The 144,179-nt window shown below is 36.2% G+C and overlaps 1 pseudogene; it reads right to left on the bottom strand.

Annotated features, from left to right (window-relative positions):
• Window positions 1–35,314: 35,314 nt before the first annotated feature.
• LOC114083004 (bifunctional 3'-phosphoadenosine 5'-phosphosulfate synthase 1 pseudogene) lies at window positions 35,315–101,104 on the bottom strand (annotated as a pseudogene).
• Between the last annotated feature and the right edge of the window lie 43,075 nt (window positions 101,105–144,179).

Here is a 144,179-nt window from a genome sequence, read left to right as displayed (position 1 = left end):
GGTTCTCAGAGGGCTTCCAGAGTTGCTTCTGGGGCTGCATGAGAGGCCTGGGGTTGAGTTGCTATAGTGTAGTTGCAGGAGAGATGGCTCCTCAGCCCACAGTACCTCTGGACCTTCCTGTCTTTTGTGATCTTATATATGAGACTGAGCTCATTAAATCTGAAGTGCTGAGTGTGAAACATGTTACCACCACCTCAGGCTGGAATGGGAATTCTGTGCTTTGAGTAGAGGGACTGAGATGACTGCCTTCCTAGGGGATTTAGCAGAGGGAAAAATGGAGAAATCTTGCTATGGGCAGCCATTAGACCCTGGCTGCTGGCCACCACAGTTCTTCAGTGTGACCTTAATTTGTTGTCCAGTTTTATTAGCCTTCAATTTCTTTGCCATTGTGGGCAAACTGGACCCACAGTGACACCTGGTGAGCCAGTGCACTCTGCAGGTCACTGCCAAGGTTGTGGGCTTTATGAGATGCTGCAGGGCACAATACCTGGTCCAGGGTGCTCATGGGAAGAGGCATGCTTGGATCTGATCTGCATAAATACCAGTCAGAAGGCAATCAATCCTCCCACCCCTAATGCTTGGAGCACACGTGCTCACCCCACTTTCATAAAGACATTCATGGCCTTTTTGGGGAGCTTCTAGGGCAAGGGCTAAGGTGATGGCAATGGTGGAGGCAGTCAACAAACCTGGGAGGGAGGGAGTGATCATCTAGCTCTGACATCCCAAAGTCTTGCCAGAGACCCACACAGTAAGAAGTAAGTGTGTTTGTTTGTGCTGGGAGCAGAATCCCGCTTCTCACCCAGAGAAGCCATGAAAAGGAGTAGGTCTCCCTAGTTTCATTTCATTCAGAAAATGAGATTGCATTACTTCTGAAAGTTTGCAGCATTTTAACTTTAAGCAGGTAAGCTTGAATATTATAAAATGCACTTTGACATTTTAATTGATTTAATTTTATTGAACATGAAAAAAAAAAAACACATACCCATAAAGAATGCTTGATGGATGAAAAGACTATTTTTTAGAGCTGTCTGAAATTAGAATACTATAACTCTGAAATATTATCTAGTTAGAAAATAAAAACTAATGGTTCTATAGTTGGCCTTTGACTTTATTTTGGTTCTGGATTAATGGTACTATATTCTTTGCTACATTTGAAAAATTGCCTAAAACATATCCCTTAGCCAGGTGCTGTGATGCACGCTCACAATCTCAGGCAGGAAGATAGCAAGTTCAAAGCCAGCCTCAGGAACTTAGAAAGACCCTGTCTCAAAATAAAAAAAATAAAAATGTCTGGGAATGTGGCTCAGTGGTTAAGCACCGTGGGTCAATCTCTGGTACCAAAACCAGAACAAAACAGAATGAACAAAGCACCCCCCCCCCAAAAAAAAAAAAAACATATCCCTTGTTTTTTTTTTTTTTTTGGAGGGGGTGAAGAGGTAATGGGAACTGAACTCTGGGGCATTCAATCATATTAGAGACAGGGTCTCCCTGAGTTGCTTAGTGTCTCGCCATTGCTGAGGCTGGCTTTGAACTCGCGATCCTCCTGCCTCAGCCTCCCAAGCCGCTGGGATTATAGGCATGCAGCACCTTGCCCTGCCATATCCCTTGATGATTAAATTCACTTGTATGTTATCACCATAGCTCCTGAATAAGAAATTTAATTTTCTCTCCTTAATTCAGTTTGGTGTTTTGACATATCCCTAGGTGGTCCCCTCCAGAGGCAGGCATTATTTGTCTGTCTTTCCTATCCAGTGCTTATCACATACTTTTGCTTAATACATGTTTCTTAGTATTTACATATAATCAGATACCTGGGTACCATTCTCAAATATTGTTTCTCAATGTTAGTTTGGAGCACTTGTAAAAATAATAGCATTGGAAAAATATATTTTAAAGTAAAAAATCTTTAAAATGCATATAAACATCCCAAAGTAAGGTTCTCAAGTACTCCTACAACAGGATCTTTTTCCATCTCTATGGTTTGACTTTAGAGCCCACAGAAGCTACCACAATTGTGCACCCACCCCCCAGTGCCACACTTTTATTATACTCCTGAAAAGTTAATGAAGAATCTCTTCCTTTTAGAAACAGAAATAAGCATGCTACACGTTTGTATTTTTTTTTTTACAGAAAATATTTTATTGATGGTTGAAGACAAAATAAAATACACATAAAGTTCCCTTCCCGCCTTATTAAGAAAAATACAACACTGAATTCAAGTATTCAGTCTAGAACTTTGCTCCACTGTTGAGCTTCAATGGTGACCTGAAAGTCACTAAACAGAACCCAGGATAAAAGACAACAATGTATATAATTAAAGAAATCAGATATTGCTTATGTAAACTATGTGTCTACCTAGAGAATTAAAAATAAATCCAATTCTGATTTTTCACCATTGTTTCTATACTGAAGAAATACAGTGGCTTATTCTTTGGTTTGAGAAGCTATTCTGATGGTCCTTTTTCCCCATTATGCAGAGATGGGATAAACATGTCTGGTTCAGGATAGTGAAAGACTTTGCTAAGGCACATTTTGCAATTAAAGAAAAGTCAGCCAAAATGATCACTTTGTTCAGCTATTTGCTAAATTTTTGGTCTGAATGGTAAATAAAATATTAATAAAAATAACATATAAACTTTCCTTAATGAGATGTAATCAATAAAAACAGTTATATCATTTACTATAAACATGTCCTATTTCATTATTTTCTTGCTCTCTATAAAGTTTACTGTGTTATTGCACTTTTGTCTAACTTAAAATGTCTTTGAAAATCAATTCTCTAATACTAATTTTGTATTTCACATTATTAATGTCATTAATATAATTTTCCTATAAGTATGAAACATCTGGAGGATGCATGTATAATGAGTGCTTGATATAATACAGCAGCAAATGTCAAAGTAACTGCTCAAAAAAAGTCTATAAATTTTTTGACACTTTAAAATCTAGCATATCATTTTTCTCCAAATACTGTGGTAACAAAAGTCACCACAGGTTAAAAAAAAAATTAAGACATCACTGTAAAGATTATGTAGGAACTTTATCATAAATTCCTGAAATATTTTACCCCTATGTTTAATCTAAATGTAACTTAGCACTACAAAACATTTATGAAAAGAAATTTACTTTAAAAGGCATAAAAATTATTAGCATAAGAAAAATACTGTACCTCCAAAAGAAGTTAAAGTCTCTCATTAAGTTATCTCAATAAAGACAGAACTTGGCCAGCCAAGTTACTATGCATGCCTTAAAACTACATGAGGCTCAGGATCAACTAAAAGATCTTTTTGATACACTTAAAAGTAGTCACCAAACAAATTAATTTCTCTTAAATAAATCTTTAAACAAATATTCCTGCCTAACCCCTCTTCATATGGAACCACTCAGATGGCTCATATTTTAAGTAGCTCAAAGGTACGTAGTTACTGCAAGGCAAAGTGTTATGTGGTTTGCAAACTGTAAAATAAACATATATAGAATATAAGTTTGAACTTGATATTGAAAAACTCAGTAACATATTCATCTAAAAAAAAACCCTATTAACGGAACAAAATATATTTTATTTTAATTCCAGTAGCAGAGTCAGGCCCAGAAGAGTCAGAGTTGCACACAGAATGCTCAGCACCAGGAGGAGAAGTCAGACTGGGGCTGCTCGGTGCTAATGCTAGCACACAAGCCCCTGCCGCATCTGAATGATCTGTAGTAAGGCTGCCTGAACATCTTCATCCATGTGACCAGCCAGCTGCTGCTGCAGGGCCTTCACTTGGTGCTGAAGAGTGTCAATCAGCTGGCTCTGCCTCTTGGTGGGGCTGCCACTTGTGTATGTGAGTTGGGAAAGGCCGTTGAGCGCCTGTTTTATTTTTAAAAGCCAGCAAACTCCAATAATGCGCCATAGGTAGACGTACATGAGAGTAGAATTAGCAGACCTTCCCTCTGTGTCTACTGCAGCCATGCTCCATCTTTGCTCAGTTATCACTAGTGTACTACAGCCCCTGCCAAGACAGGACAAGGGGGAGGTGTGGGCTGACTGGGTGCCAGTTCATTCCCTAGACATGAATGAGAATTCTTTCCCATCAGGAATTGATTGGGTGTGTTTAAGGCCACAGTGGACAGTGGCCTCTTCTGTTGTTATGGCTATATAGTGCACACCCCTTCTCCAGCACTCTTAAGGAGACTCAGAACATGAGCAGAACAATTACAACAATGGATGCACACGACTGTGTCAAAACAGGTACATTTGAGGATTTCTCCATTTATTCTCTTTTAAGGTTATTTCATGTGGCATGACATCAAAACTGGCATCAATAGTTTAGAACAAGAGGCATGGAAGAGGGAATGGTGGAATTGAATGTTTTCAAATCTACTAAATGGGATAAATGCCAGAACATTTGTTTTGCAGTTGCTAAATAAAATGACTGCAGATTAGCTTGAAGGAAAAGAAAAACCTCTGAGACACACCTATTTTGCCTGAAAGGCCATTATCTATTTATATACTTGCAAAAGCTATTGTCTGCTAAATTTAAATAGCAAGAATGCCAGGAAAACTAGGTAGCATTCTAGCTATTGAAAATGGGAAATATTCGCAATATGTTCTTACATTCATAACATTAGAGCACAAACATAGTCTCCCTCTTCCCTTGTCTTCCTTGACTTCGCAGCCACAGGAAACAATAATAACGTATAATTTTTATTGGAGTATGTGCTAACTTCAGTGACATTATGCACAATTTAATGATTAGAAAGTAACCAAAAAACTATTAAAGTCATCTCTATAATCAAGAAATTAAGAAAAAAATCCAGTTATGTCCTGTACTCATCTTCCATGATGGTCCAACTAGGTACTTGCCCATGGTGATTGTTGACGGATTGGAAAGTCCTTTCATTTTTTGGGAAACCACAGTCACTTGCTAATTTTAGCTGTAAGAACTGCTTTTCCACCCCTCATCAGAAAGCTTAGGTAGAGCTCCACAAACTGTATTTTTTCCTGCTTGTCCCCACTCACAGGTTTTTTAATCTACTTAGGGAATAGGAAAAATGCAGGAGTCTACTTTGGGGATCAATCAAAAATCCTTTTGAAACTCTGATCTGTACAGAATGAGTGTTGTCAGGAGAGAGAAGCAAAATGGAAATGACAAGGATTGGGGGTTTTCCTCTCCTTCTTCAGCACAAATCTTCTGGGCTTACAACCTTCAAAATTCCATTATAAAAGTAAGATGACCACATTATTAAAAAATGAAAATAATACAAATATTAATTCATGTTCCCAATAGATCACTCCACGACTTTGCTTTCAGGTTGAAAACTAGCAATTTAAAAAATCATGTCCAATTGAGAAAAAACATAGAGTCATAAAATAAGAGGAACACAGGATATGAACTTCACTGAAGCATTTTGAAAAGGAAAATTAACAACCACTGCTTTATAGCAAATATCAGATCTCATCAGCAAGGTAGAAAAGTGGGAAATTATCTTTGAAGAAGTCACAGGCAGACTGGCACAGTTATTAAGAGCATGGATGTTCTAATCAAATTATCTGTTTTTGAAACCTGACAGTATCACAGAATTCTAGTAATACCCAAGGTACCTATTCCATCCATTTTTTTAGACTTTGATGAGGTAATATTGGGGAGCACTTAGAAAAGATTATAATAGTATTCAATACAATTAATTATTATTACTCTTCTCCACTAATGTTTTTAAAGAAATTCTAACCACAAAGAATAATAATAGTATTTCTAGCCTTTGAAATGCTCATTAAGTAATAATGAATAATACATTCCTTTTTCAAATGGGAAACCAAATTTAGTAAATCTCTTAGAATCATTGTATTTTGAAAAAATGTATTTTGAAATTAAAACTCTTTCAAAAAACAAACCTGTGCTTTTCTATGTTCTACACTATCACTTGAAAGGGGGTCACTGTTGTATCAGGAGTTGAAAATCACAATCACCATGATTTACACTGACTGCAGATGTTACTGGTGAGAGGAAAATCCAAGTATATCTAATTTCATCACTAATAAATCTATGAGTGCTAATGGATCTGCTTTGGGTTTCAGTATAAGGAATGCTCTTTATGCAAAATGTTTTTGTTTAATTTTATAATTTCCAGCTTGAGGGCTATTTCTTATTCTTTGGAATTGATAAGGCAGCCAATTTCCTGCCCTAGAGATTTAGTCTTATTTTATCAAATACAACTCAAGTCTCCTTTCAACTTAAGTCATGATAATTCTCCCTCTGCAAATCATCTGTGATTATCTGTGGTAAAAAGTACAACTTGTTTCTCTGGTAAAATATTCCATTTTAGAATTATTTCCTCTTTCTTCCAGAAGAATATAAATAAACGCTTCCTATGTGACTATTTGGTTTTCTTCAAAATACACTAGCATTTATTTGTTACGGCTACAGTCTCTCTTCAAGGAGAGAAGATGCTGTGTACCTCTTAATTTAGCAGCACTTTTTGTTCAGATTTACAGATAAGGCACAATACAGGTTTAAATATAAAGAGAGGAGGCTGTTTCTCACAGAGCATGCTAGTTTTCATAGGATGAGAAACTGGCCCCATGGTGTTTGATAAAAAAGGAATTCCTAGTATGGAGATATTTTTAGCACATCTGGTGAAACATCAGTTCCATCCACATTTCCTCAGCATGTTGTGCGATGTTCTCCTTCCGACATTCCAGGATTGGTTTGTTACCCAAAGTGACAGGGACAAATCACTTAGGGCTTTTCTCTCATCACAACCTGAAAATGAAAAGCCATTATTATTATTACATTCACATGTGTTTTTCTGTTTTTATAGAAGTCACAACAGAATTTGACCTCTGCTACAAATTATTGCACGTACAAAGAGATGAACCCACCCTTCTTGAATTTTTTTGAAATTTGTTTCATGACAGTAACATCTGTATGTTTAAATCACATTTATTTCTGTCTATTTCAGATACGGCTCCTAGTTTCTAAAAATCAGAAGCTTGTGTTTGCTTTACTAATTCTATTTCTTTTCCTAACAAATAGTTTTGGAATTCTTTATTCACTGAGATCTTGGTTAAAAGACTATGAATGTTTTCTCTTGTTTGTTTGTTTTTAAATCTGTCAAACAAAATCTTAGTCAAAATATTAACTGCATGCCTATGTATACAAAGTTTTATTATATTATAATTTTTCTCACACATGATTTGTAACATCTCAAGTTCTCCCAAACATTCCATTTTTATTCCATGGCAGGTTGATAATCTCTAGGCCAAAATTAAAATTCTTCTTCATATATAGGGAGATATCAAATTTGTAGGTGAATAATGTAAATTGGATGAAATTATTTTAGGTAATTTTCTTTTGACTAGAACTACTTCTGTCACTGTTCAATTAAGTGCTTAATAAACTTTTGTCAGATTTTATTTCAAAGGTATTATTAATAATAAGAGACTTTCAGGAAGAAAATCTGGGTTATAGATATGAGTAGTTGAAATATAAATGTGTATGTTTATACTTATGTTTCATGCATGTTTATACATTATATAATAGAACTTGGAGATATGTTTGCCTGTGTGTATGTATGCATAATAGCATTTATGGTCACACTATAAAATACCTTTCTAAAATCAGGACTCTAAAAGTTGAATATCATACAAGACTACATCCTTTGAGTTACAAAAAGAGTCCTTCAAGTTTGTAGATTTGAGATTTTAAGCTAAAAAATTTCAGTGACATATTTAGAAAATTTTACAACAATTGAGCACCAGCTTTTAAAAAGGAGTATCATAATATTGCAAAAGTGAAATGACTCAAAACAAAACCTAGACAAAATAGAAATAAATGGAAAAAATTAAATTTAGGTTTATTTCAAAAGCACATATCTTTTGCATTAAGGAGAAGGTGTAGCCCTAACAACCATCTTTGCCTCTCAAATATTCAGAATACATTTTTAGGACATTGTGGCAAAACTTAAATGTCAGTGTCTCATTATTTTTGAAAGATCACCTCTTTTAAAGACATGACTGATACTAAAGAACAGATGCTGTTCTTTTCCTAGGGACTCAGACACAAAGTCGGTTTTAGGTTCATTGACTCAGACGAGTAAGATGTATAATGTTCTTCCATTGCTAGGAAGAGTTCAAATGTTCTTTTTTGGAATTCTGGGAGGAATAGAAAATCAACTGCTATTTTTTTTTTCCTGCTCGAGAAAAGTTACCTAAGAGCAAAGCACTTCTGCTATTATGACTCCTTCAAATATTTTTCTTCCTTTTTTTTTTATAATATACCAGCTCTTTCATTTATCTGAGAATTACTAAGTACTTCTCTTTCTGATTCATGGTTAAGAATTCATTTTGATATTAAAATGAGAACCGTGTTTTGTTCTCAATGAGAGTGAGCCCATCCCAGGCATATATTAACACCTTGTCAAATATGTTAAGCCAAAATGAGACATAGGGAGATAGTGTCCCTCCTTCTGAACAGCACTTTCATGTGTGGGTTCTTGCTGAGGGTCAGGAAACTGCCTTGGCATGTACTTTTGTGCCTTGTTGGTTTCCTGAGCTAAGTCAGGGATTAGGATGAGAGGTGTGGTTGGAATCTCTTCCTGAAGATCATGATTCTGGGCCACAGAGGAATCAAGACTGACGGTTCCCACAGTGTAGCCAGAAAAAAAAAAAATTAATTGGGCCTGCATCTCTGACATTTAGGCATTCCCTTGGGTATTATATGTTGGGCCTGCTATATTTTATCTTCCTAGTTTAGGCTGTAGCTGTTTAGAGCGTTGAACAAATATTTTGTTCTTACTTAATGCATACATATTTTCTGAACTCTAATGATAGAGAATAGGAAAATAACCACATCATTTTGGTCCATAGTCTACTGAGAATGTGCTTCCTCTCTCCTTGCTAGGTAATCTCCAGAGCCACACTTTCTTATAAACTACTTTTAAAGAGATTACAAAGTGATAAATTTGTAGATTTTTTTTTTCAAAATGAGGGTTTGTGCTAATGCTTTATTTAACCAAACCATTTTGGGGGATTTATTTATCATCATGGAAAGGTCAGAAAGAGCTTAAAATCAGGCAGAAGTTTATCTGTTCAATTCCACAAGATAAAGTGGCATCTATGATAAACAAGTCTGGATAGCAGCTGTTAGAAGTTTTAGAAATTTATTCTAATCTCTCATTTCTTCCTATAACTTGAATTTCAATGCATTTCAAAGTTTAAAATGCCATGCCCTTGAGGAAAATATAATGGGGGCTTTGGAAGCAGATGAATCTGACCTGACTCTACTACTAACAGTTGTACAACCTGAGACCAACATCCAGCCAGAGCCTAGGCACCTGTAAAAGAGCGTGGTCACCACTGGCCTGCAGCGGGGCGATGGTGAGAGTTATGGCAACATGCACCGGGCCCAGGAACCCATGTTGCTTCTAGAAACATGCAGAAAGTGATAACTGACCTTATTTTCAAGCATTAAACAAGGCCAGACCAATATGTGCCCTTCACAGTAGAAGGATCTCAAATTCTCTGTACAGTTAAAATAGCTAAAGAAGTCATCCTTTCTTAAAAAATATGGTTAATACTCTAAGCAGAGCTGAATGTTGACTAAAATAAACAAGCCTAGTAGTTATAATAGAAATTCTGATTATATCACTTGGTATTCATCATACTCAAGAGCAAGACCAGTCCCAGACACAAGTGAGAAATTACTTCAATCTCCTTTGCCATGTTCTCATCTCCCATTCAGGTGTTTCCAGGACTCACCCTAACTTGCCAGAGCCTCTTTTTCTGCCTTGACATGAGGGGTCTAATTTAGTAGGAAGCAAAGACTCCCTGATACTGTTTAGATCCCTGTCAGCTCACCAGCTCCTCTGCCTTTGAATAGGGGTTTTAAACCCAGTGGTGGTCAAACCCAGAATCACACTGTCTCCTGAGGAAGATGCTGCTCTGTAGCTACCTTCTCCCCTAGAGAGCTCATCCATTCTTGTGACATTACCTTCCATTTCTTTCCTTATGATTCTTAAAAATATGGATCAAGGCTATAAGTGCTCCTCTCTCCCAGGCTCTGGTTCTGCATCTTCTTAGTGGAATTTTCACTTACTCAGCAGGTGCTTGCAAGACATCCCTTATGGGTCAGGCTAGGATCAATACCTGAAATGTATTTAAAATAGTGCATGTTTCCTGTGCCTGCTGAGAGGTTCTTTTACTCTTCTCCATGATCATTTTGTGCTCTGATTTTTTACTGCTGTGATCTGGATGTAGTTTGTCCCCCAAAGGTTCATGTGCTGGAAGCTTAGGGCCAGAGTGTTAAGGTGGTAGAACCGCTAAGAGGTTGGACTTAATGCAAGGTAATTAAGTCATAGCGACCTTACTCTCATGATTAGACTGATGCTCTCTGGAGGGACTGGGTCAATTCTCCTGGAAAATGGGTTGTTCCCAGGTGAATTCGACTATCTCCCCAAGGTCTCTTGTACACTTGCCCAGGTATCTCATATACTTCCCCTTTCCGCACACAGCGGGTTCCCTTTCTATGTCTCTGCCATCTTGTGACCAGCTGGGGATCCCTCACCAGGACATTTGTGCCATGCTATTTGGACCTTCTAGCCACCAGAATTGTGAGCCAAATAAACCTTTGTTTTATGCATTACTCAGCATCAGATACTCTGTCTTAGCAATGTAAAATGGACTATGGTGGTCACTAAGTTCTATCATTTGTTCCTTTAAATAATGGCCATCATCTTGTATTTGGGAGATACTCTAACTGGCTAACCCAGAAACAAGACTCTTCCAGCTCCAATGTGTTGCAAGCAGCACACACATGCTGATCACCTTCCTCTTCACCTCCTCCCTGGCCCATAGGAGCTCTGGGCTTGGCCAATTTACAGCTCTTTGACTTTGAACAACTCATTCACTTTCCTCTTGGTTTATTCACCAGCAAAACACACAATTAACATCTGTTCTACCTTGTGGAATGGTTGTAATAATCAGTTGAAATGGTACCTAGGAAATCATGTTAGATACCATATAATATTTATATTTCACTAGTATGAATAGTTTTGTTTTTTTCCTCATTTTGTCTGGAGTCAGATTTGAGTTCAAATCTCAAATACTCTCTTCTTAGTCACATGAACATTAGGCAACTTAACTTCTAAGAACCATCATTTTATCATTTATAAAATGGTAATATGAACCTCCCTACAGCTTAGTGTAAGTTTAAATTGACAAAAAAGCTGGGAAAGTCCCAAAGAATGTGCTCAGAGTCAACTTTCATGCCTTAATATCAGCTTTCTTCCTGTTCTTATTGGCTCCATTTTAACTTTTATAAGTCTTTTTTTTTTTTAATTCTCACTAAACAGTTTTATTTGTTTTTTGGACTAGCCTTCTATTCTGTAGGCAGATTGATGAATGTATTTGTTTTCTGTGGCTGCCACACAAATAACTAAAAGCTTAAAGACATAAAACCATGCAAATTTATTTTCTTACAGTTCTAGAGGGCAAATTCTAAGCTCAGTCTCCTTAGCTCAAGTGAATGTGCCTGACCCTCCTAGAAGCTCAGGGACAATCTATTTCCTTGCCTTCTTTGATTGTCTTTGCATTTTCTTCCATATACCTTTCTATGCATATATAGATTAAGCTTTTTCTTAACAATTAATATCATGTTTTATGAGCATTATTGTGCTTGTTGGTTTCACCTTCCCAATTAAAGTCTTTTTAAAAGTCCTCAGTTTGGGCTAATAAAATTTTAATGACTAAAAGGTAAACTAATTCATACTATTTGGCATATGAAATGTATTCATAGAAAAATACAGACTATCTCAAGTAGATTTTTTTTTCTTTTTAAAAATATTTTTATTTTTTTAAAATTTTTTATTGTTGGTTGTTCAAAACATTACATAGTTCTTGATATATCATATTTCACACTTTGATTCAAGTGGGTTATGAACTCCCATTTTTACCCCGTATACAAATTGCAGAATCACATCAGTTACACATCCATTGATTTACATATTGCCATACTAGTGTCTGTTGTATTCTGCTGCCTTTCCTATCCTCTACTATGCCCCCTCCCCTCCCCTCCCCTCCCCTCTTCTCTCTCTACCCCCTCTACTGTCATTCATTTCTCCCCCTTGTATTATTTTCCCCTTTACCCTCACTTCCTCTTGTATGAAATTTTGTATAACCCTGAGGGTCTCCTTTCATTTCCATGCAATTTCCCTTCTCTCTCCCTTTCCCTCCCACCTCTCATCCCAGTTTAATGTTAATCTTCTTCTCATGCTCTTCGTCCCTACTCTGTTCTTAGTTACTCTCCTTATATCAAAGAAGACATTTGGCATTTGTTTTTTAGGGATTGGCTAGCTTCACTTAGCATAATCTGCTCTAATGCCATCCATTTCCCTGCAAATTCTATGATTTTGCCATTTTTTAATGCAGAGTAATACTCCATTGTGTATAAATGCCACATTTTTTTTATCCATTCATCTACTGAAGGGCATCTAGGTTGGTTCCACAGTCTTGCTATTGTGAATTGTGCTGCTATGAACATCGATGTAGCAGTGTCCCTGTAGCATGCTCTTTTTAGGTCTTTAGGGAATAGACCGAGAAGGGGAATAGCTGGGTCAAATGGTGGTTCCATTCCCAGCTTTCCAAGAAATCTCCATACTGCTTTCCAAATTGGCCGCACCAATTTGCAGTCCCACCAGCAATGTACAAGTGTACCCTTTTCCCCACATCCTCGCCAGCACTTGTTGTTTGACTTCATAATGGCTGCCAATCTTACTGGAGTGAGATGGTATCTTAGGGTGGTTTTGATTTGCATTTCTCTGACTGCTAGAGATGGTGAGCATTTTTTCATGTACTTGTTGATTGATTGTATGTCCTCCTCTGAGAAGTGTCTGTTCAGGTCCTTGGCCCATTTGTTGATTGGGTTATTTGTTATCTTATTGTCTAATTTTTTGAGTTCTTTGTATACTCTGGATATTAGGGCTCTATCTGAAGTGTGAGGAGTAAAGATTTGTTCCCAGCATGTAGGCTCCCTATTTACCTCTCTTATTGTTTCTTTTGCTGAGAAAAAACTTTTTAGTTTGAGTAAATCCCATTTGTTGATTCTAGTTATTAACTTTTGTGCTATGGGTGTCCTATTGAGGAATTTGGAGCCCGACCCCACAGTACGTAGATCGTAGCCAACTTTTTCTTCTATCAGACGGCGTGTCTCTGATTTGATATCAAGCTCCTTGATCCATTTTGAATTAACTTTTGTGCATGGCGAGAGAAAGGGATTCAGTTTCATTTTGTTGCATATGGATTTCCAGTTTTCCCAGCACCATTTGTTGAAGATGCTATCCTTTCTCTATTGCATGCTTTTAGCCCCTTTATCAAATATAAGATAGTTGTAGTTTTGTGGATTGGTTTCTGTGTCCTCTATTCTGTACCATTGGTCCACCCGCCTGTTTTGGTACCAGTACCATGCTGTTTTTGTTACTATTGCTCTGTAGTATAGTTTGAAGTCTGGTATCGCTATACCGCCTGATTCACACTTCCTGCTTAGCATTGTTTTTGCTATTCTGGGTCTTTTATTTTTCCATATGAATTTCATGATTGCTTTCTCTATTTCTACAAGAAATGCCTTTGGGATTTTGATTGGCATTGCATTAAACCTATAGAGAACTTTTGGTAATATCGCCATTTTGATGATGTTAGTTCTGCCTATCCATGAACAGGGTGTATTTTTCCATCTTCTAAGATCTTCTTCTATTTCTCTCTTTAGGGTTCTGTAGTTTTCATTGTATAAGTCTTTCACCTCTTTTTTTAGGTTGATTCCCAAGTATTTTATTTTTTTTTTGAGGATATTGTGAATGGAGTGGTTGTCCTCATTTCCATTTCAGAGGATTTGTCGCTGATATACAGGAATGTCTTTGATTTATGCATGTTGATTTTATAGCCTGCCACTTTGCTGAATTCATTTATTAGCTCTAATAGTTTCTTTGTAGACCCTTTTGGGTCTGCTAGGTATAGAATCATGTCACCTGCAAATAGTGATAATTTAAGTTCTTCTTTTCCTATTTTTGTGCCTTTAATTTCTTTCGTCTGTCTAATTGCTCTGGCCAGTGTTTCGAGAACTATGTTGAACAGAAGTGGTGAGAGAGGGCATCCCTGTCTTGTTCCAGATTTTAGAGGGAATGCCTTCAGTTTTTCTCCATTCAGAATGATGCTAGCCTGAGGCTTAGCATAGATTGCTTTTACAATATTGAGGTATGTTCCTGTTATCCCTAGATTTTCTAGAGTTTTGAACATAAAGGGATGCTGTACTTTGTCGAATGCTTTTTCCGCATCTATCGAGATGATCATATGGTTCTTATTTTTAAGTCTATTGATGTGGTGAATAACATTTATTGATTTCCGTATATTGAACCAGCCTTGCATCCCAGGGATGAATCCTACTTGATCATGGTGCACAATTTTTTTGATATGTTTTTGTATCCGATTCGCCAGAATTTTATTGAGGATTTTTGCATCTAGGTTCATTAGAGATATTGGTCTGTAGTTTTCTTTCTTTGAAGTGTCTTTGTCTGGTTTAGGAATCAGGGTGATGTTGGCCTCGTAGAATGAATTTGGAAGTTCTCCCTCTTTTTCTATTTCCTGAAGTAGCTTGAAAAGTATTGGTATTAGTTCCTCTTTAAAGGTTTTGTAAAACTCTGCTGTGTACCCATCCGGTCCTGGGCTTTTCTTAGTTGGTAGTCTTTTGATGGTTTCTTCTATTTCCTCAATTGATATTGGTCTGCTTAGGTTGTCTATATCCTCCTGACTCAATCTGGGCAGATCATATGACTTAAGAAATTTATCGATACCTTCACTATCTTCTAATTTATTGGAGTATAAGGATTCAAAATAATTTCTAATTATCTTCTGTATTTCTGAAGTGTCTGTTGTGATATTGCCTTTTTCATCCCGTATGCTAGTAATTTGAGTTCTCTCTCTTCTTCTCTTCGTTAGCATGGCTAAGGGTCTGTCGATTTTATTTATCAAGTAGATTTTTAAAGATCATTTTTATTAAGATATAGTTTATATAGGATAAAATTTTTGTATTTTAAGTGAAAATTTGAGGACTTTTAATTTTGTACCAGGGATTTAAATGTAATTGTTTACCGTTTTCTTATTGATTTGTAGAAGTTCTCATGTGTTCTGGAAATCAAATATTGAGATTTTTATTATTATTTCTATTTATATATGACAGCAGATTGCATTACAATTCCTATTTCACATATAGAGCACAGCATATCTCTTGTTGTATACAAAGTATATTCATACCAATTCGTGTTTTCATACATGTACTTTGGATAACTTTGTCCTTCACATTCCACCATCATTTCTAACCCCATGCCCCATCCCTTCCCCTTACATTCCTCTGCCCTATCTAGAGTTCATCTATTCCTCTCATGTTCCCCTCCCTACCCCATTATGAATCAGCCTCCTTATATCAAAGAAAACATTGAGCATTTGTTTTTTGGGGGATTGGCTAACTTCCCTTAGCATTATCTTCTCTAACTCCATCCATTTGCCTGCAAATGCCATGATTTTATTCTCTTTTATTGCTAATATTCCATTGTGTATATATGCCATATTTTTTTAATCCATTCATCTACTGAATTGTGCTGCTATAAATATTGATGTGGCTGTATCCCTGTAGTATGCTGTTTTAAGTCCTTTGGGTATAGACTGAGGAGAGGGATAGCTGGGTCAAATGGTGGTTCCATTCCAAGTTTTCCAAGAAATCTCCATATTGCTTTCCATATTGGCTGCACCAATTTGTAGTCTCACCAGCAGTGTATGAGTGTACCTTTTCCCCCACATTTTCACCAACACTTATTGTTGTTTGTCTTCATAATAGCTGCCATCCTGACTGGAGTGAGATGAAATCTTAGAGTAGTTTTGATTTGCATTTCTCTAATTGCTAGTGATAGTGAACATTTTTTCATATATTTGTTGATTGATTGAATATACTCTTCTGAGAATTGTCTGTTCAGGTCCTTGGCCCATTTATTGATTGGGTTATTTGTTTTTTTTTTTTTTTTTTTTTTTTTGGTGTTCAGTTTTTTGAGTTCTTTATATACCCTAGAAATTAGTACTATATCTGATGTGTGAAGAGTAAAATTTTCCTCCCAAGATGTAGGCTCTCTATCCACCTCACAGATTGTTTCTTTTGCTGAGAAGAAACCTTTTAGTTTGAATCCATCCCATTTATTGATTATTGATTTTAATTCTTGTGCTATAGGAGTCTTATTAAGGAAGTTGGGGCCTAATCCCACATGATGGAGATTAGGGCCTACTTTTTCTTCTATTAGATGCAGGGTCTCTGGTTTTAGTCCTAAATCCTTGATCCATTTTGAGTTGAGTTTTGTGCATGGTGAGAGATAGGGGTTTAATTTCATTCTGTTGCATATGGATTTCCAGTTTTCCCAGCACCATTTGTTGAAGGGGCTATCTATCTTTTCTCCAATGCGTGTTTTTGGTGCCTTTGTCTAATATAAGATAATTGTAATTTTGTGGATTAGTTTCTGTGTCCTCTATTCTTTACCATTGGTTTACCAGTCTGTTTTGATGCCAATACCGTGCTTTTTTGTTACTATTGCTCTGTAGTATAGTTTAAGGTCTGGTATAGTGATGCCACCTGCTTTAATCTTCCTGCTAAGGAGTGCTTTAGCTATTCTGAGTCTCTTATTTTTCCAGATGAATTTCATGACTGCTTTATCTATTTCTGTGAGGAATGTCATTGGGATTTTGATCAGAATTGCATTAAATCTGTATAGTGCTTTTGAAAGTGTGGTCATTTTGATAATATTAATTCTGCCTATCCAAGAGCAAGGTAGATCTTTCCATCTTCTAAGGTCTTCTTTGATTTCTTTCTTTAGGGTTCTGTAGTTTTCATGATATAAATCTTTTACTTTCTCTTTAAGTTGATTCCCTCCCCAAAATTTTGGAGAATACTGGGGATTAAATCCAAGGGTGCTAACCACTGAGCCACATTCCTAGCCCTTAATTTTTTTTTTTAATTTAGAGACAGGGTCTCACTGAGTTGCTTAGGGCCTCATTGAGTTGCTGAGGCTGGCTTTGAACTTGCAATCCTCCTGTGTCACCCTCCTGAGCCACTGGGATTATAGGAATGTGCCACCATTCCTGTTTTTCCAAAACTTTGAGGATTTTTAATAAATGGGCAGTCATAGTGAGCATAGAAATTGGTTAGTACAGTCATGGAAGCTGAGGAGGACTATGATCCACAAGCTGGAGAACCAGCAAAGTTGATGGTGTGATTCAGTGGGCCTGTAGGCCTGAGACAGAGTGGCAGAAGGGGAAGGGATGGTGGCATGAGCTCAGACTCTCTGAGAAGGAGGAGTACTGAGATTTGAGGGTAAGAGATGCATATTTCAACCAGAGAGACTGATTTTACCCTTTCTGTTTTTTGGTTTAATTCAAGATGGATTAGATAATACCCCCTTTCCTCACATTGTGGAAAGTCTTCAACTTTACTCAGTTCACCAATTCATATGCTAATATTTTCTGAAAACACACTTACAGATGCATCCAGAAATAATGTTACCAGCCATCTGGGAATCTCTTAGCCAAGTCAAGTTGGCCCATAAAATTAATCATCACAGTATATTTAGATTTACTAAAATTAAGAATTAAATTAAAATTTAAAAATTAAATACTACTTTAATTTCTTATTGAAGTATTCTGTTATGCATTTTAATAAGCCTTAATTGAAGCTTAAACTACATGAAGAACAGGGGTAAATAGGAAGCATGTTTTTAAAAAATTTCCACAGATAGAAAACAACAATGTAATCTCTCTCTGGGTCAAGAAATTGCTGCCATGTTTTTTTCTATACACTTGACTTGTGAGGCACTGAACAAGGCATGCAATTATTATCACCTGACCATTGTTCAAAATGAAGATTCCACTGGGCACTGTGGTGCATTCCTGTAATCACAGCTGCTTGGGAGGCTGAGGCAGGAGGATCACAAGTTCAAAGTCAGCCTCAGCAACTTAGCATGGCCCTAAGCAACTTAGTGAGACCTTGTCTCAAAATAAAAAATAAAAAGGTCTGGGGATGTGGCTCAATGGTTAAGCACCCCTAGGTTCAATCCCTGTTACAAAAAAGAAAGAAAGAAAGAATGAATGAAAGAAAGAAAGGAAGGAAGGAAGGAAGGAAGGAAGGAAGGAAGGAAAAAGGAAATTCCTGGGTCCCTCCCAGAAGCTACAAATCAGAATCTCCGTGGTAGACCCCAGCACCTGGGAGACATTGGAAGCATTCTATCAAGTTACAGAATTTGGGACAGATGCTTCTCTCCAAATTTTAACCATTCTGGGTTCTCTCTACCAAACATATTTTAGTGAAGTTATGTTTCTTTAAATAATTTTGGTCATTGCTTTTGCTGTCCTGACATAAGATGTGTTATATCTTGACCATATTAAAATGCAAACTCTTCCCATTGTCCCCAAAGTTGTGATCCAAAAGGAAAGTTAAATCCAATAAATCCTCTCCTTGAATATTTAATGCCAACTGATGCCCATAGAATATAGCTTAAATCCCTCAACATGATACCCAAACAATGTAATTATTTGTGCCTATTCAGATTCCACCGAATCCTCCTCTCACCCTTTTCTTACTTGTCATTTTGCAAATACAGCTTCCTCAAATTCTTCAAAATGGTACATGGAGGTCTTTCTCTCTTTGGGCCCATGTACTTCTTCTGTTCATCATTACTTTGCCCCAACCACATAATAAAGCTTGTCATTCCTTAACAACTCACCCTTTCATTACTTGTGGTAGTCATTCCACCTGGAATGCTCTTTTCTTCTCTGCTAAACTTAGCTTCACTATATTTTTGTGTGTGGGATACCTGGGATTGAACTCAGGGGCACTCAACCACTGAGCCACACCCCCAGCCCTATTTTGTTATTTTATTTAGAGACAAGGTCTCACTGAGTTGCTTAGCACCTTGCTTTTGCTGAGGCTGACTTTGAACTCGCAATCCTTCTGCCTCAGCCTCCTGAGCCTAAGGGATGACAGGTATGTGCCACCAGGCCCAACTAATTTCACTTTTTTGAGTACTTCTCATTAAACACCACCTTTCCCATTTACCAATGGGGATTATAATTATACTTTCATCTGAATTTCTGCTGTCAGACCTTGTCCACTTTCTAACATTGTATCTGCCTCTTACCATAGTTGTAGCTATCTAATTGTCACTAGAAGTTTTTTGTCACTGAAGTTTCTAAGAATGATGATCTTAATCTTGTTGAGGAAGAATGTCAGATAGTCTGTGGATTCAAGAACTCTTGTAATCCATTACCACCCAGTACTGGAAACTGGGTTTCAATCTTATTCTTAAACTTAGTTTTTGTTTGTGGAAATTAGATTCCAGTTTTGTTTCTAATATTCAAGGTCTTACTACCTGTCTCTACCTATGGGATCACTCCTTGATGTTGCCAGACTCACCTTTACCTAAGAGAGCCATGAAGGCTCATTCCTAAATTTTGTAACACAGGCTGGTTCTCTCACTTGAAGTCACCTCTTTGTTGCTTATGATTTCCTTTCCTAAGCAGGGAATATATTTGGATCTCCCAACTGTGGTCAGCTTTTGCAGTCCTGCAACTGCACCCTGGGTTCTACTTTGACTGAAAGCAGTAACCTTCCAGAACTCATTTTGAGCATTGTGAAGTATTTAAGAGCACCTACATTTATTTTGATATTTTATAAATTATAATTAATGTGACACAAAGTGGAAATCATGTGAATGTTTTATTTTGCTCCTGAGTCAAAGCTGCATGCTATCTGAAGGCATGCCACACAGTTAATGCCAATTGCGATTTTGAGTGCTTTACATCTATAATCTCCAAGACTACTTTCCCCATTTTATGTGTAGAGAAACAGAAGGATTAGTTATTCTCCAAGAGTCACAGACCTGGGGTTTGAACACAGGCAGCCCAGAATCACTATCAGGAACAATATTTATGCCACTTCTTTGTGACCATCTTGTGACCATGGAAAAAGGACTATTTGAAGATGATTTGTATTTTTATAAAATGAACAGAAATAGGCCCTTTAATTAACCCTATAAGGAAAGGAGACAGGAAAGAAAAATAGATTGGATTATATATATTCATTGATTATATCAGCAGTGGGCCAAGAGGCACAATCGAGGCAGTTTTGTAGATTCCTATGTAACCACTTAAAATATAACTACTTAAAAATGTAAAAGGCATTCTTGGCTTGTGGGCCATACATAAATGGGAAATGGGCCAGATGTGTCCTATACTCTGAGTTTACAGACTTGTATTAAATGAACAAATTAGCTTGATGCCCAACGTATAATGAGTAGTAGCTTATATGATTACCATTTTTACTTCAGGATCTTAACACTTAGGTAAAGCAAATCTTAAAAGTTAATTCAGAGGCTGGTTAAATTATGTATATAAAAATGATAAAGAAATTTAAAAAAAAATTTTACCAATAGAACATCTTCCTATTCCCCGATTCCCTAAATCCTATGAAGGAATTTTCTTTGTTTTGAAGGAAGACTTTGATGAGGTCTGAGTCAGAAACCCCCAAGAGGCAGTCTTAAGAAACAATAGATGACATGCCTTTTAAAGTGGAAAGGAACAGCTAACTTCTGATTTCCTTTCCTTTCTTTTCCTTTCCTTTTTTAAACTTGTTGGAGTTTGCAAGCTCAGAGTCAAAGTCGAATTGCTCAGGACAACAAAAGAAATTATAGAGGTTGTGTGTGTTAGACAGACAGACACAGAGCTAAGAAGTAGAGAAATTTGGATTGGAAAGGGGCCTTGAGGAAAGAAATGTGGTTTTAAAGGAAATTTTAAAAATACTTTCATGAAAAAATTGTCCTGCTTTATCATAAATATGTTATATGCTGATATTTTATTAAAGTAATCTCTTTTAGGACGAATCTTTAGGAAATGTGAGAAGAGAGCATGATGGACACAGGACAAAGCCAAGGTCAACCATGAAGGGCACCTGTCTGGGTTTCTAGCAGATTAGTTCATTGTTTGAGAGCACAGGTTAGGAGTCAGACAGAAGTGATTCTAACATAAAACTCCTTTTTTTTTAATTAGCAGTAGAAGTTGGGAAAACTACTTGACTACAGTTTGAATAGTTTTATTTGTAATATAAATAAATGTAAAATAAATTATAAACTAAATAAATGTAAACCAATAGGTCTGATTGCTCCAGACATATTGCACTGGTCTGTTGACACTTGGGGCCAGCTAATTATTTGGGTAGGACTGGTTTTGTACATTAGAGAGTGTTTAGTGGTCTCAAGGGCTTCTATTCAGTGGGTGCTACTAGCACCCCTTTTCCCTCAGTTCTGAAACTGTTGTAAACAACATTGTCAATATCCCCAGGAGGCGAAAGCAACCCTGGTTTTGAACTATTGGTCTATGAGAGCAATTTTAATTCCTTCTGATGGCTTTCAAACCTGGACAAGGTGGAAAGATTGGACTTTGTGAAAAATCAGGTGGACAAACAAGCTGGGAAATGAGTCATGCCCAGAACGATGAAATGCCAAAGGACATACATGCACTGGCCAATTGTATATGGGGTTCCTTAGGGATGTGTGATTCCTGTTCTGTCTTAGCATACAATTAAAGATTCTGAACTGTAGACTTTGGCCCTAGAGCCTTCATATTGGATGTTCTTTTGCTGGAAGACTCCCTCCTGAGGACCAGTAGCCCAGTCACCCTCTCTCGCTCCCCCATCTCCTTCCCCTTTCCTTGACCAACTTCTTTAAATGTTCTTATCTCAGCCAAACATTATCTCTTGAGTATCTTCCTTAGCTGGATACTGCTTCTTGGGTCCTGAGCCACTTAGTCATCTATTCCTTCCTCTAAACAAAAATTTCTTAAGAAATCTCATCTTGTTCATGCTTGTATTCCCAGGACCTAGCATAGTATTTATCACATAGTTAATAATCGCAAGGTATTTATTGAATAAACAATTGCTTAGCAGGAAATAACCAGACCTTGAGTAATCATATTTATATTTTGTTTAAAAATCTCTATATTTCAGCTACTACTTGGAGTCAAATACCACATTATATATAGAGCACTCTTGAAGTCATGGCTGTTTCCTTATAACCAAAGAAAGTGATAACGGATTTGGAAGTAACCTGATTAGTACAAAAGAATTGAGGAATGAAGCTAAAATCCACTATACAATGTGAAAATTAACAAGGGTAAACCTCACTTTGAGTTGAATATTGTTCTGTTGTGCAGTTTTTCAAGTTTGTGCTTGGAAACAGTTTTCTACATTTTAGTCCCTGATATTTATTGTTCTGCTCTGTGGGCCTTTTGGTTTGTTTGTTTATTTTTTGTTGTTAGATCTATGTGTGCCCAGTTTGCCCTGAAGGAAAGGATGATACAGAATTCTCATCTGTCTCTGTTACTATGTATTACTACTCAGGATACATCAAGACAAATGCCATATAAATAAATAAAACACTCCAGAAGTTCCAGCCCTCACTGTGGTAAGCAGCAGAAAAGAAAAAGCAAATGTTTAAGTTTTAAGAGATAGACTGAATAAAATGCTGTCATTGTCTACAGTATGGAAGAAAAGGAGTATTCTTCCCAAGCATATGTGAGTTGGCATTGAGGATTAATAAAATGTTATTGGGTCTTGCTTTGTTGTATGTCTGTAACAATGCTTATTTAGTTTTATTGTAGCTTGGAAGTCTCAGTTCTGTTGGGCTGAGTGCACATATTCAGCCGTCAAGCAATAAAATTAATCTACTGAAAGGAGTATAATCTTTATTAGCTGGGGGTAGGCAAAGCTGATTCATTTTCTATTGCCTCAAGGACTCATTTTGGTTAATCTCTTTCTGGTTTCTCCAATCATATGTAGTATAAGTAAAATCCAGTCAAATTTAGCTTCTGAACTCCACGAGAGGAAACCCAGTCACTCTCACACACTAGATTTTGAATTTTAGATAATAGTCCTTTTGCCCCTCAAACCTCCAAGTCTGGCTCTTCACCTGCCCTGGCTGTATCCCTGTCCCTAAGGTTTCAGAGATTGCACTGAATATTTATGATAGTTTTCCATTATTCCTAATTTACTAAGAGCAAGACTCTGACTCTTGCCACCAAAAAGGCCTTATCTTAGCGATATTCTTTTTTCTTTCTTTCTTTTTCTTTTTTCTTTTGGTAACAGGGATTGAATTAAGGGCACTTAGGCACAGAGTCACATCCCCGGCCCTTTTTATTTTTCATTTGAGACAAGATCTTGCTAAGTTGCTTAGGGCCTTGCTAAGTTGCTGGGGCTGGCCTCAAACTTGTGATCCTCCTGCCTTAGCCTCTGAGTCTTTCTAATTTGTAGCAAAGTGTAGATGCCAATTTTACCAGTAGCATTCCATTGGAAACATGAAGCTCTGATTAGATGAACACTTTCAAAGATAGGCTCTTATCCTACTCTGTATTCATAGCTCATAGAGCAATGCATAATATAAATATTCCATAAAATATGTTTTAATTAAATGAACATGGAGGACTAAATGAAAATTTGGTATAACTGTGACATTCATTTTGTGATTCTCCCAATTATTTCTATTAGTGAATCACTTTTACTTGTTTACTCATTTATTTACATCTTTAGATATACAGTACTTTATCTTGGTATTGAGAAGAAGCATTGATTTTGGCAGATAAATGGTAGATAAGGATACTTAAGTGAAAATTACTAAATACTCTCTTGACCTTTGTTTAGGGCATGGCCAAACAGCTGCTGGGCAATTTTTAATGTTTTAAGAAAGTCTGGTTATCAATTCTTCGTTTTGTGCTTCCTTTTTGCTTTTCATTTCTGCATTTTTTTTTCAGGTGACTGGATTGGAGGAACTTCATTGATGCACAACTGACTCATTCCAACTGGACTATAATGTGTTGTTATGTAAATTAGACAGGAGGAGAGCTGGTGTTCTCATTAAACTTCTAACTTAAAGACAAGTGTGGAGTTCTAAAAAAGAACATTATAGGCTACTGTCAAGTTCATGGTCTTTGAGTGTTTTCAGTTTCCATACACAGCTCAGGTGAAGTTGGATGTAAAATAAGCTGAATAGACTAGCTTTTCTTTCACCCAGATGGCAGGTCATATCTTCCACAGAGAATAGTCAGTAACAACCAGAGCTCCCCATGTCTGCAACAAAATCACCCCTTCTTTTAGCTCAATTGTCATGGTCCAGAGAATTGGTCCAATTTTCCTTTGATACAGATCCTCATTGAATAGTGCTATACTCATATAAATACTGACTTTTCTGTAGCTAGTTGTGGAAAAAATACTAGTAGAGTAGAAGGTAGACAAGGTCAGGGTGGAAAGACAGAATTGAACTTTATTTCCTGAAGTGTAAAATGTCATGAGACATTGATATTATCATCTACCTTGGTGCATTTGTTTGCTTTGACAAGTACTCAGGAAATGATGCATTAACATACTTTACCAATCTTGGAAAAGGTGAAAGATATCTAATGAGTTTTGAGTCATTTTGTCCATGAAATGCATAATCAAAGACAAAAAAAATTTGGAGCTATAAGAAACTTTAGTAGTTATACAATAATTATTAATTTGTCATTAATATTAATATTTACTTCAATTCCATCTTATCCAAACATCTCACTTCATTTAATATGTGAGAAATAATGACTTCAAGATGAGTTAATATTAAAGTTAATTGAAAGTTAGTGGCTCTACTCAAACTTTTTGAGTATGTGACACTAATATTTCCTCAGGTTTCTTTGAGGTTTGTTGACAGATGACAAGTATACAAAATATATTCATATATTTACTTGAATTTGTAATATCAAATGTCCTTGAATCTTAGCATTTGCACCTTTGGGGATGAGTTCATTGCTCTGAGATCAGTACATGAATTAATTGTTGTAATTGGCATATTCATCAATGTTAGACACTTACTCTGGTCTCTAGAGATTTCTGTTGAAAAATAATTTTGTAGGAGATTGTGAAAAAACTTCACTGGAAATTGAATAATGGAAATAGACCATTCAGAATATGCTCTCCCTTTATAATATTTAATGTCATTAAAAATAAGTTTTAAAGATTTTTGGCTGAAGAAGTATACAAGGGGATATTTATAAAAAAAACATTTGAACTAAAACATTTTATAAGGACATTAATTTCAAACACATGCACTGAACATTTATCTCAGACAAAATCTAGAATGGATATTTAGTTATTAAATACTTAAGTAATAATTCCTAGAATATCACATGGATTCTCCAGGATAATCATTTCAGACTAAACTTGTCTATCTTTCATGGGCTTACCTGACTGAAGAACTAGGAATGTATAGCATTTAAATGACAAATGTGTATAGGCATTAGCAAAACATTTGATTTTTTAAAAGAAGTTTTAATAAAAGAGACTAGCAAATTATGGACCAGATTTAAAACATTAAATATATTTGATAAGAGTTGAATAACTTTACTCAAAGAGTCTTCATGTATAATAATCTAATATTTATCGTGTATTAAGCACTTACTATGTGCCACCATTGTCCTAAATATATGCATTATCTTACTTCATTTTTAATGTAACCTATAAGAAATATGTTGTCATTTTACATAGAAAAACTACAGATTAGAGATTAAATAAATTTTTCCAAAATCACTCAAAAAGCAAAAAGCGAACAGAAGTTGTTTGACTCCAAGGCCCTACTCTCTGCCATTGAATTAATATCATGGAAGCAGAAGATTGACTAATGTTGCCCTTGACTTTGCTTAGTTCAGATGAACTTCTTTCTAGATTGAAATATGGAGGGCATGCTTTAATGACATATAATTATATAATTTTTACTTAACCTATTGGTATGAAACTATGGATTATTTGTATTACTGATAGTTTTGCTTATTCTATTAAGAATATTTTATTGGGCACTTAGCTTTAAATACCAGAACCATGCTGTAGAATAACATAAAATGGTATTATTAACATGAAATGAACAAGATGAAATTTAAGGACAATAAATGTAAGAACTAGCCTATGGGGCCAAGAAAACAAAGTAAAAACATGTGATAGAAACAATATGTATGTCACATATATTGAAAAAACTTGGAGGCTTTAGCTCACAGTAAACTCCAAGATATATAACCTTTTGAAATTGGTGCTTAGGGAACATCTGTGATCACAGGTTCATGAACAAAACCACAGAACAACAAAGGGCATGGTGCCTGTCTGTGCATAGATCAGAGCACTTCTAGAATACTGTTTTAAGTTCTAGTTACCTTAAAGCAATCAGCAGCAGATGTCCACTTGAGATTGCTAAAAGTGTTGAAATCATGTGATAGAAAAAAAAAAAAGAATGTTTGGTGGGTAGTGTGGGAGGAACTTTATAAATGGTTTTAATCACTAAAAATATTTTCAAGTTGAATACTTTCAAAGATTAGTATACAAAGTATAAAGTTGGTGTGTATGAATGATTATTAAAGTAAAGCATTTTGTTTTAACATGGGAAAGATGCTTTTAATAGCCATAGCTATTTCAAGATGGCAGGTGCCATGGCCACCTCATTATGAAATGAATGTTTAGCCCTACAGATATTTAAGCAGATGAAGAACAAGCAAATTTCAAACATTTGGTAAAAAAACAAGTTATCTCATCCTTGAGAAACCATTAATTTTATGGTAATCTACAACTTTGGATAGGGTGAATGGTGCTATATAATTTTGTAGACAATCTCAAAAGCAGCAAGAACAGACCAACTTCTATGTGTCTTTCTAAGCTGTTCAGCCTATTCAGTTTCTGGTGCAAAATATTTTGCATATTTAAAAATAGGGCTTTAGAAATATTTGCTCAGAATAACAGTGCCCTACCCTAATGAAAAATTCCTAGACTTTAGATAAATAGAGAAAACAGGTAACTTTGGAAAACATTTTGAAAAACATGGCCATGTCATATATCACCTAGTATCTTCTGATTTCCTTCTTTTTACTTTATCTTTTTCCAATTTCTGTCTGAAATGAATTGGTAACAACAACAACAACAACAAAACATCTGAAAGCGAATGTTGGGAAACATAGTTGTTTTCTTTCCATTTATACGACAGATAGCTTTTGGTATATTATCAAGTCTATGAATATCCATGAGAGTGATGTCTTTATGGTATTCTGAATGAGTGGGTGCTCTCCAGTGTGATTCAATTCTTTCTCCTCTTTGGGGAGCACACAGTACAAGCAAGCATTGGAGAAAAGTATCAAAAAGCGGTCTGTCTTTTGACTTTTTGACTTTTCCTTATTCCCTTGCAGCAACAATCATCTTCCTCCTACCAGACTCTAGGACTTGAATATGCAATTACAGCCTGTTGTCTGCAGAGTAATTATAGTCCAATTTGACTTGTTGCACAGCCACATGACAAGAGTGCTGACTGTCAGGCAGGGTCAGAGATCAGCCATTACACCATGGTCGACAGGCCATGGCCTCTTTGGGAGTCTGTGGAAGGTTCTTCTCAGCTGTGGGGCGAGTCTGCAGCTGTCTGAGCATCTCTTCATATGACTTTGGATGAAAACGTGGACTGTTTCATGACACAAGTTCCCAGCATGCAGTTTGACTTCTTATTTTCTAATCAAAAACATGAAAATCATTCTTAAGTGAATGGAGCTATTTCTTTTGTTTTCCATAAAGAAGAATATATATATATATATATATATATATATATATATATATATATATGCCAACATAAAAATATTATATTAATTTTCTTTATAAAATTAAAATATAAAAATGCTACTTGAAAAACATTAATATTTTTCATTAGGATGGAAATTGATGTCTGTTAGATATGAGAATAATTTGGATACAAACAAATGAATTATATTCACAGACAGAAAATCTTTATATGTACTATAAAGAAAGAATCATAAAAACATTAGTAAAAAAGCTTATTGTATGTCAGTTAACCAAATCCTAAAAACAGGAATATTTCTTATATAATTTTTCTTCTGTTTTGACTAGTCTAGATTTAAATCTCTGATAAGATATCAATTCAGATATATTTCTAGAGAAAGATTTGCTGTTATGGGAAGATTCTTCATTCCCATTTTCAAATATTTGAAATATTTAACATAATTGATCTTCTACAAACTTTGGGGAGACTGCTGATGTAACTCATAGTAATTTATTTATTTTTTCCTGGTAATTTAAATGAATGACACTAGGAGAAAGTATAATTGAGAAGCTGCTCATCAAATTTGTAGATGTTACTAACTTAAGCAAGAGTGCCAATATTCTGGAAACCAGATGGTCCTGAGAACGCTTGTTAATCTAAAAAGGATGACATTTAGTAACGGCCAATATAAAGTAGAAGGGAATAAAAAAAGCTTAAAGGCAAATATATTAGGGAATAATGACCTAAGAAATTTAGTAGTAGTACACTTAATAGGTATTGTAACTGAAATGATTTTATTAAATATGCTGGTGCAATATCATGATCTATCCAAGAAGACAGACACCAAGAAGTGTTTCTAACTGCTATATTCTACATAAGGAGAATGTTGTGCTTCATTTCTACCACTCTGTTTTGTTATTTCATTCATGTCAGATAGCTGGAGTGCACTCAGAATTCAGGCCAGGATTTTAAACTCTAGAGAGCCAGGTGGTAATCAGAGAAAAGTCCTTTTCAGGTTACCAGGCTGAGGGAAAGACACTGAAACCAGGATGTAGCTTAATACTGAGCAAGCAAACAGGAAGTGGACAGTAAGAAGCATAGGCAGGCTGAGTTATGTTGCCATGGCAGAGTTGAGAAAGAGGAAATGAGACTCAAACTGTCAAACCAGAAAGGTCAGCACCTGGAGTGTGTCGGAAGCCCATAATCCAGTGCTTCGCCTGCAACAAGGGAATTTGAGACAGGACTATTTCAGAGTTCTGGTTGCATGCCCACCTTCACCTGATCCTGTATGTTAATGCTACACCATTTCCAACATTTTAAAAACATACCTTTAATGAAGGTTTGCTATGTGCCAAGTCATGTTATAGGGGTTCATTCATTAATTTCTCCATTCATTCCTTTTTTAATTGATTTTATTTTTTTAAACACTCTACAGTGGAATGCATTACAATTCTTATTACACATATTCCATTCATTCTTTTAATCTATAAATATATATTGAGTTTCAAATTTGCCAGTTACTGTGATAATTACTAGGACACAATAGTGAGTTAAAACAAACATGGTCTTAGCTTTGAAGATATTAATGATACATTGGTACAACTGAAATAAGTATACATATAATTTAAAATGAGGCAAGTGCTATTAATAGAAAGGGGTGCAAAAATCATTAAGAATCATTGGGTACACAAAGGCTCCAAAATACAAACTAAAGGGATGCACAGCCTTTTCAATGAAATATTAGAAAATGTTTCACATCTAAGGAATGAGATAGAAGTTCAAACACAAGAGGCATATAGAACTCCACATATCAGAATCTCAATAGATGCTCTTCAAGACACATTAAAATGAAAATGTCTAATATACAGAATAAGAGTAGAATTTTAAAAGCTGCAAGAGAAAGGTAGCTAGTCCCATTTAGATGTAAACCAACATTTAGATTTCAACTGATTTCTCAACCCATATCTGAAAAGCCAGGAAAGCTTAAGATTAACACATACCAAGCTCTGAAAGAAAATTAGTGCCAACAAAGTTTACTATACCTAGCAAAATTACCCTTCAGAATTGAAGATGAAATGAACACCTTCCATGACAAACAGAAACCAGAATTAATAATCACAAAACCTATACTACAAAACATACTCAATAAAATATTTCATGAAGAAGAATTGAAAACCAGCATAGAGATGAATTACACTAGAAAGAATAGTCAATTAAAGGAAGTCCAAATGTGAACCAAACATGAGTAATAAAATGGCAGGAAATGAAAATTATCTCTCTATAATAACATACTGGAAAGCAGCATGGAGATTCATCAAGAACTAGGAATGGAACCACCATATGACTCAACTATCCCACACCTTGGTATATATCCAAAAGATTTAAAATCAGCACACTACAGTGATGCAGCCACATCATGTTGACAGCAGCACAATTCACAATAGCCAAGCCTTGGAACCAACCTAGGTGTCCTCATCAGATGAATGGATAAAGAATATGTCGTACATATACATAAAGGAGAATTACTCAGCCATAAAGAATAATGAAATTATGATATTTGCCAGTAAATGGATGAAAGTGGAGACTATCATGCTAATGAAATAAGCCAGACACAAAACATCAAAGTTTGAATGTTTTCTCTGATAGCTAGTACAAAATAAAAAGAGAAAAAAAAAAGAGAGAGAGAAAGCAGGTAAGGAGGTGGGAATTTCATCAAAATAGAAGAAAAATTGGTAGACAAGATGAAGGAGATTAAGGTAGAGGGAGGAGGGACAGGATAAGGGATGAACAGTGGAGTGAATCTGATCTAACTTTCCTGTGTACATACATGTGTATACCATGGTGAATCTCATCATCGTGTATATCCACAAGGCACTAATTTAAAAAATACTCTAAATAAATAACAGATTAGTAGAGCAGAGGGAAGAGAACAGATGGAGGGAGAAAAGGCGAGAATGGAGAAATACTGGAGGCTAAATTAAAGCAATTATATTCCATGTTTTTATAATTATGCAAAAATATGTCCTAATGTAATATATAACTAAAATGAACCAATAAAAAAAGGGATGCTAGACACATAGGTTCCCCAACTTGGTCTGAAAAGTTCTGCAACAAGAAGGGTGAACTGGAAAGAACTGAGAGAAGAGGAGAAAATGGTACTCTGGACAGCGAACAGCTCTTGAAGGACCTGAGAGCCAGGGAGGTTTTAGAAAGAATCACACAAAAGGGGATGGAGATATGGAAAGAAGTCAGATAGCACAGGGCCTAGCAGGGTATCTTGAGGAGCAACAGGAAGCTGTTTAGGGTTTTCAAACACTGATATAACATCACCCAATATTTCTGAAGATCCCTTTGGCCATCTTCTGAAGAATGGATTGGAATGAATGTGTGAACTAATTGAGAGACCAATTGCTTGGACTGTTTAATAGGCAAGGGATGGAATTTCATTTAAGGTTCACAACCTGGTAGGATCTTCATTTTACAGAGGAGTAGACTTGCAGAGGTAAATCCTCGAAGTCACATGCCTGCCACATGAAAGATAAAACTCTTGTGTTACATCTTCCTAGTCACACACTCAGTGAAATAAGTCTCCTACAAATGTATTCCTGGAACAGAAGGTTAGTTTCCATGTAGATCAACTTATTGATTTATGCAAATAATATTTGTTGAGTGGCAGTTCTAGGCATAGGGGATATAATATTGGAGACATAAGACAATGGATCTTTTCGAATAAAGTTTACATTTTGGTGGATGAAAATGGCAACAGATTAACAAGCTAGCTACATAAATATCAAGGATAAAATGATAGCAAACAAAACAAAACAAAACCCCAAAACCCCCAAACAAACAAAAAACACACCCAGGCGTGTGATAGGCAATGACTTAATGGTTCCTTTTGTTTGATGGTACCAAGAAAAGCCTTCCTGAAACCAGAATAACACGAAGAAGATGCTCTCCCAGGAGGCTGAGGGAAGAGTCTCTCAAGAAGAGGGGATCCCTGGGACAAAAGCTCTAAGGTGGAGACAGCATGGCAGGTTTGAGGGACAGAAGAACCTCAGAGTGGTTAAGTATCAGGGACAGCAGCACAAGATGCATTTGGAGAAATCATTAGGACTAAATTATGAGGGACCTTGTAGGTCAGGGGTTTAGATTTTATTCTGGTTGAATGAGAGTCCCTGGGAAAGTTATTAAAATCAACAAGGTGAAGAAGGCAGGCTGGGATTTCAGTTTTAGATGATCACTCTGACTGCTAGGAGGAGGGGGGGAGGGAAGGAATAAAGGGACCCCAGCAGAAGGCTCTCTCACCTGCCATCCAGGTAAGAGATGAAGGTGGCACTGAGGAGGTGGCAACAATGGAATTGGCAAAAGGTGAACGTTTTAAACAAGTTAATGTTTCTTAGCTAGGGATGTGGCTCAAGTGGTAGTGTGCTCGCCTGGCATGCATGTGGCCCAGGTTCAATCCTCAACACCACATACAAACAAAGATGTTGTATCCGCTGAGAACTAAAAAATAAATATTAAAATTCTCTCTTTCTCTCTCTCTCTTTCTCAAAAAAAAAAAAGTTAATGTTTCTTAGATTGGTCAGCTTTTCATCACTGTGACCAAATTACTTGACAACAATTTAGAGGATGGAAGATTTATTTTGGCTCACAGATTTGGAGGGTTTAGTCGGTGGTTGGCCAACTCTGAGGTAGTAACATTGTAACATAAAGACATGACAGAAGAAAGATACTGCGAGTAATTCAACCATAACTAGAACCATATTGAACAGAAAGGTCAACCTGGCTCAGAAGACTTTTCCATATCTACCAGTATCAACTGGAGAGAAGGATGCCCCATATGCACCACAGAAGGAAAACATTTTGCTTACTTGGGGACAAAGAAAGCTAATACTCAGAAGGCCAAACAGGCACTTTGATGACTTGGACATCAGGAGGAATTGCTTATTTTCAGTCTCCAGAAAGTTCTATAGTGGAAGGAATTAAAAACCCATTTTACTGTCATATGTAGAATTCTAACATGGCTCCCATGACCTTTGTCACCCAGTGTTACTCCTAGAATTATGTTGTGTGACAAAGGGAACTTTGCAAATATAAGTAAAGTCCTGGATCTGTGGAGCTTCCTTAGAATAAGGAGCTCATCATTTGAGCTCTTGAAAAGCAGAGAGTTTTCTCCTGGTGGCTGAAGAGGAAGTTAGAGATATTCTAAGAATGAGAAACATTTGATGCAGTGTTTCTGGCTTAAAGAAGGAGGGGTCCACAGGGTGAAGAAGTGAAGAAGTCAGTCCTACAAGCATAGGAACTGAAGCTGACCAGTACTATGAATTGGTGTGGAAGTGTGTTCTTCCGAGTCTTCAGATAACAGAATGTCCTTGGTTTTGATCTTGTGACTCTCTAAGCAGAGAATCTGAACGTACCTACCTGGACTTCATACCTATAAAACCAAGAGGCAATGAATGGGTGGTGATATAAGCCAACAAGTTTGTGGGAATTCTATAACTTATTATTAGAGAACTATACTCCTATGACGTGCCAGGCACTGTAATAGCTGTTAGAAAGCATACAAGGAGAATTATGCATGGACCTTGCTTTCAGGGTGAAGCCTTGAATGGTTCAATCATTCATCTATGTACAGAGAAGAGGTAGAACTGGGACCTGTCTTGAAGTTCAGCCAGAACTCTTCTTTTATGTAGCAACAGCCCCACTTCCTTCTTCCTCACTTCTCCTGTATGAAGCAACACATACCTGGAAGCTACATGACTGACAGACATGCAACCCTTAAATTCAATGTCTGTATCAATACAGAATCATTGGTGACTTAAGCTGGAATGTTGTATGATGAAAAATGTCTAACATTTGCTCAAGATCATTTAAAAAAATCCAAACTTTGCACAAATAAGTACAATATTATACGGATATAATAGCTCAGTGTTGTGTTCTTAATGTACAAATATAAGTATCAACTGAGCAGATAGACCTGCTAGGGTCTTATTTAGTGTTTAATGGAGCATGGTACACCTGAGTTATGGTAATGTTCTTGTGTGCACTTATTTTAAATCAGTGAATATGTCTACTTTGAAATTATTTTTTAAAAGTGCCAACACAGAGCAATGAACTTTCTTATTAACAATATCATTTTGATAAGAAATATGAGCATATGGGAGTTAGAGAAACTTTTGTTGAAGGATGGTTCCAAAATGAGCAAACTTGGCGGTGCACATTGACTAACTCTTGTCTCTGATGTGTTAGTATTAGGTCTAACACACTGAGTGGAGGGACTACTTGAAATACTTTCAAACTCTCTGTCTGGAGGAAGCACTATCATATCACCATCAAGAAGTGACATAGACTTTTAACTGGTAGAATCAAGCCCCATTTAAGGGAATGCATATGTTCATGTTCTCCCTCTCCTTCCAGCAGACATAGCAACTATCTGCCAAATTTTTATGCCTTTTCCAAACTTGTCACAAAGAGGCAGCTCTCTAGTCAAAGATTACATTTCTTAGCCCTCCTTATATCCAACTGTGTCCATGTGACTTGTTCTCATCTACACACAATGTACCTCTGTTTTTTTTTCTTCATCCACTAACCATAAGTAGAGGATTCATATGCTTTAAGTGGACAGTGGAGCCACAAGATAGAGTCTGCATCCCCAGAGTACCCTGTGGAAGATAGCAGGCTGATCAGAGGTACCTATGTGGGGCTATTGGGAAGTGTCAAGTAAATTCATAGTGTTAAACTAAGGTGTGTGTGTGTGTGTGTGTGTGTAGCATAAACTGCTAATAATTCTGAAAATTTGACTATAATGATCTTTATAATCAGAAAGTTTTATACATATAATCAAAATTCTTTTCTAGAAGCATCAAGATGTCACTAGTACTTCAAACCCATGCTACAAACAGGTAGTCTAATCAAAATTATATCCAATTTAGCATTTTTTAAAAAGCCAAAAAATATATTTTAAAATATATTTTTTAGTTGTAGATGAACACATTACCTTTATTTTATTTATTTACTTATTTTTATGTGGTGCTGAGGATTGAACCCAGTGCCTCACACATTCTAGGTAAGTACTCTACCACTGAACCACAACCCCAGCTCAAATTAACTTTATTGAATAAAGAAGTCTGTTCTGATTTGACAATGATCATAAGAATACTTTAGTTTATAACAGCTGAAATATCAATAGCTGATTGGAAGGAAGAGAGGAGGCAGTTTACATTTTCAGTGTAGAAAAAAATTCTAATTGCTACACATGTCTTGAAAAATTTCCAAAACAAAGTCAAGCCATATTTACTGTTCAGTGATTTTTTTTAAAGGGATGAAAAGTGAGATTCAATGTATATACTGGTTACAACTAATACAACAGCTTGAAAAAATCATGAGACAGAGCATAAATATAAAAAGACATGATTTTCAAATCATAAAATCATATTATAGGAATCTGTTACAAGTGGAAAAATACATTAAAGCCAGCAGTGCGTTACACCAGTTCAAAACAGAACTCATAAGGTGAACAACACTGATGCAAGTTGAGGAAAACTGATTTTAGGAAGCACATCCAGACAGATACAACCACAAAGAAATGCCAAGAGTGACGATGTGGTCCACTCTGGGAGTTAGCAATGCATCAAAGCTGGAGTGATGACTAGGTTAATGCTTAGGTTTTCTCCAGGGATTCCGTCAGCATGGTCTAGGCCTTGAGTGCCATGAACCCTTCAGGAGGCTTCTGGCCTTCTTGGGCAAATTTCTGCATTTGAGTTCCTGACATAAATTCAAAGTCTTCATGGCATTCAGAGTGATAGTAGTCCACGCGCTGCTTCTTGTTGCAAACTGCAACTCGAAAGGGAACGATTTCTAAGGAGGTTAGGCCAGGGGCCATTGTCAGCACTTTGGTGCCCTGGGTTGGATCCTTCCCTGTTTCCGGATGAGGCATGCCAGCGGGGTCTCCTCCAACAATGTGCAACTTTGCTCCTGCAACCATCTGTGCTCTGCAATGCCACTGCACCTCAGTCAGCCCAGCATACATCTGGGAGATGGGAAGATGGCTCCCACTGTGCTTTCAGGATTCAGGACTCCTTCCTCTAGCACCACAGCATACTGCTTTATGCACCACATCAAAGGAACATCGTTGTCCTTTGTCTAGCCACCAAAGGAGTGAAGGAGGAGGATGGGATGCCAGTAGTCCCTCTCTAGAAGTTGCTTATGAGTGTCTTGCATTGACAGAGCATGTCCATTGTGAACTGGGTGACTACACTGGTAAAAATGCAAAGACAGCATCAGGATTCATATCCCTAAACTTCTGCTTGAGCGCAGTAGGAGTAAGACAATATTGACCAAGACCATCATTCCAATAAATTCAGTCCAGGTTTTGAAGATCTCCCCCAATCAGCCAATCTCCTGGCTCCATAAAAATCTTAATGGAGGGGTGGCTCTTGGGTGTTGCTCCCCCCCCCTTCTGGCACAGCACTCCTGTTTCCTGTGCTCAAAACACTCTGGATTGGGAAGAATTGCCACACCATGGTTCTCATACATCAGAGCAAATGCTCTCCAGCTGTCTAGCCTCTCCTTCTATTCTTCAGTAGCTGTCAGAACTATAGACACTGACAAGTTAATGACATCCCCACCCAGAAGACAATCAAAGTGAAGGCACTGTAAGTACTCTCTCATGAAGCCGTTCAGTGGGGTTGTGAAACCTTCAGCCAGAACCTGCACCCACTGCATATCCACTTTATTAGTTTTCAATGCTGGTAATATTTCTGCATCCGTTTTTGCCAGATGAAGTTTATTTTCTGGTACATATAGTTCTTTTACTCCACAAGAGGCATCCACAGGAACAATATCCTGTTCTTATAGAAGTTCCACAACTTGGTGGACACAGTCATTTACATCACAGGAGTCTGTTTTCAACACCAATTCAGGTTTTTCATATTCAGAATCGATCCCAGTAAAACCTTTAATTTCTCCTACCTGTGCTTTTTTTTTTTTTTGTAGAGTTCTTTGACATCCCTCTGTTCATAGACATGCAGGAGAGCATCAACAAATACTTCAAAAAAGAGTAAAATTGCACCCTCATGGATTAGCCTTGCATTGTTTTGATCTTTTGTATAGGGTGATATAAAACTTGTGATGCACACTAAGCCAGCATCTGCAAACAGCTTAGCAACTTCTGTAATGAGCTGAACATTCTCTTCTCTGGCTTTGAAACCAAAGCTAAGATTTTTAAGACCTTGACGAATATTGTCACCATCCCAAGTATAGCATGGAATGCCATGGCAAACCAAATACTCCTCCAAAGCCAGGCTCACCGTGGTCTTCCCTGCTTCAGACAGCCTGTTAATTTCCCACTCCAACTCAGGAACCAGAACAGCAGCCTATGTTTGCATTTTAATGGATCTGTTTGTTACAGTGTATGATTGTGCCTCATTCTTGTTAAGTACCAGGAGTTTAAAAGTTACTCAAAAATTTGTGCTAGCAGATCTCTTATCTGACTGATGAAATGTTTTGTGTCAATTTTTTTTCCTGCTCCTTTTTGCCTCACTGTGCTCCCCAAGATTCCACATAACGCCAACTGCATTTTAAAGCAATGACAGCAATGAAAAACACAAAACCATCAGTCATTGTCAAATACTCTATAAATGGAGACAGAGGAGGGGTTCAGATCTCGGTGCAACAAGGACAGAGGAGAAAGGTCAGTGATATATCATGTGGTGCAGGACTTCCCCCTTGAGCGATTTGCTAAGACTTGCTCCTATTGTATAAGCTTTTGTCTGATTAGAGACTTTTAATTCTAAGACTGAGCCTAAAGTTAAGATTGCAAATATTCAAGTCTCTCTAGAGCACTGGAGAGAAGGAAGAATGCATTGCAAGTGGATTTGGAGGAAAATTAATTTTTGCCATTCATGAAGACCAGGAACTAATATTAACAATTGTTTAACTTATGAAAAATTAATTAGATGACTTATAAATTATGTATGTGGGAAAAAGAAAATCTGTCAATGGGTGGTTTGAGGATTCAGAAGAGCACTTTAGTTGATAACAAAAGGTATTTTGTGCAGCAGGTCACGTTAGGGTGGGCTTTTGCTCTTCCTTTGTGCCTGACCATGGTGAATACAGAATTGTTCTTATGTAACTCCCTGGGGGTGGGAGAACCAGTCATGTCCATAGAGGGTTTATCATTATGTGTTTGTCTGCTGTTTAGAAACATTAAAAGCAGTAGGCAAAAATTAATGGGAAAGAGAACTGAAAAGATGTTGAAAGACAGATATCTGAATACTGAACCCATGTGCTTAGCAACACAGTACAATCTCATAATGAACCCTTCTTCCAGATCACTTGAGTAAACAATAAATAGCAACCCTGGATGTCTAAGCCATACAGGTAATGTAAAGCAAATGGCTTAAATCCCAAATCAAGGTTAGAATTATTATTTTTTTAAATCTTGAAACAAAACGCATGTTCTTACTGAGTCTGACTTTTAAAGAAATATTTAATTAATGATGAAGAGAGAAATAAGCTATAATTCAGGAAATAGCTACTCTGAGTTAATGATGAACTTATTTTTTGTTCCCATATTTTAAAGTATGATTGATATTCTTAGTATAAATTAAATCATATTCTCCAATTAATATACAATACATGATTAAATATCATATGAAATAAATAAAATTCATGGTACTAGCTGATTGCTACAGCTTTTTTCCCTTTATTTCTTTCCTTAACATCTCTTGATAAAAAGATATATTATTTTCTGTACTTAAAGAAGATAGCTTAATCAACACTAAACTGTTGTGTCTCAAGTTAAATTTTAAAAAATTAACAAGTTTGACTGGAAATTGCAGAGACTTTTAAAAGAAAGTACAAATGTACCTAAAGGATAGTCTAAAATCCGAAGAATAATTTCCTTTATGTATTTCAGTAACCAGGTGGGCATTTATAATCCCAGCTGAGGGTGTTTCTTTTATACTAGGGAAGACTGACCAGGGTTTTGCTGCAATAAGGGGTGTAGATAGTATGCCAGTAATTTTTACAGTAATGCAACCCTTGAGGTTTTATCTTATACTTATGTTCACACAGAAGGAAAAAAAAAGCATAAAAAATTAATTTTAGCTTTATTACAAAGACACCAAATATTAACTCAAAACTAAGTGACTGAAATGTGTCCTTTATATCCTAGGCATTTTCAGTGTCAAATCTATAGAGACAAGTGCACCCAGAATAACGATCAGACTACTATCAAACTGAAATTTAATTATGTTCACTCACATTTTCAAATTATTCCCAACAAATTACCTTGGGTAGGTGACACATCCATCAAGGCAAGTCTAATTTCATATTCACAGTAATGTACTTCTGTAAACTGCTCTAATAAGGTTTTAACTAAGTTTTGCTCTTGACCTCACTAAGCTGAAATATTGCAGGCTGTGTGTTTTGCAGTGTCTCCAATTAATTTCTGACCTTGGTGCTGCCTGGGCACAATGAGGCAAGTGAAGGGTGGAGATCAGATTTAATTTTGAATTTCCTGACTGCTGCTGGTTTGTATCTCAACTTCAACAGTACTTAGACATGTTATTTTTGGTCAGTGACTTTTTATGCAGCACGCTGGGCAAATGTAATTAAGTAGGCTAAGTTTTGTTCTCAGCTGTCCTCCAACTTCTTGCATGGGAACTTGGAGTTTCAACAGGAAACACCTGTATGGTAGTTGTATACCAAGCCTTCCCAGAGAATTAATATATAACATTGTTCCTGGGCCTCACTGCTCTTCCCCAAATAGAAAGGCTCAGCTGTATTTGCAGACTGTATTTTTAATTACTAGTGAAAATCCAAACTCTTAAAAGGGAGCCTTGTTTTTTAAGCGTTTATTTTTTAGGCTTAGCAATATCAAGGGTCAGATACGTTATTCATATATTTCATTATTCAATATTAGACATATTTTTATTCAACTGACCTTCATTGAATGTCTACTCTGTGTAAGGATCGTGGAGGTACATAAAGAAATCAGACTTAGATCCAACTCCTAACAGATATTAGCAAGAAACACATTATAGTCTTGAATAAAACCCAATTAATTCCTACTTAGAGATGACCCACAGACATTTGGATAAGATGTTGGATTTGTGAAAATAAATTGAAAGTGTGCTGTTAAAATCCTCTATGACATTATCATTTCAGCAAAATAGTGAGACATTAAACATTAAAAAAAAACTCAACAAAAAAATCTGGAAATGAAAAACAAATGTAACAAAACTACACTTTGAATTTTATAGCTGAGCTCCTGGTGAAGTAGGAGAAATCCTCAGAGACAAACATACTCACAGGGTTGCTGCAACAGAAGTGGCAAGTCAAGCTGAACATGAGGCTGCAATTGCTCTGGTAAAATCTGCACATTTATTTTACTCAGAGATTTGGCTTCTAATAGCCTAGTGGCCTCAGGAAGTGAGCTAAAGTAAGACATGACATTGGAACCAGTGTACTGGAGGGATCTATTGTGCCCCACGGATTACAGCAGAAGCAAATGCAATTATTATCCATAGAGACATGTTCAACCTAAACCTCACAGTATCCCCATGGATAAAACATCAAGGTATAATAGAAGATTAGGACTTGCATTCAAAATATACAAAGAACTGTTAAAACTCAACAATAAGAAAACAAACAATTAAATTTAAAATTGAAAAAAAAAAAACATCTAAATACACACCTCAACAAAGAAAAAAATACAGCTAGCAAAGAAGCTATGAAAAGATGCTTAATATTATCTATCTTTAGGAACTTGCAAATTAAAACAATAACAAACTATTCATTCAAAGAAAGGTGAATGGATTAAAAAACCTATGTATGATAGAATAATACTGATAAAAAGAAATAACCCATAACTATGAAGTGATATGATAGTATCTTACATGCATATTACTAAATGGAGAAACCAATCTGAATCTATGATTCAAAATAAATGAGGTTTTGGAAAAGGCAAAAATAAAGAGATGGTTGTCAGAAGTTGGCATAGGAAGGGAAGAATAAGGGTAGAGCACAGGGGATTTTTAGAGCAATGGAACTATAAGATACCATTATGATTTGGATATTAGGTGTTCCCCAGAAGCTCATGTGTGAGACAATGCAAGACCGTTCAGAGGTGAAATGATTGGGTTATGAGAGTCTTAACCCAATCAGTGAATTAATCTCCTCATAGGGATTAACTGAGTGGTAACTAAAGGCAGGTGGGTGCAGCTGGAAGACGTCAGTCTTTGGGGCCATGCCGTTGATACATTTTGTATCAGATGCATAAAGTCTCTCTCTGCTTCCTGATCTTTGTGTCTTGATCCACTTCCCTCTACCACATTCTTCCACATGATGTACAACATCACCTCCATCCCTGAGCAATGGGGCTGGCTGTCTATGGACTGAGACCTCTGAAACTATGAGCCTCAAAATAAAATTTTCCTCCTCTAAAATTGTTATTTTCAGGACTTTTGGTCACAGCAGCAAAAAACTGACTAAAACAGATAATGTAATGTTGGAATATAATATAACACATTTATCAAAATCCACATAACTGGCTAACACAGAGTGAACCCTAAAGTCAATTATGGACTTTAGTTAATAATAATAATAATAATAATAATAATAATAATGTGTCAGCATTGGTTTATGGAGTGTAACAAATGTGTCACACTAATGTTCAACATTAATAAGGGAAAAGTTTAGGAGTGGAGGGAGATAGGGGAAAGAAAATTGTACTTTCTGCTCAACTTTTCTGTAAGTCTAAACTTTGATAAAAAATAAGTATCGATTTTTAAAGTTTATAAAATACATAAATAATCAATTAAAAAGGAGGCTCAATTAGAGTCATTAAAAAGAAAATCACAGGTTAGAAATGTCAAATAATTGGTATATTGCATATTAAATATAAAATTGGAGCATTTGAAATATTTGAAGAGCCCACCATTTTAAAGTGAGCAAGAAATAAGAAAAATGAAAACAAGAAAGAAAGAAAACCCCAGAAATATTTGAAAATTAACCAAATAAATATTCTAGAAAAAATATGATTGAAATTAAAAAATAAATAAGAACAGGATTTCTAGTGGCAGCCAAGATGGAGAAACAGGGACTACATTTACCTCTCTCCTGAAACACTTTAACACACACACACACACACACACACACAGCAATGGTTTTTAAGACTCTAGATATCATGTATCAAGGGACAATAATATCTGGGAGAAGAGAAACAAGTATGGTGAGTTCTGTGATTTCCTGAGCTGTCTTGAGAGAGTTTATAAGCCTTGATGAGGGGAGGGAAACCCAGACAGAACTTAGCAAACTTCCAGAGTTGAGGACACAGAGCAGATAGTTGTGGGGAAAACAGGTGAAGAGAGATCACAGGACAGAGAACGTGAAAGGAAAGAGCGGCCCAGTGAGAAAATTCTGGAGATCTGCAGGAGGTCACTGTTGAGTACTCTAGGTCACCCTGGGCTTTGTGGAATATCAGTAGAGCCTGGAGCTCTTGACACTCAGAAATATTAGAAGTAATAGTGCCTGAAACTCATGGAGGCCTGGGAATGGAGTCTGTTCATACTACAGAGATTGGAAAATTTCAAGATTTCTAAGGCCTTTGGTAAAGAGAAGGGTCTCTTGCCTTGGAGTAGAGTAAATAGCTCTAGACCAAGCGCTGCTCCAGTCCCGCTCAACAATCCTTAAGGCAAAACCAAAGTACTGGGCTATTTTCTAGTAATCTAACTACATCTTAAATAAAACTAACAAATATTTATAGGAATAAAAAAACAACCTAACACAATAAGGTTAAATAAAAAGTGACTTAAATCCAACAAAATATTACCAGGCATGCAAAGAAATATAAAAAAATCCAATCCAAATAAGAAGATAAAGTCATCAGTTGAAGCTAACTGGACACAGAGATTAGAATGAGCAGACAATAATTTAAAATCAGGGCTGGGGATGTGGCTCAAGCGGTAGCGCGCTCGCCTGGCATGCGTGCGGCCCGGGTTCGATCCTCAGCACCACATACAAAGATGTCGTGTCTGCCGAAAACTAAAGAATAAATGTTAAAAAAAAAATTCTTTCTCTCTCCCTCTCTCTCTATCACTCTCTCTTTAAAAAATAATAATTTAAAATCAAATATTATGGCTGTATTCCATATGTTCAAAAAGTAGAGAGGTACACAAACAAAAAAAGACCTAAATCAGCTTCTAGTGATGAATCTCAATTTGCTAAATTAAATATATGTACATTGGATACTATTAACAGGTGATTGGATGTTGCAGAAGAAAATACCCATAAACTTAAACATAGAGCAACAAAAACTATTAATAATAGGACCCAGAAAGAAGATAATTTAAAAAAATAAATACAGTCTTAGGAGCCTCTGGTCAACTTGAAGTGACCTAATATATTGTAGTATATAACTAGAATTCTTAAAGAAGAAGATAAAATGGAATATGGAAAAAATATACATTGAAAACTATAAAACATTGCTGAGAGAATTTAGAGACCTAATAAATAAATGTATAGCTATATTGTGTTCTTAACTATAACTCGATAAGATGCAAATTGATTTCTAGATTGAACAGAATCCAAATAAAATTTCTTACAAACTCTTTTGAAGAAATGGACAAAGTGATTCTAAATTTACTATAGAAATGCAAAAGATTTATAGTAGCTTGAGTGACTTTGAAAAAGAACAAAGTTGGAGTACTAAGACTACCTGATTTTTAGACTCCTTATAAAGCTAAATAAATCAATACAATGTTGCATTAAAATACAGCTGACCAATGGAAACTAACATGGAGTCCAGAAATAAAGCCACATGTATATGGACAATTGATTTTGGCATAGGTGATTCAATGGAAAAAGAATGTTTTTTTTTTTTCAACAAGTGTTATTACATCAACTGGATATCTATATGCAAAAAAAGAAAAGGAAAGGAAAAGAAACTGGCTTTGTTCCATATCTCACACCATAAACAATACTTAAAATGGGTCTCAGATTAAATGTAAATGTAATTATAAAACTATTAGAAGAACACATAAGAAAAAGCCTTTATGACCCTGGCTTAATAAAAAAATTCTTAATTAAAACACCTAAAGCACACTCTATAAAAAATAATAAATTGAACTTAATTAATATTGAAAATATCTAATCATTGAAGGTACCATGAAGAAAATGAAAAAATAAGCTATCACCTGAAAAAAAACTTTTGCAAATCATATCTTATAATAAATTTGTAACCAAAATATATCAAGAACTTTGAAATTTATTTAAAAAATTATCCATTTAAAAATTTGACAAAACATTTGAAGGTACATTTCACCAAAGAATATGTACAAATGACAAATATGCATGTATAAAGAGGCTCAACATTAGTTCTCAGGTAAATGTAACTTAAACCACAGTAACATTCTACTACATGCCTATTAAAAAGGCCAATTTTGTTTTAAAAACTAATCATATCAAAAGTATATGAAAGGATGTATAGAAATGAGAATATAACAATATTGATAACATTTTGAGTCTCTTAAAATGATAAGCATATACAGATCATATTATCTGTGTTAGTCTGCTTCTCATCACTGTGCAGAAGTACCTGACAAGGATGAATTAGAGCAGAAAAGTTTATTTGGGGCTCAAGGTTTCAGTTCCTGGTTGGCCTTATTGCTGTAGGTCCAAGGTGACGCAAAGCATCCATGGAAGAGTGTGGCAGAGTAAAGTAGCTCAGGAGAGGGTGGTCTGGAAGCATCTTGGGGAAAGGGGCTACAGGGAAGATGCATCCATCCAGAATGTGCTCCCAGTGACCCACCTCCACCAGCCATGCCCCATCTGCCTACAGTTACCATCCAGGCAGTCCAAACTAGGATAAACTGACTAGATTACAGCTATTATAATTCAATCATTTCACATTTGAATATTTCCACATTAACACAGGAGATTTGGGATGACTTCTCATATCCAAACCATAATATATCATCTACCCTTTGAAAGCTTATGTCCATATAAAACTTGCAGGTTAATTTGTATGACAGCTTTGCTTGCAATAGTTAGAAATTGGAAATAACCCATCCCACTTTGTGAATGGAAGAACAAACTGTTGGAATGGAATACTACTCAGAAATAAAAAGAAATAAACTATTGATCTATGCTGCCACATGGATTACCTTAAAAGTAATTATGGCAGGTGGGGGAAGCTAGACTATAACAGTACATATATTAAGACTCTATGGATATAGAAAAATTGGTTTACATGAGAATAATCATAAGTCATCATAGGTAATCATAAGTAATCATAAGTATCATAGGTAATCATAAGTATCTGTTTTATAAAACAATACCAAAAACAATAAGCCAGGTGCAGTGGCGCATTTCTGTAATCCCAGTGGCTCAGGAGGCTAAGGCAGGAGGACGGAGAGTTCAAAGCCAGCCTTACCAACTTAGTGAGGCCCTAAGCAACTTAGCAAGACCCTGTATCCAAATAAAATATACAAAGGGGCTGGGGGGATGTGGCTTAGTTGTAAGCACCTCTGGGTTCAATCCCTGGTAGGAAAAAACAAAACAAAACAAAAACAAAATAATAATACTAACATGTCTAAATTGAAGAGTAAGAGATAAAATAGAATTAAAATACTAGAAATAAATAACATACAAGAATGAATATAAGTTAATACCAGTATGGTCAAGTTCTTTTTCCCAGTATATTTAAAACAGTTATATATGGAGGAGGCAAAGAATTGGATTGAACTAAGTTTGAAGTTTTTCAATGAAAGCATGTCCAAGAGTGAGAGGCACAAGTGAGTGGGGGTGTATAATGGGAAGTTATAATTAGAGATCATAAGAAATTAGAAACATAAGTTGAAAACATGGAAATTAAGATTTAAGGGAAATAAGTCTCATTGATCTCAATGTAGTCAAAGAATAATTAAAACTTGGTGGTAGAAATAGTGAGTGGCAAGATGGACAGTATTAGTCAAGGAGTTCAACAGTCACTCCTGAGACCATGGAAGATGTACAGCTATTAGAATGTCAAGCTTTAGGATAGAACTTTGGAGGAGAGAAGACAAAGAACTGAGAGCTTAGGTGTTTGAAAAACCGTTCATATTGATATTGAAATCACTAAGAATTGAACACAATCATTTAGGACAGAGTGACAGTGATCTGCTAAAATAAACTTTTAACAAATGTCAGGAAGATCCCAGAAGCTTGTGGATATATGAGTAACAAACCTTATTGTATCAAGAGCTTAAAAAATGAAGCTTTTGAAAAATTTTAATTTCTTCTAATAAGTTATATGTGATAGCAGAATATATTTTGATTCCTTGTACATAAACGAAGCACAACCTTTCATTTCTCTGATTGGGCATGATGTAGAGTCACACCACATGTGCACTCATACATGTACCTAGGTAATGATGTTTCATCTCATTCCACCATCTTTCCTACCCCAGGTCCCTTCCTATCCCTCCCTCCCCTTTTCCTAATCAAAGTCCTTCCATTCTCCCCATGCCCCCACATCTGATTATGGGTCAGCATCCACTTATAAGAGAGAATTTTTGGCTTTTGTTTTTTTTGGAATTGGCTTACTTCACTTAGCATGATATTCTCCAACTCCATCCATTTACCTGCAAATATCATAATTTTATTCTCCTTTAATGCTGAGTAATATTCCATTGTGTATATGTATCACAGATTCTTTCTCCATTCATCTATTGAAGGGCATCTAGTTTGCATCTATAGTTTAGCAATTGTAAATTGTTCTGCTATAAACATTGAAGCAGCTGCATTCATGTAGTATGCTGTTTTTAAATCTTTAGGGTATAGATTGAGGAGTGGGATAGCTGGGTCAAACAGTGGTTCCATTCCAAGTTTTCTAAGGAATCTCCATAGTGCTTTCCATAGTGGTTGCACAAATTTGCAGTCCCACCAGCAATGTATGAGTGTACCTTTTTCCTCACATCCTTGCCAACACTTATTGTTGCTTGTATTCTTGATAACTGCCATTCTGACTGGAGTGAGGTGAAATCTCAGTGTAGTTTTGATTTGTATTTCTCTAATTGCTAGAGATATTGAACCTTTTTTCATATAGTTGTTGATCGATTGTGTTTCTTCTTCTGAGAAGTGTCTGTTCAGTTCCTTAGCCCATTTATTGATTGAATTGTTAGTTATTTTGGTGTTAAGTTTTCTGAGACCTTTACAATGAAGACTACAGAACACTAAAGAAATAAATTGAAGAAGACCTTAGAAGATGGGAAGACCTCCCATGCTATTGGATAGGCAGAATAAATATTATCAAAATGGCCATTCTAACCAAAGCACTATACAGATTTAATCAATTGCAATTAAAATACTGACATCATTCCTTACAGAAATAGAAAAGGCAATCATGAAATTCATTTGGAAAAATAAGAGACCCAGAATAGCCAAAGCAATCCTTAGCAAGAAGGGTGAAGCAGGAAGTGTCACAGTATCAGACCTTAAACTATAGTACAAAGTTATAGTAACAAAAACAGCATGGTATTGTCACTGAAATAGACTTGTAGACCAATGGTACAGAATAGAAGACATAGAGACAAACCCACATAAATACGGTTATCTCATACTAGACAAGGGCACCAAAAACATACGTTGTAGAAAAGATAGCCTCTTCAGGGCTGGGGCTGTAACTCAGTGGTAGAGCACTTGTCTAGCCCATGTGAGGTACTGGGTTCGATCCTCAGCACCACATAAAAATAAACAAATACAATAAAAAGATAGCCTCTTTAACAAATGGTGCTGGGAAAACTAGAAATCAATACACAGCAAAATAAAATGAAACCCCTATCTCTCACCCTGCACAAGACTCAAAGTGGATCAAGGACCTAGGAATTAGAACAGAGACCCTGCACCTAATAGAAGAAAACACAGGCCCAAATCTTCACCATGTTGGATTAAGCTCCAACTTTCTTTACAAGACTCCTAAAGTGCAAGAAATAAAATCAAGAATCAATAAGTGGGATGGATTCAAACTAAAAAGTTTCTTCTCTGCGAAAGAGACAATCAATGAGGTGAAGAAAAAGCTTATATTTTGGAAGCAAATTTTTGCTACACACACATCAGATAGAGCACTCATCTCCAGGCCATATTAAAAAAAATAAAGTTTTTAAGTAGTAAGGAAGGGCAAGCATTTGGAAATGGCAATGACCGGGAAGAGGTAATTCTCACCACTGGATCCAAAGGCAAGAGGATGATAGAAAGGAACAAAGCTCCACTTGAGTGGGCTGCCAGGGAGGAGGATCTTGGGGGACAACCAGGTATCCCCAGAAATGAAGGTGAAAGGAACATTCTGAAGAGAGGTTGACCACGTAGAGAATTTCAGAGATGTCAGACTCTGAGTTCCAAGAAATGTTGACAATATGGTTTAGGAAGAAATCTTGTTTATCTGTGGACTATGAATAGATTTTGTTTTGTAAACTGTGTACTAAGGCAGATGTTTATATGTAGATGGTGTTTGCAGTTGACTTCCTATTCAATAAAGACATTTCTTTGTGGTAATGTCACTGACAACATCACAGATCTCATTTTGTTCTTCTAGTATAACGTCTATGTGTATTAATAAATAGCTAGTATCTTTAGTCTGGCTAAGTCATAGGTCATAAATATACCACTGGGTAGAGAACAGAAGTCTCACAACATAATTAGCACAGGTCAGTGGGGAATAGGCATTCACCATAACTGGCCAGAACACTCATTTCCATAGTTTCCTGCTGGTCTGGTTAAATAAGGATCTCTATATTGATATTTCTCAATCCTCGGAGTAGCATATGTTCATTATGATTGGCTGCAAGGTGTAATTCTCTTTTCAGCAAATCCTAGTTCCCCATTGCCTCACTTGACACCATGCAGGGTGCCCTGCAGGTGCAGAGGAAGTGAAGGGGTGGCGTTAGGATTGAGTCCACTCTGCCAGATCACTGCTTCCTCCTCTTTTCCGGAGATTTGGAAGACAAAGGGAACTGCCAGTGCCAGGAGCTAGCTCTCGCATCAACAGCCCACCATTCATACAGGTGGCCTCGACAACGGAAGGCCGATTGTGCTCCAGCTGCAGCCCTGGCTGGGTCACTCCTTCTCAAACATCTTCTGTATTGTCTTTCCAGGCAAGAATATTCATATGGGATGATTTTCTAGTTATGAAGATAAGGATCACACTATCTTGTGTATGTGTGATCAGTAAACTCCTAAAATCCCTGCATTAAATAACTTAAACACTAGAGCTTATGCCATGTTCGAACTCAATATCGTTTAGCCTTTGTCCAATTAAAGGATTTAAAAATCCCAGTTATGATACACCCAAAATTTTGGTATGACTAGACTAAGCCAGTATATGAAAAATTTTTAAGAATTCTTATTTCAATTATGTCCTTATGAAACTTTTAAATTTATAAGCAATATAGTTAAATTTTCACAGTGCTTCTTTTCTGTTTTTATTAGGCCTATGTAATCAGTGCCTATCACTATGACCAGCTGTGTTATTCAAATGATAAAACATGCTAATATTTTTCTTTTCTTAAGTATAATATTCATTTGTTGTTGTTTGTCAGCTTTCACCTTATGTCTCTATGTGCTTCTTTGGGGAGGAAAAAAAAAATGGTAAATTTTAAGAGGTTGATTTCCCTAAATCAAAGTTTTGTTCAAAAAGTATATAGTTATAAAAATTACGTTAGTGTTGCAGAAAGTCTTTACCTAGTTTTTATAGTCAATGAATACAGTTGTTTACATCCAAAGCACTCAATAAATATGTTCCCCAGGAGTGCTCAAATATCTGATGCTCTGGTTTCCTTCTGATAATCCACATAGCATGGTCTAAATAATTGTGTCTGGGTCACCAGTAGATTACCACCTACTCAGTGAAAGAGGCAATGTTCTCCAAAGTGCCGTATCAGGCCTTCCATGAGGGACCCCCCCTGCCTGTCCACTTGCTACTGGATCTCATCTTCTGGCTCTTCACCTGCTCGCCCTGATCACAAGGACTGCCTTGCTTTTCCCAGACATGCTACACACTCAAATCCTTTGCCAATGCTGTCCTTGTGATCAGGGATGCTCTTTCTCAGATATCCTGGGCTTCTCACTTCCTTTAAGCCTTTGTTTAAAATCTCGCTTGCACAGGAAGCCCTCTTAAACCGCTCCGTATATACTACTTCTCTTCAAACTCTCTTTCCTTCTTATTCTGCCTCTGTTTCCTTCATTCACTTGCCCCCACCAGATACACTGCACAAATATTTGTGTATTTGTCTGTCTCATAGCACCAAGATGCAATATCCATTATGCCAATACTACAATATAATATTCACTGACTTCAAATGGAAAAGAACATCTATTAATACATGAACAGCAGGGAATCCTTTTCTAAGTACACTGCTCATCCAAATTTGTTTAAAGTGGTTCAATATTCTTTTTCAATTGCTGTATCCTGGCAACATGGAAAGGATATTTAGTGTTATGAATAATCTATGAAGGGATAATTGCAAATATTCAAGGTTAAGTCAGTAAGGCATGGACTTAATTTTATTTAGTTTTTAATATACCATTCGATTTTTTTGAAAGCAAAATGATGTCTTTTTGAAAAATAAAAACCATGTTAAATCTACAATATCTAAATAAAACATAAAGATATTTTAGGCTGTCATCAGGAAACTTCTCAGATTGTTTTTATATATATATTGCCAGTATAATTTAAATACTGAGTTTGTTTTTATGGAAGTTAATGCATGAATCCAAAAAACCAAATTACCAATTGGTGGAGTAGGAGTGAGAGACAGAGTTAATTAAAGTTTCATCTAATGTTATACAGCATTCATTAACTGAAGTCTAGATTGAAAATTCAAGTAAAGATTGCTGGAAATAAAGGTGAAAGTGGGATAGTTTGTTAGTTTTGAGAGGCTTTTGTTGTTGTTGTTGGTAGTTGTCCAATAAGAGACAATCAGAGTTAAAAGTATATTCACTGTATACAATCTTAAAAGTATATTCTGGGAAAAAATTAGAACAATCAGAATATAATATAGTCATTGAAAATACATGTATAAAAGTTAGTGAGGGTGTGTAAGTTAAGATAGGTAAACAACATTTTCATAAATACTTAAACTCACTGAATTGGTTTAATTCCCTATGGCAATTTCTCTATCAGTGAAGCTAGATGTGTTTATTTTATTAATTTCATCAAGTAACTAACTTCTAATTTTCATTAACATCACATGCAATTTTTCTTCTATTTCTTTGGTTTCTACTCTTATTCTTTCATTCTTTTTAACTTTGGGTTTCTGCTGTTCTTTTTTCTAGTTTTTTTCAGTTGAATATTACAGAAAAAGAAAAGTGTGTCAGACTGCTGTTACTATAACAAATACCTGAGATAATCAACTTTTAAAGAGAAAAATATTTATTTTGATGCATAGTTTTGGAGTTTTCAGTCCATGAATGATTGGTCTTGTTGCTGTTGGTCCTGCAGCATTGGCAGTGCATCATGGCAGAAGGTCCATGGTGGAGCAAAGCCACTTACACACTCATTGCCAGGATGCAAAAGAGAAAAAGAGGGGTCACAAAATTTTTTATCCTTGGTCATGTGACATCTAGAAACACTCCATTGCAAGTCGCAAGACTGAACCTAATGTCTCTAGGTTGGAACACATTCTTAAGTCAGTACAAGGTCTCTTGTCACATGACATGGGTATAGGGAGAGAAGGAGAACCCACTGATTATACAGCAATCAATCAAAACCTCAATACAACAACATGCAGCTTGGTTGGGGAGAACAAAAGCTTGATGATACCAAGAAAATAAATTTAATGTATGCTTAAATGAAGGACATTTTGTATCCAATTTAAAAAATCACTGGACTTTATATATTGCTGTCATCCTAAGTGTCCTTCCTCCTTCTTGTTTTAGAAGTCCCCTTGAAACACACATCAAAAGTTTAATTTTACCTCTTGTAAAATTAGATGTTCATCCCAAAGCCACATGTGTGAATTTGGTGGTGAAGAAAACACCATTAAATCACTATCTGTAATTGGATGTAGGGAACTAGTAGTTATCCCATTGTTAGAAAGAAATATCTTAGATTCTGTCTGATATTAATATTGATAATTTGGCTTTTGTTTCTTGATGCTTATCAGGTGGTACTCCTTTCTTTCTCTTTTTTCTAACTTTTTAAGGCATTTCATTTTAGAAGTGTATTCATTTTTATAATCTGCTTCTTAATTATAAAATTTAATATACCAATTTTTATTGTACCTACTTATTTATTTAGAATTCTATCTACTAATCATTTTTTCTTCATTTTCTCTTTCCCTTCTTTGTCCTTGTATGTTGATTTATTTGTTTGTTTCCTTTCTTCTTTCTTGTTTTCTATTAGATTGGTAATATTTTTTCTTGTCTAGTCCCTCTACAATTTTGGAATTCATATGTTGTATTTCTATTTTATTTTCACATGCATGTATTACACCATAATTTTCTCTGAGAATTTATACCATATTTCCTGTTTTTCCTTGAATAAAATAAAACATTGCATTGAACTTCTCTCCTGTTCTGTATCCTCATTACCATCAGGTTGGCATGCCTTTAGATGTAATCTGCCTCTACTACTTTGGGGGATTTTTTTCTTTGTTCTTGATAGCCTGCATCTCCACCCTGGTATATCTAAACACGACTTTACTTTTATTTAACCCACACATGGGCTAAGGGCTCATATCTTTCTTCAAAATTAAAACCTTTAGTTACTTGCCCTCTTGATATTGTTTTCAAGCTATTCCCCATATTTTCTTTTTTTGGAGTGCCAATTATTATGTGGTGAGTCCTCTCAATCTACTAACTGTTTAACTCTTTTCCATGTTTAATCTCTTTATCCCTCGGCAGTGTTCTGGCAGAATGTCTCAGTATTTTTTCCTTCTTCACTGATTATCTCTATTTCTGGAAACAATCTGGAGAGTTTCTGCTTTTTTTTTTTTAATTTCAATTACTGTGTTATTTGTCATATTTTTGCTTCATCATTTTTGTTTTTACTGTTCATTTTGTTGTGGTTTTATATTTTCTTCTTTTTTCCCATGGTCTTGTTCCTTCATATTTGTTCTTGAGGATCCTTAACACACGTACTTGAAATTGATTTCCATATTGCTCTAGTATATTTTTATTTTATCTATGCTATATTCTTCTCATGGCAGTTAAATTGGAATTCTTCATAAATTTTGGAATACGGGTTTCCAGATTCATCTTGGCTAGAAATCTGTCATGCTCTACGTGTGACTGGGGGCCTCTCTCCTGCACTGATTATATAAATACCGCAATTCTAGCTGCCAATAATTAATGGCATAGTCATTGCTCTCATTTTTGAGTCTTATCTATTTCCTCTTAGTGATGCAGTTTTATAAAAGCTCTAATTATTGGTTCACAGAAATGGTGAGTGCCACTGTTCTGACAGTCCATTCATGTCAGGGAGAATCATACTGTAACTATTCTTTCAGGCTTTGACTTCTAGCTTAGTCCCATCTCCTTTGGGGCACTTTTTGTTTTTAATCCCTAAACTGCCAACAGTCTCAATCTGCTTCTACTTCTAGAACCAGGAAACCTTATCTACTTCTGTGTATTTCTTTTCTATTTTTGATCAAGAACATGCATATCTTATCATTGAGAGTGATTTTAGGTATTTTCTTTAATTTTGCTTCATTTAAAATTTCTATATGAGGTCGGTGTGAGCTTATAATACATAGACTAGACATTGTTCATTTGGGGTAAAATGCAAATGGCAGATATTAAGCTAGTTTAATTAAGCTAGTTTATCCTCTGTATATTACAGTATTATAGTTGTTTGTTATTTTTTTCCCCCACATTGCTCTTATTTAGGCAAGTGACACAAGGGCCCTTGTATAAAGAATGAAGTAGAGTTTGATGATATTTCTGTATGTGATAAAAAACAGGATATTGTTTTAAAAAAATATTGAATTTATTGTATATGCTCTGTTTAACACCAATATTTGTTTGCTGAACTTAATAACATTTTATTTAATTTTATTTGTTGGCAACCTGGGCTTAAAGTCTCATTGTCGCCTAAAGATCAGATGTTCTTAATATAACATTCAGGGCGCTGGACAAAAATAAGCTTTGAATGCTTTAAACCCTGGTTCTAAAAGATTAAGAATCTTTCATTCAACGAGTACTTTTCTTTCTTCAAATGTTCATGTGACAGATAGCTTATCAATGTGTATTGTATGTTACAAATGAACTTGTCAGTAAAGGAATTATAGATATCTGGGCACCAGAGATAACTTAACCTCGGGGCCCATTTCCCATGCCCCACCCCTGGATAATGTGCAGTTTTCTTAGAAAAAAAATTTTTTTCATTATTATTAGAAAATGATTATAATAGTAATTAGTTCCAAAATTATTAAGAGTTTACATATCTAAAGGTTGATTATGTTTTTTGCTGGAGAGATACATGTTTAACATGTACAATATAAGAGATTGCCCTTGTGCTTCTGTTGTGAGAATAACATGTTTGAGGACAGGATTGTCATGGAAATCTAAGGAGCATGACTTGGAAAGCCCTCTGAAGAGACCTGAAGGTAAAATGTCTGACAAATTCTTAACTGCATTGGGCAGAAGCAAACATCGACCCAGAGCAACTTCATATATACTATTTTAAAACATTGCTTGTTTTTCTGAAGTTGACAGTTAACATTTTGCATAGCATGTGAACCAACTTTTTCTTTAAACAAGATTTCAAACTGTTAAACAGTTGTCATTATTGTACAGAAAAATTTCCAACAAAATCCTGGGAAAAAGTAATGCATGGAGATAAGATAGAAGAAAATAATTTACCACGACTGAAATTAAATCAAATTAGGAAACTTTTATTTCATTCAATGAGCCCACGAGAAGAATAAAAGAGGACAGTCTCACAATGTCCAAAGTTCTGTGCATGCCATGCTCATCAGGGAAAAACTGTGGGAAGAAAAGACATGAGAACCAGAAAAGGGAGCTTAGGATTTCAGACCTCCTAATCATAATGACTGCTCCATAATTTCTGAGTGAAAGGGGGGGGGGGGAAAGCTCAAAGCTATTTTGTAATACATTTTTCATATAATATAGAAAAGCGTCAATTACCCATAGCCAAGATTGTGGAGAGGGAGGCAGAGATTACATGCAGATGAATCCCCTACTTCCTTCCCTTATCCAACGTGATCAGATATTATGAGGTCTAGACACAACGAACTTGGGACATCTAAAATAGGTTCTTGGAAGGTTAAAACAGAATAATAGGTCAAATCACAGACTGTGTGGGCCAGTATCAGTGAAAATTGAGTTGAGGAGGTGGTTGCTTCAGTCCTAAGTGGCTATGATCAATGAGTTTGGCTTAGAAAGCAATGAGCCCATTTTATGAACACTAAAATCATGCACCAATCACAACCAAATATATGAAAGGAAAAATGGCCAACAAACTTGTTTTCTTTTGGAGGGGTGGGGGGAGCGTGGTACTCAGGATTGAACTCAGGGGCACTCGCCCACTGAGCCACAACCCAAGCCCTTTTTGTATTTTATTTAGAAACAGGATCTCACTGAGTTACTTAGTGCTTTGCCATTGCTGAGGCTGACTTTGAACTTGTGATACTTCTGCCTCAGCCTCCAGAGCTGCTGGGATTGCAGACATGCACCACCGCACCTGGTAACAGACTTGTTTTTGAGAGGCAAAGGGGTTATTGTTTAAATCCAAACTACATGAAAATCGAAATGTTATCTTTCTTAAAAGGGAAAGGATTTAATCATTTTTTAATGCAGAGTAATACTCCATTGTGTATAAATGCCACATTTTTTTTATCCATTCATCCATTGAAGGGCATCTAGGTTGGTTCCACAGTCTAGCTATTGTGAATTGTGCTGCTATGAACATCGATGTAGCAGTGTCCCTGTAGCATGCTCTTTTTAGGTCTTTAGGGAATAGACCGAGAAGGGGAATAGCTGGGTCAAATGGTGGCTCCATTCCCAGCTTTCCAAGAAATCTCCATACTGCTTTCCAAATTGGCTGCACCAATTTGCAGTCCCACCAGCAATGTACAAGTGTACCCTTTTCCCCACATCCTCGCCAGCACTTGTTGTTGTTTGACTTCATAATGGCTGCCAATCTAACTGGAGTGAGATAGTATCTTAGGGTGGTTTTGATTTGCATTTCTCTGACTGCTAGAGATGTTGAGCATTTTTTCATGTACTTGTTGATTGATTGTATGTCCTCCTCTGAGAAGTGTCTGTTCAGGTCCTTGGCCCATTTGTTGATTGGGTTGTTTGTTCTCTTATTGTCTAATTTTTTGAGTTCTTTGTATACTCTGGATATTAGGGCTCTATCTGAAGTGTGAGGAACAGCACAATTCACAATAGCTAGACTGTGGAACCAACCTAGATGCCCTTCAATGGATGAATGGATAAAAAAAAAAATGTGGCATTTATACACAATGGAGTATTACTCTGCATTAAAAAATGACAAAATCATAGAATTTACAGGGAAATGGATGGCATTAGAGCAGATTATGCTAAGTGAAGCTAGCCAATCCCTAAAAAACAAATGCCAAATGTCTTCTTTGATATAAGGAGAGTAACTAAGAACAGAGTAGGGTCGAAGAGCATGAGAAGAAGATTAACATTAAACAGGGATGAGAGGTGGGAGGGAAAGGGAGAGAGAAGGGAAAATGCATGGAAACGGAAGGAGACCCTCAGAGTTATACAAAAGTACATACAAGAGGAAGTGAGGGGAAGGGGAAAAATAATACAAGGGGGACAAACGAATGTCAGTAGAGGGGGCAGAGAGAGAAGAGGGGAGGGGAGGGGAGGGGTGATAGTAGAGGATAGGAAAGGCAGCAGAATACAACAGACACTAGTATGGCAATATGTAAATCAATGGATGTGTAACTGATGTGATTCTGCAATCTGTATATGGGGTAAAAATGGGAGCTCATAACCCACTTGAATCAAATTGTGAAATATGATATATCAAGAACTATGTAATGTTTTGAACAACCAACAATAAAAAATTAAAAAAAAAAAAGGGAAAGGATTTAAAATAAAATTGATGATAAAAATAAAGATTTTTATATCAGACATGAAATAACTCTCAGATAAATGAAATAATTTTCCAACAAATATAGATTTTAAAAAATTCTTCTGGTGCAATGGTACACTCCTACAATTCCAGCCACTTGAGAGACTGAGGCAGGGTGATCTCAAGTTTGAGACCAAACTCAGAAACTTTGGAAGATCCTAAGAAACTTACAGAGACTCTGTCTCAAAATAAAAAATAAAAAAGGCTGGGGATGTAGTTCAGTGATTGAGTGCCCCTGACTTCAATCTGTAGTACCAAAACAAATAAAAATCATAAACAATTCACAACCAATTGCATGAAATCTTTGACTACCTGAACAGCATGTATATAAAACATCCATGAAAAATTTGTGGACACCTGCCACTCATAAGTAATTTTGAAAATAATTATGTGTTTTAGTCTGTCTTCTTTGTTATAACAAAATACCAGAGATCGGATAATGTATGAAGAATAGAATTTTATCTGGCTCCTGTTTCTGGAGGCCAGGACTTTAAAGATCATAACTCTGGCATGAGCCAACACCTGGTCAGGGCCTTCTTCCTCCATCATAACCTGGAGGACACCACATGGTGAGCAGGAAGCAGGTGTCTGCTCTGAGCTCTCTTCCTTTTCTTTTCATTTTTTAAAAATTATTTTCATTTTTTAGTTGTAGGTAGACACAGTATCTTTATCTATTTATTTTTATGTGGTGCTAAGGATCGAACCCAGTGCCTCACACATGCAAGGCAGGCACTCTACCACTGAGCTACAGCCCCAGCCCTCTTCCTTTCCTCATAAAACCATCAGTGCCACCATGGGCCAGGGGAGACATCCTAATGACTTTATCTAATCCTAATCACCTTTCAAAGACTCCTTCTCCGACTCCTCTAAATACTACCAACATATGAATTTAGAGATTAAATTTCCAATACATGAAATATGGAAGACACAGTTAAACTATATCACTATAAAATAACTTAGATTCTGTTAATTAGAAAGTCAGTGGGCTTGTTTTAATAGCTAAGGATGTGGGGTTTGTCAGATCACAGTATTACAAATTTTTTTTGGTGGTAGGGACCAGTCCTAAGGCCTCACACATGCTAGGCTGGTGCTCTACCATTAAGTGACATCCCCAGCTCAAAAAATTTTAAATAAGTATCTTTTATTATATACAAAACTTTCTTTGTTGAAATATTGCCTCCTTCTCCCTTTAATGGCCTATTCTTACCAAGGCACTATAGGTAAGGGAATACAGTATCATGGCCAAAAATCACAGGCTCTACAGACTGACCACTGCTGTTGGGACATTCAGCAAGGCCCTTAGCTGCTCTGTGTCTACTCTGTAAAATGAAGATAATGATATCAGATTCAGTTTGTAAATATTTAAAGTTTTAATATACTTTAAAATACACTTAAGGTGATGAGTACACTTTAAATAAATAAGAGCTGCAAACAGAATTGAATGTTACCTGACATGTTTTTTTAGTTTTTATGAATATTTTTTAGTATATCATTGGTTGCAATATTGCTGTGAAGTAGACATTGTTACTTCTAGTTTGCAAATATGGGATCTGAGCAAAAGAGGTTGCTCGAGGCCCCTGAGAGTCCAGGATACAACCCACTGTGCTTCACTCACCCTTGTCAATTGACTTGAGCAGTGCCCAGGAAGAAGGCTATTCATCAGAAGAGACCACCAGCTTGTTTCATATTATTTCTCATCACTGATGCTCCTCAACTTACCCTGATTACATTCTGATAAACCCATTGTGAATTGAAAACATCATAAGTTGAAAATGTACTTATTTAGTCTATTGAGTACCATCCTAGCTTAGCTACACAGCCCACTGCAGAGGAACAGCTGCTCCCCTTGTGATGACATGGCTGACTGGGAGCTGAAGCTCACTGCCTCTGCCCACTATGGTCGGTAGCATATATCACTAGCCTGGAAAAAGATCAAACTTCAAAATTCAGAATGTGATTTCTACTGAATGCATGTGGGGTTTGCACCATCATAAAGTGGGAAAATAAAATAAAAAGTCAGACCATCCTAAGTCAGACACCATCTGTACATTGAACACAGCGTTAGTCAGTGGCTAAGGAAGAGACTCAATCTCTGCCAAGAGGATCGGGGTAGCCTGGCCATTGCTGTGGGTAAGTGGAGCCTCAGACCTGACACCCACAGGGACAAGCAAAGGAGTGACTGTTGATAATTAAATTCTCTGTAACACTTTCTCTTGTTTGGGTTCTTAGAAACAAATCACAGACACTATGAACAGAATGTAAATCGGCCTTTGTGGTTTTGCTCTCTACTATAATTAGATGCTCGATCTTAATGCAGAATTCTGTTTATATGAGACGTGCCAATCTATACTCTGGAAACTGCTTCTTCAATTCTCTGTGCTCCTTTTGTTGGAAAGACTTGGAAAAGAGACACTTTACAATGCTGATAACTCCTGTGTTGAATCCCTAAATCCTGGAGTCCTCAAATTATAAAATTATAAAAAGGGATAAAAGCACAGTGTAAGAACATTAGCAAATGGAACAGAAATTCAGTCAGTGGGGTTTTGTTGTTGTTGTTTTCTTACTAGGGATTGAACCTAGGGATGCTGTAATACTAAACTATAGTTTTAATACAGAGTCTCTTTAAGTTGCTGAGGTTCTCACTAAGTTGCTGAGGCTGGCCCCAAACGTATGATCCTCCTGTCTTAGCCTCATGAGTTGCTGGTTTTACAGGTGTGTGCTTGCTTAGTAAGTGTTGTAAAATTTCCTAAAGGATAAAAATCCTAAGGAAGCTTTGCTTTGATTTACAGTCATGAAACACTGACAGCACAAATGAAAAAAAAAAGTAACTTTCTTACTTAATAAATACAGTATCTTTTGAGGAAACAAATTGTTTCAAAATTTGAGGTATATAAAGGAGGGAGATAAAAAGAGATACACATGAAATGCTGGGAATCTTTCTCTAGGAGATAGACAAAGGAGGTCAGAGGGGTTGCTTTCAGAGGGAAGTGATAAAGAGATGAAGGTCCAGGGAACCATAAAGAAGGAAACAGTGGGAGAATAAACTGATAGCATTGTCACAGAGACTTATCAAAGCCTGGAAAGCAATGTTTTCAATGTGAGTTGGAATTAGAAGAGAGAGATGCTAAATTTTGCTTGGCTGCCCAAATCTATTCTGGTTTCGTATGCCAGAATCTACTTCCTTGAAAAAGATAGGATGCGTTTCCAGCAGGTGTTCTGAAAGGTTTCTTTGCAATACAAAGGTGCAGAAGTAGAACACATGTCTATCTGTAAGCAACCTGCTGAATTGTAGAAATTTATGTATGTATTCATGCACAAATAGTAAAATTTAGAGAGCAATAATTTAAAAATGTTAGCTTTAAAGACAGTATCACAGCCCACATGGTACTGCTAAAATATCAAGAGTAATATCGGCCCTGTGTTTTATTGTTTTATGCTCTTTTTTTTTTCAGGGGTGGGAGGGAGTACCAGGCATTGAACTCAGGGGCACTCGCCCTCTGAGCCACATCCTCAGCCCTATTTTGTATTTGATTTAGAGATAGGGTCTCACTGAGTTGCGTAGGGTCTTGATTTTGCTGAGGCTGGCTTTGAACTTAAGATCCTCATGCCTCAACCTCCTGAGCCACTGGGATTACAGACATATGCCACTGCCCCTGGCTTATTTTATGTATTTACAATAAGATTTGTTTAAAAAGATAAAAGAAAAGAAAGAAAGAAAGAAAGAGAGAGAGAGAAGAAAATTCAAACTTCAGGAAGATTGATTTTTAAATGTAGATAAAATGGATAATTTTACAGAAAAATAGTCCTTATTCAAATTGACTAGATGGTTTCACAGACTTCTTGCTTCATCCTCCAAAGGGCATTTTACAAATTATTTAATCGCAAAGCTCCTTAATTATTCCAGTTCAGAGAAAAGGATGCAAACTCTTTTGCCCGTACAATTTGACAGATTCTTAAAAAAAAAAAAAAAGGAAGAAATGAAAACTGACTTCCAATCTAATTTACTAATAACTGTGTAAAAATCTTACTATCAAATAACACATTTTTAAAATATCTACACATCATGACCAAGTAAAATTTATTCTAAGAATTCAAGAGTGGTTAAATATTAGAAAATCCATTAATAAAATCTAACACATTAATAAAGTTAGAATAAAAAAAGTCTTAGGGTCATATCTTCTCTTCATACATGTAGAAAAGACATTTGGCAAAATATAAGACCTATCAAGTTTTAGGAAAATAAAGGGCCCAATAAAGTTTTAATGATGCATAAATACTTAATATAGCAATAATTTATATATACCCCATATCAATAGCCATCATCTTATATTTCATGGGGGAACACTTTTTACAAAATCCAGAACAAGAGCAGGTGCACATTCTGATCACAGATAAAAAGTTAATATCTGGAATACATAAAAGCTTCTAAAATATCAAGGTAAAAGGCCAATAACTCTACAAAAATTGAGCTAGAATTATCTGTAGTTCTATGATAATTTGAGGTTACAATGATATTAAATTAAAAGAATTTTCTATAATTTTAAAATGAGCTACAGAAGATGAGAAGTGAGAGCTGGCAGAGTAAAAAGTTGTGTTTCAAAAGTTGTGAATCATGTGAAAAGATGCTGTATCTCACTCACAATGAGAAAAATAGAGCTTCAGAGCAAGACTGTTATTCCATTTCTCATGCGTTAGTTTGAAAATTTTTCCAATTGTTAAGTCCTCTGTTTAAGAAATTATAAGTAAACATGCAATCACATTTATAAGTGGTGAGATTGCAAAACTATAAAAGGGACTTTAGCAATATTAAGAATCATTGCATATTAATTCATCCTCTGACCAAGTAACACTAACTCCAAGACTCAATCAAAAATATAAAAAAGCTTGTGTTAAAGCAATTTTATTTAGTGCTAGAGAGAAAAGCATATATACCTAGGAGTCTGATAGAATAAAATATGATGGACCCAAACAAAAGAAGTATTATGCAACCATAAAATGGAATAAGAATATCTCTATATACTATTATGAAGTACACACACACACACACACACACACACACACACATCCATATTAGGTTTAGAGACTGGCCAGTTTGGATTGGAGCAGGAGGATGAACAGATATATGAGAAGATCCACAGAAGAAAAAGCATTTGCTATGGCAGATGGAGAATTCAGAATTAGCTTTATTTGATTAGTTTAAATGGCAAGAACAACAAACCGAGCTACAAAAGCAAATAGAATCATAGTAACTTGCTGGCAGTTTAATCCATGGTGTTTGTATTTACATAAGCATAAGGTTCAATTATGTAATGAAATGTGATATAACTAAAATGGGAAGACACAATGTAATGTAAAGAGGGCAAGTTCTTAATATGCAAAGTCAAAAGCCACCTAATCAAGAAATAATACTGGAAACCTTTACTATGGGCATGGGAAAGTTGCTATGGAAGACTTTTGCCTCCACTGAGTTGGTCTGAGTTATGTAAGCTTCTCAGCACTATGTGAATTTATCAAAAAAAAAAAAAAATCAAGCCAATGCATTGCATGGATTTAACAAATAGAAAAGGATTTTTAAAAAGATGCTGAGAAGCAAACCCTTGAGGTCTTTTAAAATTGAAGTGCATTGGTGTCCACATGGCCCCTGACCTGGAGAATGAGACAAATGCCAAAGGACTTTAAGTGGCATCAATGAAGCATGGAGACTTCAGAGCTCATTCTAAAAGGTAAGTTTGTAAAGAAAGGGAGAAGTGCTGTTTGCCACTTTGTGAAGATTCTCTATTAGTTGATATTTTTCCCTCTGGCTTTAGATAGTTCAATGTCTCTATGGTGACTTGTTACTTTTTTTTTTTTTTTGCAAGAACCACCTTAAGAAATTCGAAGTAATGCAAAGTACATACATTATTAATTTTATTACCCTGTCAATAAGATCCCATTTTGCTTTCCCCACCCTACTTAAAAAAAATCATTTTCCCAATTCCTCTATGTGACTTATATACTCTTTACTCTGAAACCCTTTTCTTTTTGAAATTCTTTGAAAAATTATAGCCTCTTGCCAATAACTTTTAAATTACACAACTGTTGTTTGCAATTGAGGAACTATACCAGTATTTTGAGAACTTAAAATCAATATATAAGAAAAATGCTTTTATAACTTTATTTCAATTCCACAAGTAATTTAGAGTAAAAAGCAATAAGGATGTTGGTAGTTTAGTACCCAAGTGTATTCCAGTTGCTAGGATTATGTAAAGGCACATAATCTATCATTTCATTTCTCTAATCTCTTTTGGAGAAATGAAGATGAACTATCCTCTGAACGTAAAGACTTGGAATAGTCTTTTCCTTTCACTGAAGAACCTTTTTCCCTACTTCTTTCACTGCTTTCCAGAGTGATTGCCCCAATTTGCAGTCCCTCCAACAATGTATGAGTGAGCCTTTTCCCCTACATCCTCACCAATATTTACTTGTATTCTTGATAGTTGCCATTCTGACTGGAGTGAGGTGGAATCTCAGTGTAGTTTTATTTTGCATTTTTCTAATTGCTAGAGATGTTGAATATTTTTTCTTATATAAGTTGACTGTGAAAGAAAAGAAAAAAAAAAAAAGAAAACTGCATAGTCACCCAACAATAATTTGCACCAGAGATATCTCATTGAATTGGCAGTGAGTTGGCTTGAAGGCCACACTACAGGCTGGGGCATTCTTCCATCTGGGTGTTGGACTTTCAGCAATTTCGTGGCCCTGATGGGATCAGAACATAATACACCAAAGTATGACACTTGGGCATGCTGGATATTTTGAGCTTAAGGAAATAAGGGCCTCAGAAGTAAGCTACTTCCCCCAGTTCTCCCTGGAAATGGGTCATAGAAACTAGAACTTCTCTTCTTGAAAGCAAACCATAAAACCCAGAAGTGTTTCTCTCCGGTGCTCCCCTTTGTCTTCTAAAGCCCCTCTGTGTCCCCAGGGGAAGGAGTGCTATAGGGAGAGGCTGAGGAGAATCTGATCAAACAGGCCTTGCTGAGTTTCTCCTGTTTGTTATTGTCAGATCGCATCCTTTCTGTCCAATCATATTTCTACACAGCTGCCATTTTAAGCATTAAAAATACAGTTTTCCTTGGGTTTCTTGCTCTTCATTTCTGAAAGTGCTCATGTTAGTCAGTTTTTCGTTGCTATGAACAAAATATCTGCCAAGAACAACTTAGGGGAGGAAAGACTTATTTTTTATTTTTAATTCTTTTTAGTTATTAATGACAGTAGAGTCTATTTTGACATACTGATAAAAACATGGAGTACATCTTATTCTAATTAGGATCCCAGTGTGGTGGCTGTACACAATGTAGAAATTCACTGTGGTGTATTCATATAAGTACATAGGAAAGTTATGTCAGAGTCATTCCACTGTTTTTCCTATTCCTAATCCCCTTTCTTTCCTTCATTCTCTTTGTCTAATCCACTGAACTTTTACTCTTCCTCTCTCTCCCTCTTATTGTGTGTTAGCATTCACACATCAGAAAGACCATTTGAACTTTGTTTTTGGGGGTTGGGCTTATTTCACTTAGCATAGTAGTCTTCAAATCCTTCTATTTACTGGCAAATATCATAAAGTCATTCTTCTTTATGGCTGAGTAACATTCCATTGTGTACATATACCACATTTTCTTTATCCTTTCATCTGTTGAAGGGCATCTAGGTTGACTACATAGCTTAGCAATAGTAAATTGTGCTACTATAATCATTGATGTGGCTGTGTCACTGTGGTATGCTATTTTTAACTCCTTTGAATGTATACTGAGGAATGGTGTAACTGAGTCAAATGGTGGTTCCATTCCTAGTTTTTTGAGGTTATCTCCATACTGCTTTCCAGAGTGGTTACACAAATTTGCAGTGCCAACAGCAATGTATTAGTGAACCTTTTTCCCCCACATCCTCACCAACATTTATTGTTACTTGTATTCTTGATAGTTGCTATTCTGAATGGAGTGAGGTGAAATCTCAGTGTAGTTTTATTTTGAATTTCTCTAGTTGCTAGAGATGTTGAACTTTTTTCCATATATGTGTTGACTGTTCATATTACAAATACCTCATACTAGACAAAGGTGCCAAAAACATATATTGGAGAAAAGATAGCCTCTTCAACAAATGGTACTGGGAAAACTGGAAATCCATATGTAATAGAGTGAAATTTAACCATTATTTTTCATGGTGGATCAAAAACTCAACTCAAAGTGGATCAAAGACATAGGTGTTAGTCTAGAAACCCTGCATCTATTCAAATAAAATGTAGCCCCAACACTCCAACATGTCTGCTTAGGGAACCCACTTTCTCAAACAAGACTCCTAATATACAAGAAGTAAAATAAAAAATAAGTGGGATGGTATCAAACTGAAAATCTTCTTCACAGAAGGAAACAATCAAGAGAATGAAGGGAGAGCCTACAGAATGGGAGAGAAATCTTTATCACCAGCATCTTAGATAAGGTACTAATTTCCAGAATATATAAATAATTCAAAAAGCTTAACACACACACACACACACACACACACACATACACAAAATGACCCAATCAATAAAAATTGGGCAAAGGAACTAGACAGACATTTCTCAAAAGAAAGGTTTATTTGACTCATGGTTTCAGAGGTCTTAGTCCATGGTTGGCTGGCTCCAAGACAGAAACATCATGATGGCAGAAGGGCATAGTAGAGGAAAACTCAGCTCTTGGAAACTGGGAAGTGGAGATAGTATTACCTCTTTACCTCTACTGTTCTGAGACTAACACCTGTCACATGTTGAATTAATTATGTCAGATGATTGAATAGATGTCACCTCAGTATTTGCCAATATCTTGACTCCTTAAGTATATAACCTGTTCTTCTAAATATTCCCCACATACCACCCTGAAAGTCACAGAGTAGCATCCTTTTGGAGAAACACCTGTCAAGGCTAAAAGGGACTGATGGCAAATGTTTCTCATTCACGTAAGAGTGAACTTCACCAAGTTCAATGAACTTTAGCCTCACCGAAGTTAAAACCAGACAAGAGGTTTTATTTCAAAGAAGTCAATGGGTGTTGAAGGAACATTTTAGTTAATGCGCTCAAGTAATGCGGTCAAAAGCTGAGCATCACCTGAAAATTGTAAACTTTTTGAACAAATAAATGGAAGGACGTGGAGATAAAGTGATGTTTCTAATTAAATTCAATTAACTAAAATTTTTCACTTTCCTTACTAGTCTGGTGCTCATAGTCACTGTGATATTTGTGATACGATACCCATGAGTTCATAGCCACAGACTTGGGAAGATTTTACATGCCCAGGGCATGGCCCAGAGGCAGGGGTGTTTACTTCAGCCAGTAACAAACATGACAAATGATGTATCATCCTGACAACTCACTATTGGTCACTGAAAATGCTGGCTGAGTATCAGCTCCAAACCCAATTCCCACAGGTCCCTTGCCAAATTATTTAAATAAACTTGGGCAAGTTTATAACCTTAGCTTTGGCTGAAAATTATCTTTCTATTGGCCTTCGAAATACGTTTCAGAGCATTTGAGGGCGAACTGTCCTCTCCTATGTTTAAAATGTACTTTTGAGTCTTTTTGAAATACCTTTGTTGAAATATAATTCACATATTATACAATACACCCAAGGTTTTTAGCACTATCATAGTTGTGAAATCATTATCACAATGATTTTTAAAACATTTCATCATTCCCGAAAGAAGCTCTGTACCCCATAATAATCACCCTCAATCATCTCACCTCCTCCAAACTTCAGCAAACTAATGATTTTTCTAGAACCTTCTTTGGGACCTGTTTTGTTGTTATTTGTTGGCTATTTCTGCTTAATGACATACTAGATCATTGTAGCGGCACCTATTTCTCTTGCAGTGTGAAAACTTTGGTTGCTTTGCTCTTCTGAGAGGGTGCAGTGTGGACATAATTACCTAGAGGGACATGGGTGTCACAGGGCTATTTTTTTTTCTTGTGTACAGTTGGGGATGGAGCCCAGAGTCATGCACATTCCAGGCAAGCACTTTACCATTGAGCTCCTCGTCTATTCTTGGGACAGCTCTCTTCCAGTGCCTCCTATTCCTGATCTTTTGCTTTTGGTATCATATTTACCTGTGAGGCTCCATCAATTACCAGCTGATTTCTCTACTGTTTTTGGCACTGCCTTGGGGCATAGATTGCTCTGTATAACCCTCCCTTAGTATCTGTCTATGGGGGACTGGTTCTAGGATCCCTGGCAGACTTTCAAGTCCCTATGTAAAATGGCATAATGTTTGCATATAACTTAATCCTTTTAATACTTTAAGTTAATCTCTAGGTGTTATAATACCTAATACAATGTAAATACTATGCATAGAATTGTTGTACTGTATTATTTTGGAATACTGACATATGTGCAGTACAGACACAGTATTTTTTTCTGAATGTTTTTGGTTATATCCATGGGTGTGAAACCAATGGTTACAGAGGGCAGACTGTACTCTGATCAGGTGAGAGTAGTTCCAGAGAACAGTCTTTGAAGTTTGCTCCGACCCTAGAAGGGCATTTCATAGCCATCTTTTTCTCTGTTTCTGTCTGGTGAACTCTCTGGCCTGTGGTTAACTTTTTGCTCTTTATAAAGAAATACTATTCACAAACTCCCTTGGGCTTGAACTTCACCATACTCTGTTCAAATAAAGTTAATTCCTTTAGAGAGCTCTTCATATGTCTCTTTCCTTATGGACCTCATCTCTACTTGAGCAAGGTGGCAGGATGAGTTAGCCTCTGGCTCTCTGGTCTTTTGAGCCTGACTCTCCTGGTGTAGAACTTCTACCCTGTGATTGAGCTGATGTGAGGGTAATCAAAATCCCAGTATTCTTGCCTGCCATATATGGAGTGGACCGTCCAGACTGAGTAACAGGTGAGCAACATTCACCCAGAAGTGAGCCTTCTGTACTTGGGGTGAGGGTGGGGAGGATGGAGCATGGTGAGCATCCCCCACAATAAAGTATAGTAATCTTTAATTGGGACCTGAAGGTAAAGGGAATCTTGGCTACACCTCCCTGAATTGGAGCTTCTATCAGGCTGAAGAGGGGAAGGGTGGGAAGGATGAGGAAGGGGATGGGGGTAGGGGTTGGGGTTTAAATGTCAGACACTGTTCTTATTGTGTTTTAGTAGATTTTCTTGAATAAATGTTTCCTCCTTCACCATTTGGATAATTTCTGGACACTTCACTTTTTTTTATTAAACTGCTATTCACTGTGTTTATTTGTTTGGCTGGAGAGGGTCAGCAGGGGCTGGAGAAGGTCAGCAGGGCTCCTCAGGATGTCATCCCAGCAGTGGAATGCTGATCCCTGTCAAGTCTTTCCTTCCAGTGTTCCTTCTTGTTGTTGATTAGACTCCACATATGACTGATGCTGGACCCAGGGGCAAAAGAATTTACTGTTTCTTTAAAGTCATTCAAGTGGTGCAAATTATTCTCTCTTTATTATTTTTTTTAATAGATGAAGAGAAACTACTATTAAAGGAATTTTGTGGATAGTAAATAAGAAAATTGCAAAGAAATGAATATAAATAATAATTTTTAGTGTACTAATTCTAGAACCACTTGGAACATTTAAAATTATTTTTAAAATTCTAAGGTGTTTAACTCTTTCTGTATAAAAACAATGTTTGATTTCCATAGCTTCAGCCTCAAAGTTGGAAGAAAAATATCATAGCTGTCTATTGTTTCTCCTTCCAACATAGTCTAAAGTAGAAAATCCTAGAAGGGTTAGGATATGATTAACATCTTAAAGAGCCATTAAAATATAACTTTCAAAGTTTTGCATGTAAAATAATTATATTAGTTAATTTTATATTTCAGGTATTGTGAAAATTAAAAGCTTAATGAATTTCACATATTAAATTTCAAAAACCTGGTACCTTTCTCATAACAGATATTCAGTAATTGTTGGTTTACTTTCTTTCCAGTGCTTTCTATAGAAACTCTCTGAAACATGAGATATACTTCTCTGTTGCCCTGAGATTATTCTAAATCCATTTAGCTGAGGTCACAATTGAAGGCAACCAATTTCCTTGCCATTTTATAATGTTACCTGTGTAGAAGTTCGTCTTGCCTTGATGAAAATAAGACAGAATTTATAACTCTGTCCCTTTCTCTTGAATCTGCATAAAATTTTTAGGGCAATCTTGCTTTAAATTTCAAGATGCCTGATTGTCTCTCATCAATGATATTCAATATGAATTTACAGTGGCACTTCTTGTTAGAATACTTACATATGCACAGATCCATTCAGTCATTTATTCAACCAGTCAAGTATATGTCAGGTGATGAATCTAATGTGAATAAGACACAGAGCTTACTCTGAGGATCTCCCAGCCTATGGGGGAAGCTAAGTACTGTGGCCTGTGCTGTGGAAGAGACATTTGTTAAGCAACAGGGAAAGAAGAGGACTTAGGCCATATAAGAGATTGAGAAGTTAAAAAAAAAAAATCCTCCTTTTCTTATTTTAAGGATCAATTCCTAATTTACTGTTTATTTAAAGGAGAATATAAGTTACATTTGCAAGAGCCCTTATAATCTAGAAGATCATACTGTTCAAAATGGAGAAAAAAATTACAATATGCTTTTAATCCAATCACCAAGACTTCTAATCTATTTCTAAAATTGACCTATTTCTGCTTATCTCTGTGGTCGTTATGTTAATTCAATTGACTGTTATCTGTCACCTTGGCTACTTTAATAGCTTCCCTACTGGTCTCTTACCTCTCTTCTAGGACTCCTTCAATACATTGATTTCATTGTGGAGAAAATAAATCTTAACAATGAAATCTTGTACATGTAATTACTCTGTTTAAAATACTTTCATGGCTTCCTTTTTAAAAATCAAGATAAAATCCTAACATTCAACCCTTGACTATGGACCTCAAGATCTTGTATGATATGATATCTTCTATCTCACCAATCAATCATATCTAGAGCCATTCAGCCCTTCATTTCCTCTACTTTGGTCACATTGGTTTCCTTTTAGTTCTTTGACTATACTTCTTCTCCCTGTCTTAGTGCCTTTGTCAACACTCTGTCAGGAAACACCTCTTGCCCAGTGGCCAGCTAACTCCCATTAGTTCACAAATCGCTTGTATATGTATCACTTCTTCATTGGCAAATCCTCCAAAATAGCTGAGCTCCCCCAGAAGATTTTCTGTTAGTTCCACCATAGTACTTATCACAACTGTAGTTAGTTAGTGGTTTATTATTTGAATTCCCCATTCAAAAATATGCAAACAATAGTTGTTGAGTGAATGAGTCCAGCATCTATATCGCTAGCTTTATCTCTTCCTTAGGGCTTCAGAGCTTTCCCCCCTTCTTTCCTGAATATATTCTCCAAATGTTCCTAGTCTTATAGGCCCAATTTCAACTAATAGTCTCATCATCTGCATTGTCATCCAAACCAGAATCAAGGGAGCCATCCTCCAATCTTCTTTCCTCTTCATTTCCATAGCATAACAATCTGCACATCCTGCTAGTTCAGTTGACAGGGCATCTGTTGCATCTATATATTTTCACTATCCTCACAACCATGTTTAAGTTCTGCCTAACTTGTCCTCTTTTCTGCATATCAGTTTTAAAGGACTTGTTTGTTTGTTTTTCAGTGACTTATTTGGTTGAAAAATGACCTATCAAACCACGTATCCTTTTATAATTCCATTTTGACATTGGATCAACAAAAACAGATACTATTTGGACAGCTTTTGTTTCCAGCTCATAATCAAAGAATTTTCCTCAATGGAAAATTTTGAGGCTATTTTGATGAAATCCATTTCAAGATAATGACTTCTTTGGGGCCAGAAAACCAAGGTTTTTCCTTTCAAATACAAATGATTCTAGAGTTAATTTCCAGACACAAGTTTCTAGTCAGTTTCTACTCCCAATTTTCCTGGATATTATTTCATTTTAGAATGGTTTAAAATGAACAACAACAAAAACCTCATGAGAGACTGAACATAACACACAGACGGTGGTGAGACTATATATTAACTTGAACTCGGATCCACAAACTCTATAACCAAACAACAGCTTCTGGTGGCGATCAGCCGGAGTCAGGACTTGCTCAATAATTATCAGCTTCTCTAATTTTTTGCCCCTGCTTCCAGTTCAAGATCAACCAGAGAAAGCCAAATATATTCCCCAAGATACTTACATAGGATGCTCTGTTTTTAGTTTACTTGCCTCCAAAACTTGCAATCAGAGCACATACCTTTTTTTCCTTAGTTTTCCCACTCCCCCTCTTGCCCTGAGTCTCTGCAAAATACAAGTGATGGTGGCTGACTTATTACCAGGGCAAGTTCCCAATAAATAGCCTTTATTTTTTCTAATATGGGGAGTCTTCATGTATTTCCATACTTGAAGGATACAGTAATCTTAAGTCTACCTGATCTACCTACATATATCTTATTTCAGCTGTAAAAAATCTTGATTTCAACAAGAAGAGGGAGGATTTTACTTGAAACAGTATGCTATGTTTGGAGTCTGGCTGGACAGGCTGAGGCCAGAGGGGCTCGTATCCTGAAGGTCTGGTCACTTCCTAGGAGATTTGTGAGGCCCAGAGTCCCTTGTGTAAATTTCCTCTGCCCTGGCATTCTCTAATGAACTGAAGGGAACACCCATCCTCAGATAAGGCAAGTAAATAGTCCATTGTTTGCTCTAAATTTAAAGTATCTTAAGAGCTTTTATAGGTACTCTTATCTTCTTAATATTTCTAAGATGGATCCTAACCTTCAAGGGTGGGAAATATAAACATGGACATTGTGCTTCCAAAAGGTCTTAAGGAGGAGGAGTTAGAAGCAGGGCAAGCTTTATTGGGAGGTAAAATGGCCCAAGGCTTAAGCATAGGCCAGAATGTTTTTAATGACAGTTGGAATTTCCCCAAACTTCTGGCCATAGTACTGCTTTGGGTAGAAGTGAACTGAAAGAGAGGATTCAATTTCTGAATGGAAACTACAGTATCATTTTAAAAGTAATTCAAAACATAAAGATTCTAACAGATGGCAAGTGTCAGTCTAATTGCCACATGGATATTGATTATATGAGGACCATTTGAAATCTGTAAGGCCTCTCACATTCTGATAGGGCCTGACAGCATTAGGATAGTTGAGATTGGCTGGGTTTCCTCAGGAAATCAGGGCGGAGTAGGTGGTAAAAGTCAGCCTCAGAGGCTGCAGGCAACTGAAGGGTCCTGACAAAAATGCATTGTTTTCCATTTACTCATTAGTCGGGTGGAAAGTTTGCAATGCTTTTTTGAACTTGCAGCGAGTGGTTCTCATTAACCTCTGTGATGCTGTTAATTTTTGTTGTCTTATTAGGTTCCTTTGTCTTCTTATTTGATCTTAATATTAGCCTCTCTTTGTCACTACAGATAGTATTTTCATGCTTGCTTAATCATTTGAGTTGGATATCTATCTTTCTTAGACTATCAGCCTTTAAACATGCCTATTTGCATACTGAAAACAGACACTGAGAAATTTCTGCTCTACTTAAGGAGAAATAATATTTGACCAAAATCTTTTATAATGTTAAGATAGCTTCAGAACTTTAGTTCTAAATTGTAGTAAATTAAATTCAAGCAAAACCATTTAGAGCCTGCTATGGGTGACATACTCAGGTGAGTGGTTGTAGAGATTGCCACCTATTATGTATGCTGAAAATCACAAAATTGTGCAGTGTTATCAGTGATGTCAGAGTTGTAAAGACCAACTGCTATGGAAGCCAAAGACATTACTAAAATTAATGTCTTCATTACTAACCCATTCCCAAACCCTCTGGGGAAAAGGGTTAAATTGGGCCTTAATGCATGGTCAGATTTTGAAAGGTAGTGATGGGGAGTAGTACATCCATGATAGGAAGTTAGAGAAATGGTGGGGAACGGAATTATAAATCAAGAGGAAGAATTTGAGCCAAAGCAGAGGGATAGAAAGGACCTGGGAAAGTTTGGAAAATAAACAGTTGTCCAAATTCTCCAAATTCTACATGAATGCTGGGAAGGGGACTATTAGGCCAGGGAGGTAGGTTGGGCTCAGATTATCACTGGAATGCCATGTTAGGATTTAATGTCACATTCTAGACATGAAAAAAAGTCAAGAAGATTTTTGTGCAGAGAAGCACAATGGGATTTATCCAGCATAGAAATACCTTTTTATGTTTTAGGAAGACTATGCTGTATTCAGACTAAATTTTTGATAGATACACAGGAGAGATTTTGGTAGATATGCAGTAATTTATGACTAGTGACTAGAATGTAGTCAGGAGAAAATGAGGTAAATCAACATAGATGCAAAGAACTTGTAGGCTTGTGAATACACTGATTTTCTTTATTTGCTAGTTCACATTACAAGATTATGTATAATGCCTTATACCTGTGCTTTTAAAAAAAATACTTGAAACATAACATTTTACTTTTAGCATTTGTTCATATTTCTGATGAATTGGTGAATATTGACTATATGAAAATATAAAATACATAAATATAAAAATCTTAGGGCTTTTGGCACTCAAATTTCCCAGTGCTCATGCCATTTCACATGCCCCAGAAATTGAGTAAGAAAAAGGGAGAAGTTTTCTTGTGCTCAAGTAAAATGAAGAGAAAAATTGGACTTGGAATGAGCCCTAGGTTAAATAATTTTAAAATCAAGTGTAAGGAAATGCTTTGAGATAGAATAATGGAAATATTAAAGAAAAAAAGTAATTCAGTGTGGTTCATATAGATAATTGTGGTGTCATCAAAATACTGAGTTTCTCTGAATCACTAGGCAAGATGGCGGTGCTGTGGGCTGTCCTTCTTCACTTTCTTTGTCCGGCCTTCCTCACTGGTCAAACTGGATTCTTTTGAAGTGTAAAGGGAGCTTTGTATCATGTGAGTTTTTGAACATTACTGAATAATCTGTTCTCCTGTTGAGTAATTAAAGGCATAAGGCCTTTCACAGATACACTTCATTCAGGTCTCTGGGAAGTCCTCTACTTGAAAGGAGCTTGGAATATCAAAACCACAGAACAGTTTATAAAAGATGTATTTAAAACGTCCCTGGCTAGAGTGATATGGAGATGTTATGATTCTGATGTTGGGTTCTCACAGTTGCTAAGGACATCCCTTTATTCTCTCCACTGAGCTTGGCTGTCTTTTCAGTCATTTTCTCCCAGCTCCCTGAGCCATATGGCAAAGCATAGGCTAGGTACTTCGTATATTTGAACTTTGAAACAGGGTTACCTCTCTCACTTGCTGCCTCCATTATATCTGCCTTTACTCTTTTGTTCATCCTTGAATAAATCTACTAAATGCAATGCAATTAAGAAAGCCACCTTTTATTTACATATTTTAGTCCCAGCCTCAATGGGTATTAAAAAAAATGATTGATGGGAAAATCTCTGTACCATCCACGGTATAATTTTGCTATGAATCTAAAACTGCTCTTAAAAAAAGTCTATTACAATTGTTAACAACCATTGTAGCATTTTATTTATCTATGATATATAGTTTTCATTTTATGACTTCGATGGAAATCATCCAGTAAACTAATATTCATGGCTATATATATATCACCATCTGTCAGAGGATGTTCTGGGAACCAAATTTCATGAGCATTTGTCTTATGTGGTACTTAAAAGGCAAATGGACTCTTTCAGTGATCTGCCAACATCACTTAACAATGATGGCAATTTAGTGTTTTTCTTTCTAGTAATGTACAGAACAATAGGCTAGGAAATAAAATGTAATTTATAAAAAATATGAGGTAGGGATTTCTTAAACTACTTAAAAATAATAACAAAATTCAGCTATTGGCAAGAAAGGTCCACCTGAATTGGTCAAATTCTGTTATTTTTCTAATTATGTCACTGTAGTTAAAATTACAAATATCTTTGAAGAGATAAAGTGCTAAGTAGAATTAAATCCTGGTAATGATAAAACACTGTATTATTTATGTATCTAGCAGAGCAAGTACAACTGAAGAATTGAAAAGAGACATCAGATGATTTACTGGTTTAGAGCTGATTTTAAATTGCATGAAAAGTTGTGGTGAAAAATAAACACGATTGAGAGAAGGAGGAGCATTATTTTTGTTTTGTGTTTTTATTGTCTACATGAGAAAGACTCAGATAATTACAAAATGTTTAGACCTCACCAATTTCAATTCTACCTTGTGATGAAAAGATGGCAAGTCATTGAAAGATGTTCATCCACTTTCTATTTTTAATGTTAAGCTTAATCAGAGGCTATATTGTGTTTCAAATGCAAAGGGGATAAAGAATCATATCATGTATTCATTTCTTCATATAAAAGACTATTATGCTGTAAAAAGATTTCATCCTGTAAGATAGCATAGACGTTAGGAACTGAAAAGACTCATGAGGTCATCTGCTGGTCTCTGCACTGAGGATGGCATTGTTTGGCACAATATACTCTTCAGTGTTTTCTAATTTCAAAATATTCTGAAAGACATAAATTCCAGCAAAAATATCTTGTAACCCTGGAGTTGTGAAGTAAATCAAAGTGATGGGAGATTGGATGACTTCTCAAAGCTCCATCTCTGCTCTAGAACTCTATTAATGTATGAAGAAATCACTAGAAAAGCAATTGTTAAATCAAGGACCATAAAACTCTGCTGCAGCAGAAAATTGAACTGGAGAAGGCAATGTGGAAATCACCTGGAGTCAGAAGAAACTCAAGATGTAGAAGACATGTCCTAGGGATAAACATTGCAGTTCCTTGGAGGAAATTAAAATAAAAAAGGAACAGTGAAATATGAAAGGAATTCTATAGGTATTATTGGGAGGGAGCAGGAGAGCAAAAGATACCTTCAAAAGGTTGAGAAGATAGGCTTAAATTTCCCTTTTAATTCCTCCCTCTACTCATTGGTGGTTGTTTAATTTCCAGATTGTGTTAGTTAGCTTTGTATTACTATGACCAAAATATCCATCAAGAACAACTGAACAGAGGAAAAGTTTATTTTGGCTCACAGTTTCAGAGGTTTAGTCCATGGTTAACTGAGTCCATTTCTCTGGGCCCAAGGTGAGGCAGAACATCATCATGGAAGGGCATGGAGCAGGAAGCTACTAATCTACTTATGGTGGCCAGGAAGTCAGGTGGGGGGTTAGGATGTAGGGAAGTTGAACCCTTCCAGGGCACAACCCTCCAGACATACCCCACCTGTGTACAGTTACCATCCAGATAGTCCATTTAAACTAAGAAAGACTGATTGGGTTATAACTCTCACAAGCTAATCATCTCATCTCTCAACATTCCTGAGGGGCTTTTGGGAGACACATCATACCCAAATTATATATAACATGCATTTATGGATTTTCCTAAATTCCTCCTGTTATTGTTTTTCAGGTTTTTACCATTGTGATTGGAAAGAATAGTTGATGTGATTTCAATCATCGTAAATATTTTAAGACTTTTTGTGGACTTATATATCATCTATCTTAGAGAATGTTCTATTGTGTGCTTGAGAAGAATGCGTATTCTGCTGCTTTTGGAGGAACTGTTCTATAAATGTCTGTTAGGGCTGAAGTGCTATGTTTTTATTCTTGGCATTTACCATAAACAGACATTATATTTCTTTTTTTTTAAAACATTGATTTATTAGTTTATTATGGAAATTTTTAATAAAAGATATGAGAGCTCCCTCCTCAATAATAGGTATTTTCTCAGAAGGTCTTTAAGATGTTTAAGTTTCTCTATACACATTAGCTATTATACAAATATAGAATGTTTATAAAAGTTACTGGGTAAAGTACTTTACCTAGAGCTTTACAACATTGTAGCAGAAACAGGGCAAGCTGCCTGTGTCCCCAGTGTGTTCCATTGTCTCTTTTATTTTTTTATTATTATTTTTTAATTTTTTATTGTTGGTTGTTCAAAACATTACATAGTTCTTGATATATCATATTTCACACTTTGATTCAAGTGGGTTATGAGCTCCCATTTTTACCCCATATAGAGAATGCAGAATCACATCAGTTACACATCCATTGATTTACATATTGCCATACTAGTGTCTGTTGTGTTCTGCTGCCTTTCCTATCCTCTACTATCCCCCCTCCCCTCCCCTCCCCTCCCCTCTTCTCTCTCTGCCCCCTCTACTGTCATTCATCTGTCCCCTTTGTATTATTTTTCCCTTTCCCCTCACTTCCTCTTGTATGTACTTTTGTATAACCCTGAGGGTCTCCTTCCATTTCCATGCAATTTCCCTTCTCTCTCCCTTTCCCTCCCACCTCTCATCCCTGTTATGTTAATCTTCTTCTCATGCTCTTCGACCCTACTCTGTTCTTAGTTACTCTCCTTATATCAAAGAAGACATTTGGCATTTGTTTTTTAGGGATTGGCTAGCTTCACTTAGCATAATCTGCTCTAATGCCATCCATTTCCCTGCAAATTCTATGATTTTGTCAATTTTTAATGCAGAGTAATACTCCATTGTGTATAAATGCCACATTTTTTTTTTATCCATTTGTCTATTGAAGGGCATCTAGGTTGGTTCCACAGTCTTGCTATTGTGAATTGTGCTGCTGTGAACCTCGATGTAGCAGTGTCCCTGTAGCATGCTCTTTTTAGGTCTTTAGGGAATAGACCGAGAAGGGGAATAGCTGGGTCAAATGGTGGCTCCATTCCCAGCTTTCCAAGAAATCTCCATACTGCTTTCCAAATTGGCTGCACCAATTTGCAGTCCCACCAGCAATGTACAAGTGTACCCTTTTCCCCACATCCTCGCCAGCACTTGTTGTTGTTTGACTTCATAATGGCTGCCAATCTTACTGGAGTGAGATGGTATCTTAGGGTGGTTTTGATTTGCATTTCTCTGACTGCTAGAGATGGTGAGCATTTTTTCATGTACTTGTTGATTGATTGTATATCCTCCTCTGAGAAGTGTCTGTTCAGGTCCTCGGCCCATTTGTTGATTGGGTTGTTTGTTATTTTATTGTCTAATTTTTTGAGTTCTTTGTATACTCTGGATATTAGGGCTCTATCTGAAGTGTGAGGAGTAAAGATTTGTTCCCAGGATGTAGGCTCCCTATTTACCTCTCTTATTGTTTCTTTTGCTGAGAAAAAACTTTTTAGTTTGAGTAAGTCCCATTTGTTGATTCTAGTTATTAACTTTTGTGCTATGGGTGTCCTATTGAGGAATCTGGAGCCCGACCCCACAGTATGTAGATCGTAGCCAACTTTTTCTTCTATCAGACGGCGTGTCTCTGATTTGATATCAAGCTCCTTGATCCATTTTGAATTAACTTTTGTGCATGGCGAGAGAAAGGGATTCAGTTTCATTTTGTTGCATATGGATTTCCAGTTTTCCCAGCACCATTTGTTGAAGATGCTATCCTTCCTCCATTGCATGCTTTTAGACCCTTTATCAAATATAAGATAGTTGTAGTTTTGTGGATTGGTTTCTGTGTCCTCTATTCTGTACCATTGGTCCACCGCCTGTTTTGGTACCAGTACCATGCTGTTTTTGTTACTATTGCTCTGTAGTATAGTTTGAAGTCTGGTATCGCTATACCGCCTGATTCACACTTCCTGCTTAGCATTGTTTTTGCTATTCTGGGTCTTTTATTTTTCCATATGAATTTCATGATTGCTTTCTCTATTTCTACAAGAAATGCCTTTGGGATTTTGATTGGCATTGCATTAAACCTATAGAGAACTTTTGGTAATATCGCCATTTTGATGATGTTAGTTCTGCCTATCCATGAACACGGTATATTTTTCCATCTTCTAAGATCTTCTTCTATTTCTCTCTTTAGGGTTCTGTAGTTTTCATTGTATAAGTCTTTCACCTCTTTTGTTAGGTTGATTCCCAAGTATTTTACTTTTTTTGAGGATATTGTGAATGGAGTGGTTGTCCTCATTTCCATTTCAGAGGATTTGTCGCTGATATACAGGAATGTCTTTGATTTATGCGTGTTGATTTTATATCCTGCCACTTTGCTGAATTCATTTATTAGCTCTAATAGTTTCTTTGTAGAGCCTTTTGGGTCTGCTAGGTATAGAATCATGTTATCTGCAAATAGTGATAATTTAAGTTCTTCTTTTCCTATTTTTATGCCTTTAATTTCTTTTGTCTGTCTAATTGCTCTGGCCAGTGTTTCGAGAACTATGTTGAACAGAAGTGGTGAGAGAGGGCATCCCTGTCTTGTTCCAGATTTTAGTGGGAATGCCTTCAATTTTTCCCCATTCAGAATGATGCTAGCCTGAGGCTTAGCATAGATTGCTTTTACAATATTGAGGTATGTTCCTGTTATCCCTAGTTTTTCTAGAGTTTTGAACATAAAGGGATGCTGTACTTTGTCGAATGCTTTTTCCACATCTATCGAGATGATCATATGGTTCTTATTTTTAAGTCTATTGATATGGTGAATAACATTTATTGATTTCCGTATATTGAACCAGCCTTGCATCCCAGGGATGAATCCTACTTGATCATGGTGCACAATATTTTTGATATGTTTTTGTATCCGATTCGCCAGAATTTTATTGAGGAATTTTGCATCTAGGTTCATTAGAGATATTGGTCTGTAGTTTTCTTTCTTTGAAGTGTCTTTGTCTGGTTTAGGTATCAGGGTGATGTTGGCCTCGTAGAATGAATTTGGAAGTTCTCCCTCTTTTTCTATTTCCTGAAGTAGCTTGAAAAGTATTGGTATTAGTTCCTCTTTAAAGGTTTTGTAAAACTCTGCTGTATACCCATCTGGTCCTGGGCTTTTCTTAGTTGGTAGTCTTTTGATGGTTTCTTCTATTTCCTCAATTGATATTGGTCTGTTTAGGTTGTCTATATCCTCCTGACTCAATCTGGGCAGATCATATGACTTCAGAAATTTATCTATGCCTTCACTATCTTCTAATTTATTGGAGTATAAGGATTCAAAATAATTTTTGATTATCTTCTGTATTTCTGAAGTGTCTGTTGTGATATTGGCTTTTTCATCCCGTATGCTAGTAATTTGAGTTCTCTCTCTTCTTCTCTTTGCTAGCATGGCTAAGGGTCTGTCAATTTTGTTTATTTTTTCAAAGAACCAACTTTTAGTTTTGTCAATTTTTTCAATTGTTTCTTTTGCTTCGATTTCATTAATTTCAGCTCTGGTTTTCATTATTTCTTGCCTTCTACTTCTTTTGCTGTTGTTTTGCTCTTCTTTTTCTAGGATTTTGAGATGAAGTATGAGATCATTTATTTGTTGGTTTTTTCTTTTTTTAAGGAATGAACTCCACGCAATGAATTTTCCTCTTAGAACTGCTTTCAATGTGTCCCATAGATTCCGATATGTTGTGTCTGTGTTTTCATTTATCTCTAAGAATTTTTTAATTTCCTCCTTGATGTCTTCTATAACCCATTGATCATTCAGTAACCTATTGTTCATTCTCCAAGTGATGTATGCTTTTTCCTTCCTTCTTTTATCGTTGATTTCCAGTTTCATTCCATTATGATCAGATAAGATGCATGGTATTATCTCTACTCCTTTATATTGTCTAAGAGTTGCCCTGTGACATAATATGTGATCTATTTTTGAGAAGGATCCATGTGCTGCTGAGAAAAAAGTGTAACTGCTTGATGTTGGGTGGTATATTCTATATATGTCAATTAAGTCTAGGTTATTAATTGTGTTATTGAGTTCTATAGTTTCCTTATTCAACTTTTGTTTGGAAGATCTGTCCAGTCGTGAGAGAGGTGTGTTGAAGTCTCCCATGATTATTGTATGGTGGTCTATTAGACTCTTGAACTTGAGAAGAGTTTGTTTGATGAACATAGCTGCACCATTGTTAGGGGCATAGATATTTATGATTGTTATGTCTTGTTGGTGTATGGTTCCCTTGAGCAGTATGTAGTGTCCCTCTTTATCCCTTTTGATTAACTTGGGCTTGAAATCTATTTTATTTGATATGAGTATGGACACACCTGCTTGTTTCCGAAGTCCATATGAGTGATATGATTTTTCCCAACCTTTCACCTTCAGCCTATGTATGTCTTTTCCTATCAAATGCATCTCCTGTAGGCAGCATATTGTTGGGTCTTGTTTTGTGATCCATTCTACTAGCCTGTGTATCTTAATTGGTGAGTTTAAGCCATTAACATTTAGGGTTATTATTGAGATATGGGTTGTTCTTCCAGCCATATTTGTTTATTTATGTTACTAAACATGGTTTATTTTTCCTCTTTGATTATTTTTCCCCCCTTTACTGTCCTACCTCCCACTGTTGGTATTCATTGTTATTTTCCATTTCCTCCTCCTGTAATGTTTTGCCGAGGATGTTTTGAAGAGATGGTTTTCTAGCTGCAAATTCTTTTAACTTTTGTTTATCATGGAAGGTTTTAATTTCATCTTCCATCCTGAAGCTTAATTTCGCTGGATACACAATTCTTGGTTGGAACCCATTTTCTTTCAGTGTTTGAAATATGTTATTCCAGGATCTTCTAGCTTTCAGAGTCTGTGTTGAAAGATCAGCTGTTATCCTGATTGGCTTACCCCTAAATGTAATCTGCTTCCTTTCTCTTGTAGCTTTTAAAATTCTCTCCTTATTCTGTATGTTGGGCATCTTCATTATAATGTGTCTAGGTGTGGATCTCTTATGATTTTGCACATTCGGCGTCCTGTAGGCTTCTAGGATTTGGGATTCTGTCTCATTCTTCAAGTCTGGGAAGTTTTCTCGTATTATTTCATTGAATAGATTGCTCATTCCTTTGGTTTGAAACTCTGTCCCTTCCTGTATCCCAATGACTCTTAAATTTGGTCTCTTGATGTTATCCCATATTTCTTGGATGTTCTGCTCATGGTTTCTTAACAGTCTTGCTGAGCTGTCTATGTTCTTTTCAAGTTGAAATACTTTATCTTCATTGTCTGATGTTCTATCTTCTAAGTGTTCTACTCTGCTGGTAGTATTCTCAATTGAGTTTTTAAGTTGGTTTATTGCTTCCTGCATTTCTAGGATTTCTGTTTGTTTGTTTTTTATAACCTCTATCTCCCTGTATAGTTGATCTTTTGCTTCTTGGATTTGTTTATGTAATTCATTGTTGAAGTGATCTTTCATTGTCTGATTTTGCTGTCTGATGTCTTCCTTGAGACTCCAGATCATCTGAAGCATGTATATCCTGAATTCTTTATCTGACATTCCATCTGCTGCAGCTATTACCTCTTCTAACGTTGAGTTGACCTGCATTGCTTGTGGCCCTTTCTTTCCTTGTCTCTTCATACTGTTCGTGTTTCTTTCTGCTTGGTGAAACTGTTGTGCTATTGAATTTTCCCCCTATGTATTTATATTGGTCTTGTATAGTTGCAAAGTCTCCCTCGCAGGCGCGGGCGGTGGCTCTACCCCTCCTCCAATTGGGGCAATGTGCCTACCACGCCGGCAGGCCGCTGGGCCTGTTCTGCCGGTCGGTAGCAGGTTCGCCTACCTTGCAGGCGCAGGCGGCGGCTCTGTTCCTCTGCGGGCCGCTAGGCTTGTTCTGTCGGTGGTCGCAGTTCTGCCTACTTTGCAGGCGCAGGCAGCGGCACTGCCCCTCTGCAGGCCTCTGGGGCTGTTCTGCCGGTGGGTCGCAAGTCTGCCTACCTTGCAGGCGCGGGGGGGGGGGGGCTCTACCCTTCCGCAGGCCACTGGGCCTGTTCTGTCGGTTGCAGGTCTGGCCTGTTCTGTTGGTGGTCACAGTTCCGCCTACCTTGCAGGCTGGGGGGGGGGGCTCTGCCTCTCAGCAGGCCGCTGCTCCTGTTCTGCCGGTGGGTCGCAGGCCCGCCTACCTTGCAGGAGTGGTTGGCAGCTCTGCCCCTCCACGGGCCACTGGGACTTTTCAGTTGGTGGTCACAGTTCCGCCTACCTGGCAGGCGCGGGGGGTGGGGGGGGGCTCTGCCCCTCAGCAGGCCGCTGGGCCTGTTCTGTGGGTGGTCACAGTTCCGTCTACCTTGCCGGCGTGGGGGGAGGGGGCGGCTCTGCCTCTCAGCAGGCCGCTGCTCCTGTTGTGCTGGTGGGTCGCAGGCCCGCCTACCTTGCAGGAGTGGTTGGCAGCTCTGCCCCTCCGCGGGCCACTGTGCCTTTTCTGTCGGTGGTCACAGTTCCGCCTACCTGGCAGGCGCTGGGGGTGGGGGGCGGCTCTGCTCCTCAGGAGGCCGCTGGGCCTGTTCTCCAGACATTATATTTCTTAAATGTCTTTCTTTTCTTTGTGTTTTTTGAGCTCCAAAGGAGCAGGAAATTTGTCTTTTTATTTCTCTTCTGTATAGCCTAGAACAGTGGTTAGAACATATGAAGCATTCAGTGAGCAAATGAATTAATAAACAAAGAACTAGAACTAAAAGACCAACCTAAATTCACAAAATTTAATCTCTAATACTTTAATTTAAACTCAGTGTTCTTTCTATCATGTCAAAGATGTCACAGTATTTATTTATGTACTTTATTTAAACCTTTCTTGGGGCATGGGAAAAACCCATAATCAGTAGTATTATTGAGAATTGAAACTCAAACCTGATATGGCTTCAAGTGATATGGCCTAAAGTGACTGTGTTCCATTTGCAGTGCCTAGATCCTAAACATCTACTAAGAAATGAGGTTGAAGTGGTCTATGGAAGGTATTGTTTACATCTGAGTAATTCTAGCACATATTATTTTGGAACTGAAGCTATGGGAGCAATATCTATGGATGTCAAGATAACCTAAAAAAGTTGTTAGATAGTAACATCATTAGCAGATGTCACCTGTAACCTGGTGCAAAGGAAGGGATTTTACCTTCAAACTCCAGTCCTAAATATAATAGATTTTTTACTGGTGATATACGATAAGTTATCTGGATTTATAATTCATCTACAAAGTAATTCAAACAATTCCCTTATATCTGGCTTTTCACCATGAAAATATGCTGTTAGGATTGAAACAGTTGATGCTTTGCTCACATAAAATATGAAATCAGGAGAATAAAAAACCAGCAATACTCAGCTACATATCCCAGTTCCTGAAAATGGTGATTAACACTCTTGGGTGCAGAGTTGGGACTTAAGTACCTTTTCTGATTCTCACAAGGCACTAAAATACATAATCAACTAATACATTGTGTACAAATCCAACTTTGCTCATCCCAAGGGTAACCTTTCTCCCTCCCTGAATAATTTTACTATGGTCGCTTTTTCCCCTTTTTGGAAAATTCATTTCTCCCCTTTCCAATCATTTACGTCAGTGAGCTTATTTCTCAAATCCTGAAGTCCAGAGTCTAAGATTTGGCAGGAAAAAGATGATCCTTTTTGAGTCATTAGGTTAAATACAAGGATTTTTGCACATTCTAATGGAATCACTATATAAGCGTCATACATGTATTTCAATATTTCATTTTACCATTTAAAGAGAGAAGTTGTGTTAGATGTAAGAGGAAGAGATGTTATATTGCACTGGTTTATGACTAAGTCAAATCCATATCCTCCCTTTAAATAAAATATATTATATCATCATTTGACAAGATGTGAAGACAGAAGGATATGTATCAAGTGAGTTTGTTAGCATATTATAGTAAAGTACACTGGCACATAAATAATTTATAAGGGAAAATTTACAGAACTCATACTGAGAAAACTCAACTGATCTTCTTTGGATACTATAAGGAAAACAGAGTCAAAAGACAAAATGTAAATTGCAAAAGCTCTTGAGCTTCTATATAATTCTACTACAGTTTATAGTTCTCTGCACACAAAGAGAAATACAAGCCATTTGGAATAGGCATATTAAAATATATATATACACAGACATATCCATTTGCATATACATATAATATGCATACACAAATATATACATATATGTCTATATACAATTTGGCTTATGTATTTTATGTTCTACAATAAAATACATATGATAATCACAAAAAGTTGCATTTTATTGAGAAATTGCTAGGCTACATATACACAAAAATTTTAAACTTAGAGACTTAATTCACATAACTAGTAAATGGATCCCAGAGGACATCAAGTTTACTCCAAAGAGCCGAATAGCTAGTATTCCATTTATTGTTCACTAAGTATATAAAAAGAAGCTCTTAGTCTTGAAAACAAGTCCATGAGGTAGGCACTATTAATGTTAGCAGCCTTGATTTACGGATGAACAGACCAAGGCTTAATATGAGCAGTTGTGCCAAAGGTTGCACAAGTGGCCTGTGGTTCATTTCAAATTTGAGTCCAATTCTGTCAGAATTCCGGCACTTTTAGAACATTTTTGCGTAGAGATTCTTCTATTTCCTTCCAATGACCAGGATGGCTGCAAAGATTAAGAGATGGGGTTGGGGATGTGAGGATGGGGATGGGGCATTGCAGCCCCAGGGAGACTTCTATGCTGGCCTTACTGTTCCATGCACTCCCCCTGCAGCACCTTCCTGAAATTACCGCTGATGCTGCCCAGGGAAGCAGTTTAGAAGCTGGGAATGAACATTTCTGTGAATTATCATTTCTTTTCCCAAAGGCCAGGGTCAAACAGGGTTAAATAATTAATTAGAGAAAACAGAATGCATGAAATTACCCTTTTAATTCCACATGCATTGGCCACTGAAAGCTAACCGACTCACCCTCATTGTGCTTTCTTTTTTATATTTGCTTAAAGATTGTATTACAAAAGTTATTGCTCCAATCACTTAGCCAAATTTGTGGGAGTGCCAACCATCATATTCCATGAGGAAATTCTTATCTCTGATGTCATCTTTGGGAGAGTGTATGTGAAAATCAGTGTCAGGCTCTGCAACTTTCCTTTTCTCCATGCTTAAAAGATAGAGCACTCTCTGCTTTGCATGAAGGTCTATTAGTATGTTTTTGCATAAGGAAGAAAAAGTTTGCTCTAGTGTTTTATTTCCTCACTCTTTGACATTATTTTTAACGTGTTCTCATCAAAGTCATGACAGAGTGCCAACTGCCAATCTACTTACTCTTCACTCTTTCCTTACTAACTAAATGCTGGTTTTAAATTGATTGTGGGACTACTTGGAATATAGCTGAAAACTCAGGCAACTTGGGGCTGCTGTACCCATCTACTTTAGACTGCCAAGAGTAGATGTGTTGAGAAAGACTTCCAGGAAGAATCCTTAAAGAAACTGTACAGTTCAGCTTCTCATTACTATAATGAATTTCCTGACATGCACTATGAAGAAGAGATTCATTTAGCTCACAGTTTGGGGGATGCAAGAGCAGGGTGCCTGCTGTTCTCAGCTATATCACATCATGATGGGATCACAAACAGGAGCAAACAAGTAATTACATCCTGAACTAGGAGCAGACAGAGAAGAGGAATTGATGTCTCACAATCTCTTCTGAGGTCAAGCCTTCAATGACCTAAGGAACTCCCTCTAGGCTCCACCTCTTAAAGGTCCATACCACATCCCAATACCCACACTGGGGACCAAGTCTTTAATCACAATGAACCATTGAGGGCACAAACCATAGTCAAACCACATCAGGGACTTAGAAACAATTTCATTTTGCCTTCTTTTATTTTTCTTTCTGCTCTTTGAAATGTGGGTGAATGGATGGAGCTTCATTATCTGTCCTAGATCATGTGGCTATCTTGAGTATGGAAGGAATACACCAAAAATGTCAGAGCAGAAAAACAGGAGAGCCTGGGCATTCCATGACTTTCATGGAGCTGCTATACAAGCTAGGACTTTCTAGCCATGGTTTTCTTGTACATGAGAAAATAAATCCTTGAGTATTTCAACCACTGTTATTCCTAACTGCTTTAAGATCTTAAAAATAAAAATAACTATAACTTTTAGAGGGAGGACCCTAGTACACTATACTGGTTTTGTTTTAAATAACCAACTGCATAAGCCCCATAATAGCCTTATGCAATAGCTAATAAAATCTCCATTTCAAAATTATAGACAAAAGCCCCAGGAAAATCATGGTGAGTATTTAATTAAACTAAGGTTACACAGCAAGTAAAACAAACAAACAACAACAACAATGAAAAACAGAGCCATGATTTAAACTCAAATCTGTATAATTAGATTCTATTTTCTATTCTTTTTCCTCTTACTCTACTTACTACACAGGGTAATTTGTTCATATATCTACTCTTCCTTTCTTCATTTGAATCTTCCCTGACTTTTCTGAGTTTGAGTCATTTAACTCTAAGCCTAGCGGTGTGCCTAGCTATAAAATAGGACTATTAATAGTGCTTATGGTTAGGAGATGGAATACATTGATTTGTGAGAAACACTTATCAAAGTGACTTATGCATATAATGTCCTCAGTGAATATTTTTATTGTGTAACTTCATCACAGTAGCATTGTATTTATTTATATGCCTGTCTGTCTTAATTTAGAGATGTAAGGGTCTTAGCAGGAAATATACTTGTGTGATCTCTTTGTCCTCCATAGATTAGAACAGTGCTTTGCAACTTTGTGAATGCTCTATAAATTTTAGTTAAATTACTTGAAACATGTTTTTTTGGGGGGGAGGGGGAGGACACATACTTTACTTGATGGTTATTTAAACTTTATGGCTATTTAGGTATGTTTATTATCATTTTCATGATCCAGATGAATAACTAAGCTTGAAGAATATAGTTATCCTGAGTGAAAAAGAGGTTCATTGTCAGTCATTCTCTAATTTTAAATTATTCATTAATGGGATTTAGCCATAAAAGCAGTAACTTACAATATTTTGAGATATAAAAACTGTTTCCTGGCTAATATTAACCATTTTGAAATATTTACTCCAAATTATATTTTAATTTCATCGTTTACTTATAAGAAATAAAGAAATATGCTGTTATTTATATTTAACAATAAAATACAAGAAAATCTTTGTTTTGTCCATGCAAAGCCATTTTAAAACTAACAAACTCATCCATTATACTCAAAGCTCAAAGTTGATGCCAAAGTGCGTCAAACTAGTTCTTTCTTCAAAAGCATGTTTCATAAGTGTATCTATCACAAAACATAAATAACTCAACAAAATTTGCAGAAATATTTATTTTTATTTTAGACATACTTCAACAGGACAATCTTAGAACCAAATGTGAAATATTTTTTTAAGAACTTAAAAGCAAAATGTAGTTCAATGTCCCTTGGGATCTCACATTTCAGGGAAGAATCCTCCAGAGTTATCTTCTGTTATTTGTAAAAGTAACATGTGAACTTTGAGAGAGGTGATATCTTTTAGCCACAGAAATTTCAACACTGAGAGAATGAACTTGAATTCAAACCAATTAAAACATAATTAAATTTATTTGGCAAGATAAATGTATTTTGGGGAAGTAAACAAACAAAATGTTATTTTATATCATTCTTTATAACTATCAGAGACTGAGACAATTTGATCATCAACAACAGAATTTTTCCCAAAGACTCATTTTTTTATAGTCAGAAGAAAAGAGAGAATTCTCTATAGTGCTCCATAGGAATTGGTGCTTTTATAAATGATAGTTACAAAATATTGTCTTGGTATGCCCCTAAATCAGACTTGTTTATGGAGGCTTTTTGTAGTTAAATTATTCCATGATTGGCACAACATTTTGAAAATAATAATTTGATGTTTTGCATTCTTTTCTCCCTCAAATCATCTTCCTTGGAGTCTGTTATATTATATATTAAGGGAAGCAAAGAAAAACTGCTTCCAATAGAAGGAGATGCTAGGATAATAAACAGTGGCCTCTATCACTGCAGAGGCCGCAGAACCCATCTCAACAATGCAGGTCCCCAGTGCTCATCCACAGAGATCTTACATCTTCCCTTTGTCAGATGAGGTTTAAGGGACTTCCAAGACAATTTCTTTTGGGAGGAGAGAGGGTAGTAGGAAAATGGTAGAGAGCAAAAAGAATAAAATCTGTCTTTGCAAATACTTTGGCTCAACTATTTTAAGGACATCTTTTAAACCGATCAATCCTTTATGCATAAGGCCAAGAAATACCTAAGATAATTTCCCTATGTTTTCTCCCCTGACTTAGTTTCATTCTGGAATTTCAATTCAGACCTTTTTATATCTTTCCTATCTTCTTTAGTGTGCTATGTTTTCCTCTTCTTTCTTGAACATGTGAAATAAAGTTGTAATGACATATAGTAACTCTCATAATGCCTTTGTCTACAAAGTCTGTCATCTGTTTCTATCAATAATTTTTCTACTTATACTGGGACATGCTTTCCTGTGTTTGCATATTTGGTGATCTTCTATTAGTTATAGACATTGTATATTTCATCTGACGTGGTACTGGATGTTCATCTGGGTTTGCATGCACACCCATGTGAGTGTTAGCTGATATTGTCAACCTGCAATTGGGGGCACAGTTAAGTGACTTGGAAAGAATAATTGTTATGGTCTAAAATAAGCGATATAGTTTTATAAGAGATAAGTCATAGATTATTAATAAGTTATATTAATGAGTAATAGGCTATAGATTAATAGACTTAAATCAATAAATAGAAAATAATATAAATAATATACACTCAGGAAGACCAGAGAGCTCCAACTGCTTCCCCCTTCCCTGCCCCAAGTCCTGGAAACTTTTCCAGGAAGGAGCTTGCTATAGTCACCTTTGATTTTCCTTTTTATTTTGGTGATCACTGTCCCACCCTGCGTAATGTCGACCATTTGAAAATTCCTGCTTCATATTATTTTGCCTTTGTTTTTCTAGTTACCTAAGAAGGCAGAAAGGTAAATCTGGTTCTTTTGACTCCATCTTAGCCAGAAATGGAAATCTCTTTTTTATCAATATGAAAAAATATATAAATATTTTATCTGGGTAATTTTGAAAATTATCATATAAAACTACATATAATAGAATTACTCATAATCTTCAATTATTTGTTAATACCCACCAATATTCATTTAGCCAACATTTATTAAATACTTACTTACTGTCTGATATTGTGCTGGGAACTGAATGTTATTGAGATAAAAAGGGAATTCTAACCGTGTTCACTCTCTTATAAGATTCTAGTATTTTAACTACTATTCCTCAAAAATAAATTCCCACTTTATTTTTATATAATTAGAGATTTCATCATTAGTATGGATTAATCTACATAATATCATATGTTAGAATTCATTTTGCTCATTTCCAAAGTTATTTTCTCTTCAGTTATAGTTGGTCCTGCCTATGCTAATGAAACATTTAATTTTTCCAAATTTTCATCAAGTAATTACTCATTATTGTTGAAAATCCAGGGATAAGGGAATAATATGTTTAAGTATTTGCAGAAAATGGTAAAAATAAGAGAAAAACTAATAAGAATAAAACTTATATGTTAACTTTAAAAACATGGATCAGTTGGGAAGAGTGGAAAATTGTACCTATTAAATTAAGTTTGGGCATTAATAGAGGGATCTCCATGTTGGAATGGGCTTTCCTACCAATACCAGGACCTCTACCTACTCAGTGTCTCCCAATTATTTTACCTCCTGAAATATTTTCTTTCTAAAGTTATCTGTCTTTTTGCTATAATTACTCAAAAATTACAGCGTATCTTTGTTTTTTTAAAAAAATAAATTTAGAAGATCATATACATTTAAAAATAAATCACCTGTAATCTCATACTCTGAAGTCATCACCATGACTTGGTTTTTAAATAATAGGATTTATCTAGAACGGTTTTAGGTTAACATACAAATTGAACAGAGAGTATATAAAAGTTCTCACCCATCCCCTCTGTTTCCTTTTTAAAATGTTTTTATTTGTGCATTATAGTTATGCATAATAGTTGGGTCCAGTTTCCTTTTTTAAACAACCACTTGTCTATTTATTTGCAAGGACTGAACCAGGCTCCTTATGTCATGTAATTCCTTACACAAGCCAAAAATGATTCTGATATTTTTTCCTTTTGATGGCATGGAAGGTTTTGCCATTCATCAGAGTGGTTTGGGGATACGTGAGGGAGGGTTTCAGAGAGAATGAATTTCATTTTGGATGTCCTGAATTTAAGTGCCTTTGAATAATCCAGAAAGGTGTGAAGGTGACAGGGGAGGTATGAATCTGGGCCCCAGAAGCAAGACGTGGGATACAAATATAAAGTAGCAAGGCACCTGTGTGTAATAATGTAAACTGTGGCTGAGAAAGAGATTATCTCAGGAGAACAGGAACAATGGTCCCTTCTTATGACATATTTGCATTAAAAAATAGCATGCAGAATGTGATGATCAAAGCTAATATATTTATAAGTAATATAAATATTTATAAGTAATATAAATATTTGTAAGTACTCTATATACTAGAATATATAAGTGTTATATATTCCTGTAAATACTTACTATATGTTTATGTAATTGTGATATGTAAGTACAGTATGTGTCTATGTCATACTATACTGTATACAAGTACTATAATTATTACAAACATTACTTAATAGTTTCCTTACCCAAGTTTAACAGTTCCTGATTAATTTATTGACTATTACTTCATAGACCAGTTTTTCATTGTTTTCAACATATTGATGCCATTCTAGTTTTGTAAAACAATGCAACAATATTATATTCCTTTTATAGTCTAAATATCCTGTAGATAATCCTTTCATATGGATATTTGAAAATTTGTAATTTGAGAGATGTGGTATTCTTCAAAGATTTACCCTGAACTCAGTCACTGATATACTTTAAGAAATGAATTCTTAATGTCCTTAACTTGCATTCTTTTGTGTTGGTGTCTATAGTACATAGTCTTTGCTGTGTTTTTGTTTTCCCTTTTTGACCAGCTTAAGGTGATTTGTAATTTACTGTTTCTTTTCCTTTTGTCTTCTTGTATACATCTTGTATATTTCAGTTCATATATGAATATTTCTTCAAACACACAAATTTGTAGACCTAGTAGCACTGACTTTAATTCTTAAAATATTGTTATTTATACTTTTTAAAAATTTTTTGAAAAAATGGACTTTAATGGCTATGGACAACATCCAAAATATTATCTAGAATTTTTCAGTTAAGTCAGAAGCAAAATGAGTAAAACAGATCTTATAAAAGAGGATCTCACATACCTGAATTATGCAATTCAATTTATCATGACTTGATAAAGTTTCTGATAAAGCTATGGAGCAGGTTGGGTAATGTATATGTTGATGAATTAGTTGATTGAATCAAACTCCCATGATGCTTAAAGACACACTGGCCATTTTAAGAGCTGTTGTCTGGTAATTTAGTCTCCAGACACAGTGCCTAGCAGATAAAAGATCAATAAATAAGTGAATGATGAGTGAGTAAGTTGCTTGTGTGCAGTGCCTGCTTTCTGGAATTATTTCTGACCTACTTTTGAATTAGCTGCTAATACATGGACTTCTTTTGAACAGTCTCAAAGTTAAGAATAATGCTTGACCGATCATGCTTCTTTTATGAAATGTGTATTCGGTTCCTATGCCTATTTATTAATTGGGTTGTTTGGTTTTTTGGTGTTAAGTTTTTTTTAACTTCTTTATATATCCTAGAGATTAATGCTGTATCTGAGGTACAGTTAGCAAAGATTTTCTCCCATTCTGTAGGCTATCTCTTCATGTTCTTGATTGTTTCCTTTGCTGTGAAGAAGCTTTTTAGTCTGATTTCATCCCATTTGTTGATTCTTGATTTTACTTTGGGTGTTTTAGGAGTCTTGTTGAGGAAGTCAGTTCCTCGGCTGACATGATGTACATTTGGCCCTACTATTTCTTCTCTTAGGTGTAGGGTCTGTGGTCTAATGTCTAAGTCCTTCATCTACTTTGGTTGAGTTTTGTGCAGGATAAGAGGTAGGGGTTTAATTTTATTTTGCTACATATAGATTTCTAAGCAGTTAGAGAAATGCAAATTAAAATTTCACTGAGATTTCATCTCCAATCAGAATGACAATTATCAAGCAACAATAAATGTTGGCAAGGATGTGGGGGAAAAGGTACATTCATACATTGCTGGTGGAACTGCAAATTGGTGCAAATACCCTGAAAAGCAGTATGGAGTTTCCTCAGAAAATCTGGAATGGAACCATCATTTGATCCAATTATCCCACTCCTTGGCATATACCCAGAGGACTTAAAAATCAGCATATTACAGTGACACAATCACATCAAGGTTCATAGAATATCAATTCACAATTGCTAAATTATGGAACCAGGGCTGGGGATGTAGCTCAAGCAGTAGCGCGCTTGCCTGGCATGCACGGGGTGCTGGGTTCAATCCTCAGCACCACATAAAAATTAAAAATAAATAAATAAATAAATAAATAAATTATGGAACCAAACTAGGTACGCTTCGATAGATGAATGGATAAAGAAAATGTGGTATATATACACAATGGAATATTCCTCTGCCAGAAAGAAGAATGAAATTATGGCATTTGCTAATGGATAGAACCAGAGAATATCATGCTAAGTGAAATAAACCAGTCCCCCAAATTCAAAGGCTGTATATTCTTTCTGATATGTGGTTGCTAACTCACAATAAGGGTGAGAGGGTAGGGAAGAATAGAAGTACTTTAGATTAGACAAAGTGGAATGAAGGAAAGGGAGGGGTGTGGGAATAGGAAAGACAGTAGAATGAATTGGACGTTACTTTCCTATATGCATATGTGAATACATGACCAATGTAATTCCATAGTATGTACAACTAGAAGAATAGGAAGTTGTACTACATATATGTATAATATGTCAAAATACATTCTTCTATCAAACATAACTAATAAGAACAAATAAAAAAAGAAAAAAGAATAATGCTTGAAATTTCAAATATATTTCATAAATCCTCAGAGTATATTAATATTGTAGCATAGAATATAATTACTGGGTGCTAGGGGGAAAATTGTATTTAGATAGTGGAGAATATTTAGCCAAATTTTGAATTTAACGTTATTTTACTTTTCAAAAGGTTGAGATACAGCCTTTCAGATAGGGCCATGATTTCCAAGTAAATAAACTTCATTCCCAAACATATGCTTCCCATTCTTTTCATGAATAGTACTAAGTGCAGGCATTATTTTGGAAGCTGTCCTCTATGACTTTTTTCTTAATTACTCTTTTTATTTTTTATTCTATCTTTCATTGTGTATTATCTTTAAAAATTAATGCAGTTTTTAAGTGGTTAAGAATTTTCAATGACAGGATTCTAAACATTTTAATTATCTTTTTAATGTACTTGTCTAAAAGAAGGTACCTCCTAACTTTAAATATAGTTTTAAATTAAGGAAGAGGAAACAAAGTTTGAACTAAATATCTTTTATTAAGTTAATTTTGGTTTGACAGCCTGCAGCTATTATCTAATTATAGAATGCTTCCTAAAAGAGAAACTCATTAGTATGTGACATATTAAGGTACGTTCTTCATGTTCAGCGCTCCTGTGAAAGGAATCTTTCCAATAAAGATATACACAGTGTTTTGAACTCACAAGTGCTTTAAATTCACTCAGCTTGCATATTTGACTACAGAAGTGTTTCTTTCAAAGTAAACTGGCAAATCTACCTTTTTTATTTTTTCTTTCTTTCTTTCTTTCTTCCTTCCTTCCTTCCTTTCATATTTTTTTTTTTAAACTGGGGATTGAACACAGAGGCATTTTGCCACTGATCTACATCCCCAGCCCTTTTTATTTATTACTTTGATACAGAATCTTGCTAAATTGCAGAGGGTCTGGTTAAATTGCTGTCCTGGTTTAGATATGAGGTTTCTCCCAAAAGCTCATGTGTAAGACAATGAAAGGAAGTTTAGAGGTTAAATGATTGGGTTATGAGAGCCTTAACCTAATCCCTAATTGTAGTATGTTAATCCACTTAGATGGATTAAGTAGGTGATAACTGTTGGCAGGTAGGATGTGGCTGGAGGAGGTGTGTCCCTGGGGGTGTGCCTTTGGGGTTATATTTTATTCCTGGTGAGCAACTCTATCTGCTTTCTGATTGTTCTGTTCTGAGCTACTTGTCTCCTCCACACCCTTCTGCCATGATATTCTTCTGCCTCACCTTGAGCCCCAAACAATGAAGTCAGCAATCTGTGGACTGAGACCTCTAAAACCATGAGACCCACATAAACTTTCCCTCCTTTAAAATTGTTCTTGTCAGGCGCCCTAAACATACATCAGAGAAAAGATGGCCTCTTCAACAAATGGTGCAGGGGAAACTGGAAATCCATATGTAGCAAAATGAAATTAAACCCCTCTCTCTCACCCTTGCACAAGCCTGAACTCAAAGTGGATCAAGGACGTAGGCAGGAGATCAGAGACCCTACTCCTAATAGAAGAAAAAGCAGACCCGACTTTTCGCCATGTCAGCCTAGGAACTGTCTTCCTGAACAAGACTCCTAAAACACAAGAAGTAAAATCAAGAATCAACAAATGGGATGGAATCAGACTAAAAAGCTTCTTCACAGCAAAGGAAACAATCAAGAACTTGAGGAGAGAGCCTACAGAATTGGAGAACATCTTTGCTAACTGCACCTCAGATAGAGGATTAATCTCCAGATTATAAATATATAAAGAACTCAAAAAACACCAAAACCCAAACAACCCTGTTAATAAAGGGCAAAGGACCTCAACAGGCACTTCATAGAAGAAGAAATATGATCAATCTACAAATATATAAAAAATATTCAACATCTCTAGCAATTAGAGAAATGCAAATTAAAATCACTTTTTATTCTCTTACCTTATCTTAATTTTAAATGACTTTTTAATTTTATAAATATCAAAATCAAGTGTATACTACCTTAAAATTCCTTTAAAAGGGAGTCAAACAGAAAAGTCAAAACAATCTAAAATAAATTCCATATAAATGTCATGGTCTCCCAAAATAAAACATAAGTAATAAATAAATTTTTAAAAAATTGTTGTGAGTTCCTTTGGTCACAGCAATGAAAAATCTGGCTAAAACAGTTGCTGAGGCTGATCTCAAACTCCTGCCTCAGGCTCACCAAGTCACTGAGATTATAGTGATGCACCACAGCACCCAGTTCCAAAGCTTCACTTAAATACAAATTTTAAACTTCAAACAAATGTAGCACCAATAGGTTAGTCATGTAGTTGGAGCTTCCATGGGATTTAGAAATACATGAAATATCTTAACAGTAAAAACGTATACATTATATTCACATATGTCTTAATAGGCTATGAAGCAGATTAAAATGATAATGTATTAAGTCTCTATGATTTTATAGGAGATATTAATTTATGTTTAAAAGTATGCCAAGCCAGGCATGGTGGCACATGCCTGTAAACCCAGGAACTTGGGAGGCTGAGGCATGAGGATTGAGAGTTCAAAGCCAGCCTCAACAATTTAGCGAGGCACTTAGTAACTCAATGAGACCCTGTCTCTAAATAAAATACAAAAAAGGGATGAGTATGTGGCTCATTGGTTAAGTGTCCCTGGATTCAATCCTCAGTATCAAAAAAAAAAGTATGCCAAGATACTTCTACTTCCAGGAAAATGAGGACTTATTTTTCTTATTCCTTCCATTAAGTATGATTGAAAATTTTGGACAAGTATAAAACAAACACAAGAGGACTTTGAAAGGCAGAAAGGTCTATTTGGACTCCAGGACCTGAGGCCTGATACAGTCTTGTTTCTATGATGTTCTTTCTGCCTCATGTTTTCCAGACTTGGAACTGAAACAGACAATTCCAATAGGTTATGTACCGTGTGGTTCCACCTAAAACTTTCTTGAAATGACAGAGGTACTCATTAGTGGTTGCCAGGATCTAAGGAGGGTTTGGAAGGGGACAGAGGAGCTAGTGTGGCTATGAGAGAGCATTGTAGTTACTTTTTAATGAACCAGTTTGACTGGGTTAAGGGATGTTCAAGTGGTGAAGCCTTTTATCTTGGTGTGTCTGTGAAGATGCTTCTGAAATAGATTAGCGTTTGATCAGTAGACAGTAAGGACAATCCATCCTCCTCACTGTGGACAGACACCACCCAATTCATTGATAGCTCTGACTCTGATAGCACCCATAGAACAAAAAGGTGGACAAAGGATGAATTCTTTCTGTTTTGGAGCTGCAACATTCATCTTCATTTGCCTTTGATCATCTGAATTCTTGGTTCTCTGACTTTTGGCTTCCCACTAAATTACTAATCTCCTGGTTTCCAGCTTCCAGATAGCATATTGTGGAACTTCTGGAGCTCTGGAATTTGGAATCTCATGATCAATTCCTATAATTTGTCTCCTCCCCTCCCTCTCTTTACACACACACACACACACACACACACAATTGGTTCTATTTCTCTGGAAATAATGGAAATGTACTACAATTTGTTACTATTGGGAGAAACTATGTAGTAAGTACAGGAGATCTCACTGTGTTATTTCCTACAACTGCACGAGTCTGTATTTATATTAAAATTAAATATTGTAATATGCCAAAATTTAACATATTTCTTGAATGGAATCAGATACCAAAATTTCTAGCACAAAGAAAAATTTCCCACTTCTACTGATTCCTTTACGTTTCTCTTTTATGAACTTTCAAACAAATACCTCCAAGGTTTTCCCTATATTTGAAGTGCATGGGAGATAGGCAGAGATTTGGGGGTCTTAGAAACTAGGAAGACTATATTTTAAGATCACTCATTCAATTTTATTTAAGACTTAGGACACACTATCTGGCCAAATTCTTTAGGACATTTTTCAAATCCTGAGTCTCAGCTGTTCATCTTTCCTTCCAGAATTAGTTTGGAGCAGTCTGTGAAAGGCACACACAGAGTCAGCTATTACAATAAGGATGGAGGAGAAGATAATGCAGTAAAAAATCCAAGCTGTTTTATTTTTGTCTGTTTGTTTTTGAGCCAGAGCAGTGGGTAAAATTGAAGAAGAATTTACTCTCAGTTTTCTTGTATCTTGGGGCACTACAAGGAATTACATAGCTTTTATTATGAAATAAAATTGATGATAAATGAGTATGTTAGGTTATAGAGAGACAGAAACTTTATACTAGGAATGAATTTTGAGAGTCATTTATTGGGCAGCTCTAATTTAGTGAACCTTAATCATAAAGTTAATCTTTTTTAAAACCAAGAAACAAACAAAGAAACATAAACAAAATAAAATGCTGAAAATGTTCCTAGAGAGTAGATTTGAGGTGTTCTTCCCACAGACACATGAAAGGTAACTGTGAGGTCATGGAAATGTTAGTGCTCTTGACTATAGCAGCATTAAGTTTTATACCTTAAGTGTATACAATAAAAATAAATTAACAAATAAACTAGGAAAAACACTAAAAAAACATAAATAAGTGACAAGGCTATAACATTAATTCTGGCCCATGGGATTCTTCTCATTGTGGATAGAGTAGAGAAGGTCCAGACTGAGTCCCAGATTCAGGGTATCAGTTTTCTGGTTGTAACCTGGACTCACATCTCAGACCATATGCTGGACTCTGTCCTTCCTGTCACCTCCACAGCACAGTGCTTCCCCTAAATATGAGGTCCTCTTCATAGATCTCCTGCTTTCATATATCCCTCATACCAGTTCTTTTTAACACTGGGTCCTTCTGGAGTCATCATTGTCTGTACGAATTTCCAGATACCCAGGTTATGTCCACCTCCATAATTCCAACTAGTAGAGTTTCTATAGCACCAGTGCATGAGACCTAAAAATATATTGTATTATTTTTCCATGCATATAAATTTTATATTCCCAATTAAATCCTATATGTGTTGGGAGAAGGATATATACACTAGTATTAGTCTACTTTCTATTACTATAACGAAATACCTGAGATTGAATACTTTATAAGGAAAAGTAGCTTATCGTTTTGGAAGCTATAAGTCTATACAGCATGGTGCTAGCTCTTAGAAAGGCTCCCTGTCATTGTGCACACACAAGAGGGAGAAACTCCATTGTGAAACAGAAAGCCAGAGATAAAAGAGATTCACTATTTTATCACAACTTTTGAGAGGGAACTAACCAGGATCCCATACAAACATATCAATTCCTTCTGAGGGTAGTGCCCAATGATCCAATCACCTTGCACTAGGACCCGTGTCATAAAGATTGAACCTCCTAACTTTGCTACCCTGTAAACCAAGCCTCCAATAGAAGAAACCTTGGGGACAAACTCAACCCAAGTCAAGTCACAGAAACACTTGTCTACTGAACTATCTCTGCTTATAGATACAGACTCCGGAGTAAGTCTAAATGAATTCCTTGCTCTGCCATTTGCTAATTATGCAAATGAAAAACTGTTCTTGGAAAAATTGCTTAATTTTTCAATGTCTTTGTGCCTCATCTGTGTGGATGGATGTAGGAATAATTGGTCCTATACCTCAGAATTGAATAAACCTAAACATGCACAGCTCAGCACAGCACCTAGTCCATTGTGAAGTCTCAATGAGGATTACCTATTATCATCTCTTCTCCGCATTAGTCAGCAGGGTGTGGGAGAATCTTTATTAAGCTTTATGTAATTAAAGGTATATCATAGAGATGGAGGCTGTTCACCCAAACATATGTTCTTTTTTTCTTTCTGGGTCTTCAGCTGAACCCTATTTTTCTTTTTCTGGGATTGAGCATTTACCAATAGAATGTAGAGGCGGTGATTAGTGCCATTTCAGGCCTGACTCATCAAAATTTCCCAATTGTCATTTATGCTTCAGAAATGACTGGAACTGAGATGATATGAGACATGCCTAGAAGCTACGTATTACAGGTGGCAGAAACATTATCATCTTAGTTACCACAACAAAGTGATTATTTTAGTCAGCTTTTTCACTGCTGTGACTTAAAAGAACTGACAAAAACAATTTTAGGAGGAAAAGTGTATTCTGGGACTCATGGTTTCAGAAGTCTCAGTCCATAGACAGCCAGCTCCAGACCTTGGGGCTTAAGATGAGTACATCATGGTGGAAGGGTTTGATGGAGAGAAATGGCTCACATGATGGTCAGGAAGCAGAGAGACTAAGCCCAGATCATCAAATATAGACCCCAAAGGCATGCCCTTAATGACCCACTTCCTCCAACCACACCCTAACTGCCTTCAGTTACCACCCAGTTAATCTCTATAAGGGGATTGATTTACCAATTGGGTTAAGACTCTCATAACCCAATCATTTCACCTATAAACGTTCTTGCATTGTCTCACACATTAATTTTTAAGGGACACCTAATGTCTAAACCCTAAGAGTTACTGTTCACCTGGTTACCTATATCATGTTGAAAAAATAAACTGCCATGTAGTAAATCCATAATGCACATCTTGGGTCTGTTTGTTATAGCAGCTGGAGAAGCAGCTTGGCATAACTAAATGCCTCTCTCTTGGGATATCCATCTATTTGTCCTCTTATTTGGGTCTTGTATTTAGACAACTGCTTGTACCCTCTATCCATGACATCTTTCTATGCAAGGCAAATCTCATAGTATTCTAGTTGTATTTGAGTTTAACTCTATTAAATATGATCACCTAATTTGTATTTTTTGTTGTACAACCTGTTTTAAGTCAAAGCAACTCAAAGCTCAAACACTACCTCCAAAATTTGTTTAGCATTTCTCAAATTACTTGATGGTAAGAGAAACGTATGTATATGTATATGTACTTGTATGTTTGTGACTTGGTCATGAGGTTTTTTTAATACAAAGTAGTAGAGAAGTGTGTGTGTATGTGTGTGTATAATACAAAGTAGTAAAGAAGTATGTGTGTGTGTATCTGTGTGTGAGTGAGTGTATGGAGAGAGGGGGAGAGAGAGAGAGAGAGAGAGAGAGAGAGAGAGAGAGAGAGAGAGAGAGAAAACATAAGTCTCCTAGCACAGACTTGGATGAATTCAATAAAATGTAAATTTGCAGATGAAGAATAAAAACTATGCTATCTTCCCTCATCTCCCCTAGCTGAAGTGTTCTCTGAGATAACAGAAGATCGTAGATTGGACGAGGCAGGTGCTCCAGAATGTTCTCTGTTCTTGAAAGCAAACTTACTTGCTTATTTATTTCTCTTGATGCTCTACTTTGTTCCTTCAATAGGCTTGGGTTTATTTGAGGTGGTGGGAATATAAAGAAGCATCAGTGCATGTGATATCCTCAGGGAAGTTGTGGGTACATCTACTCATTTTGGGATTTCACTGAAGAAACTGCCTAAAAGTCAATTTATGGAGCATTTCTATCTGGGTTTGAGATTTTGAAATAAGAAAGAAGTGTAGAAAAAGCCCTCGGAATCATGCACAGTGAGCAAAAGTAAGTTCTTCTCAGAAAAACAGAAACAAAAAGCTTGGGTTAGCATCAGAAGTGGATCTTTCCTTAAGAGATAGAAATTTGGGATCCCATCCAGCCCCACTGTGGTTTGGGAACTGAACTCGCTGTCCCTTAGAAGTGGAGTTACATGAGTTGTTTCTGTGAGCACCTGGAGTGTAATGAAGTGGCCCTAGGACTGCTGCCAATGACTCAGTCCTACCATGTTGGGGTAAACCATGCACTCTGTGGCTGCAAATTCTGGGATGGCTGCCATGGTGTGAACAGGACAGTATCTTGGTCCAAAGGTGTGTTCTGTTGCTTGTGTTTTTTGGAAGATGAACCATCAGCAGCCACCAAAGCAAAGGTTGAGCAACAGCTTCCCTCTTTTCCCCAACTTCCCTTCAGAGCAGCTCCACCCAAATTTTGCAGATGGTAGTATTTGTGGGATGACTTTGCACATGGCCACATCAGGGAAAATTTGTGCATTCATGAGTTCCTGTTTGGTAGCTGACGGTGCTGAGGAGAAAGAGAAGCGTCCTGATAGTAAGGACAAATCTAGAAACAAAGCATGACTTTGCTAATTTTTTGAGGGTTGACCGCAGTTTCACAGTTTGTCCTTCATTTGGTTAGTATTCTCCATATGACACAGCAATTTTCAGCCATCTAAACATTGTTTTAGAATTTCTAGTGCCATTTAAAATTGCTAAAATCATAAGACTAAAGCTTGATGTCTCCTGATCTGGAGATAAGTCAAGTACTAGCTGCAGAGGAACTTTTTAAAAAATTCAGCAACTTGGTCATGAGGTTTTTATAATGCAAAGTAGTAGAGAAGTGTGTGTGTGTGTGTGTGTGTGTGTGTGTGTGTATGGAGACAGAGAGAGAGAGAGAGAGAGAGAGAGAGAGAGAGAAAGAGTGGCAATCTTGTTTACAACCTAAGTTTGGATGTGCATTTCTTCTTTAATAATCCTTTCAATTTTCTCCTTGGGAATTGTCTGAAGGAAATAAAAACAATCCCACAAAATATGATGTATAAGCATGTGCATCTCAACACTTTTTATAAGAGTTCTCAAGGGGTAAAAATCTAAGATGCCTACAATACAATACTGGTTAAAATAATCATATTAGATTTATGAAATAAAAGGTTTAGGATCAATGTAGCCTAATAGCTCTTTGCAAAAATCAATTTTTAGAAGCATTTTAAATGGAGAAAATGGTAGCAAACCAAAACTATATATGAAATGGTAAAATGTTATAAACACATAATAGAATGTTTATAAAAATATAATTGTATAAAGGTTCTTTATGTTATCAAAGAAAATGTTATCCCAGTGGTAGCAATGCTTATCACTTCATGGTAGGATTATAGATTTTCTTCCTTGTATACAGTGTGTGTGTTCATGAACATGGTACTTCTGCCATAATGATAAAGTTATATTAAAATATTATAGATTTCAGGGTAAGGGGGAAGCCTTAAGCTATAGAACACAAGCTCTTCCACCCAGTAAGTAACAAAGTGAATCAAATATCAATGAATAAAAGCATAAAGTTTACCCAACAGCCAAACAAGAAAAGGGGAACAACCACATGCCATCAAGTTTAAAGTAGGGTAGTAGAGTCAAAATCACAGTCTGGCCTGGAGCTGAGTGCAGTGACTCCTCTCTTCACCCCAATCCAGTAGCATACAACAGTTGAATCAACAGAATGCTCAGCATTCTCATTGAATCTGTCTCCATGACCACCAGACTAGATAGAAACAAGTGAACTAAAGATTCTTGGATGAGAAAATTATTTTGGGAGGAGTCAAGGACAAATCCGATAGAGATTTGTCAGCAACAGAGCCAACGGAAATGAACCAAAAAAAAACCTCTGGAGAGGCTTGAGATTTTCCAGGACTTCTTGATGAATTTTGGAAAAAATTTAAAGCCCCAATAGACTTCCTTTCAGTACTCAGATCTTTTTCCAATGATGTAAAATGATACGTACACGACATTTAAGAAAATCCCCAAAGAGAGAGCCAGGCTGGTGACCTACCTCTTCATTTCCACTTTGCTCCTGCAATGCTTTCCAGTAACTTCAGGCTACAGAAAAGCAAAGTAATGATTCAGCTCAGACTTCAAGGTGGCCAGGTAGTTTAGAAGGAAAAACAAGTTCTAAATTCAGGAGGGTGGGTATCAAGAAAGAAACTAACATAAAACCTAGATATAGATTTGGATAGAGTTACTCATATCAGCCAGAAAGTAGATTACACTACATTAAAAAAAAAAGAAGAAGAAGAATTAGAAGAAGAAGGAAGGAGGGAAGGAAGGAAGGAAGGAAGGAAGAAGGAAGGAAGGAAGGAAATCCCATAGGACAAATTCTGGAAAAATATGTACTCTGAGGATCAAATACAATTTCCTCTCAAGAAAATTTTAGTAATAGTTTAGTAATAGTTTAAATAATTTAGTAATAGTTTAAGTTGAAAAATAAAAGGTGTTTTTGGTGAACTGAGTATATAACAACAGTATTACAGAAATATTATATGAAAAACACCATGAAACAGAATAGTGGTTGAATACCAAATTGCTGTTCTAGAAAGAATTAAAATAAACAGAGAGATTGTTAAGGAAAAAAACAAAAGTTAGGAAGAGGATGATTAATTTAAAGTCAAAGATAATTCAAAATTTCGGTAAATGAAATATAAACAACATTCAAAGGAACTATAGAATAAGATTTTTTTCTCCCTGAAATGCACAGAGAACTAAATCTGTAAGATGTGAATAAAGATAGTATGTTTTAGGAAACTTACATAATCATTGTTATCATCATCAGGCAACTTACACTGAACAAAATTTTATTTAATTTGTTGAACTTCAAGGATAGAGAAACTTTCAGGCATTAGACAAATAAATCAAGTCATTTAAGAGTAAAAGTAAAAAATAGGCAGTGGTTTGGTTTCTTAATGATAACAATCAATTCCAGAAGACAATGGAAATTTCCACCCCACGTTCTCTGGCCAGGGACTTCTTAACAGTGAAATGAAGATATCTGACAGAGATTTTACTTTTGTGTAGCATTTAGAGAATGTATAAACCAATGGTACCAACATGGATTGTTGGGTAGAGATAGACTTAAAGAAACAACTAAATTTTTCTATAAAGCCATCACATTCGTTTCATGTTCTTATATTAATTTGATTATTCTTTTCCCTCCATAACCTACTGCTGTATTCATAATAAGCTTGAGCAGAACTATTTAACACAGAAATCAGCTGATTGTTGGCAAGATCCAGTTCTTCCTCAGGTCAACCATTTTCCATAAAATGTGAATGGTAATATAATATATAGGTTTTATGTTCTGAGGTGACTCTCACTCAGTTTTCCAGTACTGATATTTGATCATCAATATCAGTATTGTAATAAGACTTACTTACATGGAGTAGTTGAATCTTGCCAACAATATCAGTATTCAACTATATATCACAGTATGACCACTGTACAATTTAGTTTCATTACAGGATAAAATCATTAAGAAAAAGAGGCATTTTCTTTGCCTTCTGAACAGAATCTACATAATAGAGGACAGCATATTATATAATAGGTAGTTATATAATAGAGGCTATTTATCTCATAAGCTTACACTGAGACTGATTTTCACTGTAAGCTGTACTATAGATGGGCCTAGGGAAAACACAAGCAGTATTTAGCAAACTATTCTAGAGATTCAGGCAGTGATAGTATATTGATGTAAATTACAAGTGCCTTTAGAAAATTTCCACAATCTCAGAGGGCTATAGGTTCCTATAGTTTCATATGCATATTGGCCATTTGTACATACTCTTTTGAAAATGCCTATTCAAGTTTTTACTATTTTAAAATCATATTAGTTTGCTTTTGCTCTTGAGTTGTTTTGAGGTCCTTATATATTCTGGATGTTAATCCCTCATCAGATGCAGTTTGGTCATCTCTTCAACACTGTTGATTATTTTCTTTGCTGTGCGGAAGCCTTTTACCTGGATGTAATGCCATTTGGATGTGACACATTTGTCTTTTTTCATTTTGTTGCCGGCGTATATGAAAAAATGTTCATAATCGCTAATCATCAGAGAAATGTAAATCAAAACCACAGAAGTTACTACTTCACTTTGGTTAGAATAGTTACAATCAAAAAGACAAAAGATCACAATGCTTTCCACAAGCATGTGGAAAAAAAGGAAACCCTTGTCTACTAGTGTAAATTGCTATAACCATCATGGAAAGCAGTATGGAATTTCCTCCAAAATTAAAAATGGAACTACAGTGTGATACATCAATCCCTCTATTGAATATATAGCCACAGGAAATAAAATCAGTATATTAAAGAGACCTACACTCCCATGAAGCAGTATTCACACTAGCCAAGATATGGAATCAGCCTAGGTATGCATCAATAGATGAGTGGATAAATAAAATGTGATATATTCAGGAATTAAAAAGAATAAACTCCTGTCATTTGTGACATCATGAATAAACCTGGAGGACATTATATAAGTGAAATAAGCCAGACACAAGAAGACAAATGCTTCATAATCTCACTCACAGTGGAATTTGAAAGCTGATCCCATAGAAGTAGAGTTGGCAGAGGCAATGAGGAGAGGTTGGTCAACAGGTACGGTGTTACAGTTAAATAGGAAGAATAAATTCTGGTTTTCTATCACATAGAAAGATGATTATAGTTAAGAACAATGTATTATGTATTTAAAATACAAAATTTTGAATGTTCTTACCACAAAGAAATAATAAATGTATAAGGCGATGGATACTGTAATTACCCTGATTCAGTCATTACACAATATTTACACTGTCCCTCACAAATATGTACAATTACTATGTGCGAATTAAAAATAAAACTTAAGAAAATTAAATATAGGGCTGAGGGTGTAGTTACGTGCTAGAATGCTAGATACTTAGCACGGGTGAGGCCTAAATTCAGTCTTTAAAACTCCAACTCCCACACAAATAGAAACCATAAATATAAACATAAACGAAGGTTACCATAGGAGTTGCACGTTAGCCCACAGACAGGCAGAGGGCCATCACCCCGTTGCCACTTCAGCCTCCATCTGTATTAATGTACTCAAGATTCAACTGGGTGAGGGCACAGGCCCTTTCTTAATGTTCAGTATTAACATTATCCAGCATTATCTGCTACATCTGCCTGACTCACTTTCCTGGAGCCTCCTTATCTTTCCAGGCTGGCTCCTGTCATCCTTCGCCTTCCTCTTGGAATAGTACTTTCTTTAATCTACTTATTCTGGTTAAATTTTTTTTCCTTGTGAATTCTACTACTCAATAAAAACAAACCCAGCTTGTTCCAGGATACCCAGACTGCTACTTACTTACCCCTCTTCTGGCCATTTTCTGCCTTAAGGGCCAGTGTTGTTTACCATTGTGTCTGAGTGCAGTTAGAATACATGCTTTACACCCACACTAGAGTGAGATGTGTGGTCATCACACCTTGATGTAATTGAGTTTGAGTTTGCCAGAAGTCCATCATAACCTTCCTTGTCTCAGAGTGGGATATGCCTTAAGGGTTCCACCAGGTGAAGCTCACTGCTTTAATCCCTGGAGGAACTCTTGCTGGATGTATTAACCAGCCTCAGTTTGTCATGTGAATCATCTTAGCACTCAAGCAGTCATTCATTGTTTACTTTTTAGTTTCTGACATTTATCTGATATTATTGTCATAGACATAGTGTATGGTAGCACTCAAGACCTGCACCGAGTCCAAATCCCTTCTGACAAATTATGACAGTAAGCCAGTGAATTTAGATAACCTTGTAGCAATACAGTAAACGTCAATTGAGATCCTTCTCATTTGAAGGTAAACCATATTTGGCTCATTTTTGAGATTATGGTAAAGAAGAAAGCATTTACAAGATCAGTCACTGAGGACCAGTCTCCTTTATCCTGTTGTATTTCTTGTGTGATTGAAACCATGTCCAGAATTGCTGAGGCTACAAGAGGGACAACTTTATCAAAGCCTTGATAAGCTACTGTTAGGCTCCCTGAGCCATGTGCCTCTTTCACAGGCTGTTCAGGACTATTGTTCAGAGAATTCCTTGGTTTCAGGGCTGTAGCTTCTAGCATATCATTAATTAAAGTGGATATCTCTTTTTGCCTACCAGGTATCCTATATTGTTTTAAATTAATCACCTGTGTGGGCTCAGGGAGTTCTAGTGGTTCCCATTTAGCATGTCCAATTAAGACTAGCCCAAGGGCAGCCTTACATGCCTTCTGCATCACCATATTAGGTAGGGGAAACAATTCCCAATTAGGCATAATATCATCTCAGTAACATATTCAGGTAAAGGAGACCACCTCACATAAAGTTTGTTCAAAAATCCCAATTTTCAAACTTTCCCCTTAATCCTGTCAACTGGTGTATATAAAGGACACTGGTGAATAGAGATGGAGTGGTACAAAGGTAATTTCAGACAGGTTTTCAGTGAAGGGACTACTTTCCTATGGAATTGGGGCATGGTATCCTCCTAGCCTGCCGCCCCACACTTCGGGAATTTTCATGGAGACTTCATCTCCTACAGATGATCAGTTATTAATTCAATTTCTAGATCCACTTTGCCTCTGAAGGATGGACAAAAGAGGATCAAAACTTCCATGTTTCTAACCAGAGTATAGCCTGTTTGGTGACCAGCCCTGAACCAGGAGACCACCAAGAGCCTCCTTCTTAGACCAAAATACTATCCTATTACCCAGGAAATTCCAAGGGATTTAGAAGCTCTAGGTCAGGAACTGGGTCAAAGAACAAATATTAGCAGAAAGATGGTTCTAGCAACCCTATCACTCAGGAGATTATAAGGGTGTTTTAGTCAGCTTTTTTGCTGCTGAGACTAAATGACCAACCAGAATAGTTTTAGAGGAGAAAACATTTATTTGAGGTCTCACATTTTCAGAGGTCTCAGACCATAGACAGCTGTCTCTATTCCTCAGGGCTCCAGGTGAGACAGGACATAATGGCAGAAGAGTGTGGTAAAGGGAAGCGGCTCACATGATGATCAGAGGTAGAGACTCCACTCTCCATATACAAAGGACGTGCCCCAAAGGCACTTCCTCAATGACCCATCTCCTTTAGCCACACCCTATTCACCTTCAGTTACCACCCAGTTAATCCCATCAGGGGATTAATTCACTGATTGGGTTAAGACTCTCATAACCCAATTATTTCTCCTCTAAACCTTCTTGCATTGTCTCACAAATGAGCTTTGGGGGGACACTTCAGATCCAAACCACAACAGAATATTAGGAGTTCTATGTCAGAAATGGGGAGCATAGACCAATATTTCACTTTGGGTTTCTTAATACTAACTATTAATTCTGGAAAACAATGGAAAATTTTCCACCAAATTTGGAGGAAGAATATGTGACTTCAAAATAGATGTTTGACTTGAGGAAAGCAACTTACTTTATTGACATTTTACTTTCCAATGTAATTGATTAAGATTTCAAACCTTAAAGAACTGACAAAATAAAAGGCTGAATGAGATTTTTCTGTTGCCGTAGAATTAAGACAGGAATGCAAAATGAAAAACAAGAATTGTTAGCGATCCCACTGTCAAGAGTGAAAGCAGTTCCTTGCTCCAGCCAGCAGTGACCAAGTGGCAGCAAAACCAACACAGTCTCTAGCAGACAACCATCTTTGACTTCTCAAGACAGTGGAGAGGAATGTGAAAAGAGAATGGCCCTGGGACCATGGGCCTTGAGGGGAGTTTAGTATTAGAAATGAAAAATTTTATTCACCATCTTATGAAACCCGAGAAGGGTTCTCCTCTTGTGTGATAGGGAGTCCTCCTTCCAAATTGTAGAATTCAGGCTGTCTACAAAGAGGTTGAAACTGGTTTCTACTCTCCAGCTGGAAGCTTGCTGAGCCATGAAATCTTCAAGGCCATCATGTCACCCTGGTTGAGTAGAATGGAAAAGGTGAAGAAGGTTAGCCTTATTTGGAGTTGCAGATTTTTGCACCAAAGTCCTGGTGACTGTTGTTTGTTAGCAGAGATTTTAGGAGATTCAATGCTTATCCACCATACTAGCATTGGCAGTACCCTTTCTTGGGTAGGAAAGGATTCCCACCCCTGCCACTCCATAACAACACTAATAAATACCCGTAGTTCTTGTGGTGCCATAGAAAAGACAACCAACTGACTTCAGAGGAGAAAGCTGAAGCTTCAAAGTTAACTGAGAGGTCATCACACAGCAAAGACAATGCTTACTAAGAGAAAAGAACCAAAGCAAGATGGGTGGTGTTACAGACAGACAGGAAGCAGTGAGCTTGAGGTCATCTCTGAAAAACCCAGTGGTTAAGCAACCCTCCATTCAATCTCTGGTACTAGAAGAGAAAAAAAAAAAAAAGGAGAAGAAAAAAAGAAATGAAAACCACATCCATGATCTCTATTGAGACAGCACATCACCAGAGGCCACCAGCACCCATGGAACCACAGCACATCAGAAAATACCAGAGACTACAGCACTGAAGACTGTTGCCTCCTCTTTTTTCTTTCTTCTTCCCCCACCAGCCTCAGCTTCTCTGCTCACCTCCTCCTCCACCATTACCACTTCCACTACCATTTAGGGTCCTCCTCCCCCTCCCTTTTCTTTTACTCCTCCTCTCCTTTCTTCTCTTTGATATGGGTATACTAGAAAGAAAGAATGTCAAAAAGGCTGTGTGAGATGTTGAACAGAGGTTTGCAAGTGGAGGGCATGGGGGAAGATGGTAAAAAGGCAGGACAGATCCCTGGGGTGCTGGGCGAGAGTCTTATGGTGGAAGGCTGCCAAGCTAGGCTGAATGTTTAGACTCCAGCTGTATGAGCAGGTGTTCCCACATTGGATGCTGTTTACATCTAACGGAGGACCATTTAATCCTTAAAGAGATTCGGGCCTAAGATTCTCTTTTAAAAGTTAATATACCTATCATTAGTCTCCATTCCTAGTAAAAGGATTTAAAGCAACCCTTTTTAAAGAAAATAGGAAAGTTGTGGGAAATTCCAATGAAAAATGATAATTTCTGAGCAAACATGGTAGTACACAAATATTTTCCCTAAAATTATACATGACAGGATATAGCACTGTTTAGATGGCTGCATTTTTTTAGTTTGGTTTTTGAAAAATTCTGCATATTCTATCATAATTTTTTTTGTAACTAGCAATAAAGATATTTCTCTATATGCAATAAATTAGATGATCCCAGAATTCACTTTGGGCCCAAAGAGGGACAATATGGCATATTCTAGATCAGGAATATACCCTATGGCTATATAGACAGAATAAAATGGGAGGCTCAGGAAAGTATCTGGATCAAAATGCCAAAGAATTTAACCAAATGCTATATTATGTGAGAATCAAATAAAAAGATATTTTTTTCTGATTTGAATTATTTGAATTTACTACACAAAATGACAAACAGAAAAAAAAAAGAGAAAAAAACCCAATAAAACCATTCTCAGTTTATATGCAGATTTTATTAGCATCTCTTTACTCTAGCTCAATCTAGAGTACATACTATGTCATATTGTACATACTTTAACCTCAAAGAAAAAATAAAATTTACATGTAATTCAGATATCTTTTCTTATGAGCTAGAAAGACCAAGATAAAATAAAATAAAATCCCTTCCATTACACTCCTGAATGGAGTCAGCATGTTAAGCATGGAACCATGTGTCCCTTTCTTAGTCACAGAGAACTAGCACTGCTGGGTTATCAGTTGGACAATGGTTGTGTCACCAGTATAGGACTAGAACTTCAGAGATAGCTGGGAAAGTGAGGAAGTTTGACGAACAGAACAAGAGGAAAGGGTTTGAGCTCCCTAGTGCAACCTGAGTTCTTACAGGTTCAGATAAAGGTGATATGTGTATCTGTATTCTTATCTCAGAAACATAGAAGAGATAGACTGTCAATCATGTCTGTCTACAACCACAGATTTTATTTAGGAAAAATAAAGCAAAACCAGAAAAACCAAACCCAAAAATAAAAATAAAATAACTTAGAGGCATCCTGACACAACAAAGCCTTTTTTTTTTTTTTAAATTCTCTTTGTTACTCTAATTACATAATGTAGACAGCTCTCCAAGAGACTCCCTAGCCCTCAGCCATAAACCCTGCTGATTTTAGGGAAGTGATTAATTTAAATCTGTAACTTTCCTCATTCCCTTTTAAATGGCCTTTGAAGCACTTTCCTGAGGAAGCTTAAGAGCTCTTACAACTCCCCTTGCTGGCAGCAAATAGGAACTGCAGCTTTCGTAGAGTCTGTTTATCTGGAAGGTAGCAGCTGAACACAGCATCAGCTTCTTATTTTCAAAACACGACTCCTTCCTTTTCTGATTTCTAAAAAAGTTTGAACCACAGATTAAAAAACATGAAAAATAATAATAAAATCTCCTGGAAATACTATTCCCTACAAGTTAGACCAACAATGAATCTTGTGTTAATGTGTTTAATACACTAGTAAAGCTTGGAAAATTTATATTTCTGAAATCTGACCCCAGAAATGACTGATGCTCTTTTAGACTTTTTTTTTTTTTTAGGCCATATCTCTGCTTGCTGCTGTTCTCTCTACAGACCCTATCTTTGTGGCATAGACAGGAGGTTTGCCTTCAGGTGGACTTCTCCCATGCACTTCCCAGCCTTCTCACTGTTCCTGCACATGGGCAGCTGTGATGTGTCACTTAAAGTCCACACACAGAGGAGGCTGCCCTTGACCCCCAGCTGCCTCCTCTGCCACTGGGGGCATGCAGATGGTCCAGATGGTAGTGTTCCTCAGCCTCACGAGACCTAAGCTGAGCAGAGTGTCTCAGGGTCTGTCTTAGTATTGGGTGACAGTTACTTTCATAACCTAAATGCTAGTTCTTCTACCACTATTTCTTAACTAAAATAATAATAATAATAATAATTCTAAAATCTTTCTTACCTTTATCATCCAAAATCTGATTGAATGAAAATTCTATTTCATTTTGTTCAATTTGAAGTTTTATAGTTCCTTTAGTTATTTTTTAGAAACAAATAATTTTTCAACTTCACATAATCTTCTTAATATCCCTTTACTTTTTCATCAACTTCTGGCAATACTTCTTATCTATCTCCCACTTTAAAGATGAGGGAATGAGTACTTTGGTCTTTCTCTGCAAGGGATCTCTTCCTCCTCAAAGTCCAACTTGCAGTACACTTTACAGATGATTAACACTGACAACTTTTCCAGTAATCCTTGACAAATCTTCCATGCCCTGTCAATACCCAATGATAAGATTTCAAAATCAACAGCTAATATTTACACTATCCCACTCATACTCACATTATTCAATGATGGGTCCAGTTGTTCATTCAAATCACTTTGTGCTCCCTAAGCCTGTTGCCTTCGATTCTTGGTCACTTTAAGAAAACTCTTTTAAAGTCAGCTCAGTTCTTTTTTAAAATCCTGCATCAATTATTAAGTTCATGTCACATTTAATTTGCTTTTTATCTAGACAATGAATTTCATGACCAAGATTTTCTATTTTTTTTCTTTGAGATTTTTAATTGCCTTTTTTTTTTTTAACTTGTGCTGGCCCTATTCATTATATCCTGTTTCTCCCCCATTGTTTTTCTTATGCATGTTCTAATCACACTATGAAAATACTAGAGTCCTTCTGAATATCTTTATTTTCTTCAGGGTCTGTGTTCTGGTTGTTATTTCTTTCTTGCCACTGGCTTTCCTCTCATGCTAGGTGATACTTGGCTATCCATTCCAGGCTCTTATAGAAGAAAGGTACCTGAAGTGAATATTCTCTGCTTGTGGGTTTTCAACTGAAGTTCCAGCCTTCCAAGGAATACAGTTGGCATTGCTGTGTGGGGCTGAGCCAACCTAAGTGGATGGCTGTGATCCCTGCTCAACTCTGTGCATATAGGTACAGTCCCACCCTTTCTGTGAGAGGAGGGAACAATGACCACAACTTTATTTTCCCACCTGAACAAGCCTGTTTTTGTAACACTAGGGCTAAGAGGCTTCACTTCAGGGGAAGGGAGAACCAGCTCTCTAAATTTCAGGATGAGAAATATTTTCAGTGGTTGGGGAAGTAACAACAACAACAAAAAAGCCATCCTTAGAGGGAGTGCTAATTCCCCGGGCTCATCTTGGGGTGTGCACACAGACTATCCATAAAAATCTATTGACTCCCTGTTTCAACTTCATTTCCCTTTCTTAACCTCAGTCATCTGCTAATTCTGAACTCAGGGTCTCTTGTGGGTTCTACTAGACAGACATTCCTCCTGCTATCTTATTCTAGGCTGGCTTTATTCATTTTAAAGATTCACTTCCATCCTCTCTTTCTGAAAATTTTTGAAATGTTTGTACATTGATAACAACTTTTCCAGCTATCACCTTGCTCTCTGAGCTCTTTGGGGGCACATCCTTTTCAAACATTATACCTACTGTGTCTCAGTCCCACTCCCATTGGTGTTTCACAGAAGTGAAACAGAGGTGTCAAACATGTTGTCTTTCATTTCTCAGAGATACCACATTGCTTAGAATACCTAAGTAAAGAATTTCTAGGCTCCTGTAGGAGTATCCACATGAAGGTAAGAAGTAGAGGTTGCTATTGGAGGAGCCCAGTGACACAAAGGCAATGAACTCTTAGTGGCAATAGGTACTGATCATATTTTCAGCCTCATGAAAAGAAGTGAACCAAGCTGATTTGGGACCAAAGGAACTTTTTTGTGTGGCATTTTTATTCATTCCTAGTCTTTTAACTGCATCTGTTTCAGTGTTTCTTTTATTTCAAACTTGCTTCTAAACACTAGGTTTTCTGACTTGGTGTCTCAAGAACATTGTTTCTTTTCCCCACATCTTTCTTTGTGGTGTTTCCACAAGAGAATTTAACTACAATTTTTGTCTTTTCACCACCATCATCATCATTGCTATTGTTACTTAAAGGATTGGATTTTTCCACCAGTTCCTATTTCTAACCTCTGAAAATCCCTTTGGATTTTTAATCTGCGATTCCCAGTGTTTGCCAATTTAGGACCATCTGCAAATTAGTTAATGTGCAGTTTAGCCTTTCTTTGAAATCAGTAATTAAGATGTAAAGTAAAACTGAGCCCAAGACTAATTCCCTGGGCTTCCCACTGGGACCTCTCCTGGGCGCCATCACTCTTCATCGCCACCTCTGGTTTATCGTCTTCCAGCCAAATCTCAAGCTATTTCACTGGGTATATAATTAAGTTGATTTATGACAGTCACCAGATTAATGTCTATTTTGTAAAATGTTGTCTGAGATATATATTTATTTGACTTAGCTTTGTATTTACATATGTTGAAACATTTCATCCAAAGAACAGAATATTTTCAGGCTGGTTAACCCTGACATTTTCTGTTAGATGATTGCTTAATCTGGAGACATACTCAGAGAACCTTTTAATATTAATTCTACATTTAACTGCAGCCAAAGTTCAGCATCTAGAATATAATTACAATTCAGTGATCCTTTTCTTCTTTGTTCTTTATGACTTTAAAATAATTTTCTGGTACCTTTCTACTTCTTTAAAATAACAACAACAACAACAACAAAATCTTCTATTTTAGTAAATTTATTCACTTATTCCCTGTCTAGCATTAGAAGAATCTTTCATTTTCAGGTCTTAGGCATTTTCTATTAGCTGCCAATTATCTGTGTTTCAGACTGACATTCGGATAATTAAATATTCAGGTGCACTGATCTTGCCACCAAGGGTTTTATGAGCATTTGAGAAATTTGTTTAAGTTTAATTGGGAAATTAAGCCATGGGGCAATGTTACTGCAAAGCTATACTGCTGTGCTCTGAGTACCTAGACTAATCTAGGTCAGAAAAGCACAATAGGACATGCAAACACCCCAAAGAACGCAAAATTGTGCTTTCAATGACTGCAAAATTTCGAGATTCTGTAATTTTCCCATTCTGGGACTTTGTCTTCCTTTGGTGTTTAAACCAGGCTCTTGTTCATAACCTAAATCTTCTTAATGATTTCTACCCCTGCCTCTGCCCTCTGGTTCTTTTCTCCCTTCGGAACTTACAAAGTATTTTATTACTTGTGTGTTTGCAAAACATAATGCTCTTTTCTCTGTAGTATCAGATAACATTCCTAGCACTCTGAATTAGACTCTGGTTTCTCTGTTTCTGGGAAATGCATCCAGACAGCAGTAAACACTTTTATTTCACTATAAATACACAAAGTTTATGATGTATATGGGACTGTGGAATGATTGATTGTTTCTTCTCAGATGATCCCTAGCTACCTTCTGGCAGAGAAGACTAAATGAATGGGCCTTTATCACCTTGTATTTTCTTTACTAACTTTGCCTTGTTTGTTCCTTAGTGTGATTGAAAATTAGCAAAAGGTAAAGGAAAAGAAAGATAAAGGGAAGGAGTAGAAAGGAGAGGACAGAGGAATAGAAAGAGGGAGGGAGGAAGAGAGAAAAAAAGAGAGTATCTGAACATATTTCTCATCTTTAATTAAAAAAAAAAAACAAAAAAAAAAAAAAAAAAAAAAAAAAAAAGAACCTCCCGGATTCTTCTCAAGGAAAAATTTCCAAGCTACATAGTCACAGTTCCTCTGCTTTACTTTTTTGTAAGTAGAGCCATTAATGAAGACTCGTAAAATGCCTTAATAGGCAATTTTTGTGTATAAGACTCTTGCAATCATGACCTTATAAGAGGATAAAGAAGTATTAGCTTCACTTTTTAAGTATAAACCTTTGAACCAGGAGTTTGACTAAAAAAGAATTCTGTCAATGATGTTCCAAGTTGAGCTCTTTGTTGTCAATTGGGCAGCTACTTGTCTCCCACAGATTGCATGAGCTTCTGTTGTCTTGACTTTTGTTTATTATTGTATTCTTGTCTCTGAGTCTATGCTAGTCTTTTCTTCTAACTGCTATTTTGCATCGATAGTGACTTAAAGTGTTTTTAGACCTAAAATAAAATGTGTAAGAATACTTAGACTGCATTTTTTGTTTCTCCATACATATCATATACATCGAGGTGCATATATATTCATTAAGATATGAAATACATAATCTTAATATTATTTGTGTCATATCAGGATCATTTTCATTCTGTGTACATCCTCTCACTTCTTGGTTAAATCTTTTTATAATTTCTCATTTTTTTAGACAAAATGATAGACTGATTAGAGATGTTAGCAGTGGAGGTAGCATTGGGGAAAGCAGTGTTAATAGCTAGATAGAATTAATTTGCCTAATAAAGAGCCATTTTTCCCATCAGATGGTTTGGGGCACAGAACTATGACTGTAAAGACTTTTGGACCAATGACATCAAAACAAACTACGATCTCACATGCATCTTAGTTTGATACACTATTAAGAAGACATACTTTTGAAACTATATGAAAATTTGGGAATCAACTGTTCTACCCTTTCAATCAAGAATAAGATAACTGAAGTTTGGAGAAGTAAATTTCTTAGCTAAAGCAGTACAGAGTGCTAGTAGCAGCTGCAGGGCTAAAATTGGGGTTAGACAGAGTTCTTTTGTTTTACCTCAATGAGACTGTGACTTTATACCTGGGTAACTGAAGTGCTAAAGAAGATACAGCTTTGCCTTTTGAGAGGAAATACCTATAGGTCCCGGCCAGCCACAATACAAACCTCGGGAAACACAAAAATGGGAAAAAAGCATTTGTTTTATACTTATGAATTACAAAGTAATAGGTAGATTGACAATTATTGGAAGTCTTTAGCTCAGAGATAAATTATCAGGATATAAGCACAAAAATATACAACTGATGTTTGATATTAAAATTAGCTATACAGAATCCACTATTTAAAAAGGGAAACAACTTAAAACATTAAAACAGTTTCCAAATATTCTCATCCTTTGCACTGCATACAGTTTAACGACCTTAAAATCTGAAAATTATGTTTTAAGAAATATCTGTTCTTCCACTGAAGAGGATATTTAAGTATAGAAGAGGTCAACCATCATGGATGCCATTAGATGGCAGCATTGCACAAAACTATTGTTTCCATTTAAAGAAGAAAAAGATTATTTTTAAATAACCAAAAAAAAAAAAAGTTAGTTTACAATACAGGTTGTATATATACAATAAAGATTTACTTATTGGTAGTAAGTTTTTAAAGTTAAAAAATAAAATGCAAATTGGAGATTCTGATACATGCAAAAGAGAACCTAGAATTGAAAAATTGAGAAAAAGCAATAAGAACATGAACATATATGACAAATAAAAGATCCATCTCAGGAGAATGATCAGGACTTTTGTCTGCCATGCAGGGTCTGTTACTACAGGTTGGCACAGGTTACACTGCAAAGTTTGATAAAAAAAATATTTTTTTTTGGGGGGGTCAAGATTGCTTTACAGAAACAAATAATCCTGAAAGTCAAATTTAATATCATTCTATGATGTGTTCTCTGAATTAAAAAAAAAACATATATACCAGCTATCATCAGATGAATGGAGGTTGATAATTTTGAGGTCTTAAGAGCTGTGCATTTACCTAAGTATTATTTTGTGTGATAATGACTTACCATGTAAAAATACCTCTTTAATGAAAAGATTGAAGTTTAATAAATCTATTTTCAAAATAATGCAGTTTATTTTTCAAGACAGATGTTACCCTATACAAAATTTGAATATAATATATGGAATGTAATTAGCATTTTTTATTTTCTCCTGTATGATATTAGTAAGAAGACAAAATTAAGACTACCTTCAGACTTTTTACATTACAAAACCTTTGTATAAAATATGACAGCCTGCACACCTAAGTAGTCATTCTATGCTGACAGAAGAATACAGAAGTTTTCTAAGTAGGAATGTAGAAGCTAGGAAGACTGCAAGACTCTACTTTTATTTTAAATTGACCCATGGCATATGTAAGGTTTGAAGAACACAACATAACTCTCCACCTTAACACTTTCCACTCCCCCATTCCTTCTTTTGTGTGACTAGCTTCTCATATAATGAGAGAAAAGTAGCCTATGGGGACCAGCTCAGTTCCGTGACATGTTTTAACAAGGTGAGATCCTCATTTATGCCAAGGACTTTTTGGCGCCTCAGTCATATCCTTTTAGAAACGTGGTTTGTCCAGTATCCAGATCTACAGTAGTGCAGACTCTGCTGCCAAATTCTAGCCACTGTAGTTGTCTAGATGACTCCATTGAGTATTTTAGTTCACACCCATAGACTTTGTTATATTGAAAGTATTTGATATCATTTGTGTATATGGAGATTTTTGAAGCTAAAAGCCTTCCCCACTCTTCCAGAAGAAACACACCGAGAAGTTGCCCTGTGTCCAGGATGCCTGATTCTTTCATGCTCCAGGGCATATTGTTATCACCAGCTGCAGTCAGGGGGAAAAAAGCATCCCCACCCCTGTGATGTAATACTGTACAATTAGGCACATAATGTGGATTTTATGCTTTTCTCTGAAACATCTGGCATGTACTACTCTCTAAAAGCAAAGCTTGGAGAGCCAGACCTCCTGTAGCATTTTAATATCAATGTGCCTTTTCACATATTAGTTGTCTAATGTTTGTGCCAGTTTTTGAAAACACCACATCCTAAATATCACCTCTTGAATGAGTGTCAATTCAGAATGCCTGCCAGGGGGTGATGTGTTTGTGGGGGGGAACTAATATCTTCCCTAATCTAAATACCAAATGAATTTTAGATTGTCATTCTAGCCCAGCATTAGCATTGGCCCTTGGGAAAATCATTGTTTATGTATTCATTTCAGATTCTCAGAATTAAGAATCGATCTATTTAAACCTTGTTGCTAACATTACATCTGCATTTCTGACATATTAGGAAAATATGTATAGTTATTACATTTGTCCACAGAGAAAAAAAAAGTTAGCAATAAAAAAGTTTTAAATAAATTATCTCTAAGATCTCAGGGAAAAAAATGAAGTCACTTGGGGAAAAGGCAAAATATTATTTAGAAATCCTTGTGCACAAAACCGGTTTCACTGAAACCCATGATCTCCTCCAGGCAGGGAAAGATGAGTTAAAGTAACTACTCTAGCAAAATAGGCTGGTCTTACTTGTTAAGCCACCTTCATAGGATTCCTCTTTTCTCATATAATCCATCTGGGAACAAAAAACTGATTAAAAGAAAAAGCGAAAAAGAAACACAAGTGACACAAAATTAAAACTAAATAAAAGGAGAGGAGAAAAAATATATGTGATTCACATTCAGAGATTTTAATAAAATAGTAAAATGTTCGTAAAACACAAGTGTAGATGCAAAATCACTTGTATTCATTTATAAAAATTGTTAGTTGCATTAGACGTTTCTTTTAGTTATGTTTTTAAATTTAAAAAAAAGCAATTATGAAATTCTTTTAACTAACTGTAACACTAGTGGACTCTAACATTAAAGATTGTAACAAAAAATATTATGTTACATAGGCAATTGTCCACACCCCTAATTTCCTTAATTAATACATTTAATAAAGATTATCAGGTTACTAATTTCAACATGGAAATGTTTAGGTTGATTCTGAGCATTAGTCTTAGTGCCTTGGAGCCATTTCGGTAGTAATATCAGAGACCCCACCATTGCTCTTGAACTCACAGGGCCTTGGTTTCCTCATTTATGAGGTTACAAAGAGATGGTTTCTAAGGGAATATCCAGATCTGAAATATGGAGTCTGTGGATTTTAATATCATATTCTATAATTGCATGGTAAATGCCTTACTATACAAGAATGTTAAATTTGTTATTTGTACATTTTTGTGATTGTACACACCATAATGGGTCTGGATAAATATAAAAAAGCAATGGCCACAACATCATAATATGAAACATGTTAGAAACAGATGGCACTGTGGATATCTTTAAGTAGAAAGACAGATGGAGCAGGACTTAGACTCTAACCCTGGAAGCTTTGAAGGGGTTGAATGACAGGACTTATTTTTTCCTCTCATTTAAAGAGCAATTTGGTACAAGAATGAGGAGTACTGTTTCAACTCTATGAAGCAGTATATGGACAGAAAAATAACTGAGTTCCAGCAAGATGGCGGACTGGCCTACAGTGAAGCAGTGCTACTACATTTTGTGAAATGCTGTCTAATATATAACAATATTGTTTCCTAAAACATCAAGATGAATTATAAAAACAGTAAAATCCCTAGACACAGAGTCAATGGGGGTAACTATAGATAAAACATAAGCATAGGAACTAGGATTTTGGTCTCAGGGATATGAGTTCAGGAGGAAAGGAAGAGTGAGTCTCTGGCTTCCATCAAGCATGGAGTACAGAGTCAGAAGCCTGGAAGGAATGAGCTGTCAGGTCAAAGTCAGCACAAATGTATACATTTCCCATTGAATTCTGGATTTTGGAATCCTATGAAGACTGCCCCTTTCTTAAAGAACAGCTCTGGGAAGAATTAAGAAAGCTTATTTATAGATGAACAAATAAATCTCTCAGGAGAAATAAAAAACTCAAGTCCAAATCCATACACCCATGTTGTGTGTGATTCCCAGACAGAGAAATTAATGGAAAACACCAGTGAAATCTCTGGGGCATTTTGCAAAAGCAAATATAGGGACTCTTCTATAATGTAGAGAATACAAGAACCCCGTGGGTGGTGACTATAAACAACAACAACAACAACAATAAAATACCAACTGGAGATAAGTTCACAAGAGTCTGGCAGGGATGTTGGCCAAAGAACACAACACCATGATAAAGATATAAGGTGATGCATATGCTAATTAGCACATTTAGCTATTTTGCAATGTAGATATATTTCAAAACATTATGTTGTATATCATAAGTATATACATTTTTTAATTTGTCAGTTAAATAACAATAAAAGATGAGCTCACAATAACATTTTTAGCCACATAAGGAAATGACAATCATAAGAAAAACTCAGCAGAAGAACAATTGCCTTCAGAAATCGAAAATCAAACTGTTAGTATAAAATAAGTATGTGTGAACAATATGTAAATCAGGAGGATGGGAATACAGATTATTATTTTCTATTTAATACTTTCATCTGGTCTATAAAATGTTTGACAAATAACTGATTTATTTTGGACAAGAAAACTGTCATGAAGGATTCCATTTTGCTGCATTCAATATACTAATAATTGGAAAAAATCCAGGTTGCTGAAGGTCAAAGGTTGCCACAGTCTGGCTGGGCACAAATGCCGCAGTCTGGCTGGGCACACAATCACGAGCCACCACACAGCTTGTAGATTCAAACAGCAACTCTTTATTCCCGAACTCACACCAGCCATCTACAATCACGTTCTGGGGAAATCCACATTCTCTGCCCAAATCCACCTCCACTGGGCTTCTATCTCCCAAAGAACATACTGTCTGAATCCCGTGAGAACTCAAGGGGAACTCAGGCAGCAGGATACGCCCTATTCCCAGCAGGAATAATCTTAAACCTTAAACCTGGAACCTAAACCGGGAACGCCCTAATCCGCCTTGGTCCTTGAACAAGGTCACCTACATTCAATGTCACTGCAACATGGGGTACGCTGGCAAGGAAATTGTCATACCTACTTGGCTAATGGCTCCCAGCAAAAGGTAATACAAATGGATAAATTTCCCATTGAATTCTAGGTTTTGGAATGCTGTGGGCAATTCTCTATTTTGGTTTGTAAAACACTAATTTTTAGTACTTGAATAAGCCTTCTATTACTTTTTCCCCTCCCTGATCAATACTCTGGAAATACTTAAGTAACAATAGAAATAATTATTTTCCTAACTCAGTGTCATGTGCCACTAAAATTTCTATCCCTTTTTCCTGACCTCAATATAAAGGGTGTGGCAGTCTCAATTGTGAGATATTTTTATTATTGTAATATATTATCTTAATTTGATGATTAAGATATATGGTAATTCATTAGTATCTGAGGTTGAAGGCATAAGACAGGCAAATTACATTAGGAAGCATAATTTTGAGCAAAAAGTAATCATATATCGTCCTTGTATGTCTGCAGGAGTACAAATAACCTTTCTTATTCTTTAAAAAAGTCAGCTTGGAGCCCGGGGAGAGGGGGCACTCTCATCTCTTATCAAGGGGAGGGGGCAGGGCTAACAAGGAGCTGCCTTCAAAGATGGTTGAAAACCCAGAGGGAGTTTCATCACAGGTTTTTGGCATTGGAAGATCTTTGAAGATTTTTGGATTTTCGCTTAACAGGTGGTCTCCGCGCCTGCTGTTCTCTCTGCTGATCTGAAGCCGCATAGCCCAGCATGAAGCCTACCTGCTTGGATTTCTGGAGGTAAGACCCCAGGAACCTTTATTTATTTATTTTACATCCAATGATTGCTTTTCTTATAGGAGGGTTACAATTTCCCTTCCCTTCTTCCCCACCCACTACCAACTAGCACCCCAGGCTTTGAGCATCAATACCTGCCCCTCAATTATATCAGATAGGGAAAGGCCGAAAGGAAAAGTAGTAGGACGGAAAGTGTCCACTAGATGGCAGACTTGATTAAGAAGAATCGAGTGTTGAGGCGGTGAACTCCGGGTACCAAATCCGATGGGAGCAGAGAAGGTGCCTTAAGAATTGGCGCCTCTTCATTTTCCCTGGTAGCTCTTCTGACCTGCCCCCGCCCCGGCCCCCCAGGTGTTCTGCGCCGAGGGTGGCAGCGTTGTTTTTACATTCCGCAAGGAAGTGGCACTTTAGGGAGTGACATCTGCCACTTAGCCTGTTAAGCACTTTGTAATGCTGTCACTGCAGGCCAGGGATGCCTCTGAAGGTTTAGTTTGGGAGGTGGCAACCTCCAAAAGACAGAACGTCCCACCCACACAGAAAGCCAGACACCTGTTGTTTAATGTCCCAAACGGAATACTGGTATCGTTCCTGATTTTGAGAGAATGTGCTGTCCACAAACTCTAAATCCTCTGGCATGATAAACTGGCCCAACCCAAGAAATAGAAATTGGACAGATTATCAATTCTATTTTCAATTCGTACGGGCAAGTTATTTATTGTTTCATCAGCATCTATCAGATTTACAGAGTACCTCAAGATAGAAACAAATATTATGAAAACTTTACTTAGTATGCAGAATGGACCCTATGTTTTGTTCAGCTCTAACATGTTCTCTAACATGCACCCTTTAAATTTGCTTGCTTCATGCAGCCAATGCAATTTATCAGCAGTTTGGGGCTATTTAGGAAATACTCATATACTTTTTTCTTTTGTAGATAGCCTTTGTGTGACAAGCACTGGGATTCCAAGTGACCACTGAAGAAGTTACAGAATGTTCACCATCAGGAATGAAGCTACAGGACTTCGGTTCATTTTCTCACAACACCTAAGACTCAGCTGCTCTTGGTTTCATTTTTTTCAGCACAGAAATTGAGGCATAGAGGAGGTAAGAATCTTGTAAAAATCACGTAGCTGGTAACTAAAATGTAGAATTTGGATAGAATGACTCAGGACAATTTCAATTTCCCATTAGAAGTTCTTTATTGCACAATAAGTTTCATTATTTTCTCAGTTGAATTTGAACATTATAAACACTACAACTCTATTCTACTTAGTGCTTGCATATAGGATTTTATATCTTACACTTTATAAGAAATGCCATATCTTATATCTTGCTCTCCTTGATTTATAAGTAAGTAGACACCAAATCTACACATATTCTGATAGCAGCTAATCTTACACTAGGGACTCTCAATTGATTTAATCAATTGTGATCTAGAACATATACTTACCTTTTCCAGACAAACATGGAATGATGGGTCAGTCTATTTGATATACAAAACTTAAGGATGAAAATGAAACTGACATAGTGGTTATGTGACCACAGCCTAATAATAGTCCATTGTTTTTTACTTTTGCAGTTATATAAATCATTGATACTATAATTTCTGTATGTGCTGGTGGGATATGCTGTGTGATTAACCTTATTTTAGATCTTTCTTCTATACTAACAACTGAAGAGGAATCAAGAACTGTCATTCTTGCCCACCTTTTGTTATCTTTTGCAAAAATTTCAGATTTGGAGAAAAGTTGCACAACTTGGGAGTTTTCATGAACCCTCCAACCAGCTTCCTCTCATGTCTACCTGCTACTTAAATGGTACATTTATCAAAACTGAGATATTTACTGGTAAAATGCTATTTACTGAAGACTTTATGCAGATTTTGCTAATTTTCCCCCCAATGTCTTTTCTTGTTCCAGTCCAGTCTAGGAGACCTTGATGCAGATCCCACCCTTCTCTTTTTATGTAGTTAATGTTGAAATGTGATGACGGTGGATTAATTCCTCCAGTTCTGCTTCTCGTTTGCTTGGAGATGAACCACTCTACAGCCCAGAATCGAATGCAAATATTTCTCATTGCTGTTGTGCCAAGTGGGAACCCTGTTTGTGCAGACCTAGGCCAGGATGTTTCAGGTGGGTTAGTACTATGAAAAAAAATGAAGTAATTACGCCTACAGTTTTCTAAAGTGGAGCTGGGAAACTGAGGACGTGTGCTAACACTTACATCACAGAATATTACAATAGACTTGGATAAGCAACTGAAGTCAGTATCCCCACTGGCCTTCAACAGCATTCAGCTGGTAGTTAACTAACCAGTCAGAATGAGTTTGCAATTTAGGATTTCTGCCCAGCCAATTAACTGCCTGTGAAAACAATTACTGTGTAAATCCCCTATGAAAATTCTCTCTTGCTTGGGCATGGTGGCTCATGCCTGTAATCCCAGGAACTCAGGAGTCTGAAGCAGGAGGATCTCAAGTTGGAGGCTGGACTCAGCAATTTAGTGAGATCCTGTCTCAAAATAAAAAATCAAGGGGCATAGGGGTATAGCATAGGGGAGTATGCTCCTGGGTCCAATCCTCAGTTATTCCCTTCTCACTGCCCCCCCCACCCCCCAAAAAACTCTAAACAAAAAGCACTCCTGTGAATATTTGCCTTAAATAACACTATTCAGGGCTGCTCTGATTCAGTGTACCTGTCCTCCCCTGCCCATTTTGTTTTCCAACTAAATGCTATTTCCTTTGTCCTCCAGGTCAATCTTTTTTTTTTTTTTTTAAGTTAACAGTACCTCAAGCTCATTCCCAACTTTTCTGTTCCTTACTTCACTGAGCTACTTTAAAAAGAGGCTTTTTTCTTCATTCCTCCTGTTAAAAAAAAAAAAAAAAATCTCCAAGCAATGCTTTGTCATTGCAGAGATACAAATGGATTTTTAAAGACTCATTTTCGAGACTTTTCCTTTTCATTTCTTAGTTTATCCAATGAGCAAGTCACTGCTTCTTTGGGAAGATTCCTGGGGAGGTCTCCACACCATCAGGAGTCTGTGATACATAAAATCCGGGTATCCCTGATCAGGTCATTGCATTTTCTTTCCTCACTAATTTCCCAGCATCATGAGTCATTCAGTATCAACACAAAACATTTTGCAATTCTCTATCGTTCATACAAAATAATTGTTAGCTTTCCTAGAAAAAGAATTTTAATGTAAATTTTTAAACAGGCGTTTTAATGTAAGTTTCCAAAAGGGATCAAAAGACAATCACTTTTAACTCCATATTTAACAGGAGAGATCTTTACGCACTGACAACCACTTATAAACAATACACTCAAGACCGTCACTTGGGTGATATGAAGAGGTTACATTTTTTATTATTATAATTTTCGGTGGAACTAATGAGGCTGCCTATACATGATTGAAAAATAACTTTCTGGTTCCTCAGCTGCCAGCTCTGTGCTTGGGTTATGCCCATGACAGTCACACAGATAGGAAGCGTATATTAAAACCAGAATCAAAGGCAGCAGGAGTGGGAATCAGCCTACATTAATGAACCGTTGAAGCCTCTCTCTGGCTCGGATGAACACTAAATCACCAGTTAGATCTCTGGTGATTTCCCACTTGAGAGATGTGAAGGGAAAGGCACATTCAGAGTAACACCAAAGCCACAGCGACTTGTCAAAATACTTTCTAACATACAGGTTTAAAAATTACTCAAAAAATGATCTCAATAGAGCTACTGGAAATATTCCCATGAAGCATCTGATTTGGCAGTGGCCCTTAAAAGGGCAAGCCACTGCATGTGAGGCATCGGGATTCACCTGACACGCCTTCCCTGACAGTATCAACCACTTTGGTCACAGTTAGCAAGAGTTCTTTCATGACTCAATGTGAAGAGGAGAACTAAGTGACATGGAATTATTGGTCTTTTCTCAAATTGACAAGATAATTACGTTAACTATTCTCTCTTACACTTGTGAATACCTGCACTGCAGTTAACCCATCCATTATATCATTATTAAATAAACTAGACATGCCAAGTGTTGGGCTAATTTCTGGCACAAATGAAGAGACTTGGAGCAGACCTTGATGCTAATGGTTTTTTTTTTATACTTGGAGTTTGCATTATGGAAACAAAGTTTGCCCTCTTTCTTTTGTCCCTTGTAAATAAGCTGTACCTTATTTTAAATTAAGTTGATAATGCAGAGTGAGCAGCTGTTCTCTTTTGTTTAGGAGATGCATAGTTGTTGCAATGTAATTAAGTGTTTTCTTGGACATGTGTTTCTGTGCATTATGTGGTATAGGAGCAGGAGATTAGTGAAACTCATAATCCTTACATTTTTTTTTTTAGGAAATACTTGAGGCAAGAAGAAAATGGATAAGAGGGAGAAAAATAAATAAAATAGGGCAGGATGAAAAAGTATTATATTAGCCAGCACTGTGGCACATGCCTGTAATACCCGGGCTTGGGAAGATGAGACAGGAGGATCATGAGTTCAAAGCCAGCCTCAGCAAAAGCAAGGTGCTAAGCAACTCAGTGAGACCCTGTCTCTAAGTAAAAAATAGAGCTGGGAATGTGGTTCAGTGGTTGAGTGCTCCTGAGTTCACTCCCTGGTACCATTCCCTCCAAAAAATATTATATTAGTTTTTATTTTGCTAAAATAAATTTTGGTTTATTTAGTGCATTTTCCCATATTCACTAGCTATGCTTTGGGATCAATCACATTTATGTTTAGAAGATATGTAACACTTGGAGTAGATGATAACTAGCTTCCCTAACAGCTGTAAAAAATCAGTGTAGGGTCAATAAGGGCTTAGTATGTTAGTTAAGACTTCATGGCAAGTGTGAAATCTGGACAGGATTTTGAAGAGTAGGTTTTGTTTTAGAAAGTGTGGGAGAAACAGCAAAATAATTCTAAGAGGATAAATTATGAGAATAAGATTCTGGAGTTAGAGAGCTGAAGATATGTGTTGGGAATAATGGTGGACCTACTTTATGTGGGAATGTGGGGAGACTTCATCTTAGATGCAATGGGAAGATCCAGAGGCCTAGAGTGCAGAAAAGGCATGATTAAAATTGTAGTTCAAGAGATCGATTTAGAATAAACATGATGAGGTAAATATGGGAAGTAATTACCTTCAGGATGACAAGTTGGAAAGTTTTGCAGTGGTGTGTTTGTGTAACCAAAGGGTCTGAAATACAGAGGGGAAGGTGGAGATTTAAGGAAAGAGAAGAATATGAGAGGAGATTCGAAGTTGAAATTGTCAGGATAAGACTTTATGCCTAATTAGATTTGAGTAATCAGATAGAGAAGTGAGTTGATAATAATATGAATGCTGAGACTCCAAGATAAAGTAATAGTGATCAAATAGTTCAAAATGAAACCAGGAATATGTGCATTGCATAGCTGTAGTGAGAAATGAATAAAAATACATGAAGGTGCTTCAAAACTGTAGAGTCATATAAAGATATAACCTCATTAGAGAAAAGGAAGTCTGAATAGCACTCAACAGAGTGAGCAGGAGATGAACTCTGTGTAAGGAGTAGTGCGTTTATAGTGATCCAAGTGGAGGTGGTTAAGAGTGCAGTTCTCGCTGGTGACACATGCCTGTAATCCCAGTAGCGTGGGAGACTGAAGCAGGAGGATCAGGAGTTCAAAGCCAGCCTCAGCAACTTAGCAAGGCCCTTAGCAACTTAGCTAGACCCTGTTTCTAAATAAAAATACCAAACGGGATGGGGATGTGGCTCAGTAGTTAAGTGCCCCTGGGTTCAATCCTTGGTAGAAAAAAAAAAAAGCCATTTTCAAGTACCTCCAAGGCATAAACATGAGCTGGGTGCATGTAAAACACACATATGCTTTTACTCACACATTTCATTTAACACAATCATTATACTGGGTATAGTGCCTTCACTTTAGAGATGAGAAACATGACAATAGGAGATTTTTAGTCAAATAAGATCTCAAAATTAATAAACAGTGAAGTTGACTTTCTAATTTCAAGGCTGGTAATCTTTTAACTAAGCCATCTGTACCTTACTTACTCGTAGCATAGCCACAGACTTGAGAAACTCAACTTTGGGCATCTCAGTTTTTCTGAACCTTGGCTCCTATACTATAAAGTGGAAATGATAATATTTAACTTACACAGTTGTTATGAGGATAAAGAAATGTGAAAGGATTGTGAAACCCCATAGGTATTGAGCAATATTAATTTTTAGTGTATAATGATTGACACCAATTTAAAGTTTTCATGGAAAGGCCGGAGAGAAATGGTTGAAGTATGGCAGGCATTCTTGAATTATCTGACTTAAAATTTCCAAAACTAATTTTTATTGGACAAATCAATCTCAAGTATTTCCTCCATTTGGTTTATTTAGGCCAAGTAATACAACAGAGTTGCTGTCTTTTCTGGCTAGATGAAAACTTAAGAATTATTTAAAATTTACTACAAAACTCCTTTATCTCCAATCTTAAAATTTCTTGAATATATTTCACCAACATAGGTCTTTCCTAACGACCATATATCCATGTGGAACTAAGGGTAAAACTTATTTTAAAGCCCTGAAAATAATTAAAAACATGTCTAGGCTTTCAAAATTAAGGTTATCTTTTTGTTCCATAACATCATATTTGTCTTCTGTGAGAACCACCCACATTCAATAGCCATCTGTATATTAGTGCAAGAATGATAATGACAACTGACAGAACATAAGAGCTGAGTCCATGCTCACCTATCAGAGCAAAATCAAAACAAACTGCATAGTGACACAAATCCAGATCTGAAGCTTCCTGCTCCTTATACTAGGTTTAAGTTAATGAAACAATCATTAGAACACACAAAACTCTTCCTTTTTAATTTGACAAATTCAGTGGTGATGTGAGTTAATTGAACCACTGGTGTGATAATAAGATGCAGTTGGTGTGATTTATCAGATAATGACATGGTTATAGGCAATGCTTCCATGGAAAACAATGGCTATTACCATTTCCTGAAGAAAGCAGGTAAATATAAACTGCCCGAGTCAGAAAAGATGAGGGGTCCATTGTGTGTTTTATCCAAGTGCACCTTTCAGGACAGTCACTTAAGAGGTACACCCACTAATTTTGCTCCTTATTTTTCCATATTCCACTAACAATATCAGTATTGAACTTTGTAGGCTTTTCCATAATCTTAGCCTATTTAGCTAAATATTGAAGTGAAAAACTCATATGTCTCCAAGAGCTTTGTGTTCTAATGTTGGTAATTACAGGGTCATCTTGGGTTTTTCTTTTCATGTTGCATTATCTTGCAGAGATATTTTCACAAGTTGTTATTCTAGCAGAATAATCCTCTAGGGTTCTTCAGCTTGAGAAGCAAAGCCTATGCTTTTTCTTATGCGATTCAGAGAGAATATTACATGCTACCCACCTTCTAGTGGGGAGAAAGAAATACATGATCACGAAGTTCCTTGATTTGAAAGAAAAAAAAAGAAGAATGGCATTTACATTGTTATATTTCTTTATAGCTTTCATGGCTCTAAGATAAATCAATCAATGTCATGGATTCCTGAGGTATAGTTATTTGGACTTATGATTTGTTTCTGCTACATAGGGACACTAGGATATACTTCTATATATTCACACCATAAAAATTACATCCAGGCTCCAGAATGAGCTTGTGCCCATGCTGAGAAGTTCATATCTTTAAATACCAAAGACATAACTATTTTTCATTAATCTTATATTAATCTATTGGACTTACTATTTTTTAAATTAAATTTCTATACATTTTGGCAAGTTTTTAAATATATACATATATCTGTTAATTTAATTTAATTCTGAAGGAGGCATGATCAATCCCAATTTTAAAGACAAAGTAAGATGTGGGGTAATCATATAAATTATTACACAAAAAGAAACACTTCTGAGAGGGAAAGAGAATGTTGTTGTTAATTAATCCAAGACAAGTATAAATCAGGACTGTCCTGGAATTGGAAAATATGGCCAACCTGGGAGAGAGGCTACCAAGGAAATATAATAGGAAAGTGGCAGAGCCAGAATATTGTTCCTGGCCTTTAGGACTTAACTTCTTCCAATGCTTCTTCCCAATAGATTTGTGAATTTTTCTCATCTACTAATTAGATATGATTAGAAGGGAAAATGTCAGGGATCCCTGCCTGTAAAACATCAGTTCCAAATCAGGTACCATATCTTGTTTATCTAAAGTGAAACTTCAGGTCTTCAATAAATTCTTGTGTATCTGAACCAAATCATACTACTGACAGGTCCCCAATTAGATGCATTCTTTAGATGATAAGGAGTTTAGATGATAAGGAGTTTTCCAGAGTCAGTGACGACGACGACGACGACTACTACTACTACTACACACACACACACACACACACACACACACACACACAGGGATACTCAGTCAACTATTCCTTCCTTCTTTCTTAATCTTAGTTTACAACAATCCACAGAGGAAGTTTAATGATTTCTTCAAATAGTCCTGCCAGCTTTTACTTTGTTCGTTTTCATGTCTTTACTGGTAGCACAGATGGGAAACATTTTATTTTTGTAGGATCTTTGGTACAGGAGAAAATTTTAATTTAGTTAACCACATTTAATTATTAAATATATCATGTGCATATGAGGAGCTGCTAAGAGAAGTGACTTAATAAGAGGATATAGGAAATATTAAGGAAAAGAAATCAGACATTGTAATCATGATACTCTGAATAAAAACCAAGGTCTACCATTAAAAACCTTTGTGACCTTAGTCAAGTAATTTCACTCTCTAGGCTTCAGATTGCCCATCTGTAAAGCAGATAAGTTAGGGTAGATGATAATAATATTTTAAAATTGTTTTAATATTCTGTCATTTTATAAACCAGATACACTTGTTGCTGTGATATAGTTCTCACAGAAAAGATAAAAGGAAATTTTCATTGCTTCCATTCTTATGTTCTTTCACCTTTAGAATATCACCTGCATCCTGAATGTTGTTCCCTTTCTAAAAGAAAGAAGATTCTTCAACTTTAAATTTCTATTTTACTATCATATTAATAAGAGCTATAAATAAAGGTTAAAATGAGAAAGAATTATAGCTTGGAAAAGTTTTTACTTCCAATCCTATTTAAATGTTAGAAAGTATTTCTGGAGATTTTGCTGCATCATCAGGTTATCAAGATGACAGATGTCCATTTAATGTTTAATTCTATCATTTTGCCATCGGTACTTCACCCACTATCCTGTTCCCCAATGATTTACTTTACATTTAACCTGGGCACATTATGCAGCCGTGGGACTGTAGGTATATTTCTTACCCTATCAGTGCTTGTTTGTGCATCTGCAAAATGGGGATGACAACACCTACTTCTGATCTTAGAAAAAGGGTGGAATTTCATGTTAAGCATTGCATGCAAATAAAGCATTCTGAACACTTTTAAATAAAATTAGGCAGTCACTCTGTAGCACATAATTTATGAATCAGAACACTGCTTCTTATTTCCAAATTATTATTTCTTCTTATTCCAGGTCTTATTTCTTGCAGAGAGTGTTGCATTTGTTCACTTTCAGATAAAAGAGCATTACAGAGAACTTGAAGTGTGCACTCCTGAAGTGTTGAAGTTATTTTCTACATTATTTCTCAGAAGGTATATTTACATTCACAATAATTTTCTGTTGTTAACCATGTTATTGTCCTTTGTTCACAAGATTAGAGGACACAGAAATACTGGTTGAGACTTTAATTTCTTTATCATATTTAGTTTAAGCCGTATTTGTTTTAAAAAAGTGATTTATCTATAAATGAATTTGTAAGTTTTCATTGAATAAATATAAAAGTCATTTTGAGAATTAATATAATTGTTTTGGGCACTATTGGCAGTAAGAGAAGTATACCTTTTTAAATTTTGACACTTCATGTTTTTCTGATAAATTATTAGGTAGCCTAAGAAGTAAGGAGCAAGAAAAATATGATAATGAAGGTGTTATGAATAAGATATTAGGTATCCCACAAAAGCTCATGTGTGAGCCAATGCAAGAAAGTTTAGAGGTGGAATGATTGGGTTATGAGGGCCTTAACCCAATCAGTGCATTAATCCCCTAATAGGGATTAACTGGGTGGTAATTGTAGGCGGGTACAAAGTGGTAAGAGTAGGTGGGTCACTGAGGGCATGCTTTCAGGGTTTATATCTTTGTCTATGGTGAGGAAAGTCTCTCTCCTCTCTCCTCCTTCTCCTCTTCCTCCTCCTTCCCCCCCCCCCTTCCTGGTTCCATGTCCTGAGCTGCTTTCCTTCTTCACACTCTTCTGTCATGATGTACTACCTCATCTCTAGCCCAGAGCAATGGTGTCAGCAATCTATGGACTGAGACCTCTGAAACCATAAGCCCCCAAATAAAATTTTCCCCATCTAATTATTCTTATTAGGTCTTTTGGTCAAAGCAGCAAAAAGCTGACTAAAACAGAAAGCATTAGAGTTTAAACTTCCAAAGGAAAAGGGAATTAATTCTCTCTTGCTCATTTTCTGTCTCTCAAAAATATTTAAGTCAATGTCTTACAGAGATTAAGTGTTCAGATTACACACAGTATTTGATGTTTCAAGTAAGAAATTTTATAGATCATAAAATTAATTTTAGGTTTGTGGTGAATTAAAATACTTTGGCATATAATTTATACTTCAATTAGAAAAATTCTAATTCTCAGAAGCTTCAAAGTCAGACAACTTTGAAAATATCCAATTGATCAGACTACAGATGATTCAGTAACTCTCAACATAAAACACTGAAAGACATGTTTAACACAAAGTTGGTAATCTGTGATTCTTACTGCAAGTCAAAGTAGTTTAAACAATGAGAAAGAAGTAAGGCATTGATAATCTTAAAGTTTCCACACAATGCAGAACTATTTTTTCAGTATTCAATCAATATTCATGAGTAAGAAATGGTTCTGGCATGTGACAGGAGATAAATAAATGGTATGGCCATTATTATTAGGCATCTTTTCAAAGGTGTATTTTAAAATGGGGATATAGCTCACTGGTAGAGTGCTTGCCTAGCATGTGTGAGGTACTTCATTCCCCAGCACTGAAAATAGAAAGTAACCATGATTGTAAATAATAGAAAAAAATTAGTGAAAAAACATATTCGTTTTTATTTTGTGCATCTATTACATCTCCACTGCCTGCAAATGCTATTTGCAAGTTCAAATGCTTTCTATTGAAATAAGGCTGACAATGTGGTACTAAGTACCAGTGTAGTAAAACTGATGTGGTTTTGAGCAGTATGTCAGACAAATGAACAGTGCCAGGAACAGCCTCCAAGCAGATGCATTAAATCACAAATTGACTAAAGCATTTTTCTGTCATCATGAGCCTATGTTCAGCTGGTTGGTAGGCTGGCTTCTACCTATAGAATTTTATTAATCAACCAGGCTGGCCTTGCTGGGAACGTGAGAGGCACCGCTCGTTGTGTTATGTTGTATGGATAGTATTTACATGATTTGTTCTTATCTCTAGTGGTCTGAGGAAAGATTATGTTTCCAGTCTTTAGTACACATAAGAGAACATGAAATAAATATATTGGGGACTTTACCGCACTGTCAGCATGGGACTTAGACCTGCGATCTGGCTTCTGAAGGTTGAGGTTATGTAGCAGCTTACACCAGAGAAATCTTACACCTGCCAGAAGATCCATAAAGGTGATATAGAGCTATAGAGATCAACACTCCAAAAGAATGTTTCTATATTGCAATGTGGTCTAGAATTTTATACACACACAACACACACATACACACACAAAATTAGAAAGTGAGATCCAGGTGGTATCTCATTTAGGAAGATCTCTCTTTAGGAAGAACTGGAGACAAGGGAAAAAAATTATCTTACCTGTAAATTTGAAATGTGAATTATATTCTCTGCATTGATTCCTTTTATTAGTATTTTTTCTTTAACAAAAACAGGAGATAAAAATGCAATTAGAATGTAAAATGGACAGACAAATGAAGATATAGAATACAAATTATATTAAAGTCCTAAAATATACATAAGAATTTAGAATTTATAATAAATATATACATATACAAATTTAGAATTTATATGAAAGAACTAAAGTATATGTGGGAAGTTGCATGCAATTCAGATCAGTGGAGTAAAGATGGAATATTTTAACAAATGTCACTAGAGAAAATGGAAGCTGCTGAGAAAAAAGACAAAGTTGGATCCTTAACTAAAGGAGACTGAGCATCAACATAAATAAATGAAAGATTTAAATGTGAAAGGGGAAACTATAGAGGTATTAGAAGAATACCTCTTGGTTTATTCTTTTATTATTATGGGTAGAAAAAAATCTTTCCAACTATGATCAATAATCCAAAAGCTATAAAGGAAAAAATTAATAACTTCTTTTTTTATTAGGGCTTTATAGTTATACATAATAGTTGGATTCATCGCAACAAGCTCATACATTGTTGTGGTTTAGATGTGGTATCCCCCAAAAGTTCACATGTGAGACAATGCAAGAAGGTTCAGAGAAGAAAAAATTGGGTTGTGAGACCCTTAACCCAAACAGTGAATTAATCCCCTAATAGGGATTAACTGAATGGTCATTGAAGGGGTAGGGTATGGCTGGAGGAGGCAGGAATTTGGTGTATACATCTGTATCTGGCCAGTAGAGTCTCTCTCTCTCTGTCTCTCTCTCTCTCTCTGTCTCTCTCTCTCTCTCTCTCTCTCTCTCTCTCTCTCTCTCTGTCTCTCTCTCTCTGTCTCTCTCTCTGTCCTTTCTGATCATGATGTGAGCTGCCTCCCTCTGCCACACCATTCCATCATGATGTTCAGCCTTACTTTCAGCCCTGAGGAACGAAGCCAGTCTTCTATGGACTAAGACCTCTGAAACTGTGAACCCTCAAATAAACTTTTCCAATTCCACAGTTGTTCTGGTCAGATCCTTTAGTCACAACAGTGAAAAAGCTAACTAAAACATACATGCATGGAAATTGATTTCAATTCATGATAACTCTTGCTACATAAAAACAAAATTGTGTTTCAAAGACAAAAACCAAACCAAACAAAACCTCCATATGTGAAGTTAGAAGGTAAATGTCAAATTAAGGAAACATTTGCAACTCATACAGATCAAAGGCTTAGTCTTTATAATATCTCAAAAACTACTAGAGATTGAGCTTAAATAGACCAAAACCCCCATAGCACAAATGGGCAAGGGATATATGTAGTTCACAGAAAAAGAAATATAACTAGCTTTAAAAATGTGAGAAGAAACCTCACTCATAACAAGCAATATGTGAATTGAAATTAGATAGTTTTTCTCACTTATCAGATTGACAAAAATTTTTTAAAAATTGTTAACAACTTTCTATTGATGAAACTATGGAGAAACAGACACTGTTAGACATTCTGGGAAAGAGCAAAGGATGGCCAGCTCTATGGAGGGAAATGAGCCACAGCTATCAAAATTACAGATGTATTTCCTCGTTAGTTCAGATAGCCTGCTTTTCAGAATACAGCTTACAGATACACTAAACAACCTAACTGACACAATTACAAGGTTAATCACTGTGAAATTGCTTATAATAACAAATGACCGGAAACAAGCCAGGAAATTGATTATATAGGCTTTGTTACATCCACAAATTGGAATACAGATGCTTCTGAGTTATGATGGGTTTACATCCTGATAAATCTATTGTAGATTGAAAATATCATAAGTCAAAAATGCATTTAATGCACCTAACCTACCAATCATCATAGCTTTGCAGTCCAGTATACTGTAGAGTATCAGATATTCTCTTCATGATTCTGTGACTGACTGTGAGCTGTGGTTTGCTGCCACTGACTAGCATTTAGGGAGAATATTGAACTAAATATCACTAGCTCAGTAAAGATCAGAATTCAAAATGTGAATTATGCTTTTTATTGGATGTGCTTGGCTTTTGTAACATTGTAAAGTATAAAAATCCAAGTTGAACCATTCCAAGTTAGGGACTATTCACTCTATTGCTGTAAAGAAGAGCTGGTGGTATCTATGCATACAAAATGAGAGAGATACAATGATACATCTTTAGATGGAAAAGCAAGGTTAGACAAGTAGCATGCTGCCTTTGGTATGTGAAAAGGAGGAGGGATACGAATACATCATATTAACATACGCATGAAAACATTCTGGGGCTAAAAAAGATCATTTCCGAGGAAGTTGAGAAAGACTAGGAAGAAGAGGTAGGAACATGAAAAATAGTTCCTGTTAATAGTCAAATAATCTGAAAAAAAAAAAAAAGAAAAACAACTAGAAAATCATAGGGTTTAAAAATTTTGGAGATGCACATTAACATGGCTATATTTAAGGTGAAAATATCTTGAAGGTTATCTACCAAAATGTGCTGATGTTTTGAGTATTTTGTATAATGCATTAAAGCAATTATTAAATATTTGGTAGGGTATAAAATTAAAGTATTTTACATAAATTCATTGCAGTTTTATTCTATATGATTCTATCTTAGGCACAATTTTTAAAATATTATGTAGGGAATTTTTAATCAGTTGACCATTTCATTTTAATCATTGGAGGAGGAGGATTTGACCTTTTTCCAAAGTACAAGAAGATCTTGAGAACTGCTGAACATTGAGGAACACTTTGGATTAAATCCACTCTTTCATTTATTTATTTCTCAACACATACTGAGGACTTTCTATAAGACAGCAAAAGCCAGAAGTACCAAGAAAATGTAATGCCAAACCTTAAAGTATTCCATGATACAACAGATATTCAAATGCATAAAAAGCTGACTAAATATAATGTTCCACAAACTTGAAGCATTTTTTAAAAACGAGAATGGCAAGGTAACTTGCCCATAACCAGAAATAATTTATTTTTAAAAGCAACACATCAGAGAGGTCTTTCATGTCTAGTTTTGTCCACTCTGGACCCTGAAGTCTTGATACTAAGAGTGGCCAGGGACCACCGTGCAGGTACTAATTCCTGGAAGACACATGAATAGTGATTGCTGATGCAAATTGACTACGTGGGAATAAACTGAGACTCTACCATTCAATAGTTGGGTGAGAAAGATGGTAGCGACACAGACATGACCCATGTGCCAAAGTATATCTTGCATATGAAAATAATCCTGAAGACCCAGGGGTATATGGCTGAAAAAGACAACCCTCCACTGGAGAATCAGGAAAAAGCCTGATCTACCTATTTCCTAAACGTTTTGCTTTCTTTTTCCTCCATCTCTAATGAAACCATCCTCAACAACTGTTCTAAGAATCCATGTGTACATAAATACATGCAGAAATTTAAAGAAAGTGAAAAATGAACATGAATATTATTAAGAAAATTAAAAAGACAAGATGAGTTTTGACTAAGTACTAAAAACAAGCACCAAGTTTCATATATTGACTGCTATGAATATTGAGGATGTAAAAAATAGGTATACTGTATAGCTGGAGGTACAGGAAGTATGATATAATTAATGAATTTTATTTCATCATTGATTTTTACAGAATTTACAATAAGAGCTTATCTAAAATTTGAATCTGATTAAATTCAATCAAGGAACACTTATTCGATACCTAATGACCTATACTGCGTAAACTCAGGTGATATGCAAGGTGGCCAAAAGGCAGGATATAGTCCCTCCTGTCAGTGAAATGTAATCAAGACAGAGAGACAGAGGTTGGACAATTAATAAGGCAACTGAAGATGAGTGTAAGAGTTATGGGTGTGAAAAGAGCATGGTGGAACACAATGCTATAATGCTCTATATGGCATATAACAAAACTTCACAAAATTGCCAAATAAGCTAGGCCTTGAGGGATAATTGACATCCCAGAGGCAAAAAAGAAAAAAAAAATGCTAGGAAAGGATCTGCTAGGATGAAGAAGGAAGTGTGAAAATGGGAAAAACATTGCATGTTTGGAGTCTGGGAACAGCCTGGAGTAGGAGAAACATGGGATGTAGGAAATGAGAGTAGAAAATCAGTATGGAAGCAAGTTGTGAATAGATATATGTTGTGAATAATAATTCAGATACACTAAAGGATTTGAAACAATTCCAAGACCAATAGAACTTTATTCTTGAACTGGATTGAAGAGGGGTACCATTAGCTTTAGATCTTTAGCACTAGAGTGAAGGTGAACTGCTTGATCAGCATGGAGGCCAGGCCAGGAGTCCACTCAAGACCCAAAGTCTGAATAAGAACAGTGGAAATGGAAATAAAAGGGAAGAATAAAATATGAAATTCAGTAACAACTCTTTAAAGTTTATCTCAGTATAGAACTTTCACTTTTTAAGAAACAATTCTGATTTCATGAATTGAATTTTAAGTTCTGTGATTGAAACAAAAAAGGTCATTTCATAGTTATGTGCTTGGTACATAGATGCCTAATAAATATTTATTTTAAAGTTTGATTGACTTTTTAACCATAGTATTTCCTTTATTTGAATTATGTAAGTTATAGATATCTTTAAGAAAACACTAATTTTATAGGGCTCAAGGGTTTTAATGAGTACAATGTTAAGCTCTAGGCCAGAGGTCAGCATCTTCTACTAATGATTTGGAATGTATTGTCATATGCTTGTATGCAATCTCTATATCTTTTTTGGTGAAATATATATTCAAATATTTTGCCTACATTTAAGTTTTTAATGTTGAGTTTCCAGAGTTCTTTGCATATTTTAGATATAAGTTCTTTAACAGATACATGTTTTACAAAGACATCCTCCAAGTCATTGACTTGTCTTTTCATTTTTCTTAACAATATCTTGAACTATTGTGGTTTAAAATGTCGTCAGAACTAGTATTATGATGGGTTTCCTACTTTATATAGTTTTAAAAATGGAAAATCAACTAATGAGAATAATAAAACCTTTTATTTATGAACATTTAAAATGAACATTATGGGAAGTAGCAAATTATTTTTTATCAAGTTTTTTCTTCAGTCTGAACCTTAATCATTACAATAAGCCTGGACTCACAGATATTCTCGACCATATATTTAATTTTGAAGAACTTTAAATCTTTGAGAAGTGACAAAGGAAACTGACACATCTATGAAATAGGACATCAATCTGCCTGCCTTGGCTTTCGAAGCACGGTAAAAGGGAACATTTTCAAATAGTGAGCTGTCTCTTTTATTTATTGATGTTCTGCTAGAAATAAGACTATAGTAAAATGCTTTCTCCATATCTTTCTTGCTCTATGAAAACAGGGTTACAGATCAATTGATTTACCATCACAATTGATTAGGTACCTTCCCTACTATCTCTATTGTGACACAGACATGCAGTCATATAGATCTTTCATTAGGAAAGTCATTGAAAAGCTAAGGTTCACTGTGTGCTTAAATGGTTTGTAGCCTACTCATTAAGCCATTAACCAACCATTATTATTGCTTAACCTCAAACCTTACAGATAAAATAAGTTGCCACCATTTTATCTTCCAAGTGCACTTTTGCAAAGTAAAAAAGTACATAATTTTGTTGCAACCTGACTTAAATATTTGAAGACGAGCCAAGAATTTCAGGTGTCTAAGCTATTTAACGTAAGGTTTATATGTGTATTCCTTTAGAAACATACCTCAAAACAAAAAGCGTGGAAGAAGATTAACACAAAGAATTTATTACAATGTGTTACTGAAAATTGCTTTTTTGTCCCCTATTTTAATATTTTTGCATGTTATCACTACTATCAGTAACATTCATTTCCATAAGAAATTTTCTTTGTGATGTCCTCTGCCAATAGAAGTACAAACAAATGAGAACTCTCCAAAGAAAAGTTAGACATTTTTAGATGATTTGATATGTTTGAACTCAAACTTTAAGGTCGAGTGAGTGAATGATCTTTCTTATATAACATCTAACAATCCTCTTGAAACAAAGTCAGAGAAATTTTAATGATTCTCAGCATCAATAATATAAACAACATTTTATACACTTTATACAGAGTATGAAGTAAACAAAGAAACCTACCCAAATATTTGCATTTGCCACATTGCTAATATGCCATCAAGTCAACTATAGTGAATGTATAGTTTTTTGAACATAACTTTTTTTTCAAAAATGTATTTTTAGGTAGCTCTTTCCAAAGGAAGCTCAACTTCATTGAAAAAATCATACACTTCTTTGAAGTCTAGAAGAAAACAATGGGAGCACTAGAACAGGAACCCCATAAATTTAATAGTGTATATGCAAGAAAGGGTGTGAAGAAAATAGAATGTGTGTAATTAGGGAAAGATATAAATAGAGCTTACAGTTCATATAAAAGAGTATCACAAAACCCAGGGGACACTGCACAGTAGGTAAGTAAATGTAAATGACCTTTACCAATGAATCTAGGAAAGGAAAGAAATTGATATATATCTAGCAACTATATGAAATATTGCCACCCAGTGTCAGTTTGGTCAGATCAGGGCTGAATATCATTTAATTTTTCAATATCTCACTACTTAAACCTTTAGCATTTCTTGGGTCATAACAATTAAGTGCAGGGTCATGTGACATCTCACTGATGAATGGAGGTTAGTTACATATAATATCATTACTTCCAGAAAATTCATGCATGCCATTTACAAAATAACATACAAACTCATAATCAACCTAAAGGGCCAGCTCTGCGAGACCTAAAACATCTGATTGTGGTTTGCATTTATTAAAATCATTTATAACGATTCAGCCTACTCCATGGGCAGCCAGGAGCCTGAGCTGGTCTCTTTTAGGCAGGTGAATGTGATAAGCATGGTGTTTAGTGCCTTGGGCCATACTTTTGTGAGGCATTTTAATTATTTTCAATACTCAGTGAGGACAATGACACATGTCCAAAGAATCATGCAAATATCCCTTTGCTGAAAATATATCCTATACCCAGAGGCACTGAAGAAGGTGAAATGAACTTTGGAAGAGTTAAGAGTCTGGGCACAGTAGTATGAAAGAGCTGGATGCAAGGACACAAGGCTTAAAGTGCAGTTAGCCTGCTTACTCTCTGTCCACACAGCAACTGAAATCTCCTGCCCCTTATCCAGAAAGATGTATCTTGGGATTCTGTTTGTGGAACAGGAGGAGGGAAAGCAACAGAAGTGACAAAGGTATTTTTCTTTGTTCAATAAAGCTGACATCTAAGACTAGACCACCCACATGAATCTGAAGACAGGGCTGCCTTTTCTTTATTTTTAAGTAAGATTGAGTCAAAAGAATTATGCCTCAAAGTCAATGCAGGGAGTTCTTTTCTAGGTCAGTGTTAGAGAAAAAGCAACCCGTTGGAGGGGTGTTAGTCTTAGTGTTGGCTCCCAGACCTCTTTGGAACATTCATATTGTTCAGGATATGTGATAAACTGCTAAGTCCTGCTCCAAGGTTCTCCCAAGGCATCCTAGTCCAGGAGCAGAAACTCCATGCTATAAGTTCCCAGCAAACTAGGAGAGCATGAGGGACATGGATTGTGGTGAGTGTCCTGTGGAGGAAATCCAAGAGTGTGGTGTCCTTTTACAGTAGCTTTTCCCTAGAGGGTAAGACATTGTAACCCAATGTCCTAAGTGGGACTTGAGGGCAATGTTGCGTTTGGGGGCCGCAGGCAGTGAGGGACCAGACCTGACCTCTTTCCCCACAAGATCAGTCTCCTTATGTTTTATATCCAGTTGAGGGGCTCTAAACTGTGTAGGTTTGGGGAGGCTAACTTTGGTCATCTGGCAGTTCTAAGGTGTGTCTAGTTAAGAGTACCTTTAGAAAACTGATTTGGCCTTGAAACATGGAGGAATGAATAAATATTTTCGGTATTTGGTGTGGCTGTTCAGGGAATTTTTGATCAAAGCAACTTTATAATTCCCCAAAGCTGCCTCTGGAGGTTAATGGCATATTGATGCAGAACTGAGTGGTTTCTTCAGTTGCTGAGCCTTAGATTGTCTATTCAGCATCTTGCAGCCCATTGTTATTGGGGTAGGTCTGGCATTTTGAGATGAGCAATAGGCACACAAATTTTATTATGGACTTTCCCATACCCAAATAAGAAATCTGGTACAATAGATTTCTTTACATACAGACAGTGACCTAAATTCAAAATAAAAAAAAAAAATTATCTATCTACCTATCTGCCATTTATCTATCATCTATTGTCTAGGTATCTATCTGTCATCTATCAATCATTGATTATCGATCTTTCATCTATGTATCTATGTATATATCTATGAGGTATGTATCCATTGATCTTCTCCCACATCTTCCTATCTTAGGGATATCTTAAGGCAGCAATTTAAGCAATTCTCATAAACACAAATAATAATAGTAGATCTACTTCCTCCTTTTTATTTATTTAAAGAAGAATTTCAAATTGAATTCTCACCTAAGGGAAGTTTAATAAAGAAGAGGGTTTTTTTCCTATTCCAGAAAATTATTGTCACCTATTTAAAATTTTTTTAACATAATATTTTCTAAATAGTGTCTGCAATTAGGAAGACTGCATAATTTACTATGGGCTGCAACGTTTTCAGTTTTCTGAGAAGAATATTTTCGTGAAGTGCAGTTATTATAAAATCATGTGGTATAAAACAGAATCTCTTCATGCTAAAATTGTATTAATTATTAATTGGGAGAAAAGTATTTCATCATGATAAATGAGAGACTGTAAGGAAGGAATGGTGCCATTTTGTAGCAGAAATGTTCAATATGGGACACTGTATTAAATTTTACAGTTCAAGTACAAAGACACCAAAACATGTTAAAATTTGAATTGATTATTTTGCCTACAATACTGGTACTAGAGTTAATAATTAGAATTTTGCCAAGATAATTATTAAAATAAAGGGGAAGCAAGGAAAAAGTGTTTAGTGGAAATATGAAAACAATTTTTTCTAAGAATAAAACTGTAAAGGCAAAGCAATGTGAAATGAGACAAAGTAAAGGCTATGCTGTTGGCTTACTGTGACAAGGATATTATTCTAATCAAAGTTAGGTCTGTGGTCAGTGAGGACATTATTTTAATAGCAAGATAACATGGATTTTAACTTCAGTAATTCACTAAATTAAGGTCTAATGGCTAAATTAACAGTAATTATTGACCTTCAGAACAGAGATGACTGTGATGGTACAAAATACTGAAGATAGTCAACAAGACCCAATTTCATAGTTCTACAAATGCAGGTATTTCGTTTGAATAATCTTCTAATAAAGGAGTTTTCAAGGACTATAATTCATATTAAAAACTGCTTTACAAATTAACTACAGAATAGCTTCTAAAGAACACTAACAAAATATATGTAAAATGTAGAAATGTAAGAAAAATGGCATAATAAACACCCATATACCAGCATCCTGCTTAAAGAAAATAGCACTATTGTTACCTATCATAAAAAATGTTCTCATTTTCTCCTGGCCCCTTTCTATTCCAATTAACCAGTGTTCTGAACCTGTGTTTATCTGCATAGTTTTTTCATATTTATTTATATCTCTAAAGCATATTTTGTTTTTAATAAAAATCACTTCATAAACTAGAATTATGCTTTTGCTTGTTTTTTTCCTGTGTGTGTTTTCTCAAGATTCATTCAATAACTTATTAATTTTCACTACTATACAATGTTCAATTGTAAGGTTATACTATCATTTGCCCATTAAAGTTGGTGGACATTTAGTTTAGTTTCTATTATAGCATATGATATGATATGATATGATATGTCACATTTATGTAATTTTATGAACATGACATTCCCAACCATGTCTGCTGGGACCCATATATGCAAGATGGAGTTACAAGTTATGTATGTACAGAATCAGCTTTACTAGTTTTCACCAAATTATTTAGTAAAGTAGTCTCAATGATTTGCACAATGTGATGAGTTCAACTGCTTCCTCTTATTTCTATGCACACAGGTAAACTGCACTTAGCAGTCTCCTTTTTAGTTCCAGGAAGCCATGTGCCTAAGTGTTTTGCAAAGGGATTTAAACAGCAGAAATTGTGCCTCCCAAGCTTGGCCTAGAAAATCCTCCCATATGTCATCTCCCTGAACTCTTTCCCTCTTTTTGCTGGCTGACAAGAGACCACCCCAGGATTGTCTTAGATGCCACATATTGAAGATGACAGAGCTCTGTACAAGATTAAAAGAAACTGGGTCCCTGCCACTTGACAATTG

The sequence above is a fragment of the Marmota flaviventris genome, chromosome 4, assembly GCF_047511675.1.
Source record: "Marmota flaviventris isolate mMarFla1 chromosome 4, mMarFla1.hap1, whole genome shotgun sequence".
Lineage (NCBI taxonomy): Eukaryota > Metazoa > Chordata > Mammalia > Rodentia > Sciuridae > Marmota > Marmota flaviventris.
The sequence above is the reverse complement of the archived record's forward strand: the minus strand, read 5'-3'. Positions and strand labels throughout refer to the sequence as shown.